Source organism: Andrographis paniculata, unplaced genomic scaffold (assembly GCF_009805555.1).
Source record: "Andrographis paniculata isolate CXL003 unplaced genomic scaffold, ASM980555v1 Contig30END, whole genome shotgun sequence".
Classification (NCBI taxonomy): Eukaryota; Viridiplantae; Streptophyta; class Magnoliopsida; order Lamiales; family Acanthaceae; genus Andrographis; species Andrographis paniculata.
Window position 1 is genome coordinate 266,065 of NW_026137563.1, and position 105,462 is coordinate 371,526.

General features: G+C 32.7%; 20 protein-coding genes and 1 long non-coding RNA gene across 41 annotated transcripts; 10 read left to right on the forward strand and 11 right to left on the reverse strand.

Annotated features, from left to right (window-relative positions):
- Positions 1–3,694: 3,694 nt before the first annotated feature.
- LOC127246947 (uncharacterized) lies at positions 3,695–5,613 on the forward strand. Its single transcript, XM_051268618.1, has 3 exons — positions 3,695–3,919; positions 4,028–4,528; positions 4,801–5,613. Exons 1-3 carry the CDS (start codon positions 3,835–3,837, stop codon positions 5,322–5,324), a joined length of 1,110 nt encoding a protein of 369 aa, XP_051124575.1. The 5' UTR covers positions 3,695–3,834; the 3' UTR covers positions 5,325–5,613.
- Positions 5,614–11,412: 5,799 nt separating this feature from the next.
- Positions 11,413–12,905, reverse strand: LOC127246223 (phenylacetaldehyde reductase-like). The gene is made up of 4 exons (XM_051267473.1): positions 12,372–12,905; positions 12,112–12,277; positions 11,829–12,021; positions 11,413–11,746 (listed from the first exon to the last, which is right to left on the reverse strand). The coding sequence occupies exons 1-4, from the start codon at positions 12,855–12,857 to the stop codon at positions 11,599–11,601; spliced, it is 993 nt and encodes a 330-aa protein (XP_051123430.1). The 5' UTR covers positions 12,858–12,905; the 3' UTR covers positions 11,413–11,598.
- Positions 12,906–15,375: 2,470 nt separating this feature from the next.
- LOC127246760 (phenylacetaldehyde reductase-like) lies at positions 15,376–16,983 on the reverse strand. 2 transcript variants are annotated; one of them, XM_051268301.1, is made up of 5 exons: positions 16,420–16,983; positions 16,166–16,331; positions 15,885–16,074; positions 15,662–15,811; positions 15,376–15,412 (listed from the first exon to the last, which is right to left on the reverse strand). In XM_051268301.1, the coding sequence occupies exons 1-4, from the start codon at positions 16,903–16,905 to the stop codon at positions 15,664–15,666; spliced, it is 990 nt and encodes a 329-aa protein (XP_051124258.1). In that variant the 5' UTR covers positions 16,906–16,983; the 3' UTR covers positions 15,376–15,412; positions 15,662–15,663. The 2 variants fall into 2 exon arrangements, with proteins under 2 accessions (XP_051124258.1, XP_051124257.1); XM_051268300.1 differs by having other exon boundaries at positions 15,376–15,811.
- Positions 16,984–18,636: 1,653 nt separating this feature from the next.
- LOC127246365 (phenylacetaldehyde reductase-like) lies at positions 18,637–20,839 on the reverse strand. Its single transcript, XM_051267682.1, has 4 exons — positions 20,070–20,839; positions 19,344–19,509; positions 19,040–19,229; positions 18,637–18,960 (listed from the first exon to the last, which is right to left on the reverse strand). Exons 1-4 carry the CDS (start codon positions 20,547–20,549, stop codon positions 18,813–18,815), a joined length of 984 nt encoding a protein of 327 aa, XP_051123639.1. The 5' UTR covers positions 20,550–20,839; the 3' UTR covers positions 18,637–18,812.
- A 637-nt stretch (positions 20,840–21,476) lies between these two features.
- Positions 21,477–25,135, forward strand: LOC127246526 (receptor-like protein EIX2). The gene is made up of 3 exons (XM_051267966.1): positions 21,477–23,351; positions 23,429–23,620; positions 23,673–25,135. The coding sequence occupies exons 1-3, from the start codon at positions 21,963–21,965 to the stop codon at positions 25,035–25,037; spliced, it is 2,946 nt and encodes a 981-aa protein (XP_051123923.1). The 5' UTR covers positions 21,477–21,962; the 3' UTR covers positions 25,038–25,135.
- Positions 25,136–25,291: 156 nt separating this feature from the next.
- Positions 25,292–29,552, reverse strand: LOC127246364 (U3 small nucleolar RNA-associated protein 21 homolog). 2 transcript variants are annotated; one of them, XM_051267679.1, is made up of 7 exons: positions 29,281–29,552; positions 29,127–29,154; positions 28,693–28,793; positions 28,188–28,391; positions 26,173–28,072; positions 25,847–26,061; positions 25,292–25,637 (listed from the first exon to the last, which is right to left on the reverse strand). In XM_051267679.1, exons 1-7 carry the CDS (start codon positions 29,404–29,406, stop codon positions 25,488–25,490), a joined length of 2,724 nt encoding a protein of 907 aa, XP_051123636.1. In that variant the 5' UTR covers positions 29,407–29,552; the 3' UTR covers positions 25,292–25,487. The 2 variants fall into 2 exon arrangements, with proteins under 2 accessions (XP_051123636.1, XP_051123637.1); XM_051267680.1 differs by lacking the exons at positions 29,127–29,154; positions 29,281–29,552 and having other exon boundaries at positions 28,188–28,282; positions 28,362–28,391; positions 28,693–28,775.
- Positions 29,553–29,635: 83 nt separating this feature from the next.
- LOC127246367 (uncharacterized) lies at positions 29,636–30,146 on the forward strand. Its single transcript, XM_051267684.1, has one exon. It carries the CDS (start codon positions 29,666–29,668, stop codon positions 29,969–29,971), a length of 306 nt encoding a protein of 101 aa, XP_051123641.1. The 5' UTR covers positions 29,636–29,665; the 3' UTR covers positions 29,972–30,146.
- Positions 30,147–31,230: 1,084 nt separating this feature from the next.
- LOC127246366 (uncharacterized) lies at positions 31,231–33,056 on the forward strand. The gene is made up of 5 exons (XM_051267683.1): positions 31,231–31,636; positions 31,711–31,788; positions 32,138–32,237; positions 32,386–32,528; positions 32,616–33,056. The coding sequence occupies exons 1-5, from the start codon at positions 31,313–31,315 to the stop codon at positions 32,841–32,843; spliced, it is 873 nt and encodes a 290-aa protein (XP_051123640.1). The 5' UTR covers positions 31,231–31,312; the 3' UTR covers positions 32,844–33,056.
- Positions 33,057–33,971: 915 nt separating this feature from the next.
- Positions 33,972–35,012, forward strand: LOC127247000 (uncharacterized). The gene is made up of 3 exons (XM_051268692.1): positions 33,972–34,154; positions 34,241–34,293; positions 34,685–35,012. The coding sequence occupies exons 1-3, from the start codon at positions 34,064–34,066 to the stop codon at positions 34,805–34,807; spliced, it is 267 nt and encodes an 88-aa protein (XP_051124649.1). The 5' UTR covers positions 33,972–34,063; the 3' UTR covers positions 34,808–35,012.
- Positions 35,013–35,660: 648 nt separating this feature from the next.
- LOC127246527 (serine carboxypeptidase-like 40) lies at positions 35,661–38,457 on the reverse strand. Its single transcript, XM_051267967.1, has 9 exons — positions 38,445–38,457; positions 37,893–38,216; positions 37,696–37,803; positions 37,208–37,482; positions 36,808–37,071; positions 36,602–36,720; positions 36,356–36,448; positions 36,070–36,175; positions 35,661–35,810 (listed from the first exon to the last, which is right to left on the reverse strand). The coding sequence occupies exons 1-9, from the start codon at positions 38,455–38,457 to the stop codon at positions 35,661–35,663; spliced, it is 1,452 nt and encodes a 483-aa protein (XP_051123924.1).
- A 1,049-nt stretch (positions 38,458–39,506) lies between these two features.
- Positions 39,507–44,265, reverse strand: LOC127246726 (serine carboxypeptidase-like 40). Its single transcript, XM_051268252.1, has 8 exons — positions 43,776–44,265; positions 41,817–41,924; positions 41,419–41,693; positions 40,510–40,770; positions 40,261–40,376; positions 40,091–40,183; positions 39,862–39,967; positions 39,507–39,757 (listed from the first exon to the last, which is right to left on the reverse strand). The coding sequence occupies exons 1-8, from the start codon at positions 44,188–44,190 to the stop codon at positions 39,596–39,598; spliced, it is 1,536 nt and encodes a 511-aa protein (XP_051124209.1). The 5' UTR covers positions 44,191–44,265; the 3' UTR covers positions 39,507–39,595.
- Positions 44,266–49,189: 4,924 nt separating this feature from the next.
- On the reverse strand, positions 49,190–51,603 carry LOC127246672 (agamous-like MADS-box protein AGL15). 5 transcript variants are annotated; one of them, XR_007837755.1, is made up of 8 exons: positions 51,333–51,603; positions 50,784–50,859; positions 50,452–50,519; positions 50,262–50,361; positions 50,138–50,179; positions 49,938–49,975; positions 49,625–49,721; positions 49,190–49,397 (listed from the first exon to the last, which is right to left on the reverse strand). XR_007837755.1 is itself a non-coding variant. In XM_051268177.1 (8 exons), exons 1-7 carry the CDS (start codon positions 51,509–51,511, stop codon positions 49,682–49,684), a joined length of 543 nt encoding a protein of 180 aa, XP_051124134.1. In that variant the 5' UTR covers positions 51,512–51,603; the 3' UTR covers positions 49,190–49,397; positions 49,646–49,681. The 5 variants fall into 5 exon arrangements, 2 of the variants coding, with proteins under 2 accessions (XP_051124134.1, XP_051124132.1); XM_051268177.1 differs by having other exon boundaries at positions 49,646–49,721; XR_007837756.1 differs by having other exon boundaries at positions 49,192–49,397; positions 49,646–49,815; positions 51,333–51,598.
- A 1,184-nt stretch (positions 51,604–52,787) lies between these two features.
- On the reverse strand, positions 52,788–55,778 carry LOC127246787 (uncharacterized). Of its 4 annotated transcripts, XM_051268349.1 has the most exons (10): positions 55,444–55,777; positions 54,726–54,839; positions 54,507–54,575; positions 54,353–54,372; positions 54,211–54,263; positions 54,082–54,112; positions 53,814–53,895; positions 53,259–53,353; positions 53,118–53,179; positions 52,788–53,045 (listed from the first exon to the last, which is right to left on the reverse strand). In XM_051268349.1, exons 1-9 carry the CDS (start codon positions 55,631–55,633, stop codon positions 53,129–53,131), a joined length of 705 nt encoding a protein of 234 aa, XP_051124306.1. In that variant the 5' UTR covers positions 55,634–55,777; the 3' UTR covers positions 52,788–53,045; positions 53,118–53,128. The 4 variants fall into 4 exon arrangements, with proteins under 4 accessions (XP_051124306.1, XP_051124305.1, XP_051124303.1 ...); XM_051268348.1 differs by having other exon boundaries at positions 52,788–53,179; positions 55,444–55,773; XM_051268346.1 differs by having other exon boundaries at positions 53,118–53,353; positions 55,444–55,767.
- Positions 55,779–58,774: 2,996 nt separating this feature from the next.
- LOC127246402 (glyoxylase I 4) lies at positions 58,775–60,057 on the forward strand. 2 transcript variants are annotated; one of them, XM_051267741.1, is made up of 3 exons: positions 58,775–59,538; positions 59,790–59,848; positions 59,919–60,057. In XM_051267741.1, exons 1-3 carry the CDS (start codon positions 58,952–58,954, stop codon positions 59,981–59,983), a joined length of 711 nt encoding a protein of 236 aa, XP_051123698.1. In that variant the 5' UTR covers positions 58,775–58,951; the 3' UTR covers positions 59,984–60,057. The 2 variants fall into 2 exon arrangements, with proteins under 2 accessions (XP_051123698.1, XP_051123699.1); XM_051267742.1 differs by lacking the exon at positions 59,790–59,848 and having other exon boundaries at positions 58,777–59,538; positions 59,919–60,042.
- Positions 60,058–60,509: 452 nt separating this feature from the next.
- Positions 60,510–67,984, forward strand: LOC127246401 (pheophytinase, chloroplastic-like). The gene is made up of 17 exons (XM_051267740.1): positions 60,510–61,205; positions 61,378–61,604; positions 61,699–61,890; positions 61,978–62,134; positions 62,277–62,456; positions 64,158–64,359; positions 65,267–65,451; positions 65,542–65,590; positions 65,674–65,702; positions 65,910–65,990; positions 66,075–66,185; positions 66,295–66,389; positions 66,655–66,774; positions 66,874–66,996; positions 67,383–67,449; positions 67,563–67,642; positions 67,782–67,984. The coding sequence occupies exons 1-17, from the start codon at positions 60,510–60,512 to the stop codon at positions 67,786–67,788; spliced, it is 2,601 nt and encodes an 866-aa protein (XP_051123697.1). The 3' UTR covers positions 67,789–67,984.
- A 1,300-nt stretch (positions 67,985–69,284) lies between these two features.
- Positions 69,285–71,796, forward strand: LOC127246998 (basic leucine zipper 19-like). Its single transcript, XM_051268691.1, has one exon. The coding sequence runs from the start codon at positions 69,911–69,913 to the stop codon at positions 70,625–70,627; it is 717 nt and encodes a 238-aa protein (XP_051124648.1). The 5' UTR covers positions 69,285–69,910; the 3' UTR covers positions 70,628–71,796.
- Positions 71,797–74,666: 2,870 nt separating this feature from the next.
- Positions 74,667–78,396, reverse strand: LOC127246777 (zinc finger CCCH domain-containing protein 53-like). 3 transcript variants are annotated; one of them, XM_051268323.1, is made up of 9 exons: positions 78,270–78,396; positions 76,773–77,714; positions 76,542–76,679; positions 76,249–76,434; positions 76,069–76,166; positions 75,704–75,952; positions 75,526–75,616; positions 75,254–75,463; positions 74,667–75,167 (listed from the first exon to the last, which is right to left on the reverse strand). In XM_051268323.1, the coding sequence occupies exons 2-9, from the start codon at positions 77,618–77,620 to the stop codon at positions 75,134–75,136; spliced, it is 1,854 nt and encodes a 617-aa protein (XP_051124280.1). In that variant the 5' UTR covers positions 77,621–77,714; positions 78,270–78,396; the 3' UTR covers positions 74,667–75,133. The 3 variants fall into 3 exon arrangements, with proteins under 3 accessions (XP_051124280.1, XP_051124281.1, XP_051124282.1); XM_051268324.1 differs by having other exon boundaries at positions 78,219–78,378; XM_051268325.1 differs by lacking the exon at positions 78,270–78,396 and adding an exon at positions 78,095–78,206.
- A 4,690-nt stretch (positions 78,397–83,086) lies between these two features.
- Positions 83,087–88,654, forward strand: LOC127246779 (uncharacterized). 3 transcript variants are annotated; one of them, XR_007837769.1, is made up of 7 exons: positions 83,087–83,173; positions 83,848–84,000; positions 86,664–86,895; positions 86,979–87,041; positions 87,172–87,761; positions 87,884–88,018; positions 88,315–88,650. It is a non-coding gene; the product is annotated as an uncharacterized LOC127246779 (long non-coding RNA). The 3 variants fall into 3 exon arrangements; XR_007837768.1 differs by having other exon boundaries at positions 83,729–84,000; positions 86,664–87,041; positions 88,315–88,654; XR_007837767.1 differs by having other exon boundaries at positions 86,664–87,041; positions 88,315–88,649.
- On the reverse strand, positions 85,678–87,761 carry LOC127246778 (cytokinin dehydrogenase 1-like). The gene is made up of 5 exons (XM_051268327.1): positions 87,193–87,761; positions 86,958–87,085; positions 86,613–86,873; positions 86,259–86,521; positions 85,678–86,178 (listed from the first exon to the last, which is right to left on the reverse strand). Exons 1-5 carry the CDS (start codon positions 87,737–87,739, stop codon positions 85,857–85,859), a joined length of 1,521 nt encoding a protein of 506 aa, XP_051124284.1. The 5' UTR covers positions 87,740–87,761; the 3' UTR covers positions 85,678–85,856.
- A 1,696-nt stretch (positions 88,655–90,350) lies between the features above and the next one.
- Positions 90,351–93,037, reverse strand: LOC127246781 (uncharacterized). 3 transcript variants are annotated; one of them, XM_051268333.1, is made up of 8 exons: positions 92,922–93,037; positions 92,170–92,307; positions 92,024–92,080; positions 91,789–91,881; positions 91,551–91,629; positions 91,327–91,451; positions 90,872–91,015; positions 90,351–90,787 (listed from the first exon to the last, which is right to left on the reverse strand). In XM_051268333.1, exons 2-8 carry the CDS (start codon positions 92,293–92,295, stop codon positions 90,527–90,529), a joined length of 885 nt encoding a protein of 294 aa, XP_051124290.1. In that variant the 5' UTR covers positions 92,296–92,307; positions 92,922–93,037; the 3' UTR covers positions 90,351–90,526. The 3 variants fall into 3 exon arrangements, with proteins under 3 accessions (XP_051124290.1, XP_051124291.1, XP_051124292.1); XM_051268334.1 differs by having other exon boundaries at positions 92,170–92,297; positions 92,922–93,027; XM_051268335.1 differs by lacking the exon at positions 92,922–93,037 and adding an exon at positions 92,664–92,880.
- Positions 93,038–93,129: 92 nt separating this feature from the next.
- On the forward strand, positions 93,130–96,698 carry LOC127246780 (pentatricopeptide repeat-containing protein At4g20740). 5 transcript variants are annotated; one of them, XM_051268330.1, is made up of 5 exons: positions 93,130–93,631; positions 93,927–95,718; positions 95,827–95,878; positions 95,989–96,070; positions 96,279–96,697. In XM_051268330.1, exons 1-2 carry the CDS (start codon positions 93,184–93,186, stop codon positions 95,663–95,665), a joined length of 2,187 nt encoding a protein of 728 aa, XP_051124287.1. In that variant the 5' UTR covers positions 93,130–93,183; the 3' UTR covers positions 95,666–95,718; positions 95,827–95,878; positions 95,989–96,070; positions 96,279–96,697. The 5 variants fall into 5 exon arrangements, with proteins under 5 accessions (XP_051124287.1, XP_051124289.1, XP_051124288.1 ...); XM_051268329.1 differs by having other exon boundaries at positions 93,131–93,631; positions 95,823–95,878; positions 96,295–96,697; XM_051268328.1 differs by having other exon boundaries at positions 93,131–93,631; positions 95,823–95,878; positions 96,279–96,696.
- Positions 96,699–105,462: the final 8,764 nt, after the last annotated feature.

Genomic DNA, 105,462 nt, shown 5'->3' on the forward strand with positions numbered 1-105,462 from the left:
CAATTTTTTTTCTCAAAAAACATCAAATCAAACACTTATTTTTTATTTTTTATATTATACTAAAAATCAATTTTACATTCAAAACATCACATCAATACTTGTTTATATCACATTATACAACTATTCAAATTCAAAATTTTTACTATTCAAATCCCAATTCAAAATTCAAATCCCAAACAAACACACCCTTTATCAATTTATATTTGACAATAATTTGAATTCCAACATCACACCACACATATATATATATATATAGTATTATTTTATTTTAAAATTTTGATTTTTTTATTGAAAATATAAATACACTTTTAAAGTATTTTATGGGGTTTTTTTTCATTTGAATAATTCTTAAGAAACTATAGTTTTATTATATGATATTTTTAATAAAATAATTTTAAATATATTATTTTATAAAGAAATGTTTTAGTATTATAGTATATTTATGGGATAAAACAGAATAAAACAAAACCCAAAAAAATAATTAATGCATTAACTTTTGAAAAGTTTTCTCTGCTTCCGTTCATTTTCTAATGTCTTATTTGATATTTATATGTATTTTTAGATAATTATGGTTTATGTTATAAAATGACAGATTTGCCTTTAATATTGTATATAGAAAATAAAAGAGTAAATAAAGTAAGGGTAAAAGAGTAAATTTTGTGTATAAAAATAGAAATAGGACAATAATTATTAGATATTTCAAATAAGACGTTAATTTATGGACGGAGTGAGTATTATTTTTTTCTGATGAAGTATTTATTACGAATTATAGCCGAAGTGGTTAGCTTTTTTGTCAACGTCAATTAATTTTATTTAATATATGTTTGGTTAAACTCTATGGAGATATTTAAATTATTTATTAGATTATAATTAATTTCTTAGATTCAATTACACATAACTTAAAACACTCAAATCATTACACAAAGCATAAAGCATACTGGGTAGGGGTTAGCAAAATATCCGAAATCCGAAAATTCGATCCAAATCAAATCGAAATTTAAAATTTGGTTCGAATTTTCGAATTGGTTTAGATTGAATTTTTGACAAATTTTGGATTCTCTGATCGGATCGAATAGGTATACTTAAAATCCAAACTAATTCGAAATATAACATTTTAATTTTTTTTATTATATATATTTAATATTTTATTAGAAAATATTATATTTTAATATTAAAAACTCAAAATTATTAATTATATTTTAATATATTTACTTTTATATTATATATATATTTAATATTATAAAATTATAATAAAATATAAAAGAAATTTACAAATTAAAAAATAATTAAAAATATTTAAAATTTCGGATTTTTCGGTTTGATTCGGATTTTTTAGTTCGAATTTTGGATTTTTGGATTTCGGTACAGTTCGGATTGATTTTTTCAAAAATTTCGGATTTTCGGATCAGTTCGGATATAGCAAAATTCAAACCGAAAATTCGAATACTTACCGCTAATACTGATATTTAATTGTAAACACAAATCTAATAATGGTAAATTTTATACAAATAAAAATGTAAAACATTTTAATACATCACCTCTAGAAACCATCTATGATTGATAAGAATTTTGATTTTTGTATTACGAATTTTTACTCGGCATAGAAAACAAATGTACTTCCTCCGTCCACAAACTAATGTCCTACTTTCTTATTTGGGACGTCCAACAACTATTATCCTTTTTTTTTTTTAAACACAAATTTTACATTTTTACCCTTCATTCATTTATTCTTTTAATCTCTATCATACACTTAAAAGACAAATTTGTCTATTCATAACAAAAAGACAATCACCTAAAAAACTGTGCAAATATACTTTAGAACAATAGAAATTGGATGAACGAAGTAACTCCTGAAAGACTTTGATCTTCTTCAATGCATTGAAAGGTATTATCCACTCAAATAAATTTTGACTCAAATAAATTTTGACCACATAATAGCAACACATTAGGGTGTGTTTGTTTGGGGTATGGATTTTGAGTTGGGATTTGAATAGTAAAAATTTTAAATTTGAATAGTTGTATGATGTGATATAAATAGTTGTTGATGTGATGTTTTGAATATAAAATTGTTTTTTAGTATAATATAAAAAATTGAAAAAGAAGTGTTTGATTTGATATTTTTGGAGAAAAAAAATTAGATGGACAGTGCAAATCCAATCCAATCCCCCAAACAAACACACCCTAAATTTTCTTGTAGATATTAACATATTTAATATTACTAGTAAAAAAATGAATCATGTAAAACTTGTCCCAAGACTGTCTGGACAAGAAAGAAGATTTCAGGTCGATTATGTTCATTTTTTTATTTTTTATTTCTTCTCATAACATGTACCTATAATTAATTTATATATATTTTTTATATTTCATGCAACAATATTAAAAAAAAAATAATCCAAACATTAAACACAAATTTTTATTATTAGCACTATTTTTTTTTTTTAAAAAAAAATTACATTTAATGGAGTACCTTTTTTGTTTAAAAAATTAATATTTATATATTAGGTTTTTTTAACAATTAGACACAGCTATGAAAAGAAAAGAAAAGGATTTTAGCCGCGTAACAGTAACACATCACCGTGAACGGACCCAACAAGATTGCATTAATCAAGGAATTAAATGTGGGACCCAACCCAATTACAAATCACCGACTTTTTAAATTTTATTTATTTATTTTTGATAAATATAAGATCCATTTATATAGATACTTAGGTGTATTTGCTGGGGATTCGATTGGATTTATATTATTCATTTCATTTTTTTTAAAAAATATCAAATCAAATATTTATTTTTTATTTTTTATATTATACTAACAATCACTTTTACATTCAAAATATCGCATCAACACCTATTTATATCACATAATACAACTATTCAAATTCAAAATTTTTACTATTTAAATTTCAACTCAAAATTCAAATCCCAAATAAACACACCCTTAATGTATATATATATATTTTTATGAATAATAAAAAATAAAATATTGTTCATCTCATCTATAATGTTCATCTTTACACTTATTATATTTATTTTTATTTCGTATGGTCATTTATTATATTATTTTTAATTTTATTATATAATAATTATTTTTATTAATAAATTATTAATTATATACTGAGTATTTGAGACTGAATGAGTAATATTTTATATAATATTTTTTTAACATTATTATTTTAAATAATGTAAAAATTATCTACGCACAGAGGGTCATATACATACAAGGTACGTTTCTTTTATGTTTTTTAAAAAATTTTGATTTAAATTTAATATTAAAATAATATGTAATAAAATAATTTTTTTTAAAAAATATAAAAAATTTAAATATAAAAATATATAGAATTTCAAGAGAAAAGAAACAAAAATTGTGTTTATCTGTGAGGTTTTAATTTTGAATTTTAATTTTAAATAATAAAATTTTGAATTGAAATAATTGTTTGATGTGATATAAATATGTGTTGATGTAATATTTTGAATATAAAATTAAATTTAATATAATAAAATAAATAAAAATGTAATATTTAATTTAATATTTTTTTAAAATAAAAAATAAAAAATAAAAATAGTAAAATAAATATAAAATCTGACAAGTAAAAAACTATAATTTTATTTAATTTATTAAAAAATTTAAAAACGACATTCAACTCCTGAAATTGTCCATACCCTTCCTCACACTCCACATGCTCTCTCTCTCTCCTCATACAGACACGCACGCACAATAATCAAGAATGCAGTTGCAGTGCAGGTAGCTAAACCCAATTCCCTTTCTCCATAAATTCCCCCTTTCCTAACCTATCCTCTTCATCTTTTCTTCTCTTTGCTCTGCTCATCTGTTCTCCAATGGCGCCACTGCTTTACCAGCTAGCTCTCTTCCTCTCCGCCGCCTCTGCCGCTCTATCTCTATCCCCACCTCCTCCATTAGAAGGTAACCTCCCCCATCCCTCTCTCTCTCTCTCACCAGATCTCTTCTCTCTCTCTGCAACAACTCACATTTTCGATTTTATTTTCAATTTTATTGGATTTTGATTTGCAGGGCTTTTGGCCAATGGCAACTTCGAGGAGCAGCCGAGCCCCAAGGACCTCCGCAAGACCGTCCTCCTCGGCCCCCACGCCCTCCCCAAATGGGAAATCTCCGGCCTCGTACAGTACATCTCCGGCGGCCCGCAGCCCGGCGGCATGTACTTCCCCGTCGCCCACGGCGTCCACGCCGTCCGCCTCGGCAATCTCGCCACCGTCTCCCAGACAGTCCCCCTCAAGAAGGGCGCCCTCTACGCCCTCACTTTCGGCGCGTCCAGGACCTGCGCGCAGGAGGAGGTGCTTAGGGTTTCTGTCTCGCCGGAGCAGACCGGAGACCTCCCCTTGCACACGCTCTACAGCAGCTACGGCGGCGACACCTACGGCTGGGGATTCCGCGCCACCGCTGATTCTATGAGAGTCGTTTTTCACAATCCTGGGAAGCAGGAAGACGCCTCTTGCGGCCCCTTGCTCGATGCTGTCGCCATTAAAGAATTGGCTCCTCCCACCATGGTTAGAGGTGAGAAAGATAGATTGAGGTCATGGGAGCGTAACGCCGGATAGATCTGGACCGTTCGATGCTTAGGGTTTCCTTTCATTTACGGTGTAGATCTATCTGGAGTTGGGATCCTAGGAGCTGCTAATACCTTAGCGTTCTTATATTGCTTGAGAGGTCCAGGGAGTCTAATGCCGGATGGGTCTCATCATCCACTACACGCGGATCTGGCGTAACGCTCCCGGATCTCTCAAAATTCCAGATCTGATGTAAAAAACTTTTCAATTTCTGCGCAGGCAATTTGGTGAAGAACAGCGGTTTCGAAGAGGGACCTCATCTCCTCCACAACTCCTCCCATGGCGTCCTCCTCCCGCCGAAGCCATTAGACCTGAATTCCCCCTTACCAGGGTGGATAATCGAGTCGCTAAAAGCCGTGAAGTTCATCGACTCGGCGCACTTCAACGTCCCCGCCGGGAAGGCGGCGGTGGAGCTGGTGGCGGGACGGGAGAGCGCCATAGCGCAGGTGGTCCGTACGGTCCCGAACAGAGCGTACAAACTGTCGTTCAGCGTTGGGGACGCAAGGAACGACTGCCATGGATCGATGATGGTGGAGGCGTTTGCGGCGAAGGCGGCGATGAAAGCGCCGTTCAAGTCGGAGGGGAAGGGGAAGTTTGAGACGTACGCGTTCGAGTTCACGGCGGTGTCGAATCGGACGAGGCTCACCTTCTTCAGCTCGTTCTACCACACCAGGGTCCATGATTATGGGACCCTCTGTGGGCCCGTGCTTGACGAGGTCCGGGTCTTCCCGAAACTCAAATGAAAATGAATTAATTTAATTAATGCGGGGGATGCTCTGTTTTTCTGGCCTTTTTATGTTTCTGCATCCTTTTTTTCTTCTTCATCTTCTTCTTCACTGGGTAGAGTCAGAGTTAGGGTTTATATATATGTTTGTGGTTGAGGTTGAGGTTGAGGTTTTGGTTGGCCAATGCGGAGGAAGACATTTTTGTCTCCTTTGTTGCAGAATGAATGCATGAGGCTGTCTGTTTATTTATACAAACTGCTGCCTCATAATCAATTTATCTTATGGTTATCAATTTTATTTCCCCGGAGTATTTCTCCATTATTTTTATTTCTTTTCATTTTACCTTATTTTTATTTATATTTTAAATTTTATAAATAATATTCCTTCAGTCCATTAAGGGTGTGTTTGCTTTGGGAGATTGGATTTTAAATTCATTATTTATCTTATTTTTTATCTTCTAAAATATTAAATTAAATATTTATTTTTTATATTTTATATTATACTAAAAAAATTAATTTTACATTCAAAATATCATATCAATACATGTTTATATTACTTTTTACAATGATTCAAATTTCAATTCATTTGGATCCGATACAAAATTTAAAAAAAAAATTATTAAAAAATAATAAATAGTTACGAATTTTCAGAAATTTAATTGAAATGAAAATAAATGACCAGAGAAAATATAATAAATATAGTTGTGTTTATTATAAATAAGTATTGAATGAAAATAATAATTAAATATTATTTATTGATTTGGTCAAAATTAATAATCTAATAAATTTATGGGACAAATTAAAAATAAAAATAAAATAAAATAAATTTGATGATTCTTCAAAATTAATAATCTAATAAATTTATGTGAATTTTAAAAAATAATAATATTTTAATTAAATTTATAATAAAAATAATATTAAAAACAAATTTATTTATTTATTTTTTTAAGTATAAAAACAATGATGTGGTACTGTGAAGTTAAAGTAAATATATATTTAAAAAAAAATAAAGTATGTAATGAAATAATTATTTTAAATAATTTAACATAAAAATATAGTTTGCAGATGAAGGAAAGAATGGTGCAAAGTTTTGTAAAAGAGTATAACAAGTTGTTTCACCAATTAATTGATTTGATTAACCGAGTGTTAGAATATTTAGTAAATTATTATTTATTATTATTATTTTTAAAACATTGGAAAATCAATTATTTGACAGTATTAACTGTATAAGATTAATGAATAATCTCTTTTTGCATTTTTTTTATCAAACACAAATCTTTTAAATACGATTATATTTTAATTTACATTTATATTCATTTATATTGCCCAATAAATATCATTTAAAATATCATGAAAAGAAATAAAATAGGTAAATAAATTAAAATGAAATTGCTATAAGTATAACGGTCCTGCCAGCCTTTGATTTACTGTCACGCGCCTAGAGCTGTATACCAAATAAATTGTTCGCTGAGTTCTGTTCGATTTGGCTCGTTTGAGCTCGTTAAAAGCTCGTTTGTTAAGCTAAACGAGCTGAACACAATTATAAATTTTGGCTCGTTATATTTACAAACGACCTCGAACTTGTTCGCGAACGTTCGATAATATTTATTAAAAAAATTAAATTAATAATTTTATATTTAATATATATCTTTATAAATAGTACTATATTTCATTCTATTTTTTATTTAAATTTATTAATAAAAATTATAATTATAATTAACTAAATTTATTTATTTTTAACAAATTAATTAAATAAATAATATTTTTTTTAACAAGTCGAGTCGAACAAGAACAAAAAAATTATTAAATGAGTCAAATTCAAATAAAAATTTTAACTCGTATCTCTTAACGAACGAACACGAAGTGAGCTCGAGTCATGACAAGTTCGGTTCGGTTGACTTGTTTACGGGTCTCCAGGCGCTTGACCTGACCGGCCATTAATGCAACGTTTTACTCAATTATGTTAACAAAATAATGGAGTAGTAGTTACTTTATTGAATTTGTTTTAATTTATAGGAGTATTGAAAATTATATGCCTTTCAATATAAAATAAGTGTCAATTATAATTTATTCTTAAAATGTGAAATTGTACAGAAAGAAAAGGATTATAAATTGTCTATACATAGAAAAAATTATTGAATTAATATTTTAAATAAAAAATTACATAGAAATAAGAAAAATAAGTATATATGTATTTTGCATGAACAAAAATATATATTCCATTTTTAAAATGGTCAAAATTTAAAATTATTTATTTCACGCGGCTTTAAAATTAATAATAATTTATCGTTAGAGGATTTTCAGCACAAATTTTTACTATTTATTAATTCATTCAAACATTAAATCAAAAATTTATTTTTATATTATTTTAAAAATTAATATTATATTTAAATATATCACAATCAGCTCCTATTTATATTGCATTAACATGTATTCTAATTTAAAGTTTTATTGTTTAAAACCCTAAAACTAATGTTTGATAAAATAATGTTTTATATACATTCAAAAAAAAAAAAAAAAAAAAAAAAAACATAACATACATTAAAAAAATTCCAGAGTGAACACATAAATAATTTTGAAAGTTATAGAATTATATATATACATATATATATTTTAATTTTGAGAATAGAAAAAAAAAACACAAGTATTTTATTTATTTATTTTTTAAAAAAATGTTATTAATAAATGTTATGAAAATATATATATAAACACAATCACGTTACGTTTGAATCATGATTTGTGTAATATAAATGATAAATCCAATCATTGCAATAAAAATTTCTCAACTCTCATACAACAGCATAAATGATAACATCTGCAGCCTCCGTCTTCAGCCGATCACGTTCCGCCTCCTCCGGGGCGGCGGCGGTGGCGGAAGTCCCTTCATCACGGCGGCGGGTGGCGGCTCCGGTGGGCGGCGGATGGTAATACATCTTGGCCGTCTGGGGACAGTGTGAATGGAATCTGCAAACGATTCTTACACCTGCATCTAAAAGCTCAGTATATTTCCCCATAAATGAAAATTATAACTTCCCTAATTTTTTTATTTTTTGTTTTTTTCAAGAAAAAAAAAATAAAAGAAAAGGAATTAGGGAAATAATGAAAGGGGGATTATAATGTGTCCCAAAAATTATTTTTTGCCATTAAATTGGTGGGTTTGAATGAAGGGTTTGGTGGTTTATATATAGAGTGAGATGAAATTTGAAATTGAGGCTTCAAATTTATTGAACAATTATTATTGCATTATTACAATAGTCAAAATATTATGGAGGAAATAATACGCGTGAGGGGTGGAGTCTGCGAAGCTCCTGGAACTCCAGATGAGATTAGATTTGTACCGTTGATTTTTGGGTTTTGGGTAGGAGGAAGGGTCCTGATTTATCTGGTGTTTGAGATCCAGGGGTTCGGAATAAATGATTCATTTTAGGAGCTTTTGGACTTATATGGACTATTCTACCCTTACTTGGCGTGAAATTTTTTGAACTGCCATTTCTCTTTCGCTTTGTATGCCTTGTTTGTTGATGTTGTGTTTACTCGTAATATTTTGGTTTTGAATTTTGATTTTAAATAATAAATTTTTTAATTAAAATAACTATTGATGTGTTATTAATATGTATTGATGTGATATTTTAAATATAAAAATAAATTTTTGTATAATATAATAAATAAAAAAGAGATATTTAATTTGATATTTTTTTTAAAAAAATTAAAAATAATAAAATCACCTTAAAAAACTTACAAGTAAATACACCTTTTTCGTATCTTTTTTTTTTAAAAAAATAATATATTTTATATATTCATTATTTTTATATTATACAAATTTCGATACTATTTGACAAAACAAACACAATCAGTTTTTCATTTAAATTTTAAATTTTTTTATTCAAAATATATTTTAATAAAAAATATATCTTTATTAAAACTTCATATAAATTTAAGAGTATGTATTTTTTATTTTTTTAAAATTAGAATCCAATGACAAAAACATCTAAATTTATTGGCATCAACATAATTAGTCTAGTAAAAATGCTCTGATGGTGCAGAGATTGAACGTGTACCTATGAGGTTATTTGTTTAAACCATGACACCTCCGCCTAGGTATTAGGTTCGGTTCTCACATTATAAAAAAAAAATATCATCATAATTAAAAAAAATATATTCCATCTATCCACTTGAAAAAGTAAATATTCATATTTTTTTTTTATGAAATGTAACGTGCAATCTGTAAAATTATAAAAGTATTGATATAAAAATGTATATTATGTCACTTATAAAGTAAATATTTATTAGTTCAGAGATTGTGTTAGCAATATAAAATAAATGATTGATAATTTATAAGTGGATAATATATATTATACTCCATCTGTTTCAGATATGCTATAATGAACGGATGTAATTAGTAAAAATAATTATTCTATAATATAAATAATTATAAATTAAGATTAAGATAATTAATTAATTTAATAAAAATAAAAAAATTAAAAATTTAAAATGAGATTAAAGTGTGTAATCATTTCGTATCTGGACAATGTGGACATGGTATCTGAACGGAGGCAGTATTAATGTTTGTGTATATTGATACTTTTTAAATAATATTTATAAAGAATTATGTCATTAAAAAATGCTCTGTGAATGCAATCTGTAAAATTTAGAAATATTGATACAAATAAATATAAATACGAAGTATTACTAATGTATTAAAAATTATAGATACTTAAAAAAAATAAAGAAAATTAATACTCCCTTCATCCCAAAAAGAAGAATCCATTTGCTTTTTGCACTTAGTTTTAGAAATATTAGTATTATATTGAGATATAATAGGAATAAAGTAGAAATGACTAAAATAACCTTGTTAGTATGTGTAATATAAAGGTAATGACATTTGTGTAATATATTGTAAGTTGTAAAAGTATTTATAATGTTAGGTAGATAATACAGTTACTAAAAAAAAAAAAAATGGATACTTTGTTATGGGACAGAATAAAATGGAAAAATATATACTTTGTTATGGGACGAACGAAGTATTTTATATTTTGTTAATAAAAAATAATAGTATATACTTAAAAAAAAAAAAAAAAACCATTATTTTTTTGCATAAATATAGCAATAGCTAAAAAAATTACATAAATAATTGGCAAATGTGAATTATTTATCATAAATAAACTATGCATAATAAATATAGCAATAGCAAGAAAAAGATAATTGGCATAGCTATTTGGATGGAGGGAAAATCTCTTAACATAACTTGTGTAATATAATTGAAACAAATGAAAAATGTGTGTATTATAATTCATCCCAAAATACTTTAAAATCTATATACAATCTTAAACTAATTGCATAACTTCTAAACCAAAAAAGATAAAAAAAAAATACATAAATTGAATTATAGGCTTTGTTCACCCAATCTAATTTGTAGATTGGGATTCCCCTCCGTCGTATAAATATCTAATAATTGTTACTTTTTTTTATAGTAAAAAAAATATAATAATTTTTTACTTAGAGACTGTTTTTTTATGACAATCCAAAGAAGGAAAATGAATATAGTCGGAGGGAGTATAAAAGTTAAAAAGTAAAAAAAATTCAAATACTCGTTAAAAAAAATTAAAAAATCAAATATTCAATTTTAAAAAAAAATTCGACGAACAAAGCCTATAATTATGCTTAATCAATGTTAATTAGTTTAAAAACTTGATTATGAAATGAAACTGAGGTTAAGAACAAAAGGAACATACATTTGGTTATTTAACTAAAATAATTTTTTTACTATTCAATCAATATAATTTATAATTAAAGTATATATATTTTTTAAAAATATTAAATTAAAACTAAAATAAAATACTCAAATTCTACCTCAAACATATAGAGCTTTGTTTAGACACGAAGTTTGGGTGTTTGGCACTATTTCATACTCATATTTTTTTTAAAATATTACATAAAATATAATTTATTTATTTTTTACATACAATATCATATTAAATACTAAATTTTTATTATTTTAAAAATTTTAAGATCCTCAAAGTTTCTAAAAAGTCTCATGTCTAAACAAAGCACATAGCCAGGTCCAAATCAAAATACAGTATAAAATAGGTATGATATGGATGACGCCATGTCTAAAATATATTTATTTTGATTTCTTAAAAATAGTATCAAAGTTTTTAAAAATATTGTATAAACAGATTTGATAAGGGAGAAGATGGCGATGGATCGATACAGAAGCAAATGATCAAACTACTTCAAGCTTAATGGATGATGCATAGATCAGATCTGTTTATATATATAGTTAGAACTTATCTTCATGGAACGGCTAGCATGTTCCTTTCCTTGAGAAATTCAATGGTCTCCTTAATACTCTGTTCGATGGGAACGAAATCAACGCCCAAGGATTTCACCTTCTCCTTCGATATCTGCAGTGCGCTTCGCTTTAGCCGATCGTTTTCATCACTGCAGTGCAGTATACATGACCTCAGAAAAGGTTAATAATGAGAATTCATGTTTCTGAATATCATCTTAGAAATTCACTTACCATGGAGGAAGGGTGAAGGTAGGGTACAAATGCCGAATAATCTTATAAACTTCGGATTTGTACAGCGATGCTGAAGCTAAGCAGTATCTTCCATTAGCCGAAGGATTCTCCAATGCTAGGATATGTGCTTGGACAACATCTTCTATATCCACTAGTATAACTGTTCCGTCGGCTGTAACGATCGAACTCGTCCCTGTAAACAATCAAAATATATGTAATATGTTTTCAGGAATCGACATTAACGAGGATGCCATTGCTTGTTTGCCTAGGAACTAAGTGAAACCTTTCGTAATGAACTGTAGAAATTCCTCAAATGTGACGTTGAGAATTGGCTGCAGGGCACGGCCTATAACCAGGCCAGGATTTATCACTACTAAGTCGATTCCATGGCTCTTCGCGAAGTTCCACGCTGCTTCTTCCGCCAGTGTCTTTGACAAACAATACCATGCCTGAATATAAATCTCTCCTTCATTTTCATCTCTCAATCTAGCAATACGATTAGATAGGAAATTAATTAAACTGCAGAAATGAAGTATACGTTACCTGAATTTCCTCGCAAAATCCTGGCTCAGATTGCCAAGTTTCATCAGCTATGGCGTTTCCTTCCAAAGCTTTCCTACTGATAACAACAGCAGCAAGTGAAGATGTTAAGACCACTCGTTTCACGGAGGGGGATCGGAGGCAGGATCTAAGGACATTAAGAGTTCCATTAACCGCAGGCTCTATGAGCTCCGTCTGCGGATCCTTTATATTGTCGAAGACGACGGGCGATGCGGTGTGGAAGACGCCATCGCAGCCGTCCACAGCAGCATCAAAGGAGGCTTTCACCGTCAAATCAGCGTGGAACAATCTCAACCGTTCCTTAGCCCCTTCCAGCGCCTTGAGATGGTCGACCTTGGTCGGATCGGCGACGTTCCTGACGGTAGCATTGACAGTGTAGCCTTTGCGAAGAAGAGTGCCGATGAGGCATGAGGCTACGAAGCCTGACGCACCTGTCACGCATACAACCTTCTCTTCACGTTTCTCCATTTGCAGTTAACTGTGCTATCACTACTGTGAATGTGGCTGTTAGGGGATAAGTTACGTACATCTCCGAAAGTTCTAGATGTGTGGATACAATTCACGTGGTGAAGTGACCTCTGTCACAACTACTGGAGGTTATGGAACTGACGTCCCTTCCTTGGTATGCGGTATTCCATCCGTCATAAGTAATTTGTCCTCTTTTCTATTTTTGAAATATGATTATGCACTCTAATCACATTTTAAATTTTAAATTTTATAATTTTTTTTAATTTTAATTAAACTATTTACTTATTTTAATCTTAATCTATAATTATTTTTACTAAATGATACTCCCTCCGTCCCAAATACCATGTTCACGTTGCCGTCCGTCTCAAATATCATGTCACTTTCATTTTTTTAAAAATAATTATACGCTTTAATCTCATTTTAAATTTTTTAATTTTTTTTTAATTTTAATTAAACCAATTATTTATCTTAATTTTAATTTATAATTATTTATATTATAGGATAATTATTTTCACCATTCTTAATTATCTACTCATTACACCCATCCTAAAATACTGTGTCTACAATGTAGCAGACACGGTATCTGGGGCGGAGGGAGTAATTATTTTTACTAATATACTTCTTAATCATTTAGTAATTATACTTTACCTAAATTCTCGTATGTACAGTAATAGTCCCATGTTTTTTGGGACAAAGGGAGTACTTATTTGTCGCTACAATCAGAGTCTTTTGAAATTTTATTTTTAAATTTATTTTTGAATTTAATTTTATGATATTCATTTATATTTTGTTATAAATGTATAAAATATATTTTCTTTGTTCAAAATAAACTACTCTCTTCGTCCCAACACAATAGTGTTGTTTACTATTTTTGTCCGTCTCAAAATAATCATATTACCATAAAATTATCTTTACTATTTCATTATTATTACACAATTGTCGCTACTTTTTACACTAATATACTCACAAGGGCAAAAAAATCATTTATATTTATTTTTTATTAACTACTAATATAATATCAATATCATTTAAATTTCGTGTCCAATCCAACAAGACTATACTTTTTGGTACGGAAGGAGTATTATTTTTATTCGTTTTTGTTTTTTGTTTTTTTTTTATTAAAAAATATATATATATATTATAATAAAAATAATAATGTATTAATATCAAAATATTTTGATTTTCATATAAATTAATAAATATATCATTATATTATAATTAATGCATACATAAAGCACCAAAAATAAAAATATCAAAAGTATCCTATATTAAAATGATAATTTTATTTATTACATAAGATTTCGATATCTTGGTATTCTATTAAAATACACAAAATATTCTACTCCTTGTTCAAAGTTAAGGACAAGTATTATATAAACTGAATGGGTAAAATATTTTAAATAGTTTTATTGGAATAAAATAAATAAATAAATAACTGAATAAATTCTTCATTTTTTAATTTATAAGAATTTAAATTATCTGTCGTTTAGATTTTACAAATGGTAGAATAAAAGATTATTTATTTTTGAAATTTGTAATCACAAGGTTTCATCTATTTACCATCGGTATTTCTTACACCTAATGCTAATGTGCAAAGTTAATTCGTTGCTTTGAATCATGATAAGATATTTCTCACGTTACGAACATGGATGGAACAGAGGGGTGGTTTGGTACATTATGCCAAACTATATGTCCCATTTTGTATTAAAATTTCTATTACTGATTATTTTCATTCAGTACATATAACAATAAAAATACATGAGACAACATACTACATACTCCCTCCGTCCCAAAAAGAAGTATCTATTTACTTTTTGCACGTAAGAAATATTAGTATTATATTGGGATATAGTAGGAATAAACTAGAAATAACTAAAATAACCTTGTTAGTATGTGTGATATAAAGGTAATGACATTTGTATAATATATTGTAAGTTGTAAGGGTATTTGTAACATTACGTAGATAGTAAAGTTACTTAAAAAAAAATGGATAAAACAGACTAAAATGAAAAAATGAATATTTTATTATGGAACAAAGGGAGTATATTGTATGAATTGACGGAGCTAATTGCCCATGCGGCATATACGATTTTATGCTGAAACAATAAAATAAAAAAATTAAATTAAATTTTAGAAAAAAATTATTAATATAGTGAAATATCGATATATATAAATTAATAAATACCAAAATATCAAATAATACATTTAATGCTTTGTTTAAAAATTAGTTTCAAGTGTTTGATACTATTCTATCTTTTTTTTTAAAAAAAAAAAAAATCGTATAAATATTAAAGTTTTGCTATTTTAAATTTTTCAAAATTTTAAAACTCTCAAAAACTCTAAAAATTTAGTATAATATGAACAGTAATTCTAGTTTAGGTCCCTTTCATGACAACATGATTCTCTTCCTATTTACATGATCTTCCACGTTATTCTCTTCCTATATAAATTACCAAAGGTCTTCCTCAAGTTTCTGCATAAATTTCGGCTTTCAGGAGCGCCAAAAAAAGAATTCGAATAGCAAATCGAAGCAGCAGAAGTGGTGAGAATCATCTCTGCGAACATCCAACTGACGACATCAATGGCAACAGTTGAATAATACGATCATGAAAATGATAACATCTGACAACAGGAGAAACTGGAGATGGATCGATACAGAAGCAAATTATCAAACTACTTCAATTTCGAGGTACGCCAACTACTCTCCATTCTCAATCGTTTATTTCTTCTTCTAGTTGAACTGCGCATCGATCTAAGAGCTTGCTTAATGGATGATGTGTAGATCTATAGTTATAATTACGTACCTTCATGGAATTACTAGCATGTTCCTTTCCTTGAGAAATTCGATAGTCTCCTTAATACTCTGTTCGATAGGAACGAAATCAACGCCCAAGGATTTCACCTTCTCTTTCGATATCTGCAGTGCGTTTCCATTTAGCCGATCGTTCTCAACGCTGCAGTATAACCTCAGAAAAGGTTAATAATCAGAATTCATGTTTCTGAATATCGTCTTAGAAATTCACTTACCATGGGGGAAGGGTGAAGGTAGGGTAGAGCTGCTGAATAATCTCACGAACTTCAGATATGTACAACGATGCTGAAGCTAAGCAGTATCTTCCATTAGCCGAAGGATTCTCGAATGCGAGGATATGTGCTTGGACAACATCTTTTACATCCACTAGTATAACTACTCCTATAGCTGCGATCGGGCTCGTCCCTGTAAAAACTCAAAAAATATATATAATGTTCACAGGAATCCACATTAAACTAGGATGCCTTTCTCTTTTTGCGTAGAAACTAAGTGAAACCTTGCGTGATAATATGTAGAAATTCCTCGAATGTGACGTTAAGAATTGGCTGCAGGCAACGACCGATAACCAGGCCAGGATTTATCACTACTAAGTCGATTCCATGGCTCTTTGCGAAGTTCCACGCGGCTTCTTCCGCCAGTGTCTTTGACAAACAATACCATGCCTGAAAATAATCTCTCCTTCATTTTCATCTCTCGATCTGGCAATAGGATTAGGAAGGGAAGTGCAGATATGAAGTTAGTATATGCTACCTGAGTTTCCTCGCAAAATCCTGGCTCAGATTGCCAAGTTTCATCAGCTATGGCGTTTCCGTCCAAACCTTTCCTATTGACAACAACAGCAGCGAGCGAAGATGTTAAGACCACTCGTTTCACCGAGGAGGATCGGAGGCAGGATCTAAGGACGTTAGGAGTTCCATTAACTGCAGGCTCTATGAGCTCCGTCTGCGGATCCTTTATATTGTCGAAAACGACGGGCGATGCGGTGTGGAAGACGCCATCGCAGCCGTCCACAGCAGCGTCAAAGGAGGCGTCCACCATCAAATCCGCCTGAAACAATCTCAACCGTTCCTTAGCCCCTTCCATCGCCTTGAGATGGTTCACCTTGTTTGGATCGGCGACGTTCCTGACGGTAGCCTTGACAGTGTAGCCTCTGCGAAGGAGAGTTTCGATGAGGCATGAGGCTATGAAGCCTGACGCACCAGTCACGCATACAACCTTGCCTTCTCCTCCCGCCATTGGCGATCGATCGCAACAGTGCTGTCACAGTTCGTCTTTTCCCTTTCTTTCTTTTGAATTTTCCTAACTGCTCGGCGACTGTTTTCTCAACTCATCTGTGCTAGTGTCTTTCTTTATTTATATCTCTGACTGAAGCGTCACCTCACCTATGACCTAACCCCTTTGTATTTGTTACTTTTGTCGTTTTCTTTTGCTGTGTGTGTTTCTACCCTTTTTGGGTTAGTCAAACTTACTATTTTCATCATTTTCATACTTCACTTTCAAATATATTTATGTTTATTATATAAATAAATAATTATATATTAATACTAATATATATAGTTTTATTAATTAATACAAAAATGAAAACCATAAACATAAAACGTGAGACAGGAGGAAATAAATATAAATATATATCCGCACTCTTTTGCTCTTTAATTTTATGATTTATTCAAAAAAATTCAACCGTTCAGAATATAAATTCATAATAATAATAATTATTATTATTACAAGGTGTTTTATTCAAACACGCTAAGATAAATTATTATTCAATACCTCCTTCAATTCCTCTCTAAAATTATTTTTAGGACAACGGAATGGAGGAAACTACTATTAAAAAAAAAAAAATTAAGTAAAAACAAACAATATATAGTTTGTAGAAACAAACGATCACACCTCTTTATAGCTCTATTTTTATTTTTATTTTTATTTTCACACCGTGGCTCAATTTGGATGACTAACTTCCCAAGGATGGCTTCATGATACGAGATGTACTTGTGATCTTAAAATTACAGATTTAAACGGCCTCTTACTCCTATTTGTCACTAAAATTGTTAACGAGTCGAACTAAACAAGATTTTTATGTTGATCGGCTCCTTAAAAACTTTTATTGTTTGGATTCATTTTTTACTTTGATTAAATTCGTCTGTCTCACTTTTTTTTTTATAATAAGAAGGAACATGAATCATAATTCATAAACAAAAATAAGATCAAATAGCTCCAACGAACATTTAATCCAACATAATTCAGTACAATTCAGCACAAATTTAATCTAAACACGTAATTTCAAAACTATAATTACAATGGTAAATAATATTAAACAAACAAATTAATTTATTTGTTTGCATTCAAATTTTATTAACATAGAATTTTTGATGAAAAAACCTACTAAAGCCTAAAACAGAGACTGAACGACCGTAATACCATATATTTGAACAAAATATAAAAATATTTGTCGGATGGATTAGTTCAACTCTTTGTGTTATAATTTATAGTGTAACGAAGAACAAATACAAACACATGAAATAATTATTGTCGAAAATGAACATATTATTAATAAAAATTAATTTTTATATGAAAAGAATCCTTCCCAAGACAAAAATTTATTGCAGTCGTGTCTTGATATATTATTTTAGTATTATGTTTAGGATTATTTTAGAGTTTAAATTTGAAATTAAAATTATTATGATTATTATTAGAGATTTTGTATTTCATATATAAATTAAAATAGAAATTTGGAATTATTTTATTTATTTATTTATAAATTATATATTTTTTTATATATAATATTTATAATAAATATATTATTTTAATAAACATTCGCAAACAAAAGTTGGGTTCGTTCATTTACGAATCTGTCTATATTGTTCGATTCGCTTCGTTAATATTTTCGAACGAGTTTTGATTAAGCTGAATTCACAAGCGACTCGATTTATTTAACATCTCTAACTGCTACTTATAGTTAGTCTAATATGATTTGCTTTATCCAGCGCTAATGTACAGATTCTTAACTTTCATAAGATATTTATCCAAAATAAATTCTAAAAAAAAAAAAAAAAAAAAAACCAGTTAGAGCTAAATGCAAATATAGCTACGCCTCTTATTATTATAACATATGTAAATGAGAATGAGGGGTAGATATGTTGGAGTTACAAAACAAGCAAGTTTTTTTCCTTAAGCATTTGAATGGTGTCTTGAAGAGTTTGATGAATAGGAATGTAAGAAATGATGCCCAAGGATTTTGCCTTCTCCTTCGACACTTTTATTACCTTTCCTCCCTTAATCTCTTCTTCATCACTACAATGCAATGTAATAATTCATCAAAGTCCAAGAAATAAACAAAGAAAGAAAGAAAGAAAGAAAAAGACATGCTTACGATTCCGGAAGGCAGAGGGTCGGGTAAAGCCCGCGCAAAATCTTTACAACTTCCCAATGGTACATTGTAGTTGCAGCCAAACAATATCGCCCTTTTGCCGAAGGATTCTCGAATGCTAGGACATGCGCACGCACCGCATCTTTAACATCGACCGGATTTATGAATCCAAAAGCCCCCGTCGTGGAATTTCCTTGTAATGAAGTTTGTACATCAAAAATTTTAATTATGAGGGCTAAAATTTTTCTTACATATATATATATATTATATAGCATGAAAAAAAAAAAAAAAAGATCGATTCGCATACCCTGCGTGATAAGCGAAATAAAATAATTGAAAGTGTAATTGAGAGTCGGCTGTAAACATCGACCGATGACCAGCCCGGGATTTATCACCACTAAGTCGATCCCGTTGCTCTTTGCAAAGTCCCATGCCGCTTTTTCGGCTAATGTCTTCGATACACAATACCATGCCTAACAATCCACATAATTTTCTAGGATATCATATTTCTTTTTCGCCAAATCGAATGCAAGTTAGGATCGATATCAAGTAGCGCCGAGCTTCAAAAGCATGAATAGTGTTTTTCCAAACTCGAACTCGAGTCATAAAATTTAATTAAAAGTTGCTTAAACTTGAGTTCAAACTTAATAATCTTTACTAATTTGAGTTCATATTATACTTAAGGTTCTTATTTTATTCGACGTTAATAATAAGATTGAAAAATAAATTATGGATTATGCCAAAATTTTCTCATATGCTGAGATGCAAATTAAAATCAGCACGTATGTACAGAATTAATCATAACTTTTAAATAATTAAAAGTAATTAAGTCAATAAAGATATTTCTTTTAAAATCAAGGTAGTGATAACTAGATTCAGCTTACAATCTATTCTGATCAATATATATATATAAAAGATTTAAGATCGACTTCTAGCTTAAGTTTTCGAGTGTTTCTTAACTTAAAACACTAAGTTGATGACTTCAAACCATATAAATCATTCGTCGTATTCTATTAACATATACAACGCGAACCTTAATTTTCTCACAAAAGGCGAGATCCGAATAGCAAGTTTCATCGACAACAACACCTTCGCTCCCAATAACCTCATCATTCACCAAAACAGCAGCCAATGAAGACGTCAAGATGACTCTTTTGATAGACGGGGATTTGAGGCACGAGCTAAGGACATTCAAGGTCCCATCGACTGCAGGCCGGATAAGCTCGGCCTGAGGATCCTTAATATCTCCGAATAGGACAGGGGATGCCGTGTGGAAGACACCGTGGCATCCTCGGACAGCCTCATCGAAGGAGCCTTGTTCGATGAGGTCGGCTTGGAATAGCGAGAGGCGTTGCTCGGCACCCGGGAATGCCTTGAGATAGTCGACCCGGGCCGGGTCCCGAACCGTGGCCCGGACAGTGTAGCCATTTTGAAGGAGAAGGTGAATGAGGGATGAAGCTATGAAGCCTGATGCACCTGTTACACATACTACTTTTCCTTCTCCTGAATTCATATCTTTACTATGTTTATGTATTTTGCTTCTGTGTATTGTATACTTACCAGTAAATCTAATTTAAATGCATTGGGACATCAGCATTAAAAATTAAAAATAAAAATATTCTTTTTTTCATTCAAATTTATTTATTTATTTATTTTTAATAAAAAAAATATCAATGAGAAGAGAATCGAAAGAACCCGTGAATAAGACCAGGCAACGTTGCTTTCAACCGCCTGCTTAGCATTAAACTATCACCAATTATTATTATTATTATTATTATTATTATTGAACTTACCTACTAAGTTTTCATTGGATTTCTTTATTTATATTAATTTTTTATGGTAATATTTTATTTATGCATTGAAAGCATCGTATTTTGGCATGGTTTGGGACTTAACAAATATTTTAATTAGTGGCACAACACGAAACTATCCTTAAATATTTTGTGTATCAACAAAGTGATTACAAATAAATTTGACCTAATCAATTTCCCTTCCTCAGTTGAACAAGACAAAACTATTTGTTACATATGTTTTGAAGGTATATTAAGTTTTGAGATTAGTAATAAGAAACTATTTAATTTAATATAACTAGTCTGAATACTAGATGGAATGTATTGTATTGTATATAAATATATTTATTTCAAATGAAACTATTAAACTAAAAGATAATTTAAAGAAAATATAACAGAGCCAAATTTTTAGTCACCTAGTACTATAATGCCAACAGAGTCCAGTTATGAAACTACTAACTAGTTATTATTGGCCCTCCAACAAGTGTCTGGGCCTAGGGTTTGTCTAGGCTTGTTTTGTTTTAGCCCCAAACATCATTCACGTTTTTTAATTTATATACTAATTATTAATAAAAATATTATTAAAAAAAACCTCAATCAAAAACAAAAATACCTCCAATTTTTCCGTTAACTATACATACGTAGCTCATTGTTATAGATACGATTATTAACTTGGTGAATCAATATTTTGTGGACTGATCACATTAAAAAAGATTTAAATAATATAAATATTTTAATTCAATTCATTGAAAAATAAATTAAATAATTCACTCATAATGAAAAGTTTTCAAAAAAACAAAAGGAAAAGAACACACTAAAACATGAAGTCAACGCAAAATAAAGTCAACACGTACAGCACGTAATTTTTGACAAGCATGTGATGCGATCATGCGATGATCATCTGATACGATGAAACGTGTCGCATCACTTGTATTAAACATTAATATCTCCAAACGCCATTTTTCAACCATTCCAAATATTAAATAACTTTATGTTTTATTATTCTTTTCTTTATTTTACATTATTTATTTATTGAGAAGGAATATTTAATTTATACCGTGTCCTCTCCCCCTTGCCCAAACATACCTAAGCTGTTAGTTAACCAAAGCCTAAAAACCTCTCTATTCCCACCTCAAATGGAGAGACATGTCGTCCATACTTACGTTGTTATTACCATTTTCACTTCACTTATTACCATACTAACATGCAAATGCAATGCAGCAACTGATAATAATAATAATGTAACGTGTCTTACCAGGGACAGGAGAGCCCTCCGGGACTTCAAGTCCGGCCTGATCGATCCCGACAACAGCCTCTCGTCGTGGCGAGGCGCAGCCTGCTGCCGATGGATGGGAGTCGTGTGCGATAACTTCACCGGTGCTGTTACAGGCATTCGCCTCCACGGCCTGAGAGGAGAAATCGGACCTTCTCTGGTTCAGCTTAGATCATTAAAGCACCTAGATTTGAGCTATAGCGAATTCGAAGGTGTCGAGATACCTGGATTTCTCGATTCGTTGGAGAATCTCGAGTATCTGAACTTATCGAATGCTGGATTTGGCGGGACAGTCCCGCCGGGGCTTGGAAACCTGTCCAGGTTGCAGTATCTCGACGTTTCGAATCAGGGCTTTCCGGGCGTGGCTGTCGACAACTTCCGGTGGGTAACGGGGCTGGTTTCTTTAAAATATCTTGGGATGGATGGTGTAGACTTGTCATCGTCGCTGAGCTCCGGGTTGTTTAGGATGCTGAATTTGTTGCCTGATTTAACCGACGTGCATCTCTTGGGGTGCGGCTTGACAGGCTCGATCTCGGTTTTGCCTGACGATCATATTAACTTCACTTCACTTGCTGTAATAGACCTGAGCTTCAATAGCTTCGATTCGATCTTCCCTGATTGGCTTGCCAACATCACTAGCCTCGTGGATATCGATCTCAGCAATTGTATGCTCCGAGGAAGGATCCCACTTGGATTGAGCAACATACAGGGGCTTCTATCCTTGAACCTTGCCTTGAACCGGAATTTATCTGCCAGTATTCACACTCTACTCGGCGGCGCCTGGCAAAGCATAGAAGTTCTTGATCTTGCCTCCAACAGAATACACGGGAGGCTTTCGAAAGGCATTGGGAACCTGACATCCCTGACTGACTTGAACCTGTTCGACAACAATATCACCGGTGGCATCCCAACCACGATTGGGATGCTCTGCAAGTTAGTGAATCTTGACATTTCTGGAAATCAGATGATTGAGGCATTACCCAAGGAACTTACGGAAGGTGAAGAGTGTGGAGGTGACGATACTTTGCCTGAATTAGAGACTGTAAGATTGAGCGCGAACATGATGACAGGCTCGCTGCCAGATTGGCTGGGGAAGCTCAGGAATCTGAAGGAGCTCTCTTTGGATTCCAACATGTTTGAAGGCCATTTGCCTGACTCTCTAGGTTCGCTTGGAAACCTAACTAATCTGAGCTTTGCAAATAACAGACTGAATGGCACATTGCCATCGGGTATCGGGCACCTATCAAAGCTGGTAAGTCTCGATGCTGCCTCAAACTTTTTAACAGGTGTATTATCCGAGTCTCATTTCTCCAAACTGTCAAATCTTAGGATCTTGAACTTAGCTTTCAATTCATTAACCCTGAATGTAAGCTCCCGGTGGAGTCCCACATTCAGAGCCCGGAACCTCAACATGGCGTCGTGTCAGTTAGGTCCTTCATTCCCAGGATGGCTTCAGTCTCAGACTGGGCTCGAATTCCTCGACATATCGAATGCAAGCATCTCAGGCTCAATACCAGGCTGGTTTTGGGACCTCACTTTCAACCTCTCTTTGCTAAACATCTCAAACAATCAGTTGCAAGGTCGGGTCTCGAGCTTCATTCGGGTTAAACCTCAGGCAGATGTAGATTTAAGTTCCAACTTGTTTGAGGGAACAATTCCCCTTCTCAATGTCCCCATTGAGCTGTTGGATCTCTCGAATAATAAATTCCATGGCCAGATTCCTCAGAACATCAGTACCATGATGCCAGACCTGATTTTCCTTTCTCTTGCTGGAAACCAACTGACTGGAGAAATTCCATCAGGGCTAGGGAACATGTCATACCTTTCTGTGATTGATCTTTCAGGAAATCACCTGACAGGAAGCATACCTGAGAGCCTAGGCAATTGTTTTTACTTGAAAGTGTTAGATTTAGGAAACAACAGACTGTCTGGTGAAGTCCTGAGCTCTATAGGTCAATTAAATCAGCTTCGATCCTTGCACTTGAATGGAAACTTGATATCGGGAAACCTGCCCGTTTCTTTGCAGAACCTGTCCAGGTTGGAGACTCTAGATCTTGAAAGAAATAAGTTGGGAGGAGCCTTGCCAGAATGGCTTGGTGAGGGCTTCACTGCTCTCAGAATTATGAACTTGAGGGCTAATGCATTCTCTGGGGAGATCTTGCTCAATTTTGCTACCTTGAGTGCACTCCAGGTGCTTGATCTTGCCGGAAACAACCTGACAGGGAGGATTCCAACAAGCATCGGAGACCTTAAAGCCATGGCAAAGGAGGAAAGGACAGTCGAGCATCTGTTATATGGGAAATACAGAGGTGTTTACTATGAGGAAAGCCTGGTTGTGAATTGGAAGAACCAATCCCAGAAGTTCACCAAGATGCTGTCGCTGGTGACTGCTGTAGACCTGTCCGGAAACAACCTGTCAGGGGAAATACCTGTCGATATAACAAGGTTGCATGGCCTGATGGTCTTGAACCTGTCAAGAAACCACATCAGTGGACAGATACCCGAAACCATATCAATGTTACGGCAACTGGCATCACTTGATTTATCGAATAATGACCTGTCCGGGCCTATTCCAGCAAGCATGGTTTCGCTGACATTTCTTGCGTATCTTAACCTGTCGAATAATAAGCTTTCTGGAAAGATCCCATATGTGGGGCAGATGTCAACTTTTGATGCTGAAGCATTTCAGGGGAATCCCGAGCTCTGTGGAACCCCCCTGGAAAGTTGCCCTAGTGAAGATACAGGCAAAGAGAATGATGTTAGCAGTGAGCACGACAATAGATTAGTTGATAACTGGTTTTACCTAAGTCTGGGATTGGGTTTCACAGCTGGGATTTTTGTTCCTTACCTCATACTGGCAATGAAGAAGCCATGGAGCGACAAGTACTCCGATTTTCTGGATAAGTGTGTAGCAAATTTGTTTGGCTCAAATAGATAAGAACTGCTCATATTCAAAAAAATTGAGGAAAAGAAACAAATCAAATAATGAAGAGCAGCAATTACTTACCATGACTGCAATGAAAGGCACCAAAGAATTCTACAAACCCCCAGAGGTACAAGAATTGACAATCAAAGTGATTTCAGATTCACTCTCATTTGTTGCATTGCCATATAGTATATACAGTAAACAGAAATATTCATGAAGAATGTAATAAACAACTTGATTCATTATATCCGGTTGCCAATCGCCAATGACAAAAATCAATACATTTTTAATATACTACCATGCAAGAGGACTAGTATCACTCACAAGAACAAAAAGATAGATGTGTTGCACATCCAGTCATCAACTGATTACATGGAATATAGCAAGGATATAAAATCCTCATTAACTAATCTGATTCAAAAGTAGTGTCGAATTACAACAAAATATATCATCCAATTATACTCAAAATTGTGAGTTGCTGAGAAATGTGACCATGCATCTTGTGCTCTGGAATAAATAATCTATACTTTGCCATACAGTGGACTGAATCTCGAGCAGTTTACATGCTTTTTGCTGTAAAACTGGCTGGCGGCGTACGCTTTCACCGTGAATCTGACCACAAAAGAAAGGTATTAAATTCAGATCAAGATTACACCAATCAAACAAGAAAAACATGCATAATTAATGAAATTTAGCTTTCATTCTTTTTATGGTGTTCATGAATTAATAAAGGAACTTTAATTTCACCTTAAGTTTGACCTGCTAAATACTACTCAGTAATCTGAGAGTAACAAAAATAACCCAAAAAACAAAGAAGATACCTTCAAGAATAATCTGATCATAGCCTGTAGGAACTCGAAGTTATTTTTAAATGAAATCTCTTGTATAAAATAATCCAGTAGAAGTTCAATAAACTGCAGTTCCGGCCTATTGCTTGGCTCTTGGCTGTCATCATCATCTACAATCTGAAGCATACGGAGTTCCATGTCCAAGCTTGAAGCCGATAAGCCTTTAACATAATCCGTAAATGCTGCAACTGTACAGATTGAAGCAAGCACGGATGAAAAAGGTTTGTTTCCACCTCAAAAGAAATTATCATTACTCAAAAATCAAATCTAACATGAGAAATGGTGAAATGGGAACTTACAATTCTTTTTCTCTGCTGAGGACAGAAGGTACTGCAGAAATTGAGATACTAATACATCAGATTTTTCCTGTGTCTTCTCAGTTTCAGCAATTTGTAAATCTTTCTTGTCGTCAGCAGATTCTCTAGGTTTAAACACAATCTCCCCAGAAAGAGTTGGAATTGAAGGTAAGAAGAAAGGGGCCTTTTCAGGTTTCTTTGGTGGCTCGATTGGTTTGTTCCTCTCCTTTATAAGATCCAAATTGATCAAGCTTTGCCACTGAGTCTTGGGCAACAGTGAAAGAGTCACAAGGTTGGGTATCTGTTGGTCTGGAATGGAGTGATAAGTATCATGTGTCTCTACAGAGTTTACTTTGGAGTTGTCAGAATCACCGTCTGTAGACATCTTCACTGATGAGATGGAAGGCAAGTTGACACTTACGACTTCATTGCCGCTGCCATAGGAACCGGCTTTTGCAGGAGCAGAAAACATTTCTTGATTAACCCATAGGTAAACCCCAACCTGATCCACATGTGTGGTTGCTAGTACATCCATATTTGGCGATAGAGACAGCGCTGTTATAGACACATCAACATGTATGGCATCTATTTGTTGAGCAAGGATTACATCCCATATTCTGAGAGTCCCATCCATGCTGGATGTCAAAAGCCACTTTCCGTCTTCACTGAAGCACATATCTGTTACACGGTCAGAGTGGCCTTCAAATTTCCTAACCATCTTCAATGAGACAACATCAAATACGCGGATAACAAAATCATCAGCTACAGTAGCTAAAAGACCATTGGAACGTTGATAAACAATCTTGACCAGCGAACAACCAATTTCCCATCTGGATTTTACTTCACGCCCTTTGAAATCCCAAACCTTCACATCTCCATAGAAACCTGCACTTATCATTACAGTGTTTGTTGAATCACATGCAACACCAACAACTTCTCCATTGTGAGCACATGGCTTTCTCTCTGAAACATCAATGTAGCTTCCTCGACTAATTCCTGACTGAAGGTTAAATCGCTCAATCCAACCACCTGCATTCCCTAAAACTGCAAAATTGCCACATGCACTGATGGCACAGGTTTTAACAGGGGTTGGATCTTGTGGACAGGGCGTTAGTACGTGCTCGCCAATCACAAAATTTTGCAGCCTCCAAACGTATGCCTGAGGTGTATCTACGTGGCATGTTACTACATTGCACCAGTCTCTCTCCCTAATCTCAGCAACATCAAACGCAATAACAGGTTTGAGTTTTATTTCGGCCTCCTTCATCTTGAGCTTTTTTGCCCTTTTGCACACATGGCGTTGAGAAAGTTCTCTACTTTGCTGGTCCTGGATGACAGAAAAGAGCCGAAAAGCACGATCCTGGCCTGCAGATAGAATGTGTCTTCCGTTTGCATAGAATTTGATACACAAGGGAGGAGCACTGTGTCCACTTCTAAATCGTAGAAGTCGAGGATCTCCATCAGTAGTATCGAAAATCCACATTTTTAAAGAGTTGTCTGCAGATGAGCTCATCAGTACAGGTTCATTTGCGAGGAAGTGTAGGGACACTATAGAACAGTCATGGGCCTCTCCAATGATTGACTGAAGTCTCCTCTTCTCAAGATTCCATATACTTATGACACCGGATGAACCACCAGAAGCTAAAAGGGGTTGTCCATCAGTGCTGAAAGCTAAGGCAGTCACTGAACCCCGAGTAGAGTGACTAAATGTAACAACTTCTTCATCATATCGAATGTTGTGAACATGAACCTTTCCATCAGAACAACCAACACCAACAACATCCAGTGCTGGTGATGAAACACAACAACATATGGCTGCATTCCACCCTTTGAACTCGTAAAGTTTTTTCTTAGTGCTAATGTTCCATAGCTGCAGGGAACCTTCTTGACTTCCCATAATTACCTGGTAACAAGGTTTTTATAAGAAATTGGTCCAGATATAATTTAAAAGTTGTAGGATAAGTATACAATCTAGCTATGACATTCCTACGATTATGTTAATCATGAAGAGAAGGTACCTTGTTCAGGTAAGTATCAGGATGCATTATGCAACTCGGCGTGAAGCTGCTTTCTAGTGAAATATGACCAACTGGAGAAAGGTTCTCAGTCACTCCTTTAAAGGCCCAGATGAAAACATTGCCTTTAACATCAGTGCTCAAGATATGTTCACCAAAGAGAAGTAAGTGATTTACCTTAGCCTTATGGCCAGCCCAAGTTGCCACCTGTGAAAGTTGATGTTCCATGCTTATTGATTATGTTAATCAATTAAGTAATCGCACACACACATATATAGAGAACAATTTCTGATTGGTAAAAGAATCCTATCATGCTTGTGAAAAAAAAAACGCTTAGGCAATTTTTTTACAGTTCTAGCCTTCAAGTAACTATCATAAATTTTACTATTCACAGAAATAGTATATCTCAAATAAGCATATACGAGGTGGGATGCATTTGAGAAATACAAATAAGGAAATTCAAAGAACAAATGAAATTTCATGTTATCTTTCCTAGAAATCAAAATACCTGATGGGCACGCTTAAAAACAGCTATATCCTGTCCGTATGCAGCAAACGTATAGTTGCGATAAGAGGCCAAAGCCCGAATCTTCTTTGGCAGCTGCGGACCTGCACTCCACATGCACTTACATAGTTACACACAATTCAACGTGACAGAAAACAGGATAATGTAATCATAGACTAATCAACAATACTGGAGTGTGAAAGAGATTGGAACCGTACGAAGAGACTTTCTATAATATACAAATCAGGAAGAAAAGCACAATGTTCGTATCTCAAAGAAAATATTCTAGCCGCTACTTAACGAAGAATACTTCCTCGCCAAACTAATATACACTAATAGAAAAACGAAAAGGCATAATAAGTATCTCAAGCTTCAGATAAGCAGGCAGTTCCATACTAACAAATAAGTCGAACATTCAGTAAAGGGCTGAAGTTTACCAACAATGACTAGATTGAGCTTCGCGCACTGCAAACAAACAAAAAAACAACTAAACAAAGTTAGATTCAAACCGAAGAACAAATAAAAATTCTTCCAAATTTTGAAACCATAAAAACATAACATATCCACATTATTGGAAGACCTAACACTTACGTTGTATATTTGGAAGGCTTTGCCAACGCTGACGGTGACAAACGTCTCGGTGCCCAACCGCTGAACCGAGAAGGGGACGTTGGTGCTTATGTATCCGATTGCTCGAAATGGCTCGAATATACCCATCCTGTCCACCTCTTCACAATCTTGCGGAAAATAAATGTACGGCGGCGACGGCAGCTGCGGCGGCGAAGAACTCCACCGTAGGTGTAGGGGCGGAGAGGTTCAGGGTTTTGGAAAAACGCAAATCGAGTGAAATCGGTTTGATGGCTTTTTATATATACTGCACATCGGAATTACTAAAATACCCTCCACAGTAAACTGCGATAAATTTACTGAAATATTTTGTATACAGAAACCCTAGTGGACTGGGTGATCGACAGCCATGGGAATTCTATCTTGGTTCGGCGGAGGCAGGCGCAACGGCAAGAAGGAAGAGGCTCCGGCGGCGAAGCCGGACCCGAAGCCACAGGCTGTGGAGGTGCCCGGCATGAATGGGGCGGTGGAGGTTCCAAGGCCCGCTACTTTTGCAGCGGATGTGTCGGTTTTCGAGTTTGGTTCGGTGGCCGCCTCGGTCGACAAGGTGACGCTGGCGGGGTACTGCCCCGTCTCCGACGAACTGGAGCCTTGCCGGTGGGAGCTCTTACCGGCGAGCGGCTCCGACGCGCCTCAATTTCGCGTTGTATTCTGAATTTTGAGAGCGGGTTGAGATAATGCGAGAGAGAAGCGAAGAGGGAGCTTGATTTAATGGTCTTTAGTGAACTTTGCGTCTTTGGTGGTTTGATCAAAGAGGATATTGTAGCTTGTACTTATGATGGAGGTTTTTCTCATGAATAATTTTTATTGATTAAGGTTATTGAGATCCAGCACAGTTGGTTACTAAATTCTGGATTCGCACCATTCTATTGCTTATTTTCGGGCATACATGGAAATGAATTAGTTTTCTTGTAGTATTGCATGTTATCGTTTTATTTTCTTGATTTGCTGTATATTATAATGCATATGTGTGTTATGTGCATAGAAATGGTGGTGTTGCTCGTCAATGGCCCGTTTCTTTGCGTCTGACGGTCTGAGTGATCTAAGTTTCAATCTTGCTTGAGGGCTGTGAATGATTCGCAATTTGCCGCCTTGAAATGTTACTTCTGAAATTTAAGCAGCCATATGGAATTGATCATTTTGTAGTGTTTTAATGGTTTGATGGGGCAGCTCTCTATGGAATTGATCATTGTGCAGTGTTTTAATGGTGTAATGGAGCAGCTCTATGGAATTGATCGTTGGGTAGTGTTTTAATGGTGTAATGGAGCAGCTCTCTATGGAATTGATCATTGGGTAGTGTTTTAATGGTGTAATGGAGCAGCTCTATGGAATTGATCACTGTGTAGTTGTTTAATGGTTTAATGGAGAGCTTTGTGGCTTTTCTAGTTTTGAGTTCTTGAATCCATAGAAAACAACTAAGAATTTGTAATGATATTTGATCTGCAGTGAGAGTAGATGATATATATATATATATATGTATGCCTATATTTCTTGCTATTGACCATCCAATGAATCCAATAATTGCTGGCACTTCATTTGCTTAATTTGGTTGTTATTTGTTCATATATCATCTGAAAATATGTGGTTTTGGAGACCCTTTTCTTGATACTTATGTCAGGTTTAGGAAGTCCTAATAGCCCTCATTTGATTGAGTGTTAATTTGTCTTCCAAGCCACTTTTCTTGCCATGATTTTTGTATGAAACTTGCCATTCTTTCTTGGGCTCGGATAATATCAAATAACCATCAGACACTGAACCATTAATTCAAATCAGTTACACTGAAAGTGGTTTACTTTTTGTTATGCACTCTGAATTTCAGGACAAAGGAGGAGAAAGGGAGAAGGATAGCCTTTGGTTTAAAGTCCCACAAACTGCCAAGAAGCTGATTTGACAAGGCAGTATAGGTACACAACTCTTCTTTCTCAGTTACTACTACCCACAAGTTTTTCTCCTCCATTCATCCCTTTTCTTACTTTACCCCTTCAACTGCTCATCAATGGCTGCCCTCTCAGCCAACCCTTTTTCCCTCTGCATATCTACGCCATACACTACCAAAAAACTTCGAAGAAAATTCTCACCTTTACTTGCTTCTTTAAGTCCTTCTGCAGCAGCTTCGAATGAATCATCGCCCTTATCGTCAGCCACAAAAACAGAGAATAAAGCAGAGAATTTCAGTGTGTCAGCAGAAGGGTCATCCTTTAAAGGGCCCTATGCTGAGGCCTCAAAGCCGCCGGAGCTGTCGTATAACCATAATTGGGGAAATCCGAAGGCTAGCCCAGTTGTGCAACTACTGCAGTCTACTGAGTCCACCATTGAGAAGGTATTGTAATTTCTTCAGAATTACTCCAGCTTTAATATCGATTTTTTGTATAACAAGGAGTTTAATCTTAGCAGGTTATATTCGACTTTAGGTTTTTGGCACTTCTGGCCATTGGGGGCACACTTGCTGGTTCTCTGCTTTGCTTTCTCAATGTAATTCTCGACTCCTTTACAGTTCTTGATTATGAAATTTCAGGCCATCGATGTTCCGAATTCTTGTCTGTGATTTTTGTGTTAAATCTATCCTTTCAAAAGACCTTTACTGCATCATGGTTGGCTGATTGTTCGTGATCAATGGAAACAAAAGATTTGGTTAATGATTGAGATGTTATTATCGTTAGATCAGAGGATGCAAAAGTAGTTTAGATTCGTGTTGGTCAAGTAAATAGGATCCGTCTTCATGCTATTCCCAAACCTTTTGAAAAAAAAAACTAACTGGATTCAAAATTGCACCTCACATAGACAAGTTCCTGTGCTTCACAAAAATCAGAACTTCTTGTAGGGATGTGTATATATATTCGACGCATACAAGCTATATTGGACCTCCTGCATCAAGGGGGTACACTCCGGCCAAATGGTCCTACGACTGGTTGAAGCCATAGGTGAGTTAGTTTCTCAGTTCTTACCGACATTTTTAACACGATCAATATAATGTTTGCGTACGTTGAATGTTCTTACATTGAGATGCTCATTTGACCTTATATTTCACGTTGATTCATCAATTTTCCTAATAACTTCCTCGTGTTCCAGATGTGTATCTAGCCGGGACAGTCATGCTAATATTCGGCATGGGCTTGTACGGATTATTCATCTCCAACGTGCCTCCCAATGTGGCTCCTATTACCGATCGTGCTCTTAAGGGATCTTCCTTGTTCGGGATGTTTGCTTTAAGGGTATTATATGTATACTTTTAATGGTCAGTATTTTTATTTTTTTTTCGATTGTGTCTATAGCCGAATACACTTGAAAACAATGTGTAGGAGAGGCCAAAGTGGATGAAGATCAGCTCGCTGGACGAGCTGAAGACGAAGGTGGGGCATGTGATAGTGATGATCCTTCTGGTGAAGATGTTCGAACGGAGCAAGATGGTGACGATCGCGACCGGGACAGACTTGCTGAGCTACTCAGTCTGTATATTTTTGTCGTCGGCTTCTCTGTACATTCTCCACAACTTGCACAGGCCGGAATCGGAATCGGAATCGCATTAAGGTTTGGGGAATTATCGCAAGTTGCAAGAGAAGTATATATGTAGATAAAGATATATAACGCCCTTTTCTCTTGTTATTCTTACCATAACTGATTTTAGCTGTAAATAGAATTTAAAGTACTCGATGCTATATTGTAATTAAAATATATCGATATTATGTATGGGTTGATTGGTTTTGATTCTAAATAATTTTACTGTTTAGTCGGTTCTTTAAGTGTAAATTTAGGGTGTGTTTGTTTGGGGGTTTGGATTTTGAGTTGGGATTGTTTTGAATGTAAAATTGATTTTTAATATAATATAAAAAATGAAAAATAAGTGTTTGATTTGATATTTTTGGAAAAAAAATTTTAGATGAATAGTAGAATTTTGTCTAAATTGGTAAGTAGTACTCCCTCCTAAATTAAAATTAAAATATCTTGAAAGAGTATAAATATTTGTTATAAAATAAGATTACGATTACAAAATAGGAAAAAATAAATGAACAAAACTTTACTGGAATGGAGGGAGTATTAAAAATAAATTCAATTAAAGTAGTAGAAAATGACTTATTTTCTTATTTTTTATTTTTGTCAAACATTCAATATATTTTTTAAAAATATTAATATATTAAATATAATCATTACTTTTATATTATTTAAACAATTTTTTTTTCACATAACATAATTTTTCTTTCAAACTAAAATACAAAACAAACAATCTCATAAAATTATTTTAGCTGGCTTGAAATTTACACAGGCCTAGTTAATTTTGAATTTTAATATTGAAATTACATAGCTAATTAGTTACACTTTCAAACAAAATTATACCTCAATAAAAAAAAAAATTAACTTTAAATTTGGGTCAAGCTCGTATCACATACACAATAACGACGCATTAATTAATATATTATACATATTTATTTTATAAAATTATTTAAAAAATTAAAATTAAATCAATTTTTTTTTATTTATTATTTTATATTAAAATTTAATTTAACCTTCAAAATATCACTTCATAAAAATTTTAAATCAAATCATGAAATTTTACAACTATACTGTTCAAATCTCAATATCCACGTAAAGACCCGCGACCAAACACGGCCCGATAGACCGCCGATTTTTAAACCTATTAATAATAGATTTAAAACTCGGCTCTCTCACATAGAAACCCTAGATTGAGGCGAATAGCTTATAAACCCTAAATCAAATTCTTCTCCCTCCGAGGAAAACCAAATTTGGGAAGATGACTCAGAAGGGGAGCCTGTTCAAGGGCCAGAAGAAAGCGAAATCGATTCCTCCCAATCGCCACGGCAAAGTCTCCCAGACTCGAAAAGGTAGTTTCGTGGCACGAAGCCCACAAGTTCATTGATTTTCCGTTTTATAGCGAATCTGATTGTTGATTTTCTTTTTGTTGGTTAAGGGAAGAGAGTGGTGAAGCCATCGAAGGTGACCAAGAATATGAGTTCTGATAAGGTAATAAACTTAATTGCTTCAAATCACAAGTTCCGTTTTGTATGTGTTTATTGTTTGAACTCTCCCAAGTAACATAAACAATGACAATTTGCTTAGAAAATTATTTTATCTTTCGGCTTGAATGTGTTCGACACATTATACTGAGTTAGATATATAACCTCTTCATGGGGCGCTCAATAGCCAAGGCCCTAGGGAGTATACGGAGTAGGAATTGGTGAACTTGGTCTAACCTTTAACTATTCGATAGATATTACATTAAAATTACTCCCATTGAGAGTATAGGATGATCATGAGGTTGGTGATATGTGGGGTTATCAGATCAGGCTCACCTATTTATGAGGAGTAACCAAGCAATCTTATGAAGATTGCAATTTGTTTTTGTTTTTGACAGGAAGTGACCAAGTTTATAAATTACTGCAATGAGGTAAAAGCTGCAACACTAGCTAACAAAGACGGTGGCCAATTGAGCATTATTAAACCCCAGTTAGATTCCTCGAGTGATGCCAAGAAGTAAATGCCCGTTATGAGAGGTTAAGGTGTATGATTTTGGTGCGTTCATGCTAATGTTGTCGTTTTGGTAAATTATGATCGGTTTTCATCGTGCATATTTCATTAATTATTAGCTAGGTGAATAGTATATATTGTTGCACTTTATGTTGAAACCTGATTTTCTTGCACACAGATATAAATGAAATGAGATTTTTAACTCTTTTGTGCCAGTCAATGCTTGTTTCCCATTCGTATCTTTCTGTGGGTAATTTGAATCCTGGATGTCAGTTAAGAAATGACCCCTTCCCCCCCCCCCCCTCCCCCTCCCCCTCCAAAAAAATAAAATAAATAAATAAATAAAAGAGAAGAAAGAAAGAAAACCATGCTGTCCATATGCCTGAACTCTTCGGGAGATGGCATGAGATTATTTCGGACACAATGTGATACCCAGTTCTGAATGATGATAAATTAGATCACCTATATCACTAGGGTGCATCTTCCTTTAGAAGTTCTCTAGTAAAAACTCCAAAGTTTTGCATGCTGGGTTTGGGAATTTCAAGATAGGTTACCTTTTAGGAAGTTTCTTAGAGTTCGTGTGTGTGTGAGGGCAAAGTGTGCTAAAATGGTATGTGTTGATTTTTCATTTATGGGCCAGTTTATTATTATATAGCACACCTGGTTTGCAACAGAGGTTGGAGAGGGGCCAGGATCTTACACTAGCACCTAGATAGAGAAATATTATTGGGCTTTATTCAGTCAAATAATAATCATAGAATACTTATCTGCAAAGTAATAGAATAGCTGAATTTAAACATCTCTATTGTTTTCTGGGTGGAAGATATGAAAAACAGTTAATGATGCTGTGTTGTGTGCATTATTCAATCTCTAGTAGGAAGATCTTTTCCAGCAAGAAAATGTCGAATGAGGGTGAGAGCTCTTTCAGGCTGGTAGGCTGGCACTTGATGCCCTGCCCCTCTTACCGTAGCAAATCTTAGGTTGCCTTCATATTCCTGGGTATACCCTCCAATCTGAAATAATAATAATAATAATGTTATGTGAATTTACTTGAACTACTACCTCAAGCATCTTATACAATCTCTGATTTTCTTAGAGAAAATAATAATAATAATATAAATAATAATCACTTGTGCCAGAGTGTGAAAATAGTGCTAGCTTCAACACTACTGTATTATGCTAAACTAGTGGCACTATGACTATGCCATAGTGTGCCGGTAGTTGTATTGATTGAGTGATATAAATTAGAAGCAAAGTTTGAATAAGTATTACCTGTCCTCCTGAGTACCAAGGAAGGTATGCGGATTTAGGGTGAAGCTTCATCTTTTCAAAGCAAAGATTTGTCGTAGTAAATGGTATTCTTGCGTCCACATCCCCACTGTAATTTTACACCAATAAAGATACACACTTTTGTGTCTGTCTGTATTATGTATATGCACAAGCAGTAATATATACGGGATTGTGAGGGAAAGTGGTTCACTAGATTCTAACCGTTAATATGATGAAATTGAGTTACTTAAGTGATAAGAAAGTTACCAGAATATGCAGTTAGAATTACCTATATATCCAAACTCGAAGATTGCTGCCAAGGAGGTCTTTGATGAGGGGCATGACTGTTGATGGGGAATCTGTCCATTCCTTGATGACGACACTGTAATTATTTTGTGTTTCTCGAAATGAGCTGCCTTTGTTAATTAGTTTGAAGACTTCTGATTAATTTTCAAATATTTAACCTTTATATGCTCGTAGATATGCTGTTATCAATGACTTAACTCTATCGATAACTGCCAGAATTTGTTCTTACCTGCATCCGCTCCATCCGTAGTGAAGTTTAGTAACATTAGCATGTAGTGCCTGTTGAACATCTGCTCTGTTTAGGTATGCATTCACATAACTGAGGATGCATGGATCGATATCCCTTCCCTGCACGTACATTCTCATATTATTGAAAATTTTAGTAAAACGAATTCAAGAAATAGAGAATGTAGTTGAAGTTGATTTAAAACTCACTGCAGTCTTCTTAGGCTTCTCAGTGAGGTTTGAATTCAAGCACAATGGTGCGTAGATGTTGTACGGATTAATACCAGCTATGTTAGTATTAAGTTCTTCCTGAGCCTCTAGGCATTTATATGATGATCCCTTATCGATGTTTATAGGGAAATCGCAGTGCTTGAGAATTTGTGCTGTAGTCTCCCCGGAAATTATGGCATGATTTCCAAGATACTCGATCATACCTCTGTCGTCAGCCTCATCCTCTAACGATGGGTTCCCGATCTGCATTGTGTCCACACCACTATTTAGATGTGGCGTAAATCTGACGGAACCCACTTTGGGTTGGTAAGTTTACTCGCAAAGCTACACGACTTGTTTCTCGAGATCAAGAGACAAGTTTTGGGTAAGTGAGACTTACAATGATTCCTTTGAGGTTAATCAAAGTAGTCTTGGCCTTTCTATTGTTGTGTAGAATTGTTTGTGCCAACATTGCCCCGTAGTGCCCGATATAGCTCTCTCCGGATATGTAAAATTCTCTACGTTTGTACTCGGGAAATCTTTCTAACCAATTGAGTAAGAATGCATAGTTATCAATCGTGGTTCGCCTGTCCCCTCCGGTAGTGAAGTCCGCCGTGGTGTTGGAGTAGGAGAAGCCGACACCCGCCGGCGACTCCAGGAACAGCACATTTGCAGCTGCAAAAGTTTGACATTCATATATACACATAATTAAGTTCGACACCGTAAAATCGCTGCCTTCAACTTTTTATCCAGCCGACATCAACGCCGGCCATATTATTTTAAAAATACATATAATATAGGGCATACAATTCGTTTTTGCTCAGGGCTCCAAAGAAGTCCGAAACGCGCCTATACACATAGATATAATGACCAGGGAGGGCAACATACCATTGTTCCAGGAAAATTTGTTCTTGTAGAGTGTTTTCCCGTCGCTGCAGACATGAAATGGCCCGAGTTCTTGCATTGCACCGTAGCCAAAAGAAGAACAACCCGGGCCTATTCAACATTGCCGATCACTTCTCTGTTAAATCGTCATGTGTGTGTGTGTATATATATGTATATATATATGCGTGTGTGAGGCTTACCTCCATTAAGCCAAAGAAGAAGGGGTAAGGAATGCTTCTGAGAGGTCTTCGTCTCGACAAAGTAGTAGTAAAGAGCCCGGCCTGCTACCTGGTCCACCGTGACATACCCGCCGTACTGCTCGAAGTCAGCCTCCGGCTGCCCGGGTAGTCTCTTGATCCGATCGTTCTCTCTTAGCTGGGAAGCTTGGTGTGGTTGGATCTCTAAATGGACGAAAGAATCAATGTCGTCAATGCAGAATTGTGCGGTGTCGAGACTGTTCTTCAGCAGCAGCTCACTCCTGTAGGGATATGAAAGGGTTCGATCAGTGTGCTTCTCTGCTGCTGCTGAATTGAAGAAGAAGAAGATGATGATGATGATGATAATGGTGAAGAGGATTAGGGGTTGTTTGTCTGTCATTGTTAATTTAGAAAAGGAATTTGGAGAGATTGAAGAGAAGGGATGAGTTACTAGTACAGTACACTAACTCTACTATACTACAACTGCTACTGCTACTACTCTCTTTAATGGCTTGGCCTGCCTATGTATTATTAGTACGGCGGCCATTAGATTACAACTAATCAACATGTAATAAAGAGTATAATGAGCATAAATATAATATAATAATATATATTATATTAGTTTTCACAATATATATTTCAATTGATGTGAACACAGCACATATATAGCATAAATTTGAAATACATGATATATATATATATATATATATTGATTTAATTAAGTCATGCATTGAAGAATAGATCATTGATTAGAACTCATTAATATAATGTTGATTAGCCCAACACCCCAACATTCTCCTATTATTATTATTGATATTGTTATGCTTTTACTATGGCTATATGCATATGTCTATAATGAAAAACTTTTTGAGAGGTAGCCAAGTCAAGTCACATGTAATTTGTCTCCCAAGGCTTGATTCATAATATTTGTAATAAATAAATAAAAATATATGAATAATAAAAAACAAACAATCATCCAAACGAAACACACATAACATTAAGTTTCTATTCAACATATGCCCATCCAACTATTATTTTATTTTTCAAATATAAAAATAAATAATTCAAAATACAAATTAATGTAGTACCTCATTTATTACTATACAACTTTTTATTTGCACAAATCAGTAGATGTTACGAATAGGATATGTTCATTGTGACACTCGGCCGCTAACTCCGAAAGCACATTTAATTTTTAAAAAAATTAATTGTTTTAAAATCTATATATATATATATATATATATATATGAACATTATAAAAATGAATCGGCTCTGTTCACTCAGGTATATTGTACGATAATTATGTTGGTAGTATAAAAATAATATTTTGTTTTGAATTATTAATTTTTTAATAAATAAAGTATATATATTGTATTAATATATGTATATTATATTCTTTTAATAATATTTTATTAATATTTAATGCTATGTGAACAAACCCGATGATGTATTTAAATGTGTTTAATGTATCAAAATATGTAATTTTTAATTTTGTATTATAAATTGAATGTTATTTAATTTATCGTGCTTGTCACCTATGTTGTCTTATTGGATTCATTCTATCTTGGACAACTTAATGATATCAAATAGTAACAAGATCTATATGTAAAGGTAATAATTAAATTCGCTTGGAGATTCCATATAACTAATTTATTTAAAAATGACTAAATAATAATAATAATAATAATAATAATAATAATAGTTATTTATTTATAATTAGAGTCAGAATTAGGGAGTTGAGTGCCATCAAGAAAATGCATAATTAGGGAAAGTGCTCTTTGAGGTTGGTAGCTTGGAACTTGATGACCTGCCCCTCTTACGGTTGCAAATGTCATATTCTTTTCGTATACTTGCGTATATCCACCAACCTGTATATATATATATATATATATATTCAAAATTAAATTAAATTATTTTATAATTAATAATATATAATTTAAATTTTTAAAAAAATAAATAACTAACTAATTACCTCTCCAGCAACAAACCAAGGGTGCCAAGAAACCTTGATGTCAAGATTCATTTTTTTAATGGACTTCTTCGTCGACGTCACCGGTATTCTTCCGTCTATGTCCCCACTGTATTATTTATTAAATCCAAATTTATTTTTTTAAAAAAAAAATTAAATATAAATTTGCGACATTAATTTTGAAATTAATTAAGAAGATTAGTTAATATATGATTAAATTAAATTAAAATACCTAAATATCCAAACCCTTAGTCCATCAGCCAGAAACTCCTTAAGCAAAGGGATGACTGTGGTTGGGCTGTCTCTCCAATTCTTGATAATATCACTGCAATAGTATAAATAAATAAATAAATAAAGCCCATTTCAACAATTATCATAAATAAATAAATAATTTTAAACAACCTGCATGGCTGCCAATAATAATCAAGTTTAGTAACATTTGCATGTAATGCCTTTTGAACATCAGCCCTATTGAGATATGCAAATATGTAATTGTCACTGCAAGGATCACTCACATCCTGTCACAAAATAATAATAATCAATCAATTAATTAAATATGTTGGATTAATATATATACACATCATTATTTAATAAAATCAACTTATTGATTTCAATTACTTGATCATTGATGCTAATAATTATATATCTTACCGAAATCCTTTTGGGTTTTTTGGTGACATTAGGGTTGGAGCATAGTGGAGCATAGATGTTGTAGATGTCGATGTCGTCGATGTTGCTGTTGATCTGTTCGTAAGCCGTGTTGCATCGAGTAGACTGGTCGATGGCTTTGGGCGAGAAGTTACAATATTTGAATATTTGCTCGGTAGTCTCCTCCGAAACTAGAGCATGGCTTTCGAAGAATTCGAACATTCCTTTTGTATCCATCTCGTCGTCGATCACTGCATTTCCAATCTATGGATAAAAAATAGAGAATTGTAAACAAAAAAAAAAAAAAAAAAAGAGCATGGGGCAAATTTTCAATCCAAAAACATAACATATGATTCTTTTGAGTAAATGTTCTTGAAATCTTGATCAATTATTTTTATTTGTTTTTTATTTTTAAAAAAAAAGATATATACAATCATAATTTTTTATTTTTGAAAAAGGTGTGATTATTATGAAGAAAACTAAACTAATGGTTACTTTACTTTACATTATAACAAAAATTTATAAAGCAAAATAATTATTAGGGCCCATAATTATGTAATCAAATAATTATGAATTGACCCAAAGGGTAGTGATAACACTCATTGAATTTATTTTTTTTTTTAAAAAAAAAAGAGCCCAACTTATAATTTCTCCAACCATTAATCATCAAAAGGATACAAATTAAATACCATATCAAGAAATTATACTCAAACTTAAATAAATCACTTGTATCTAAATTTATCATCATGCTACACTATAGATAGCTTCATTTTAGACATAAATAAATTGATAGTTTTCAAATTATTTTACCCTAAAATACACACACACACAAAATAATTAAACTTTCAATCTTAAGATATTAAAAATTAAATAAATTAAATTTTCAATTGAGAATTAGAAAAATTGACTTACAATTATGCCTTTGAGATTAATGATAGTCTTGTTAGCCCTCAAATTGTTTCGATGGACGACGTGCGCCAACTGAGGTACATAGTGTCCGGCATAGCTTTCCCCGGAAATGTAAAAGTCACGACCTTTATATTCGGGAAATCTCTCGAACCAATTCAACAAGAACGCGTAATTATCCTTGGCAGTGTTCCGATCTCCGGATTTCTCATAATCCTTTGTTGTGTTCGAGTATGAAAACCCTACTCCGGCCGGCGACTCCAAGAACAACACATTTGCAGCTGTATGTATGCAAGAAATTGTAGTAATTATACAATGCACACATTGTTATTACAAAATTAATTATTTTCATCAAATCATTCAATCATCATAAAATTTAAAAATAAATAAATAAATAAAATTACCATAATTCCAAGCAAAATTGTTTTTGTAAAGTGTTTTGCCATCACTATGGACTCTGAAAGGGCCAAGCTCATCCATGGCTCCATAGGCAAGTGATGAACAACCTGGCCCTGCAATTAACCATTATTTAAATAAATAAATATGATATCAGTAATTAAAGTAATTAATAAATTATTCTTGTCACACATAATTCCATGTGATTGATAATTAAAATTTTATATATATATATTACTTATAGGTGAAAAGTATTGGAGCAATAAAGACAACAAATATATATAGCATTAGAAAAATAATGCAAGTAGACAGCTTGGTAATTTGTAAACCAATTAAATAATTTATATGAGTAAAAAGATTTATTCCCACGATTATCCAATTGGGTGCTCATACTTTTAGATACACGTACGCGTGAATACTTTTTATTTATAGTAAAAAATATATATATAAAATAAATATAAATATTATTGATAATTAAAAAAAAAAGGAATAAAATTGAATAGGAGAGAGTAGAAATTATTGTTCTTTTCTAATAATTTTGTTATAATTAGACATTTGTTAAATTTAGAGGACTTTGAAAATTGGAATTTGGCTAATAAATTTCATGCATGAATAAAGCCAAGGGATAAGAGTCAACTAGTGAGGTTTCCAAGAAAATTCGTCCACATTATAATAAAATAATAGAGAATTAATTAATTAATTAATTAATTAATTATAATGTATATGCTATATCTATAGATTATTATATTATTAACACTAATCTATGTAACATTTAAATGCAATAGAAAAACTTTGAACAAGTAATGTAACTATATATGTGTGTATATATATATATATATAAACAGTCCTTATTAGGATTAATTAATATTTCAAAGTAAAATATGGCCTAAGCCTTTAAATAAATTGATAATTATATACCTACACGGATGATGACATTGGCTAAATAACAAAATAATTATAATTTTTTTTTCACTTTAAAATAAATTAAAAGGGAAGTAACTTTACAGACAGACACAACACCTAATTAAAAATGCCATGTTTATATCTTCAAATCATACCTTTTGGTTTGTTTATTTTGTCGTCAAACATCATGTTTCTATTATTTGGATTATACTTTCTTCGAAAAAATACATTATTTTTTCTCTCACAAAATATGTCATCATATATTATTTTAATACTAATTTTTTTCAAAAGAAACAAGGTTCTCTTTAACTTTATTATTTTTTATTTTATTTTTTTGAATTTTTATTAAATTATATCTTATAATTAAGATGAAATATATATATAAATTGTAAAATGAATCATAAAAATAAGTAAAATCTAGAACAGAGCCTCCTTCCAATAAAATTAAAATAAAAGTAATTACCATACAAAAAATGAAATCTTAAGCAAAGTCCACCTAATGATCACCTAACTTGAAACCCACATCATATTCATATGCACAATATATACTTCCAATAAAATAAATAAATAAACTATTTGTTTGACGTAATATAATAAACATTTGAAGTGGTGTTACTAATGTAAAATTATTCTCTATTATAATATATAAAAAAAATAAAAATTAAATCTATTTGCTACTATATTTTTAAGAAAAGAAATAAAAAAATAATAAAAATCTTGTGAATTTTTTTTTTTAAAAAAAATATATACCCTGATTATTATATTTCATAAATCACCCAAATTTATTATTTATTTTTATTTGTTTTAATCTATCCTCTAAATTTATCAATCGCTAAATAAATTAAAATTTAACTATTATTTTCCCTTTAATACTTATTTACAACAAATGTAACTATTTTTATTATATTATCTCTTCTTATTTTCTTTAAATTTTTTTTTTTAAAACTTTGAACTACTTTTTATTTTTATCATTTTTTAAATAAAATATTTTTTTTTTTTAAGCTCTGGTCTAATTTTACCTAACATAGAGAGTATATATAATATATATATATATGTATATGTACCTCCATTGAGCCAAAGAAGAAGAGGCAATTGTGAAGGGGACTTCTTGGGGTGCTGAGCCTCAACAAAGTAGTAGTAAAGGGCCCGGCCGCCGGCGGGATCGACGGCGACATACCCGCCGTACTGTTTAAACGGAACGCCGCCGGCAGGCTGGCCGGGCAATCTGGGGATGAAATCCTTCTCCTTCTGCCCTATATTTTTTTGTGGGTGGATTAATTTGTGTGCCTGGAACTGAGAATGGCTGCCATTGAAATGCCTCTGGTCGATCCCATTAGGTTTTTGGAACTTTTCTTGGTATATATGAGAAAGGGCTTTGATCTGATCATTGTGCTTCTTCGCATCGATTTCAAGCACCCATTTGAAATGGGATGCCATTAAAACAACTACAATTGCTGCAGATGCTGCTTTGAAATCCATTGAGGAAGAAGAAAGTGTGATTATGTGATCGATCCATCGATTTATATATATATGTGTGTGTGTGTGTATGTAGTGTGTGAATGTGATAGTCTTAACAAACCTTGAGAACTTTTGGCTGGACAAGAATGGCCTTGCTTATAGACTGTAAACGGCGCAATCTGAAGGGCATTATGGTCATTCCGTGTCCCTTGTGTTAATTTAAAATTATAGGCTGTGTGTATTGTTTTTATTTTTAATTTTTTTTGTTTTTATTTTTAATTTTTTTTTAATAATGGGTATATTGTGATATAGAAAATATATTTTTTTATTATGAAGTGTTCATTGGTGGCATAAGATTTATGACAGATAGTTTAGTCTGAATAAATTTTATGCATACAAGCACATGTCACAAATTATAGCCTAGCATGTTACTCGAGGAACCGTGGAAGCTCCATGGACCTGTACACCGGATAGATGACCGTCTAGATCCATCTGGGCAATGGAGCGGGGGTCCATGGGTCTCCCTTGTATCGAGAAGTCTGTTTATTTTAAACGCAATAATTAATCACGGATTCTAATTAAAATTATTAGTTAATTTATTTCCAAATACTCTTGGGTTTTTATTTCTAAGCTACAGGTTAGATATTTTAACCGATCAATCAGGAATTAAGGAAAAAAAATTTGGATGTCTTTTGGTATTTTTAGAATAATAAATTTTAATTGTAAAAATTATTTGATAAGATATTTTAAATGAGAACTTTTTTGTCTGTAATATATCAAATTAAAAAAAAAAGTAAATTAATATTGATAAACAGTAGAAATTAGTGAGTAAGGGAAGACAAAACCAAACAAACCTCTTGGCCTGTGTTCTTTCAACCAAAAATATATTGTCCCAAGTAGATTTTATAGTTGATATAAATAAAGACTATTATAGCCCTTAATATTTATGATATTAAGTGATGTTATTTGATGATATTTGTATAATATTATATAAAATGTGGAGTAATTTTATATTTTAGTAGATCATACATTTACTAATAAAAGGAAATGAATACATTTGCGATGGACAGATTAAAATGACAAAATGGATAGATTGACGGTGGACAGAGGGAGCATACGGTTCCGATAAAAAATATATATATATTAATATATTACACATATTTATTATTTTTATATATATTTTTATATAAGATATATAAAAAATATATAAAAAAAATAACAAATAAGAAATAAATTATTCAAATTATCTCACAAATCAAACACATTCATGATCTTTTACGGAAAGTTCAATTTCATTTTGTTCATATGACATTTTATAAAATTTAATGGAATTATATATTTATTACGAAATAATAATAATAATAATAATAATTATTATTATTATTATTATTATTATTATTATTACATGTAAATTAAAGTGCATGAACGAAACCACTATCCATATATATTTGCATTTATTTTTAATCTTTTTCAGACATTAACTTATTTGTATGGATTATTTTATACTTAATATATATGGAAAATACATTGATATATATATATATGTTATTAAAAATGATATCATATAAATTAAATACAAAATTTTCAAATTTAAATTAATTTTATAATTTTAACTTATTTTTATTATAACAACTTCACTATATAAATTGCGTTCATTAATATTTGATATAAATATTTATGCAATTATCTATTTATGTCCTCTCTAAAATTAAAGTACGCATTTAATTTCATAGTAGAGCAATAGAGTTTGTAGTATTTTTATATGTAAAAATTATTTTGTCCATAATGTATAAATTAATCTAATAATATTAAAGTAAATAAATATAGATAAAAAATTATTTATATAAATAATAGAATCTTCACTTATTAAAAAGAGAAATTAATATATATATATATATTTATATATATATCTCATTTAATTAAATTGATTATTACTGCCTCAGTCCGACTTTAAGGATCTCACTTACATTTTGCGTGTTAATATTTGAATATTAATTATTAATCAAAATATAATACAAATTAAGAAAAAAATGCAAAAATACTTCGATTAGTGTCTTACAGTACTAATAGAATGATATTTATATACATAAAAAAATATTATACAAATATAAAGATATTTTTATTATTAAATAGAATGACAAAAATATAAATGTAACTCTCATATGGGAATGAAGTATTATATATATATATATATATATCCACTAAAAATTATATTAACAACATATATAATATGATATCTATATATAAGTCAACTAGGGCATGTGCAAAGAAAGATAGCAAAAAAATTAAATAAATAAATTTGGAAGACACAATTAAATAAATTAATGATTAATTTAAAAATTGTATTGTACGAAGATGATACGGTGTATCGCTTCTCTCACTGCCAAACATTTACATCACTGTTTCTTGGAAATTTCCGGCTTCCATTTCGATTTGCACCTTCACAAATTAATTAAATCATCTTCATTTTGATTTTAACATAACTTTTAGGGTGTGTTTGTTTGGGGTTTAGATTTTGAGTTGAGATTTGAATAGTAAAAATTTTGAATTTGAATAGTTGTATGCTGTGATATAAATAGGTATTGATGTGATGTTTTAAATGTAAAATTAATATTTAGTATAATATAAAAAATAAAAAAAATAGGTGTTTGATTTGATGTTTTTTTAGGAATAATTTTGGATGAATAATAGGGTTTTATCAAAATCTGACAAACAAACACACCCTTAATAGATCAAATCAACACCATACTGATTTGATATGATTTTAAATTTGATCACTTGTTATAGTGTATACATTACCATTTTTGTTCATAACTCAACTGATTTTTTTCATTATTATTTTTTTTTTATAAAAATAAAAGTAAAAAATACCATATATATATATATATCGAATTTGGTGACGGTTACGGTATTGATATAGAAACATCAATATTGTGCTACATTTTTTTATATAGCATACATCAAATTTCCGGAATGTATTGTTCAATTGTTTATATAGCATCAATCAAGAATCCAGATAATATGTAGAATATTTAAAACACATGTTTTTTTGGATTAGATTTTTGATCGGTGGCTTCTAAATTATTTATTTGTGTTTTATGGATTCTTAATCTGTATTTTACACTTTTTAATTGATGTTATATGGGAATTAACAATACAGTATATAGCACGGGACATACTTCTATAGAACTTTAGATATATTTTTACATAGCACCAAATATATTCGTATAAAGTACAATATATATTCTATAAAGAACCAACATACTTATACAGAACACTACCACATATTTTTTTTATAGCACTAGTTGAAAAAATAAATAAGTAAATACAAATTTAGTTTTATTCTACAGAGTACTATTAGCACAGCATTGATGTCTAAAGCATTAATACTGTAATAGAAACGATCAAATCTAATTTTATGAAAGTAATGAAAAAAATTATGATTATTTTTTAAATGTAAAGAGTAATACAATGATATATCAATAGTTAAAAAGAATTACTCGAATTATAAATGAAAAATATTTCTTTTTTTTTTTTTTTTTCAAAAGAGATAAAGCTATAGCTTTAAATAAATATATAAAGTTATGTTTTATAAACAAAGTGAAAATGTTGTACAAAGGAAATTGTTTTGATTATTTAGTAAGTTGATAGAGTTATTGTACCCAAAATTTGTCATATTTCCCAACTAACTCGACATTTTCTACAATATGGATTATTAATTAATTAATTAATCATACTTTTGAGCTGGCTAATTGATATGACAATGACTTTGTATATAAGTTAAAAGACATTTTTTATCTGTCAAATTTTAAGGTGAAATGAATTTTAAATACACCATTGGGTAAAAGTATAAAAGTTTTTATTTTTTATTTTATTTTTATATTTATAAAATTAATAATAACATACAAATGATGAATTATAGTTAATAATCTCTTTCTTTCTTTCTTTCTTTATAATTTGCAATTTAATATATAAAATATTATATATAAAAGAAAAAATTTCATCCAAAAAAAAAAAAACCATAAATAATATTCCATGATTACAGCATGATGAGAAGTACTATCATTAACCACCTTAGTATAAACATAGCAAATAGATCTATATGTAGATAAAGTTTATCTGTAATATTAAAAAGGGTTGCTGCTCTATCATTTCTGTAAATGCATGCAATCAATCAACAATCTTTATTTACTGATTATATATATATATTATCAACGAATTATTTAATTTTTATGTATTAATCATTATTTATTTATTTTTTTTCAAATTTTGTCTGTCACACATGATCCTGCTAGTGTAGCAATTGTGAGATCTCATATTATCAAAAATAATAAATAAATATATTTTTTAAAATAACAAAATAAATTTGTTTAAACTGTTCAAACTGTCTGTATTATTGAAATGTTAAATTTGAATTAAATTTTTTAAATCACGATTCTAAATTGTAATTTTCTTTTATTTTTTGTTTTGGTTTTGATTCCGGTTATATTGTTTCAGTTGGAACTGTCAGTTTATATTTATTTATTTTTCTAATTTTCACTTTTTTTTCAATTTCAATTTTATTAAAAAACTTTTGATTTTAATTTCAATTTTATTTAGATATTCTTTCTTGATAATCAAGTTTTATAGATAATAATTCAACATAAAGTTAAGAGTCGTGTTGAATTGGAGTTAGATGTACTTGGATAAAAGTATATTTTTGTAATGATAATATAATAAAAGATTGTTTAGATTGCCAAAAAAATAAAAGAAAAATGATACTATAATAATGATGAATTATATTTTTTAAAACTAATATTTTTTTTTGGTATTTTTAAAAATATTTTGTATAATTACATTGATCCATATACATTTATAGTTCATATAAATTTGTATGTATTTCACAAATATAACATTCTATGTAAATCTAAAAAAAAATCAATTAAAATATATCCTTGATGATTTGGACGGAGGAGAAAATATATATTAATTTTACCATATTTATATATCAAATATAAATATTATTATCTTTTAATCAACATACAACCAATAAATGTACAAACTTCTATAAAAAAATTAAAAAAAAAATTCAAATATACTATCGTAAAAAATGAATCCAGCCCAGTTTTTCGTGGTTTATTTAAAGGGCATAGGGTTAATGTTACAAAAATTGAAATGTAAAATAAAAAAAAAAAAAAAAAATCCTGGTAGCACTTGTTCTTCATGCTTCTTCTCCTTTCTCTATAGACCTGAACACTCAACATCAAATTCGAAAATTGAAACAGGCTTACAATTGCCAATACACAACTAAACAAATGGAACCATAAATCTACATACGTCTCAAGATTTAGCAACTTCTAATAATTTTGTCTCTACTATAAAATTTAATGAGAGCAAAAATGTTTAAATTTGAAGGTAAATATAAATGTCACGATATTATGAAATCAAAACAGAAATATGCATCGAAACTAAGTACCACGAGTGTAAGGCTACATACGAGTGTAAGGCTACATCCGACTCATTGCCCACGACTCTAATATTGTGTACCATTTCGAGGCTTTGAGAGTCTTTCTCTGTAGGAATAGTGTGAGTCGACAATGGGAATCCAATACAATGTTTAGTTTCATGTTCACTCAATTTGATAAGGTTGGATTGATAATCGACAACCTACAAATAGATATATAAAAAAATTTATATCAAAAACCAAATGATTTGCCATCAAAAGTGGAAAAAGAAATCCAAGGAAACAAGTAAGCAAATAGATTATTCCAAAACTAAGTTGTTCTTGCCTGTCTCTGCAAATTTTTGTTGCAGCACCGTGTTGTCCCTGCGAATCAATAGCGCGTGTTGTAGTAATTGAATATAAACAATTATAATTCTTATCGACTTACAACTTTTAGGTAGAGGCAGAGTTATACAATCAGAGGTATAGTAGTTGTTGACAAAATCATGTTTGTTCTCTAAGAAAACAAAACGACATATTCTGTACCTGCATCATAGCTTCGTCGATTTGATGAAGCAGCAGTTGCTCCTGCAATTCAAGAATTTAAATTTACTTAATCGCGATATAGAGATCTCGAAAACTTTGCAATTTGTAGATTTAACTGATGAACCTTTCTCTGCTTCACCCAGATTATGCCTTCAGCTAGTTTCCCTTCAGCCGTGCACCGTTCTTGAAAGTCCATGTCCGCAATTTCTTTACCCAATAATCGCCTAATCATCGCAGAAAATTGAAAAATTTAACAACATATATTCCTTTTCATGTACTTCATATCACTAATTAAATGCCAGAGTAAATCATACACTTGGTTTGATTTGAGCTCTTTAACCTCCTCTTTGCGAACCTCCACCTCATCCACCCCAGGATCGATCTAGTAACATAATATGCAAGAGATAACACCAATCCCATTAACTAAACTATAAGAATAAATCATCCTAGGAATTAAAACTAATGAATCGACAAAACATTCAAGAAATTGCCACTCAAACCAATATCACAGTTAAGCATCTATACACTTTCCTATCGATTGAAACATTAAGGTAAAGTGTTTATTCAGTATGGCAACGAAGTTCATGACGAGTTTGACGACAATAGTAAGCATATAATGAGGTTGAAAAGCCGAAGAAGCATGTACCACAGGTTTAGGTGCTCCGGCAGGATTCTTTTGCCATTCCAAGCACTTCTTATACCTCAACAAAATCTTCTTTGCACTACAAATAACAGAGAAGTAATAACCACAACAACATTCATAACAAAGAACTATGGAAAATCGAAAGTTCTAAAAGGTCTAGCACAAGTTGCAATGTCACATAAACTAGCCGAAATCAATGGAGAGTGATATTAACAAACCACTACAAAATCAGGGCAATCTAATAGACTAACTCTGAAATATCATGAAAATAATTTAATTCACACAGAGTAAATGAAGGAAACGCGATTAATGCCCTAGGTTTAACAATATGAAGAAATCAAATAATGCAGAATTCTGAAATTCCCAAATCAACAGCAAAACCTAATGAATTAGCACGCATGAACTACCATAATCACTTAGTAGGAAACAAAATAAAATTGCATGAATTCGTCAGGCACCAAAAGCATGCAACCAAAATCCCTAAAGAGTCCCAAAAAAAACCCTAAATTTTGAAAAGAGGGAAGCAGAGGCGGGAAAGAGGTAAATTGAAACCTGGAACTAGCATAATCGAAGAGCTTCCCATTGCTGGAAACAACAACTGCAACGTCGGCCTCGCAGAGGATGGATAGTTCGTTGGCCTTCTTGAACAAACTCGCCCGCCTCTTGGAGAAGGTGAGTTCCCTTTGCTTGGAATTCTCGATCCTCTTCATCTCGATCTTCCTCCGACCCATCAGTCTGTAGGTCGGATTGTGATGGTGACTCGTTGTCGTCTTCTTCGATTTTTCAGGGATGATGGAAGGCGGGCCGTGCTATTATTGGCTGCGGTGTTTGGGCTTTTGTTAAATAAATATTACAAAAACAACTTTTTGAAAACTTAGGGACCTGTTTGTTTGGATTTTAATATTTTGGTGTTGGAATTGAGTTGACATGATATATATATATATATGTATGTATGCATATAAAGTAGAAATAAAAATAGCTGATGTTGAGCTTAGACATGTCCATTCGGTTTGGAACCGCCAATTCGAATCCGGCGGTTAAGATTTAAATCGGAATCGGACACAAATTAAATTGAAATTGTCATTTCGACGATTCGGTTGAAGAAGATAAAAAAGAAAAATAAATACGTATTTGATACACAGAGAAATATTATATAACTATTTATAACCGGTTTACTGATACATAAAATATAATGTTGAAAAAGTTCTTTCAAACATGCATGCAAAATATTCAAGATCAAATTTGGAGTTTTGAATGGCGAATGGTGTATTTGAAACACGAATCAATATTATTCTATTCATACAGTTTATAATAAAAATATTCTCTCCATTACCGTTTTTTATTTTCGTCCGTCCCAATTTAGTAATTGTACTACCTAATTAACATAATTAATATCTTTTCTAACATATGATATATTAAAAAATAATATACTCTTAAAATATAGTTTAAACTAAATGTGATACCCAAGATCGTAGATTGACGTGCATCCTCATAGATTTCCCAGATGGTCAGTACACTTCCGAAAGAAAATATATACATTGTTGACAAGAATAGACTAGCACCGGCTCATCCACAAGAATTAGCCTACCATCGGCCCAACCCTAGTATATTACACTATAATAGTATATTTTTATTAAAAATTGTGCATAAAATAATAAAAAATATATATATATACATTTTCTTTAAAAAAAAATATCAAATTAAATATTTATTATATATTGAATATTATGATATTTACAACTCAATACAATACTAGCAACACAATCGGAGGTGACAAATAAACGATAGACAACATAACATAATACAAATAGCACATACAATGATTGATCGGGTTATAAAACAGCTTTTTCTTTTACTATTTCAGATCCAAATCAATAGTATTTATTCTGTACGATTTTCAATAAAAATACATTATTTTCTCTGACTACATATTATATTAAAATCCTATTTAAATAAAAACTTAAATAACAGTGTATTTCAAATCAATTTCAAAACCAGACAAAGAAATAGTCATGAATTTTTTGGCATTATTTGGTAGCATCAATAATGATGATCAAGATTAGCACAGCAACAATTGTATGTATCCTAATATTTACCATCAGTTTGGTAACAAAAACACAACACCGCACACATACATATCCTCAAATTAAATCTGAGTTTGTATTTTCTAACCGGTAAACGATATCCTCGGGGCTTCGTCTCTTTCTGTTTATCTCTTCTAACCTCCAAGGACCCCAAGTGACGCCGATTATGATGATAAATGGCCTGCAAGATTCGAAATAATGGGTGTGCCCGAACAGCTCACAGAAAAGCAAAGAGATCTATCTATCAGCAAACCCTGATGGAATTTATTGTATTGCATTGTCATCTCTGTACTGCGTTGTCGTCTCCCAAAGGATCTGTAGATTTGCTTTCTATATCAGCCGGTACAAACTTTTTACACACGTAGATGAAATGAGAATCTGGATCTTCCATTACATAGTCTGCCGGAAGTAGGCCATTATCCCCGAGAGGAATGGGCTCTAAGTGGGATTTCTGAGTTGATCCAGCTGGCGCTTGAAATCCGGGTCTCGCTGCATATTGAAACAAAACCAGCTGAAAATATATAGATGTAGAAACAGCACATATGATGCTCAAACAGATTGCATCCAATTGGTATTTGAAATTGAAACAAGGTCACATTAGCCAGGAGACGTATTTTCTGCATACGGACTACAAAGAAAGTTTGTAGATACATTATAGTTGCAAAAAAGATCAAGAAAAAAGACAGCATGTACACTTATCAGTCTTTGTAAACATTGTTGAAGGGTATAATAAGTTGAAAATTATTGTGTACCATTTATGCACTTTATAGAAACGTCTAGGGGTAGCAATCAGAAATCGACCTGACACGACTGAAGGCAAAACAACCAGATGGCATAATAGCTATTGCATCGACCATGGAATACAGGATGCTTAAATAAACATAAATACATACAGAATATTCTTGAAATCTAAAGCAACAAAAGAAATTTGGAGTCACGGTTCACATACGTATGATGTACAGTTCGATATTCCAATTGTAAACTGGTCGATTGATGTGGGGCATCCGGACTGTAGGATCACCATACGTTATCTGCAAAATGATCAAAACAGGAAAGTTTATGTTTATTCACAACCTGAATTGATAAACATGAAAGTCATGGTTGCAAATGAATCGAGTCACTAGTAAAGCTTGTCGAGCTCAATTCTGGTAAAAGGTTCTTGATTTGACCCGTTTGCAGTCTTAGACAAGATAGAACATCTTCAAGCATAAATTTACCAGCATGTAAACTCCTCCAGGTTTAAGAAGCCTACATAATGTAAAATAATGGAACATATTTAAGCATAAAAGGTTTACTTGTTTAATTTAAATTTATGTGTGGCATTCTTCAATTCAGAATCCACGAACCTGCTCATTTCCCCCATCATTTGAGAAGCACTAATTGGCGCTTCGGTACCACACTTTAGATCAACGATTGTAGAGAAGAAAAGACATTAGAAAACAAAATCAAGAAGAGATAAGGAGAAGAATAAACATATATGTAACTCACCATCAACGAGTCAAGCGTCCCTGTTAATATAATCAGTGGTTCATGCCAAAGACATAGGGCCAATATGTGAGAATTAAATCATTACATACCAGTGAAGAAATTTTTTAATTTGAAATGCATAAAGAACGGAATAGGAAATTGAGCATCCAATTACCTTTATCGATGATGCTATCAAACGAATCATCAGGAAAAAAATTCATATCTCTAACATCCATTTGCATATCTAGGAAACTTTGTAAGGACATCCAGAATTAAAAATTTCTGATATATTTCAACCAGAGATGGCTGGATTTTTGGAGAGAAATGTACGAAAAAATTTCTGGAGAAATAAACGGACAAAAAAAAATCCCCCATAACACTCTTACAAGGATACACTTGAGTTGAGGAACGTTTTCATACTTCTTCTTCATCATCTCAATAGCCACTGACGATATGTCAATGTTTGTTATTTCTTCGAAACCATCCTTCACCATGTCCTCTGATATAACTAGAACATAATTTACCCATACAACTTTAGCACTCCAATACAGCTTATACTAGATTACATTTACACGTACTTGCACGAAACAAAGTTCATACGATATGATCATGAGAAAATTCCATATCCCACACACGCTTAAAGTAATCGAAATCGTCAATACTGTAGTGACTATTAACGAACTCTCCAAGAAGGTTTTGTGTAGAGGGGAACACAAATTTTCTCCAAGTCTCATAATATTGTCTATTACAACTTCGACTTGAAGTTGTTTCAATCAAATCACTATTTTGGTATCATCTTGTTCTAGAATTTTAAATTTTCTTATGGAGAATAAGATTTGAAAAATATGTGCTATTGGACCTATGTAACTGATTGCACAGAAATCACACAGAGAGAGCATAAAACAACAACAACAACAACAATAACAAGGATTCAACCTACGGCCGAGAGAATTAAAGCTGTTGATAGCCACAATTTCAAAAACTTCAATTTAAAACTACTGTCAGCAAACCAGAATACGAAATGCCTCTACAGTTTCAATTATATGTATATACTCGTATGTTATGCAAAATATATGAAGCAACTGAATTGAGAGCTGAACAGAGAATTTCACCAGCATTCCCGCAGCCAACCATGAGGACTCGCGAATTGGGGGAGACGTACTTGCGGATGAAAGGGCGAAGCGCGGAATAGCGCTGGTACCAATCGAAAGAGCCACAGTCGGCTTCCTGGACGTAACGGGCGTCCCAGTAGAGAGCGTCGCCATAGTTGTAGGTGTTGCAGGCCGACACGTCCCGGAACATGGCGGCGGTTGGCGGTGGTGGTTTGCGGATTTTCAGATGAGAGGGATTTGGTTTGGTGTGGAGGACACGAGTGAGTTCTACGCCTCTGCAGTGCGTGTGTGAGAGAGACGGAGGAATATGCAGCGGGGACCATAAGTACAAGTGTTGGAGCGCAAGGTACAAATGCAACGCCATACTACACAGGGGACCAAAAGTACAAGTGTTGAAGAGCGAGGTACAAATGCAACACCATACTGTACAGGGGACCATAAGTACAAGTGTTGGAGCGCGAGGTACTTACATACTTATGCGTGAGGAATATGGGGATTTGGCTTAAAGTCGTCATTCTGGTCCTTTCCTAAATAGCGTTTCTTTCAGAAATGACGACACGCGAATAACCACCACGTGTGTTTGTTTATTAATTCTGGGGTGTTTGTTATGCTTTTACTTTAATATTAAAAAAATTGTTATGTAAAATATATTTTGAATGAAAATAAACGTTAATTTTATTAGTATTATTTTTAAAAATATTATAATATGAAATTTGTTATTGGAAAAATAAATTTGAAAATAAATGCAATTCTGGAAAGAATCGAGGAATGGTATATGGGTAAAGACATAAAGTCAAGTTGGAGAACATTATCAGGACCATATTGGAATTTTTGTTCAAAATATTATTATTATTATTATTTGATATTTAAAAGTTTAACACTATTCAAATTTTAGAAAATATTAAATTAAATATATTTTTTTTATCATATGACATTCTTCGTAAATTTATGCTTGTTTGATCGGACATGAATTTTAAAAAATGAGTAAAAATAAAATTTCTTTTATGATAAAAAAGTGTAAAAAGATAATATTTTTACTAAATAGAAAAATAAAAATAAATTTGAATAGTAGTATTTTTTTACAAATTTTTTAAAATTTTAAGAATCCAAAAAAATAAATAAAAGATATCTAAAGAGCAATATATATTTGCAAGACGCATAGGGGTTGTTTACTTTCATTTTTTATATATATTTTTTTAAGAAAATTAATGCATTACACTTATTTATTATTTTTATATTAATTTAACTACATATTTTCTAAAATACTTTTTACGTTAGGTAAATCAATAAGTGACTATTTTATGTTTAAATTAATTGTATATATAATGATACATATATAATTTATATAAAAATTAATAAAAAAATTAATATTAATGTATAATTAGTTTTAGTATAATAAAAATTAATATTTTTTTAGAGATACAAAAAAATATATATATAAATAATTCTTTAAAAAAAATAAAATGGTATCAAATATTAATTTTTTATTATTTTTAAAATTTCTCAAACTAAAAAAATATTTTCTTAAACAAAATTTCGGCTCAAAAAATAACATTCTCTGAAATAGTTAAGGTTGGGGTTGTTTGTGTAGTTTTATTTTGAATAATAAAATTTTCTATCTATCTATTTTTTTTTTTTTACAATTTTAGAAATATTAATATTATATTAGAATATAATAGAAATATGATATAAATGTTATGATATTTGTAATATATTGTAAATTGGAAGGGTATTTGTAATATTAAGTTGGATAGTACATGTTAAGATAATCTCAAACCTAAACATCTATTTTTGGCATAGTGACAAAACCATTTTTTGCTTCTATGGTCGTTGGCTTTCAAAAACAACAATTGAACTTGCTGGTAAAGTCCAATCAAGCAGCCACTTTGTCCCTTCAAGTTTGGTGGCTGCTCAAAGACAAAATGGGCATCTCGAATTTGTCCTTTTGTGATCAGAATTGATTTGATACAACATCATTCATTGGTTGGATTAAAGGGAATTTATTGCATGTCATTTCATGGCTGTTGTGGTTGTGTTTTACTTAGCTTGAAGTTTTGTGGGGAGTAGTATGTGAGAGTGATTTTTGTGAGATTGAGTAGTAAGAGAATTATTGTTTTTATCCTCTCAACCACTTCCCTTCCACCTCCATGTATTAAGTGAGTGATTTACACTGTATTCCTGCCCGAGAAACTTGGAGATTGAAGGAAGATCGGAGTTCCAATCAGGGGAACATTCGAACTCTGTGCAGCCCAACTATATGACAGTTATTAGTACGCGTTTGTAACAACTGATGCCTGTTGAGGGAATTTCCTAGGTAATTAATTTGTAGTTTGGGTTGGTGGAGGTTTGAGTGCTTTGTTATTAATCAGCACTGATTAATGGATCTCTTGGATTGGTATCCCCGGAGGTATATCCGAACCGGGTAAACAACTAACTTGTCATTTATTGCTTTGAAATCCTTTCATTTATTTCATTGACAAATGAGTATTATAATTGTGATATAACTATGCTTCGGGAGTTGGCCCATTTAGATAAGTGTACGAGGATTTATTGGAGTAGCACTTATTTCCATTCCAACAGTACAATTACTAAAAATGAAATGAATACGCTGTGATGGGACGAATCAAAATGAGAAAATAGATATATTGTTAAAGTACAAAGGGAGTAATTATTAATATTATATAAATAGGAATTAATATAATTTTTTGAATATAATTTTTTTTTATCTAATACAAATAAATAAAAATAAAAATTTAATTCAATAATTTAAAATTTTTAAATAATAAATCTAACCCATAACCTTTGAAAACAATGTTTTGCTTTGTTTAAATAAAATTTTTTGAAAGTTTTCAGAAATTTTTAGAAGTTTGAAAAAATAAAAAAATTATTATTTGATTTAATATTTTACGAGAGAATAGTACAAAATAAGTGAAAGTTTATAATGTAAACAAAGGACCTCCAGGTCAACTCCTATCCACTTATCATACTTAATTTGTCCTATTTATTTTGTCGGACCTAATTTGAAACGTATTATATTAGATCGATGTTTACTGGTGGCACCTTCGGATAGCAGGTCTGGATTCCCACATTATAAAAAAATAAAATAAAGGAACACACTTAAAAATTTGTTTTTTCTACAATTCTTTTACATATTTTTTCAAAAATATTAATACACTATATATATTTAATATTTTTATATTTTCCACGCAATTCCTGCTCACATATAAAAAATAAAATAAAAAATAAATAAATTATTTCCAACAGTCTCACTAAAAAAAATCAGACCCTAGATGGTTTTTAATAATAAACAGCTCCAAAATGATCCAACTGGACTCGATCAGGTGACGAGGTGAGGCGAAGAGCACCGCCTTCCCAAATCACACGTGTCACGCGTGCCAACGCCACGCGTCGGCTTTCCAATCCATCCGCCGCCCACCGCCGCTGCTCATAAGTAGGCCGATGACCAGCGGCGGTGCGACAATACCACCGCATAAACGAATTCGAATAAATGCAGGTCGACAGAGGCGAAGGCGAGAGACACGACCGGCGAAACGCCGGAGGGGAGGACCCGGAGCGCACAGGACGTACGCCGATAATGGCGCTGAATCACGTTTCTCGAGTCTGCAGATCGGTGGCTGAGTCGGTAGACTTCTACAGTAAAATACTAGGCTTCGTGCTGATCGAGCGGCCGGAATCCTTCGACTTCGACGGCGCGTGGCTGTTCAACTACGGCGTGGGGATCCACCTGATGCAGTGCAAGGACGACGAGAAACTGCCTCGGGATCGAGACCACCTGGATCCGATGGATAACCACATCTCGTTCCAGTGCGAGGACATGGAGGAGATGGTGCGGAAATTGAAAAATCAAGGCGTGAATTACCTGAAGAGAACCGTGGGAGATGAGGAGGACGGAGTTCCAGTGATCGATCAGCTGTTCTTCAACGATCCGGACGGATTCATGATCGAAATCTGCAACTGCGAGAATATGAAGCTCCGGCCTCGATCTTCCATGGGGAAGATCAAGCTCCCATCCGATAAGCACAATCCTCCTGTTGAATTAGGAAATCAAAATGTTGGTGATTATAGTAGAACCCGGTGAGCATCTGAGATTGGAAACTGTAATTTGGGGATTAGGGTTTTTAACTGTAGCAGGAATTATAAACACATCATCAGAATGCTAATGGTGACTTTTAACTATCAAATTGAACCATTTAACCAAAAAAAATAAAAATCAAATCCAATGAAGGAATACAATTTAAAAAAATTGAAATTATATTAATCACATGATATATCATTGTGGTCCCTGGAAAAAATGTGTTCACAAAATATCTATATATATATGTCAGAGAGCAAAAAAGGCCAAAAACTGAGAACACACAGGACAGAAGAGAAAAACGCTATGGAGGTTGAAAACGTGAGATTGAAGTTGAATATTCTGTGAATATATTTAATTCAGATATTCTTGAATATTTCAGGTACCAAATTGCTAGACATCGCTTCCTCGAAATTAAGCCAATTCAAATTCCAGCACATTTTATAAAAACCAATTGAAGATACAGCAGCAATCAAATCCATTGTTCTGGTAGATTCTGGGCTGAAGAAATTACCGGACGCGTTGTCTTCGGATTTCTCGAGGTTGAAATTCTTAGGAGGAGGAATTCTACTGATTATATGTTTTTCATGCTTTCTGTTTTTTTATTTTATTTCTGCTGCTTTCTTAGCTCTCCATCAGCGATAGTGTGATTTGGTGGAGGAATTTCACTTTAATTTGTTTTTATCACGAGTATTGTGCGCGAAAACTGTGAGAAGCGAGAATTGCTGCTGTAATTTTGTTCATACTTTCTCGAAGATTGTGGATGTTTCGTCATCTTTTCTGCTTTTAGGAAGTTGATTATTGTTGTAGGAAAATTGCAGACTATGTGAGATTCAATTGGTTCATGTGGCTTGTGGTTTGTTTGTGCTTTCCATTGCATACCTTAGGAAAATTTCTGTTTGTTTCTGTAAACTCTTACTGCCTTAAGCTTTTATGAGAGAAGTTTTGCTTTTTCTGGACAGGCATATCTCCGATGGAGATCGTGTTTTGCCACGCTTCGTATCGCGGCTATGTCGTAAACGATAAAGGATTACAGGACTCGAGTTCACATCCATGGAAACTTCCCCTGTTAAGAGTAAGAGGTGAAGCATTGTGTCGCCTTGTGCTTGGTCGAGATAGCTTGAGGTTGAAGAAGCTCGAATGGCACCGATACCGTAGAAGAATTCAAAGTTCTAAGAATTCCAGCGCGGTTAGCCGCCGCTGTTACTCTTCTTACATACTCGATGGCGGAGAGGACCGGAGCAGTGTCTCCGGCAGCAGCCAGACAACGTCGAAGATCTCAATTCCTGGATTGCCTGATGAAGACAATGTAGCTTCAATCAGTAGCCGCTTCTGGGAATGGAAGCCGAAGCTGACTGTGCATTACGAAACGGCAGGTTCGGAAAATGTAGATTCACCGGCGGTTCTATTCCTTCCTGGCTTCGGCGTGGGATCATTTCATTATGAGAAGCAGCTGAAGGATCTTGGTCGGGAGTGTCGAGCTTGGGCCCTCGATTTTCTTGGCCAGGGCTTATCATTGCCATGTGAAGATCCAACCTCGAGCTCGTCCGGATTAGATGGAGAAGGCAACAATGCGTGGGGGTTCGGAGATGAAAGTGAGACTTGGGCCGAAGAACTAGTCTTCTCGATCGACCTATGGAGGGATCAAGTGCGCTATTTCATCGAAGAGGTACCCGGAAACTTTAGTTTTTTATTAATTTTTATATATAGAGAATTTCTTCAAATATGGAGTCGGTTGGAGTTGTCTTTAGTCGTCGAACTTTTAAGCTACATAGTCATAAACATGTGCTTCTGTATGGTACAAACATGCTTATCGTTCATTTGACATTTATATTGTTTAGGTGATTAAAGAACCTGTTTATTTAGTCGGAAATTCGCTAGGAGGGTTTGTCGCGCTCTATTTTGCCGCATGCAACCCTGAGCTTGTGAAAGGTGTGACATTGCTCAACGCCACACCTTTCTGGGGATTTCTCCCTAACCGCAACAGGTCTCCAAGATTATCGAGGGCATTCCCATGGGCGGGAACTTTCCCTTTCCCTCCTGGAATCCGAAGATTAACTGAAATTATGTGAGTCGTTAGACGTTATACCTTTGTATGTCAATAAGATCTTCGTTATTTTCATCTTTAGTTTTTTATTGTAGATTTTATTGTCTTCTTGTAGGTGGGCGAAAATAAGTGATCCGCAAAGCATTTCCGAAGTATTAAAGCAAGTTTACGCCGATCACTCCACAGAAATCGAACAAGTGTATGCTCGCATCCTGGAGACGACACAACATCCAGCTGCTGCGGCATCCTTTGGCTCGATTATCTTTGCCCCTCAAGGACAATTATCGTTTGACGAAGCTCTAATTCAGTGAGTTCAATAAAAAACTTGCAATGATCATATCCCATTGCATATTCAATCCGTTTTCCCTTAACACCGTCTTCATTAAAATAATAGGTGTCGAACAAACAAGACACCAATTTGTCTCATGTACGGTAGGGAAGATCCATGGGTGAGGCCCGTGTGGGGCTTGCAGGTGAAGCGACGGGTTCCTGATGCTCCATATTACGAGATAAGCCCCGCGGGACATTGCCCGCATGACGAAGCTCCTGAGGTAAGGAAGTGCGATACTACAAAGTGAACTAGACGTACACATTTAGCTATCTTATTGCCAAATATTGTGACATTATTCATGGGTATCCATGATGCACATCGAAGATACTTTTTGTTCCTGAATTTTTTAACAATGCCGGTAGGTTGTTAACTTTCTTCTTCGAGGCTGGATCAAGAATCTCGAGTCGAGGGGTTCTATCGCGCTGCCTTTAGCCGAGATCGCAGACTGTGAGGTAGCCGAGGACTTGGAATTCAGCAGAGAAGGGGAGAGGAAATCTATGAGGGTGAAGCTCCATGGCTCCAAATTCTCGATCTGGAATTGGGTATGGTCTCATTTCAATAAACGTTTGGATTGAACTCTATGATCAATTTGGACATCACAGCCTATGCTCACTTATATAGCTGGTAACAAATTATTGCCGTTTTGATTTCAGCCGGAAGCTGCAAATTCTTGCGTCATTAAAAATAATAAAAAAATATGTGTTGCGCAGATTGTTAATATTTTATATGTATATTAGTTAATATATTTACGGTCCATTTATATTTCGGATATTATGTATGGTGTTGATTACTTGCAATCGACGCCGTAATTGTTGTCTATGATAAAGAAACAATAATAGAGTTTTTAAACGATTTGTCAAAAAGGTCAAAATTGAATATGATTTTGAAAATAAAAATAAATATTTATTTATTTAAATAAAAAAATTTTGAATGAATTTTATATCAATATAATTAGAACATATAAAAATAGGAATAGTTTGAAAATTCGATATTAAAAAATTGTATTTTTAATAAAAAAATCATACTTGAACCTTTAAAGTAAATCATGCAAATTATATAGGCTGTGTTCGGGTCTATGAAAATCATGGGTTCGCTCTGATTTATTAAAATTAATATTTAAATTGTAATATCTTCATACATATAATAAATGAAAATTAATGACAAAAATTTTAACTCTTTCGTTAATATTATTGTATTATGATATTATTCTATTATTATTTTTATATAATTAATAATATCAATATTATTAAAGTAAAATTAATATATATAATTAAAAATATTATAATATATATTTAAATATCTTAAAATTTATATCGCAATAAAAATTATAAAGAATAAAATTTTTTTATAGTAAATAATTTTTTTTTTATAGTTATCATAAATTAATTTTATAAAAGATTTAAAATTTAAATGTAAATAAAAATATTTATTTTCGTGAGAGATAAAATAGAAACAAAGAGATTCTAAGTAAATTCAATGAGATTTATGATATTACTCTATGTTATGTTATGTAGTTACTTAATTAATTTATATTTGTTAGGTAATTTTAATTTATGCTCCCATCGTTCCAACTGAGTTGTGTTGTTTTTTCATTTTTGTCCGTTTTAAAACAATTGTCCTGTTTCCCCTGTTTAGTAAACCGTGGTTTTTATTTTATAATAAAATTATTCATATTTTTTCAAACTACCAGCTAGCCTATTTTTTAAAATCATAAAAAAAAATAAGAGTATCTTAGTCTTTTTATCTTCTATTTTATACCTACTTTCAATTAAATATTATTATTTATTATTTTTTAATTCCCTTGTTTACTCCCAACAAAATATTTTTTCTAGAACGAAGGGAATATTTGTTAAATATATTTTAATTTAAAAAAAATATCGAAATTATTATAAAAAATGGGAGACAAATAGTTTAGGAAAAAAAAAAATTGAAAAAATAATGTCAATTTGAGATCAAGGTAAACAAACAGACTTTACATGAGTGTATGTGTATGATTTTATTCAAGATCACTGAAGTTTAATTTTCCGTATTTTATATTTCAAAATAAAGAAATATATATATATAGATATATATATTGTTCATAAAAGTATTCTATCATATATTCATTACATCAAATACAAATCAAATCTATCCAAACTAAAATAAAAAAAGGGTGACCGGAGACACGCACGCATCCCTCACGTGCCTTTAAATTAGGGTTTTTTCGCTGTGAGTTGTCCTCTGATCCGCTGCACCTGTCCCAGCGGAAGCTATTGACGGACGTCCTGCAACCATCAATGGGGAAGAAAGCGAAGGGCTCGAGGAAGGGGAAGAAGGCCTGGAGGGCCAACATAAGCACCGAAGACATTGAGGACTACTTCGAGAAGTCTACCAAGGACGCTCTATCCGGCGGTTCTTTGGCTGATGTCCCCAGCGATTCCCTCTTTTTCGTGGATAAGTCCAGAGGTACCATAAAAGAATTTTCTTCGATTCAATTGCTTTGATTTTTATAGGTGAATCCAAAAAGCAAGCATGATGATGATCATATTCTTAGAGTCGTTTTTTTGCTAGTAATTCTATTATTGAGGTTTTCGGGGGAAGAATTTGGGATTTCTCTAACGTGTTTTGGCAATCTGCACCCTTTTTTTGTTAGTGAAACTGATCGGAAAGGGCAAGTAGCTAAAGGGTTAAAGGGTTTGGCTATGGAAGATTAATTTCAGTGAGGATTTGCCTAGGTTTAATTGTTCTATCACTAGGATTTTGATTGGCTTATTTGTTCTGGCCGTAACAGTGATAGGATGTTTGGAAATTGAATTTGATGAACAAGTTACATGCTTTGATACTCTTTAGCTGATATAAGAGTGATGGGAGGTTGTAGAACTTACCTTACGTTTACAGCCTCAATGGATGGGTTCTGTCCCAGCTCCCAATTGTTTAAATATAGGCGGGATAGTGTAGGGTTGCCACTTTACTTATAGAAGTTGTGGATTTTCTTATTACTCATGGACACTTCGGCCGAGTCAGAATATCAGCAAAGCTTAGTAGTTGTTCTTACTATTGAATGATCGGATATCTTTATCTATGTGATCATTCTTCCAATATGTATTTGTGTATTGTGTGTTGGGAAATGTGGTTTATCAAACAAAACACATTCGAACACTTTAAAGGGCCAACTCCCTAAGCGTGGACGGTTCACAGTTATTTTTAAAACGAAAAACAATGCAGAACATAAAACAACAATAAGACAAGGTGATTGCTGACCCGGTTCGATTATAAACAAATCTACATCCGGGGGATACCAATCTATGAGGAATTCCAGTAACCAGTGCTGAAGTAAATATAATGGAGTTATGTTTGTTTCCATGCACTGCAGATCTTTCTGTCAAGCGGAAGATTGAGAAAAGCAGAGAAAAAGTCCTGCGATGTGATAGTCTGTTGCAGAGAAATCCTTTTGTTAAACCAATTCCTTCCTCGATAACTAAGAAAAAGAAATCCAGTAAAAGATGTAATACTGCGCATATAAAGGAAGATACATATGTCACACAAGAGACCCCAAAGGTTAGAGCTGTTCTGAATATGTTTCAGAGTGAGTTAGCTGACAATTTAGTAGGCTTATGCCTTTTTTTTCATCTTTGCTAATCATTTCAGGATGAAAGTGGACCTGATTCTGAAATTGTTGATTTATGGGAGAAGAAAGGTAACTTCTTTGCAACAAAATTTCCTTAATGATTGTGTTGACTTGTTGAGAATTTTAATGGAGTTCACCATTTATCCTTGCAGGAGAAGACTCTTCTAAAAAGAATAAGAGGGTAAAACATTAATTTTCTTTTACTTGGGTACTGGTGAAGTTTTGTTTCATTATATTAGACGGCATATGATATTTGATGTTGAAAAGATGGTCAGGAGGGGACAGATACAAATGTAATGTAGATGTACATGCATAATAATTACTTCTGTAGTAAGTAGAAATGAGCGTTCGCAAGCTTTGTTGATTGACTTGGTGTTGCTAATGACAGAAAACCAGATCTTCCACCGTACCTGCTGTTGTGGTTGAACCTCCTGGTTGTTCTTTCAACCCTGATCCTGATAGTCACCAGGTTTTATGGTTTTCCACTCTTAAATTAATTTTCTTACCTTGCTCTTGTGTGGATTGGACCTTACACCTGTGATGGCATTTGCAGGATGCATTAGCTTGTGCGGTTGCTGTTGAAATGCAGAAAATTTATCAACATGAACTGGGACCTGAGCCCATTCCCTTAGTTGCTCCTGGAGAAGCAATTGATGAAGAAGAGGTAGTTGTCTTATCTTCAACTCACTGATCATTCAGAAGAAATGGAATCTCCCCTTTGTTGTTACTCTATTGTTATGTATTCGGTTTCTAACATGTTCTATCTCTACCAGAGGTATTTCCTTGAGGCAGATAATGAAGATGATGATGATGACGGCCAAGAAAATGAAGATTTGACTGATAACGGTGCTGAAGATACTGAGAAGAGGTGCATTCCGTTCACCTTTGAATGCTCAAATGTTCTTGTCATTTCTTATATACGTTTTCACTATAATAGTTAGGCATTACGAAGATTTTGATGAATTGATCGGTGTACTGTTTGCTAAGTACAACATATAATTATGTTGCGAGAAGGCACCAAAACAATATAGTTTCTGTTTGCTTGAACTTAGATTTGACATTTATCTGCCTGACCTAAAGCATGAGCTTATAAAGTGACATCTTATTGAAAGTTTCACTCTTGGTTTGATCAGGCCTCTTATAACCAAAAGGGTAACACGGGTTGAGTTGAATCGGAGAGCTCGGCGAAAGGAACAATTAAAAGCTGAAGCAGAGGCCAAAAAAGCAGAGGAACTCTCCAAGAACATTGACAGGTACCAAGTTGACAGTACTATGCAAATGTCCCTCGTATTTTAAATGAACATCTTTACTAAGTTAAATTGTACCAATATCTCTTGCTCCTGTCCAAATAGCATATCAGATATAATCCAAGAAATAGAAGAAGAGGATGAAGAGAAGCGGAAACGGCATCTCCGGCGCGTTGTTGCAAAACAGGAGAGGCTGAAAACTCATCCGCCCCGTTTGGGAAAATACAAGTATGTATACATACATTTGATGTCTACCCTTTTCAAGCTCCTCTTAGACTGAGAACACTTGTGTTTGTTTAGAGATTTGGATTTTGAATTGAGATTTTAATAGTAAAAATTTGAATTTGAATAGTTTGTATGATGTGATATAAATAGATAATAATGTGATGTTTTGAATGTAAAATTGATTTTTAGAATAATATAGAAATGAAAAATAGGTGTTTGATGTGATGTTTTTGGGGAAAAAAATTTGGATATATAGTGGATTTTTGGCAAAATTCCTCAAACAAACACCCATTCCTTATTCCATATCTATTATCTATGTGCATGCGCCGAAATAAATCTTCTTTACTGATACTATTATAGTAACCTTGACAACCATCTCATTGTTTCAGATTCGAGCCTGCTCCTCTCCAAGTCCTCTTATCGGAAGAGAAAACTGGTTCGCTTCGTCAGTTGAAGGTTTGTCGCTGACCGACTTACATTCTAACCAACCCGATAATTACACCTGCACTATCATGTTTGTTTTTATCTGCTATATACGAACAACGTTCCTAAACCATGTCGGATAGCAGGGCTGTTCCACCCTCGTGAGAGATCGGTATAAGAACCTGGAGAGAAGAGGATTAGTCGTCCCATCAAAGAAGGGCAGCAGGTCAGTCTCGCTCTTGCTCAAAGTGCCATTCTTATCTTTCACAGAATCGAACTGCAGATATGACATATCTTTTTGCAACTTGCTTCTTCTTCCTTTTACAAATTACAAATAACCCTAACTTTATTTCTACGTTATGCAGGACGTAGATTGGGGTGAGCCAGAAAATTGATCGGACTTGAAAGAAAGTATGTCTAATTTGGTTATGTATCTTTTCTTCATATTTTATTATGTTCCTTAACAGTTAGTCGATCAGGCAATAACACTCGACTCGTCTTTAATCTTTATATTATAGAGTATTTGGTTTGAATTTCAATTTTAAATTTCAATGTTTCGTTTGACAAATTTCTTAGAATTTTTACTGTTCATCGATTTTTTTTCCCTCCAAAATATCATGTCAACCCGAACAAACACACATCATTATGTGGTTTTCAATAAAATTATTCTTTCGCATCGACATTCAATTGCTATTTACTACTCTCTTTGTCTCAGTGATGTTTGAGTTACCGAAGAGACGAAAATTTAAATATAATTATCTTATAATAATTATACATAGATTAAGATAATAGTTAATTAAAATTTAAAAAAAAAAAATCAAATTAGAAAAATTAAAATGAAATTAAAAGTGTAATTATTTTTCAAAAAAACAAAATAACATGAGATAGGTGACGGAAAGGAGGGAGTAAAAAGCAAAACAAATGAAAACTAATTTATTGATGAATTTAAAAATGGGTAAATTACAATTTTTTGCTTCTATTGCACTTATTTTTGCGTATAGGTTTAAAAATAACAATATTTTTTTTGGTAAGTAAATGTAGTAGCAATTTTGATTAATTTGTATTTGGCGTTTTATGTATGAGCTCATGATTTTTTTTGTATATATATTTTTTTCACTTAAAAAACATATAATGTTATTTTGTAAGTTAAATATTATATTAAAAATTATAATTTCAATTTATACTATAATTAAATTAACAATTTTGATTCCCTTTTTTTTTTTTTTAATGTTTTCAACAATTTAAAATTTTTATGCATCTTAATTAGTGTATCTTTATATTATAAATTCTCAATAAAGTATCACTCATCTACTAATAAAAGTAAAGATGATCTATTCTTTAATTTGTGCTCAACTAATAATTATATTCGTATTTTAGAGAAATTACAAAAAAATAAAAAAAAAATAACTGGAATTAGATTAATAAACTAAGTAACATTGAATTAAGTTTTAAATTGAATAGTTGTCTGATAATATAAATATGTATAATGTTTTAAATATAAAAAATTTAATATTATATAATAAATAAAAAAATAAGGGTTTGATTTCATATTTTTGGAGAAAATTTTAAAATAGTAAAATCATAATTAAAATTGTACAAACAAACACATTATTTTTTATGTAAAATTTTACATTCAACCATTATCCCATCTAAAAATAATAAAATTACAATATTCGTAACCTATTACTATTACTAAGTATGAGTATATATATATATATATTCTAAATAATAATAATAATAATAATTTAAGACAGGTACATGAGGCCCACGGACAGGGTCGATTGTGTAGTCCATTTTTAAGGTGGGCCGGCCCATATCAAACATCACTGTGAAGTTGACATTTTTATGCTCCACAATAATAGTAATAATAATAATAATAAAACGCGGAATGGAAGAACCAGAAGCAGTTCTTCGTCTTCCTCCTTCGCACATCGTCACGAATCTTACAACAATTCTGCTCATAATCAGGTAATACAGCACGCTTATTTCAACAGGCATGCAGCTGTAGGCTGCCGCGGTAGATGGACTGTGTTTTCTGTGAGATGTTTGTCCATAGATGTCTGTTTTGGTGTTCCGACTCCATTTTGACACCGTTTACCAAATTGGAAAGTAGATGTGACCTTCGTTTTATATAAGGATTTTTGGAATTTCTGATTTTTCGATGCTTGTTGCTGCAGTAAACTGGATTTTTAATTTTGGCTTTTAATATATTGCCTGTCTGTGCGTAATTCAATTGATTCAATTGAAGGACCTATGGAGAATTTCGCGGCCGAATAAGATACTGTATATAATTTGACTATCATATAGTTCTCGATGAAAGGCTTCTGCAGAGTGACCGTGTTTTGATTGGAATCTCCTGTTGTTGGTGGAGTTTTTGGATAGAATTTTACTTTCAGATTGGCTAGGAATCATCAGTTCTTAAAGTATATTTGGGGGAAAAAAACTGTTGAACTATTGTAGGATCGAACCACTACAATTGCTTTCTTCAGAAACCATGGATGATGGGGAGCTTGAGCTCTCAGACCAACAGTTGATTCTGAATTCAGAATCTTCAAGTAGTATTCAACCAACACTCTCATCAGATTTATTTCTCGACGGATTGTTGAGAACTGCACAAACATGCACGCACACTCACACCTGCAATCCACCGGGACCAGACGCCACACACACCCACACATGTTACCATACCCACACTCATGTGATCCCTTCCAATGAAGATATTGCCGGGACACAGGATGGGAAAAAAACTCCGGTTTCGAAGCCTCAGAGGCCGGCCGGGAATAGGGAAGCCGTTAGGAAGTATCGGGAGAAGAAGAGGGCCCAAACAGCTTATTTAGAGGAGGAAGTAAAGAAACTGAGAATGGTGAACAGGGAGCTGATGAGAAAGTTACAGAAACAGACGGTTCTCGAAGAAGAAGCTTCGAGGCTCAGAGCTCTCCTCCTCCATCTTAAAGAAAAGATTGACGATGAACTGACTGATTTCCCCTTCCAAAAACAGTGTAGTATTAATACTGTAAATGCTTTCAGGGAGGACGAATGTAGGGTTCCTCCACAGGTGAATGGCGCAGATTGTAGCCTCCCCGGCGCACCAATTCTATCCAACAGTGTAGATGGATATGGAAACCTGTTTCCTGTTCGGGATCATCCTGGAAGTTTGAGCTATGTAGAAAATGCTGGGAAATGCTTGCAGGACTCGGCTCCCCCAGAGTGAAGGTATGCTTTATGCTTTCCTAATGGATGATGTTAGATAATAATGCCGTACATGAAATTATACGTGATATGTCTATATATTTACACACATATATAGGTACATACATGCATATATATATATATGTGATAGTGTATATAAAGGAAAGGGATTTAGCTATTTGAGGTATATACGATCTTTTGCTGTGATTAATTGCACCTAATTGCATGCCTTGTGTGTAGTTTACGTCTGTTGTTAGCTCAATCGTTTTGTGTTGAGATTATAATCTTGAATTTAAATAACTTCCTTTGGTGATGTGTCGAGCATTTAAACTTTAAGAATCATCATCGATCACAACTGTCAATTCCTTTCTTCTTTACCTTACTTTAATAAGAAATCGGTGTTAGATGTAATATTTAGAACGGAAAATAGATGTTGTAGATATTGTTTATAGGGAAGGTTTTTTAGAAAATGTTAATTGTATTGTACATGGATAAAATTACAAAAAACAGATTTGGCCGTGAATGGTTGGGTTCGTCTCGGTGAGTTTATTTACATTATCTATCTTTAAATTTTAGCATAGCATATTAGATAAACATAGCTTGTTAGTCATTTGGTAAAATAAATCAAATTTAGGGTCTAAGGTACACTTTTTGTTTCAATAATGTTGGAATCGACTGTAGTTATTCTTGGAGCTCTCTAAAGTAAATCCTATATGACAAACTCGACCAAGAATGGTTGGTAGGGTTTGAATCCTATAGAACCTTTTATGGTACATTTTTGAGTCAGGTTTGTTTTAGGGTGGATGTGCAACAAATAAGGTTGTGTTTTTTATTGAAAGTTTTATTTTTGGTAATATATATATATATATATATTAGGTACATAGTGTCTGCTTTAGCTGATTTGATTATAGCAAGACCAATTCATCAAATTCTGAAAGTGAATTGAATTGAATTCATGCAATGGTTTTTCTACTACTTATTTCTACAAATGACAAATAACTTTGTGGTTTGTGAGATAGTGAAAGAGTGCAGTCTATCTTTAAACAAATTATGGAAGGCATTTTTTAATTTTAGGGTCTCTATGATATGAAATACTGAAAGATATGTGAAATGATATCATTTCAGAATTAAGTATTAGTATATTTTTATTAATATGTTCCTAACTAGTTTTATACACAAATGTTGTTTAAGGTGTGGCTACTTTGACTTATTTTTAAAATTTTTCTATCTAATTAACAATAAAAAAAAATAGTATATTTGTAACGAAATTTCGTTCATAAAGTTCACGTAGCTAACGTAATTTCATCTCTAATTTCGTCTCTAATATCATTAGTAACAGAAAAAATAAATTTAAAAACCAAAAAATCTGGCTAGTACTTCTTCCATCCATCAAATATCATATACGTTTGGAAGTAAACATTAAAGAATAAAGTGAAATGAAAAATAACCAGCTTTAAATTAGGAAATTTGGAAACTTTTTGCGGTTTTGGAAAATTTTTAAAATAATAAAAAATTGAACATGTAATATTTTTTTTGAGAAAAAATATTTAATACTTATTTTGTTCGAGTTATATTTATCTCTTTTTTTTCACGTTGATTTTAGTATATTAATATGTTATAAATAATAGTATAATAAAATATATGTGTATATAGTTTGTTTTTAAACTCATTTATCTTTTTAATGATATTGTTTGTAATATACTAAGTGTATGAGTATTTTTTATTAAAATGAAATTTTTATCAAAAAACGGATGTACTTGAGTTGGAAAAACAAAATGTCAAAACAGTTACATATAACTCCATGAAATATATTATTCTTAAATAATATAAAAAAAAATTAAAATATTTGTGCAAATAGAGACTATTTTTATTATGTTGGCTTTGTATATTTGGGTGATACAATTTTTTATGAATATTATTAAAAAAAATACCAAATGTATACATATTAACATAATAAATGTAATATATATCTTATCTACTAAAAAGAGTTAACAATTTAATACTCCTTTGATTTCAGTTGAAAATGGTCAATGAAGAAATAATACTATTATATTGGTTAGTGGAAGTGAGTAAGAAATTTTTGATATTTTTTCAGTAATTGCATGTGTAATAATATATTTATAATTTAAATAAAAATTAAAGGTATTTTAATATTAGTGTATAAATAATTTTTTTAAAAAAAGATATTGTTGAATGAAAATGATAAAAAAATATTTTGAATTGAAACTAATGAAGTAATACTCCCTCCGTCCAACCAGAGATGACCCAATTTTTTTTTTTGGTATGTCCCACAAAAGATGACACATTTTTATTTTTAGTAAGTTTATCAATCTTAAACATATTTAACAAATATAAATCAATTTGATTAAATTTCTAACATCTTACGTGACCCACTCAAAATTCATTTATTTCTATCTTTCTCTTTAATTAATAAATATTTTTATCTACCTTTAAAATTCCTCATTTTTTTTATAAAACTAATTTATGGTAATGATAAATAAATAACTATATTTTTTATTCATTTGTATTTTATAAAATTTTATGGTCTACAAAATGATATTCATGCATATATTTTATTGAGATATAATTCTAAAGATATTTAAAATACCAACAATATTACATATATAAAAAATAATAAAATATTATCATAATTTATTATTAATAATTTAATAGCCTACATTATCTAAACAAAATGACTATCTTTTTCGGGAGACCGATGGAGTATTTTTTTGTACTAGTCAACAAAGTGAAGACACACATTTACATAGACACCTAGGGTGTGTTTGTTCGTGAGTTTGAATTTTGAGTTGGGATTTGAATAGTAAAAATTTTAAATTTGAATAGTTGTATGATATGATATAAATAGGTGTTGATGTGATATTTTGAATGTAAAATTGATTTTTAGTATAATATAAAAAATTTAAAATAAGTGTTTGATTTTACGTTTTTAGAGAGAAAAAAATGGGATGAATAGTAAAAATCTAATCCAAACCTCCAACCAAACACACCCCTAGTGTATAGTAATAGTAATATTTTAAGCTATAAATTACAATATATATATATATATACAAAGTTTGCCGCGAATAGCTTTATTCAATCATTCATACTCAAATAAAAACAGTTATATTCGTTATACTTGAAAGTATATCTGAAATATGATTTAAAAAAATAAAAAATAAAAACAAAAATTCTTTCATATGAGCACACCATAAGGCAAGTACATTTACTTTAACAATATTTATAATTATTTATAAAGAATTAGAACTATCATGAAATAATATGAACACTTATTTTAATAAATCATTATAAACAAACCATATTCCAATATTGATCCGTAAGTAGTAAACAAAGCTCTTAACGTGTAATAATGAGAATGGTCAAATCTCAATCACATGGCGTTGGCAATGGACCCACAAAACAACTGGGCCCTACTTGCCTTGTCACCCACCCCACCCCACCCCCATGTGATAGGTCTGTCCCTTCCTCAGTCATCACCTTACATTAAAAAATTAAATTAAAAGCCCAATCATTTCACAAATTTTGTAATAAATCTGGAAATTTAATACACTAAGTGTGTTTGTTTGAAGGATTTTGGTGGATTTCCACTATTCATCCAATTTTTTCCCCCCAAAAACATCAAATCAAACACCTATTTTTCATTTTTTATATTATACTAAAAATCAATTTTACATTCAAAACATCACATCAATCCTATTTATATCACATCATACAACTATTCAAATTCAAAATTTTTACAATTCAAATCCCAACTCAAAATCCAAACCTCCAAACAAACACACCCTTAAACTGTGATGAATAAAAGATTAATAAAACCCCATCATCGTGTCTGTCTGCCTGTCTCTTAAAAAAAATGATTTTTATAAAAAGGACAAGCCACCAATCATGTTTAAATAAATAACATTAGAAAATTATTGTCAGGTAGTATACTTTGCATTATTATAATTATTTAATTACTAGCACAGTAGAAGAAGAGACAATACACATGTGAAACCCTAATCACATAATACATCTAATCACAATAATAACAATAACAATAATAATAATAATCACAAATTTAAAATTCTTCATTTCGATCTTCATCTCCTATACAAATACAAATGACCCTCTCTCTCTCTCTCTCTCTCTCTATATATATATATATATATTTATATGTAAGCATGTGTATGTAAGACATTAGAATTATACACTGTGGGGAAGCAATCAACGGTGAGGATCAAAGGAGAGGGAAAACCACAGCCGTTGATTTGCATCCTTCTTTGATCTCTTATATTTTGTGTCATTGTGTGTGTCTATACATAATGACTATTTTGACGTTATCCCTTTTTTTTTCTTTCTTACTATAAAACAAAGAAACATAATAATAAGTAATAATAAACTTATACAACAAGAAGGATGCCTAACTTACCCTTCTTTTCTTGTACTCAACTGGTGGCGGAGGGGTGGTGAGCGCCGCCGTGACGGCGGCCGAGCCACCGGAAAGCCAACGAGACCGGCCTCGCACCGATCCCTACATTCCAACTGTCTCATGTCCCGACGCCAGCCTATACACATTGTGATCGACCAAGTAATCGAAAATTAGTTCGAGAATATATACGTAAAACATCGAATGTTTTCGGAAATTAACAACCTTGGCGCTTGGAAGAAACACGACGGAGTCATGGGAAATAAAGACGGCCCGAAGTTATTGTTAGTAGATGACGGCGTCGAGACTTCTTCTACATCGCCGCCACCTTCTGCCTCCGTGACATTGCCGGAGAAGAAGGCGGAGGCGGCCGCGTCGTAGCTCCCGAGTGCCTTTGGCGAGGCGAAGGGACTGTCCGGCAAGTTGTGCTCGAACCTGCATTCGAATCGTTTAAAAGAAATCATACGAAACAATCGCTTCGATAATCAGATCGATACCTTTCATGTGAATCGCTTCCTTTCGATTCATCCTTGCTGTAGTTTTCCTTCTCGATGGAGACATCGTCGTCTTTTGCGGCCAAGACGTTCTCTGCAATGGCATTTATCGCTTCCTGGATTACAACTCCGATCGTAATGTTTCCAATTTAACATTCCGTAAAGAGAAAAAAGATTGAACCTTTAACTTCGGAGCTGCCGTGGGCGGTGAAAGCAGCGACATTTCGATTGAGGGTCGGGGAAAACGACGTTGGAGATGAGATAACGGCACCGGTTGAAAGCGCACGTTGGTGGCTGTTTCGTTTGATGTTGATAAGGCGTAGATTCATAAGTCGTCGGTTTTGAAGCGCGATGGCTTGCTGCAAATCCACCTCGTCCTCTAACTTTCTCCGCCATAACATTTCCGACGTTTTGTACAACATTCCTGCACCTGTAAATCTCATAGGAATTCAAGCTCATTCATCACCCAACTCCAACAAAAACCAGTCCTCATATCTTAAGAATCGATTCGACTTTCAAGTTCGATGAATGTATAGTATAGCTTACCAACTGGAAGATCGTAGAGATCCCGAGTTTCGATTCCGGTGGGGCTACCACATCGGGAGAATTCGAATTCCCCCCTTTCCATCTGCTGCTGCTGTTTCCTGCAAGCGAAAATTCGATTAGAACAGTCAAAGAAGAACAGCTCTTCGATCTAAAATGGAAACTCGACTGAATTGCCGGAACCTAAGCTTGTCGGGGATTTTCCCTTTCTCTTTGTAAGGCTTGACGAGAACACGAGCTTCGCAAACAAAGTGAGGATTGCCCTTTGCAAGAATGAGCTTCACAGTCTCCGGATATTCAAATGTTACGAACCCGAACATCCTCTTCTGCTGATAAGGTATCCTTACATCTTGAACAGGACCGAAATTGCTGCAACAAGAAACCGCAAACAATCACTAGAAGAACAACCATGGCAATGAATCTATGGATTTTTGAATGAACAGGTAAGTTAATGTTAGTAGCAAAGAAATGCAGACCTGAAATAATGGGACACATCTTCTTCCTTGAAAGAACTGTCAGCAGGAAAGGTTAAGTATATCTGTCTAGAGCCTGGACTGTTCATACCATTCATCCCCAGTTCACTGAATTTATGGATTCCATCCATCATCAGAGATCTAAAGCATGTAATGTAAACAGGTAATTGATTATCATCGTTGATTTTTGAGAGATCGGAAAACTGGTAAGAGGAATGGATTTGATTTGGTTACCTAGGGCTTTCTGACGGAAGTTGCTGGAGAAGATTCACACATTTGGTTGCAGAGAAATTAGGGTTACAGACAGCACCGTCGCCGCCGAGGTCTCCGCCGCCGTGGAGGAAGCGGCAGGTGGTTCCGTTTTTGCAGTAGCCTCTAGCGTAGAACAAGCAAGGCTTCCATCCAAATCCTACGCTCAGATCATCCTCGTTCACCGAGCAGCTTCGGCGGTGGGAGGCGCCGGCGCCGGCGGCGGTGTAAGGAGGGAAGAACATAGCGTCGTTTCCGGTCGGACTGGCCGCTAAATCCTGGTGGCGGTGGTAGAGATTGAAATCGGAAGTTTTCCCTGCAACTTGAGAGTTTCCATCGTTGAGGAACGCCAGCTGATCTTGAAGCTGAAGCTCGTCAATCAAATCGATTTCGCCTTTCGCGTAGAACGGCGAGTGGCGCGACGCGCCGCTGTACGCGGCAGGGCTAATCAAATCCTCCGCCGTCTGGAAATCGGTTGAATCTCCGGCGGAATTCGTCCAGGAAGACGCCGGATTGGAGGATTGAGTGAGGATATTCAGCCTGGAGGGAGCAGAGGAAGACGAACTCCGGCGACGGTTAGGGTTTGCAAAAGGGGAAGAAATAGAAGAAGGGGGAGTGGGCGTTAAGGGCGTGTTTGGCGACGGCAAACCTAACTCCTTCTTGAGCCTCAAAATCACTGCCTGAAGTGCAGAGTCAGAGCCGAAAGCCAAACGGATCATCTCCTTCTCGCCATGGTCCTGGATGAGAAGAAACCCCATGATTTTGGAAGCATTGTTTGGATCCAAATTTTGGATTCTTTCAAAAACAATCTTGGTGGCTTCATACGCATCCATTCTCAAATTTGTTCCTCACTCCTCCAAAGCCCAAACAAACAGCACCTTATCGCCCTTCCACTCCTTCCTTCCTTCCTTCTTCAGTGTAGCAACACTGCAGGAGCAACCAATATTAGATTTCTGTAAATTTAGTTTTTGTCGAAGAAAGCAGAGATTTGCAGAAATCCAGAAAGGGTGAAGAAAGTTAAGGGGGAGGGGATAAAATAAAAAAACATTGCTGAAAAGTTGAGCCATGGCACGGTGGTTGAGTTGAATTTCTCCATTAAAATATTCAAAAAGACGACTGACAGAGAGACAGACAGGCAGACAGACAGAGAGACAAAGCAGCAGCAAGATGAAGAAAGAAAACAGTATGGGAAAAACAAAATATAAACACTCGCTATCTATTTCTATTTACAGATGAGTGAATGAATTCTCGAAAGTGACTATAAGATTATATGTCTATTAGCAGCAATTCATTGATTAAACCCTAGCTTGTTCATCATTCAGATTCATGCTGTAGGCAGGTTGAAGATCGATCATCCAATTGAAATTCAAATTGAAATTGAAATCGAAATTGAAATTGAAGAATGTGTGTGTTTAGAGTGCAGAACTCAGCTTCATTCATATTCATATTCAGATTGATTCGTTGATTGCATTTATTCTGCACCTGACACGACACTGACAGAGGTGCAAAACTCAGCCGCTGCTGCTGTCGTAGCCATCATCTCCATGTTTATGTTCTCCCTTCTACTTTGGTCTTCTTTTTTTTTTTTTTTTTTTGGGTTAAGTGAGGTTGATTGATGAACGCTGCATGATTATTTATTCTGTAAATGGAGTAGTATCTTACTCCATCCGTTCTCATTAAATATTCCACGTTAATAGAGATATTTAGATAAAATTAATTAAAAATAATATAAGTAAAAATAATTAACATATAGTAAAAATAATTATAAATTAAAATTAAAAATATAATTAAAATATAGTCTAATTTTATTTCATCATCCAAGCTAATTTGTATACATAAAAATAGTGGAATTTAGGTAAAATATAATTATTAAGTAATTAAAAATATATATTAGAAAAATAATTTATATTAAAATAATTAAATAATTTAATTAAAATTAAAAAAAATTATAAATTTTAACATATTATTAAAATATTAAAAAAAAGTATTTTATTATAAAAAAATATTATTATCATTTATTTTAAGTTTTTAGGAACTCCTAAAATATAGTTAAAAGAATTTTTTTTTCTAATAGCTGCGGATTTCTATGTTATTAAAAAAATAAATTATTATAAATAATAAAAATTACGAGCCTTATATTTTCAAAAAAACTCATAGAGTATAAATAGTCTAAAAAATATATAGGAACAATAATTAATGTTTAGCTTAATTTTGTTCGTATCTAACTCTTTTTTTTTTTTTTTTTGAAGGAAAGTTCTATTTTTATTAAAATTAGTGTTTTATATTTAAAAATTTTCAATGACAGAGTAAGTAATATTTGAAAAATTTTTACACTAACTTTTTAATCACATATTATATTTTTTTTCCATCTGATAATAAATATATATATATATAAATAAATAATAGTTTTGAAATATTACAAAAGATTTATCAATTAATGATGAAAAAAATAAAGACAAAATTTATTATTATTTATTAAAATAAAAATAATACGGTGGTGTTCTATAAAGTTATTTATTATAAGTGGAATGTGCATATATTTAAAGCAGAAGATAATATTGACATAATTTTGGCAAATATAATGATTATTTTTTTTTATTGTTTAATAAAAATAGTAAAACTTTAAAAATATTCTCTAAACAAATTTTGGTTTGAATTTAATATCAAATCACTGTTATTCATTTTATATCATTATTAAAAAAAAAGTATATTATTTCATATAATGTTTCGTCATTTTAAAAGTTCTTATAAAACATTTTTCTATAAATAAATAATTGACATATGATTTTACATCATATTAAATAAATGTTGGGAGTCTCGTTTCCGAATTTACAAATTAATGACTGTATTTTTTAAAAATTTGAATTTTTTAAATGTAAATTAATGATAAATGAGACAGATGAATTGAATATTAAATTTATAAAAAATTTACCAAATTAATAAAAGTTAAAAAAGTGAGAGTATATTTATTTTATGAAATAGGAATTTTTTATTAAAAATAATATAAAAATAATAAATATAAATAAAATTTTAACATATATATACACACGAGAGATTTTAAAAAAAAATGCAAAAAGTGAGTTACGTAATTTATGGTTATTTATATCTTTTCTATTTTATAGAATGACAGGCAGGCTTCCACTGTCCTCATCATCCTCCACCCACTTGATAAAATGAAAATGTATATCTTGTGGAAGGAATTACACTTTTGCCCCTATCATTTATTCCGCAGTGATTGGTTGAATTGGAATGATACTGGAATCCAATTGCTATTATAATTGGGTTAAGAAAATGGCAAATATAAATCCTGCTCCCTCCGTACAAATGTGTATTCATTTCATCGGATATAAAAATGAGTAATAATGATTATTTTTTTTTATAGTAAAAACATATATAAAAATATAATAGTTTTTTACTTAAAAATGTAAAGATAATATTTGTCAATGACAACCCAAAAAGGAAAGTGAACATAGATTTGAAAGACGAATGGAGTATTGTCCATTATTTTTATTTTTGTCCGTTCCACTTGTTCTTTTGTAATGACATTTGTGTAATATATTATAAATTGTAATAATATTTGTAATGTTAGGTAGATAGTACAGTTACTAAAAAAAATGAATATTTTGTTATAAGACAGACTAAAATAAAAAAATTGATACTTTATTAGAAGTAATAATAATAACAATCATAATAATAATAGATAAAATGGCATAGATTGAATTGCGAAAAAAAACAAAACCATAGAGTAGACTCTAGACCAAGGTTGATTCAGGTGTACTGTATACTCTATTATTACCACTAATTTTATCGTCACATGGAATGAGGATATTATTGTCTTTTTACTTGTTTACCCTTCCTTTTCTGAAGAAATGAAATATCTATATGTTGATATCGGTTTAACTTTTTAATAAGACAATTGATTAATAATTATCACGTTATTTATGCTGGACATGGAATCGAACCCAACTCTTGTTTAATCACGTGCTTATTTTGATATTGTTAATTTTCTAATTAAATTAAATTACTCTTTAATTTATATATATATTTTTAAAAAATATTAATATATTACATATATTCGTTATTATCATATTATTATATATTTTTTCATATTTCACATAAATAAATAAATAAATAATAATAATAATAATAATAATAATAATATTCATTCAAATTATTACACAAAACAAATAAATCCTAAATTAAATTATATACATAACATTTATCTGCAGGGCCGAACCATGTGAGGACTAGGGGTAGCCACCCAACCTCAAAAAATGTGCTTTTTTTTTATGTAAAAAATAATAAAATTATTTATTCAAGTAATTTCTATGGATGTATTCTCAACTCGTATAATATATACATATTAGGATACAATTATATAATATATATTCTACAGTCACAAAATAAAGTATTCGACATAAAATAATTATTTTTTTATATTAACATGTGTTTTCTATACTTAGCATAAAAATCTCAATAAAAATATAAAACACACAAATTTTATATACACTAAAAATGAAATTTTTTATTTACTCAATAATTTTTTTATTGACATAAATTTTAATATATATAATATATATTTTCTCCGTTCCATTGAAAAGTTATCATTTTTCATTATCGTCCGTCCAAAAATAAGATTACAATTTTCTAATTTAGTAATTGTACTACCTATTAACATAATAAATATTCTTTCAACTTATAATATATTACACAAATGTCATACTTTTATATTACACCATACTAATAATAGGGGTATTTTTGTCTTTTTTACTACAATTCAATATAATACTAATATTAAAAAATTTACGTGAAAAAAACAAACGTCATCCTTCTACCAGGACGGAGAGAGTATTATATTTCTTTATAATAATTTAATATTCAATAAAATAAGTATTATTATTTGTTTATTATCAATACAAATTTTATATAAAAATATATTTTAAATTAAAATACTAAACAAATACAGCTAAAGTGATATGCATCTTTGGTGCTTGTGTCTATTTTATACATATATTTGTTTTCATTCTAAAAATGTCATATTTTTATATATATTCTTTATTAAAGTAATATATTTAAATAATCATTTTTAATTAAAAAATATTAGATCCAAAATACAAATATTAAACAACATGTATGTACATAAAGAAGGAAAAATATATTAGTTCGGACTTGTAACTAAGAGATCATGAGTTCAAATTTTATATTTTATTTGGCTTTAAATTTGAATGTTACTTTTAATTTAAAGATTATTTTAATGTAATTTTTTTTTTATGTTTTTTTAAAAAAGTATATCATGTTGGTTAAACGATACAAATTTAAATATGAAATTTAAACCAAAAGCATTAATTATTTTTATGTAAAATAATAGTTAAATAATTTAGTTTTATAATAATAAAAGTATATTGAATTGAAAATAATAAAATACAGTGTAAAAGGAAGATACATAAATCATTGTATCCAGTGATTTTTTCGTCGGATTTGGTTTGGAGGATATTAAATTCGGACGGGGTTTATTCAGTGCGTATTTTTTGTAGCGAGTTCCCACGTCATTAAAAAAAAAAAAAAAAAAAAAAAAAGGAAGAAGAAGAAGAAGAAAGGGATAATTTAAATTTGTAAATTTATGGGCCCCTTGTAATATCTGCACAATTTAGAATTTGTGTAATAAACCAATAATTTACACGAAATTGGTCAAAATTAGAGTGCACAGTTTTTAAAAGTTTATCTTTTCTGCGTACACATACATGCAATGATTGGTTGATAAAATGCTACCAAGTAATCGTGAAAGTTCATATTTTCTGCGTAATTATTATTATTATTATTATTATTATTATTACATTTTTATGTACAAGGAATAGTTTTGTGTGTTTTTATTAATTTATTATGATATATATTATATATATTTTTTAATCTTATATAGTGAAAATATTAACTCTCTATTTGAATTAGTTTCAATTTATTTATTGTATAATTTTAATTTGATGATTCTACTGTTCATTAATAGAACATTACAGTTCAAACCACTGTTTGAACCAAATTTAAAACCAAATTCCAAAGTAAAAAATAAAAAAAAATAAATCAATTTCAGATATATATATATAAATATATATAATATTGAATTATATAAGATATTATTAGTGCAAATGTACAATGAAATTTTAAGCCAATTATATTAAACAAGGCGTTATAATATAGGAAAACGGGCCTATGTCAGCCCATCACATTTGGCCCATTACGGCCCATTATGTATTGGTCTATTTCTAATGAGAAGTAGTGCGAGTTTGAGCGGGTTCGATTTCGATAGATACATCAATGTTAAATCGGGATAAGATGTTTGGAGTCGGATTGCGTTTACGCGCGGGAGTGTGGTGATTTTTATTCGAATTGAGGTACTAAATAAGCTAATATTGTTCAGGGGATGTGCATCTCCATTCTTTTATTGCTGACTATCGGAGAAATTCGAGTTTGAACAAATGTTGCATTTCCACCTCATACATTGCGAAGATATTCGCGGACAATGGTGTTCTAGGAGCTCGTATTTCATCGAGTGTGTGTGCGGAATTGGGAATGTTGTGTGTAATCGGTGCTTCAATTTATTTATTTTTCTAACTGTTTTCGTAGTGCTGTAACTTTGTTGATGATGTTTCTGGTTTGCCTTAGGAGTCTTTGCCGAAAGGTCAAATTGTCGATATATTTATCGTTATGTATTAACTCTCTGGATGCTTCTTGGGACGAAAACCGTTGTGATTGAAACTGCCTTGAATGTTCCTGCTGACAAAAGCTCCGGAGTGAGATAAGGCATTTAGTGCTGAAGGAGAATTATTGTTGATAGAAAAGAATGATCATAGATAATGACTTTAGGATCTAGTCCAGAACTGATGAAAACTTTTTTGTTTCGTAAGCACTGAAAGAGCTGCTTTTGTTTTTTTCCTTTTGGTTTGCAGCATAAAAACATTTTGTTGTAATGTGGGCCGTGGAAATGGCTATTGAATGTAGTATTCTGATGTCTGAAGCCAACCATCCACTGAATGTTTTCGGTTGTCCATCATTGTCGCATGTGCAGTTTGGCCACTTTGAAAGACATTCCAATCCTGTGGTTTTGAGGGTTTTGGGGATATCTCATTGTTGTCTAAATCATTGTTGTTCTATTCCGTCACCATGAAAGCAACAAGTCATGGAGAGATACTTTACGAGAAGACAACAATCTTCTGCTGAGGTAACCAAACCATGATGTTGTACGTGTTCAATTTATGTCTGTGCATTCGTTATATGAGGCACTAGTGTAAATGCACAAAAGCTTTTGATGCGAACCTTTGTTTTATGTCTGTGCTTTTGTGTGAGTGCCTTATGACATAATGCAAGTGGGATGTGAATTTTGTTTCTCTATTCATCACTATAATTTCATGAGTGGTTTGAGTTACATTACTGATAAGCATCACTGTTTGGAATTACTTTTCACATGAACAAATTATGCCATATGAATGGCTGTTTGATAAGGATCTTGATCCGTAAGAATCTCCTGAAATATGCCAAACACCATTCCACAGAAATGTCTATTTTAGAGCACTGTATGTATCTGTTCAAGTGCCCATGATGCTGTCTATATCTTTTTAGTGGCCAAATTTATATGTTATTTTGTTTCACTGGTATATTCTGTATATGGATCCACTTCAATTATATTGCTGCCGACATAATATTCCATTACTTGATGAGTTGATATTGAAGAAGCACCACTGTGACAATTAATTCAGGCGTGATAAATGATTACCTACGTAAGCTACAACATCACAGAACTAAAGCTATTTTGCTGAGGTATGAAATATGAATACACCCCACACAGGAAAATCGAATTTAAATTGGAGGTTTTTAGTTGGTGACTAATGAACTCTATGGATTAAGTTTTTGTGGCGGACACATGATCTCAATAGTCAAGACTCAATCACTAAATTTATTTCACTTAAGCCTCCTATGGTGTGTGTTCCTGGATGGATGACCTAAGTTTTAGACTCATAAGTTACTGCCCCCTAGACATAATAAGGATGTCTAAGCTCATGGAAATTAACAAAATTTTCTTTTGCCCTTTCTAAACTTTCTGGAATGCATGGATATCATTGAATTTCACAAGAGCATATCAAGTAGTAACTTATTTTGTAATTTGTGTCACTGGGTATAAGCTTATAGTATATTTGTATCATTTATGGAGACACATCAACTGAATAAACTTGTCAAGTTGAGATCATTTAAAAAGGGTTTCTTCCTGTTTAACTCTAGCCTAAGAAAATGTTGAAATAATTTTATGCTTTTGGATATTGTAATATGTGAAATATTATATTTTCTCTCTCTCTAATTTTTTCTTTTTTTTTTTTGTTTTTCTTCTCCATCCCCTTATTTTCTCTACATTCCCCCTCCTTTTAGGTTTTCTATAAGTTCATGTAATATGTTGTTGTAAATATTCCATTCAAGATAATTTAGTTCATCTTCATCTTCACATTCACATAATCTATCTCACACAGTTCTTAGAGATCTTTCAGAAGTAGGTTTTTGAAGCACCACCAACTTTAATAATTGACTTTTTTGGCCTTGTTTTCATCCCCGTGGTCCTCTTGCTTATCAATTTTCTTAGGCAGACTAAGACCACTCACATCCAATTTGCTTCGTGCAAATATGTTCTTTTCTTGTTTGGAAAAGCTTTTGTATGTCTGCACACTTCAGATAACTAGTTTTGAATTACGCAGAGCAGAAAATTGTTTCCTTATTGATGAAACTACCAACTTTAATTACATCAGATAATTCAATCATTCAATGTGACATCCTTATACAAGAGTTCATAATTAACTCATTTATTGCTATATACAACAATTTACATGCATCAATTACAACAATATGCCTGGAGCCCCACCTTCATACTTACAGTTACTGACGAGTGACGATGAACAATAAAGATGGAAATACTTAGATCATTTTTTTTTTTTAATCAACAAACACTGCCAAGGTGGCTAGTAATCTAATCCTAGCTTTCAAACTTCCTGAGGATGTTATAGTTCGTTCTTTGTTTCTTAGTGAAGTTATCTATCATAAAATGGACACTCCCTTCTGGAAAATCCTCTGTCCTGAAGCAAGTATTGCAAGAGGATCATAAGCTGACTTCCTCCTTGCAAACACTTCCCATTTTGGACCAAAGTGAGCTCTCCACTCTTCTTGTGTTGTATAGTACGGCAAGTATTGCTTCACTCCCAAGTGCTCCCTCTCGCAGAAATCTAACACTTTGTTGTTTAGACTTAGCAAGTATTGCAATCCATCACTTCCTGTGGATGAGGGTACTGCATGGTGAAGAAATGCAATGAGGTAGAAAATGTCTTCCTCTGGTGTCACGAAAGAAGTTCTATTGTCCCACCTGAAACAGAAAATCTATATCAACATAGTTATAAGGAATTTGGACATTCTTATATTTGTTTTTTCAAGTGAAGCTGTTACTTTGATTGGTTCATAGGGTAGATGAGGACTGGGCCATTATTTGTGTCTCTTAAAATTCCGCCGAAAACGACTTCAGAAAATCTATGTATTTTGCTTTTTGGGACTAAAAGATTCAGCCATGGGTGTGGAATGTCCCACAATCCTTTCGAACGCAGTTTTAGTTCAGCTCCATGAACTCTGTCCAAGAATTCCACATATGGAACTTCTGTAACGAATAGTGTTGAGCGGATGTAGCTTAATTGAGACAACAAGGACCTGATTTCCTGCACACAAAACATAGAAAGAAGTAAAATTTTATCCAGTTATCGTGAAACTTATACAAAAATACTTGCCTGTCTCTTTCATTTGTTTTACCTTGTCAACTTTCATAATCTCATGTGGATTAAAACTTTTTGTCAATTCCAGGCAAAATAGTGTCCTTCCTTCTGAGATGAACTTGCTGGCTTGTACCGGATCTTCTGGATTAAAAGAAGACCTCCAGTTATTTACCAGACCGGTCTTGTTTATGATCACCAGACCTTCAATATAGTCAAAGGCATTCTCCATGGATATCAATTGTTCTTGATCTTCAGCAAATGTGCTGAAATCTGAATAAAGCACCCTGATCCACTTCACCTGTTGAAACTAGATCATCAAGGTGCTGGTGCACTGTATGAACTGGTCTTTATAGATGCACAGTTTAAGACATAGTTAACTTACCATCTTCGGTGCCCTCTCCAGTGATATTCTTGCACGAGTTATTACACCAAACTGGCCAAGTCCACCAAGGACCCCATGAAAGAGGTCAGCATTTTTCTCCTTCGAGCAAATTATTACTTCTCCTTTTCCTTCATAACATTTAGCTCATACATGTAAGGCGTACAGTAAAATATGTTTTGCATATCCTGAAAAATATTCATCATTTCATGATTAGGTATTGCTTTATTGCACGAACCTGTGACAACCTCGAGCTGTTGTACATTTTGGATTTGGGGGCCATGTTGAAAGGCCTGACCACTGATCCCAGCATTGGAGAGCGTGCCCCCAACTGTTAGATGCAGGTAGTCTGTCCAAGACTTGGGCGCCAACCCATATTTCAGACACTCATGCAAGACGTTGATCCAGAGCTCCCCAGCAGAGACATCAACATAAGGCAGTCGTCCCCTATAGACCTGCACTTCTTTCCCATTGAGACTCTCCATATTGATCACAATTCCATGCAATACCTGTGCTTGGCCTTGGAGTGAGTGCCCATGTCCTCGAGCTGCAACAGTCAGTTCTGAACCAGGCCCCATTTCCCAAACATGCCTTATTGTTGCTGCTATATCCAATGTGTTCTTTGGGTGAAGAACTGCGGAAGGTAGAAAATGAAACCGGTTGCCAAAATCCATTGCTGCGAACTCATTCCTATCAAAGGTAAAATGGCCTTCGACGCTAAGCGACTTCATTAAAGGTCCCTCTTGCACAAGAGACGAGCATGGTCTGATGTCCATACTGCGCATGAGCAATACAACAAAGATTCTGGTAAGAAGAATGTTTTTATTTTTTGCAGAACATGCAGACGTTTTTGTCATGTTATAGTGTGCTTTAATGTGCTTTTTTTCATATATGTTGAAGGAGGAGACTAAATGGTGAATTGTATGTAGGTAAGCAGGAAAGCTAAAAGAGCTGAGACTGAATTTAAAGAGGGGGCAGGAGAGTGACTGTTGGAGTCAAACCAAAATTGTTGGTTGTGTAGATTGTTCCAATAGGTTCATGATTTACGAGTTCTTTTTCATGGGGTAATTTGTTGACACATCTGCCATGTTTAAAAGAAGATAGATAGATGCATGATTTCATAGATCTTGCTTTTTATCCACAGGCTCCCACCACACACACTTGCACCTTTTTGTTACACATTTTTGGTCTAATCTTTCTTCATTTAAGACAAGTAATCATCAATCTTTTTATCCATGCAAAATCATCTTCATTTTTCTGTCAAGGAGCAAAAATGCCGAATCTGGATTAGATTAGATTAGCTTTTAGATTTCCAGAGGGAGTGACCGACTGATAGATCTTCCTTGTATGGTATTGGCAGGCAGAGCTGACTGCTGACATTTCGCACGAAAAACCTTCGAGGAATTTTGCTCTTTTTGGCCCCCATCTCCTCTTGTTGTTTCTGTTCTTTGGTTGTAAAATCACACAGGTAACATCTCTTTTCTTGCTCTCTTTTACCAATTTTTCTAATCCAATTCTCTTGTTATTGCATAGAATGGGCATGCTTGTTTGGTTGGTATTGAGTTTTTAGTTCTGTTTTAGATGTATTCTAATATTTTGAATTGCTTAGAAAATAGTGAAAGTTTATATGAAAAATAGGTGTTAGGATGTGATTTGATAAATTTTATTAAATAAAAATAGATTTACTATAGTTTGAAAATACAAGTGTTGCCTTGTGAGAGTTTATGGGTTCCATAGGCAGAAGTGTGATGTTTGTTGATGCCTGCTGTAGTTCTAGATTAATTTTTAAATAAGAAATATATATTTGATTATAATCTTTTTATTAAATTACTATTACTTTTACTTGTAATACTCTTAGATGAAGACATATTTCACTCTAGTCTTTCATTTTCATACCCTTAGTTGTGGCTGTTTTTGCTTTTTATTTTTGTAACTAACTGTCCATTTAGGACCACAGAAATTTTGTTTGTGCATTACAAGACAAGAAATAATGCATTTCAAAGGGATTTCCCAACAGTCTCAATCATAAGATTTAGACTATGACTAAATAAGAGTTTTTGGAAGTTTTAGAAAATTATTAGTAAAAGTAAAAAATTAGGTATTTAATGTGATTTAGAAAAAAACAACTATTTCATGTAATATTTTTTGAAAAAATTATTACTAATAAATTATGCTAAATGCCTAAATTGTGATGGTTTAACCGCCACATCAATAATCTTTTGTGTTTATATATTTTTAAGACGTCTCAAAATATTTATAAATAGAACCTTAAAAATTTTAAGAAATGTTTGGGGAATGAATTTTTATGGTGACATCACTCTTTCTTTCTCTAGGGATAAAAAAATAAAAATAAAAACCTAATCTTGATTATTTGCTTTCTAGAAAGTCACCGACCGTGATTATTACGTGTTGCACTTTAATTTGTGTCAAACCCTCGTTTATTTATTTATTTATCTATTTAAAAATATAAATTATTTTTAAATTTACCTTTTTTTTTTATGTATGTGTTTATAACAAGTACTGCTTTCATACTATAATAATAAAGAAAATATACTTGCCAACAGTAAAATTTATTATTAATATTTTATGAGATAAGAATTAATAATTATTCCATAAGCCGACCGTTATTGGTCGGGACGACACGTAGTAATAATTTTAAGTAATGGAGACATGAAAAAAGGCTATGAGCATTATTGACTTTAGGATAATGTCAATAGTCAAAACCTATGATTAATTAATTAATTAATCAGATTCTTTAATCAAACATCAATCATTATTTTCCATTCTATTTGGTATTTTTTAAAAAATAAATCTGTCCCCTGTAAGAATTTATTTTGAGTTTGATTATTTTTGTCTTCTTTAATTATTATTATTATTATTATTAATTTAAATATGACTTCATTCATGAGCATTTTACATTTCTTAACAACTCAACTGTTTAAGTCAAATTTAAATTATTTGATCAATAGAAATACATATACAACAATTATTGGGATTTGTTTATTTGTATTTAACAGGGATGGAAACGTGCAGTTTGTTCAATTAGTGTTTTTGATCGCATGATAATTTATCTACTCACAAGCAAATAATATAAAATATTTTTTTATATTATTAATATAATTTTTTAATATAATATAAAAAATACATCTATACAAATCCTTAATATTTTATTTCATAAAATATTTTTTAGTTTCAATTGGTATTAAAAAAAATTCAAAAATGTATATGAAACAAATATTTACAATATTATTATTATCATCATCATTTTCTAAGAATTATAATAACAAAATATCTATTTACCTTAAAACAATGAAATTACAGAAGATTTTATTTACTTGTTAGGTTTATTCATTTTTATTTGTGTTATTTATAGGTATGTTTAAATAAAATACTGTATTGAATATAAGATTCTAATAAAAATTAGGTTCTGTCTACATAACAAATTTAAAAACTTTAACACTATTCAATATTCTAAAAACATCACATCAGATAATTTTTTTCCTCGTTATATCTAAAATTTCAAAATCGCTGTATAAAGTTCAACATGTACGGACCAATTACCCGTAGCGGAGCTAAGAATCGATATCAAGATCATCATCTTCCTCATTGCAAGCCTCGGCTGCAGCTATTTCTGCATCTAATTTCTTGATCAACTCTTCACTTACATGTTTGGCCACGGATATCATGTCCAGTATGATGCTTGGGTCGAGTCCCACGCCTCCCCGTTTTGTTAGCCCGCATATCTGCCCCTGCCGGTTGACAGAGATGGTGACAGCCGAGCTCATTTGGGACTCCTCTTCCAAAGTGGCGTCCGCAATGTAATGCCTCCCGACCTGCCAATGTAGCCGTGGTATTTATTGGCGCAAAATATATGCAAGTGAAGTGGCGATATCTAGGGTAAAAAGGGAATCCCGTGCCTTGGTTAGAGTAATTATGACTGGGACTCCAGAGGTGTCGAACTGGAGAAATTCCTCGTCGCTCACATCAACCTCTGGCTGCTCGTCGGAGGCAGCGTTGGAAGCAACATTGACTTTTGGAATAGCTGTGTTGCTTAGAGCTGCCTGAAGAATGCAAAGATGGTTAGCAATTTTAGCAGAAAATACTGATGAAAATCTAAAAGATCCGACAGATTGCTTCTCCGGAATTTCATTTACTTGAGAATCCAGTAAGAGTATACAAATTTGCTGTTATACATAAAAGCCTAACTTGGTTTAAATTGTCAATCAGAATTCAATCGGTTATTGAGTGAAGTTTTTTGGATCAAGATCAAATTTGAAAAATAAAACAATTTCACAAGGCAGCTTCATTTTCAAATTACTGGTTTCCAATGGGTTTCGTGCTTGATGAAAGCTTGAGATGAAAAATAATGTACCTTGATGGCAGCTCCCAAGGCATCTAGGACATTGCCGTCAGAACTGACAACAAGACCATCTATGTAAAGATCCCAACATACTTTCCCTTCAACGATGGACAGAGATGAGAGATCGATACCAGCTCCTGCAGCAAAGTTCATACAAGCAGAAGTTAGCTGTAAGTAACAAGATTCTGATGGCACAAAATCATCTTGAAATCTGCCTAGCCCGTTCAGAAACGCACCTGCCCCACTCTTACCACCCAACAAACATCGTTGAAGTGCAGAAGAGAGCTCTGCAGATAATTCTTCACCCCCTCTTCCCTGTAGTTTAAGACAAACAGCATTAATGGCAGCCCAAGAGTAATTCATTGGAGGCCAAATATGATTATTGTATATAAAGGGATATAGAGAGTATGCATCGTGGATATACGCACAAAGTACACATACATATATATGCAACAAAAAATAAACTTCATATACCTCAAAAGCAGGTTCGGCTGTTGGGCTGCAATCAATATAGATAGAAACTTTTCCTTTGTCGGGATAAAATGGATTTGGCTTTCCAAGCTCAGCCTGAAAATTGAAACAGTTGGAGCACAATTCAATTTCTATCAGAACAATGATATTAAATTATGAGGAATAACTCCCAGTCACTTAAAAATGCACAGCAACACAAAAATTAAATATAAACTCGAAATGCCTGAAAATAAAATACCTTCACACTGGCAATAACTTCTGTTGCCCCCAATTTCACTCTCGCAGAGCCACTTGCCTTTTTATTTCCCCAAAGAGCAGATCAGTAAGCATAAAGTTGATTACACGCACAGAAGAAAGTTTGCCTTCCAATTCAGACTTCCATACCTGAGGAATGACACCAGTTTCAACAAAAATGGGCCGGTATGTTAGTCTCCTTCGACCATCAGTACGCAGATCCTGAGCAATTCCACCCTTTATGAAGTTTTGCTCTCCAATAGATAGCCCCACCATAACTAAAAGAAACTGAAACAAATGAATCAAAATCTGAATACAAACTAAAAGAAGTATCATAAATGTAAACTGAAAATTGTTATGGCCCAAAGATTAAATCTCTTTTCATGCTAACAGTCCCCCAAAATCCACATTACATAGCCTGACTAAAAATTTCACCCACGAATTAGAATCAAAATTTTATGCTCGAGACATGAGGAATCAGATTGGAGGTGGCTTCTGGCGTACAGATTAAGTCATGACGTTTATAAAAACGATTAAATGGCAGAAATCGAAGGGCACTCAAATAAGTGAGGACAAAAAAAGGAAAAACTTGAGGACAGTAAAAAACGAAAATGAATACTATAAGATCAATATCAACAGGATACCTGCGTCACAATTAACACATTCACCGTAGCGATTATCGTTCACAAAATGATGCACATGTGCGTAACTGCTTATGCATATTGAACTCTTTGAATAAGAAGCAGGTTACATTGTTATCAGTTGATCATATATCTCAAGCAGAGTGGGTACGAAGAAGCCACAAAAAATCTCGACCAGGAATTAGATTCTCAATTAGTGTCAAACAAAACAGGGATACATAAGAATCAATAACGCAATAGCTAAAAATGACCAGAAATTACCCGGTGAAGGATCGCCGGCGGCGACGGAGCGGCAGACGAGAGAAGGAATTTAAACACAGAAAAACCCTAACGGACAAATGCTCGCATAGTACTGATCTTAGAGAACCGGTTTACCCTCAGAGGTGTTTAAAAAAAACTCGGTCCGGTTCACTATTTCTAAATATTACACAATCGCCCCAAATCTATTTTTAGATTTTTAATTAGACCAACGTTATTTATTCAGCAAAATATGAGGCGGGATAGGTCAAGGTGAAGTCTGAGAATGCCGCCTCCGCCACCGCCGCCGCCGTCGCGGGGACCGGCGAAACCCTACTTCTTCTACGGCCACCGCAAACCAACTCAGAATCGTCCCGCGGTGCGTGGAGGACTTTTCTCGAACCGCCAAACTCTAAACCCTAGGAAGGCTGGTCGCCCGACGGCAACGTCCGGCGAGCCATTCGACCTACAAAGATGGGATCCCGACGAGAAAAGGATCCAAAATCCTCCGTTTGGAAGACTGGATCCATCGGAGAAGTTCTTCGCATTGGCTAAAAACCTCTCCCCTATTGCGAGATACATAGTGGACGCATTCAGGAAGCATAAGCAGTGGAGGCCAGAGCTCGTGGAGGAACTCAATCGGCTGCGCCGCGTGACACCGAAGCTGGTGGCGGAGGTTATGAAGTTTCCCGATATTGACCCTCGGATCTCCTCCAGATTCTTCCATTGGGCTGGTAAGCAAGCAGCAATTTGATATCCTTTCAATACACACCAATACAATCTACGAAAAAAGTTCTTATTTAAAACATCATATCTGTTTTCTGTTAAAAAAAGTTCAAATTCAAAACATCCCAAAGCACCAAAATGCATTTTTTATCCTTAGTATCTCATCCTGTGTTTATTTTTTGCACTTTTGATTTTTTTGGTTGCAATTCTTAAAGCCATTGTATCATTTCATATTTCAATTAGGGTTGCTAGCATTTCTTTTAGGGGTTTGTAAATGCATTTGCTTATTCTTCAATTGATCAGGGAAGCAGAAGGGTTATAGACATGATTTCGCCTGTTACAATGCATATGCATATTTTCTAAATCGAGCGAATCATTTTCGGGATGCTGATCAGGTGCCTGAGTTGATGCACATGCAAGGGAAGCCTCCTAGTGAGAAACAGTTTGAAATCCTGATTAGAATGCATGCCGATGCAAATAGGGGTCTGAGGATACACTACGTGTACGAAAAAATGAAGAAATTCGGGGTAAAGCCGAGTGTTTTTTTATTTAACAGAATAATGGATGCCTTAGTTAAGACTGATCATTTAGATTTGGCATTGATGGTTTATGATGATTTCAAGGAGGATGGTTTGGTTGAGGTGAATGTCACATACATGATTTTGATTAAGGGTTTATGTAAAGCGGGACGTTTGGATGAAGTATTTTTCCTTCTGGATCGGATGAGGAAGAACTTATGCAAGCCAGACGTGTTTGCATACACTGCGATGATAAAAGTGTTGGTCTCGAATGGAAATTTGGATGGTTGTTTAAAGGTGTGGGATGAAATGAAAAAGGATGGGGTTGAGCCAGATGTGATGGCCTATTCGACTTTGTTCATGGCCCTTTGTAAATGTGGCCGGGTCGAGAAGGCTTCTGAATTGTTGCACGAAATGAAAGAAGGAAAAATTTTGATAGACAGGGCTATATATGGATCTTTGATTGAAGCGTACGTAGAGGATGGGAAGGTGGGATCAGCTTGCGGTTTACTCAAAGAGTTGATGGATTCGGGATATAGAGCCGACTTGGCAATATATAACTCCCTTATCAAAGGATTGTGCGGCTCAAATTTGGTTGACAGGGCGTATAAACTTTTCCTAGCTACAATTCGGGAGGATCTCCAGCCGGATTTCCACACGGTTAATCCAATGTTACTCTCTTATGTGGAGTCAAAAAGGATGAAAGATTTTCATAAATTGCTCGAGCATATGCAAATGTTGGGATTTTCTGTTGCTGATGTTCTGCTGGAATTCCTTTCTTCCATGGTTGAAAAAAAAGATAGAGTCTCCATGGCGTTGGAAGCATTTGAGTACTTGAGAATGCATAAGCTTCTAACTATTTCACTTTACAATGTACTTATGGAGGCCCTTTTCAAGATTGGTAAGGAAAAGAAGGCATTAGAACTATTTGATGAACTCGGTGACTATAGCTTGGTGCCCGATACATCCTCTTACTGTAATGCTATTTTATGTTACGTTGGAGTTGGGAATCTTCCGGAGGCGTGCAAATGCTATAACAAGATTATAGAAATGTCCTCAGTTCCATCAATTGATGCCTATTATTCTCTTGTTAAGGGACTTTCATGTTTTGGAGAGGTCGATGCAGCAATGATGCTCATTCGCGACTGCTTGGCTAATGTGACGAATGGTCCAATGGAATTCAAGTATGCTCTCACAATAATCCATGTCTGTAAGTTGAATGACGCTAGAAAGGTCGTTGACGTTGCGAATGAAATGGCAGAACAAGATTGTCTGCCAAACAGCATTGTGTATGCTGCTGTTATATATGGTATGGGCAAGCACGGAACCATCGAAGAGGCGAGGAAGTTTTTCTCAGCCATGAGGGAGTCGCGGTTTATGACTGAAGCAGATGTAGTAGTCTTTGATGATATGCTTATAGACCACATGAAAAAGACTACTGCAGATTTGGTATTGTCTGGGATTAAATTCTTCGGCCTGGAGTCAAAACTAAAGGCGAAGGGCTCTATGCTCTTATCAGGGTGAACCATGCCTACACTCAAGAAATTTCTAATTTTATGTTCAGAAAAGTGCGAGAGGTGAGTTGTCGAGAATTTCCAATTTGTTGTTTCTCTAAATTTTCAGAATAAAGTAGTCGAGAACTGTTTTGAGTCACCAGGTTTTATTTTGCCTCGCTTCACAGATAGGCGGGTACTTGTACTCAACCTGGAATGCAACCTGAGCCAAAACTCTTTCTTCGTATGTTTTATTATGGAAAATCTACACTTTGGGCTCTATCAGAAGTGTTCCTTTATATTTTCCTTATTTGAGATTAAAATGTCATTGATTTTTTGTGGAATTATCAATAGGATGGACGAGCAGTTGCTGAATATCCATCTGTGATTGGTATGAACTAATGATCGAGGCCCTTGTGCAGTTTCTTTAAACCCGGTACGAAATCTTATCCCTGTTGCTATATCTTTGTGTAAGTCTGTAATTACGGTTATATCTAGCCTCGCCCTGTCACAAATCCCTGTTATATCTGGCAGTGTGAAATCCATTTAACACTTAATAGTAGAAATTTTCAATGGAGGGGCTTTGGGCTAGAATTAAATGTTTTCATGTTATAGCCGCAACCATATCTGATTCTTTGGTTCAGTTTACATTCTTAACAGGGCATCTTAAGGTCCCGCCTGTATGATTTCTCCCGCAGATATCCAGCCAAACTCAAATAACTAAGGACATCTTCCCGAGCAGTCGTATGTATACCAAATTAATATGTCAATGTGAGTAAATCTCCATGTGAGTAATCCAGTGCCCGAACGAACCATTCATCCTTTTTCGGCTGGTACAAGTGTATATAGTTTATCTCACGTTGTTCCCAGGAAAATAATTATTATACAATGTGCACAGAAATTTATCATTTTTTATAGGTACATTTTAGTAATATGTATTATTTTGATAACTGGGTGAGATCTGCCTGTGTTTGGCCATACATGTATGTAAAGGTTCTGATGTGTTATTTTTTGTGTACAATAATGTTATGTTGCTTTGATTAATTCATAGATGAATTTGGAATTAGATTCCAGTTATTTCAGATGTCTTTTGTGACAAATTATTAAGTATTTTCTATATATGATATAACTAGCATATTACATTCAATTTTCATGCCTAAATCAAAGAGCTAGTAGATGCTATTAAGATTCCAAAAAAGACAGTGACTGACTTATGATGCTATTAAGATTCTACTCTTGTTATATTAGTACACAAATTTCCTTTCACTCGACTAGAGTTATCGGCTATATGAATTACTCCCGGTCCAAATCACATGCGTCATTTGGAGTTTGTCTTTTTTCTTTTATGTATAAAATAATTGTATTGGTAATAGTATGTTTGAAGTTTAAGTAAAAATTAAGAATATTTCAGTATTAATATATAATTACTTTATCTAAAATATGAAAAAAATACTTTGAAAATAAAAATGATAATAAAAATACTTTAAATTGAGACGGAGAAAAGTGGAGGAAAGTATGATTTGTTGTGTACTAAATTTCCATAACAGTGCCCTTATGTACCAAGTAGATGGAACATTGAGGTATATCTGAATAATGTTAGTGATGAATCACTAACAAAGAATGACGATGTTCATATTTTGATTGGTGTATTAAATTCAAAACTTTACCTTGGCAACGATACAATACTTTTAGCAATTGACTTAAGTGTTCTATTTTTTTCATTGTTAGTGTTGTTGATACATGAATGTAACCAAGGCTAAAACGTTATATTATTATTGAGCTCAGCTAGTGTATTTTCTGATGCAAATCTATAAATCTTAAAAGATATGAAAATAATGGGAATTTACCTCCTCTTTTGTAGATCTATTGTACTTGATCAGTAAAATTAATTAAATAAATTTTATTTCTAAATAATCTATAAAATAGCTATTTAAACTACAAACGAAAAACACTTGAACATATTCATTTTATAAGCACAAATGAGGGCTAGGCATATTTGAATATGTTACCAATCTGTATGAATTCCTTACACATTTTTATTCAAATATTTTATTGGTGTGATAACATATGCCTTAAGATTAGTGACAGAAACAAAATAAATGAGATTTAGGCTATTATTACAATTCCATTTTCATAAAGATTAAAAATAAGGATACTTGGGGGCAGAAATCAATTTAGGGAATAAAACAAATTTAAAACATGAGTTACTTTGGAAGACCGTGTGTAAACCAAATTAAACACTTAAACATCCAAGTTTAATTAATAAAACTGTGCAAGATTTCAAACACAAACAAAAAAGGCCTGCAAGCTTCCATACAAGGAAGAACATAGGAAAAAAAAAAAAAAAAAAAAAAAAAAAACATAGAAAAACATAGTACAGAACATAGAAAAACACAGTACAATATAATACAAGCTAATTGAACACAGTTACTAACAACGAATAATAAGCACATAATTAATACAACTGTGCAAGATTTCAACTACATATTCGAGAAAAAATGCCTCTGCAAACTTCTACACAGAGAAAAACATTGTATAATACAAGCTAATTGAACACACTTGCTAACAACAAATAATAAGCATATAATTAATACAACTATGCAATATTTCAAGCGCAAGTTCCATTGATAGATATTAACCATATTAAAAGAAAAGCCTACAAAAAAAGAAAATAAGCACACAATGAATATACTAAATAGTGGCCGGCGCGACCAAACCCAACACAAAGAGCAAACATTGCAAACAAAATACAAACTTTGAGGCATATATGGCCCCAACAAAAATTAATCACAATCCAGGTTTTCACCATGCCAACCCTCAAACAATAATAAACACATAGTTAAAACAAATACACAGCGTTCTGGGACACTGCCCCTCATAATTAATACGCACACAATAAATACTAAAATATACAAGCTTTCAGAAAAGGTATGCAAGCTTTCCGACATGAATACACACAAAAACACATAGTACAATAACACTTGCTAACAACGAATAAATACAACTATGCATGATTTCAAGCACACATTCTATTGATAGATATTAACAACAATGAAACAAGTCTAACCTCCAAAGAAAATAAGTATACACTCAATATAAATATAGACTGGGCACAACCAAACCAAACACAATGAGAATACACATTCCAAACAAATACACAAGCTTTGAGGCATACATGGCCCCAACAAAAGTAAGCAAAACTCAAATCGATATGTAGGATTTCACCCCGCCAGCCATCAAACAATAATGACTACAAAGTTATAAAAAAATAACGCAAGCTTTTGGCACACCTGCCCTAATAATTAATAAGCACAAAACAAATTATAAAACATACAAGCTTTCAGAAAAGGTATGCAAGCTATCAGTCATGCACACACAACAAAACTTAGTATAATACAAGCTTCTTGAACACACTTGCTAACAACAAATAATAAGCACATAATTAACACAACTATGCAAGATTTCAAGCACACATTCCATTGATACATATTAAAAACATTAAAAAAAAAAAAAAAACACTACCTCCAAAGAAAATAAGCACACACTGAAAATAGATATATAGTGTGCACGACCAAACCCAACACAGAGAACACATATTCCAAACAAATATACAAGCTTTGAGGCATACATGACCCCGAAAAAAAGTAAGCACAATCCAAATATATATGTCTGTTTTCATCATGCCAACCCTCAAACAATTATAAGCACATAGTTATAACAAATACACAAGCTTTTGGCACACTTGTCCTAATAATTAATAAGCAGACAATAACTAATAAACATACAAGCTTTTAGACATGCATACACACAGCAAAACTTAGTATGATACAAGCTTCTTGAACACACTTGCTAACAATGAATAATAAGCACATAATTTAATACAACTGTGCAAGATTTCAAGCACAAATTCAGAGAAGGCTTGCAAGCTTTCAGACCGGAATACACACAACAAAACATAGTATAATACAAGCTTTTTGAACACACTTGCGAACAACAAGTAATAAGCACATAATTAATACAACTATGAAAGAGTTCAAGCACACGTTCCATTAAAAGATATTAACCACATAGACAAAAGTCTGCATCCAAAGAAAATCAGCACACACTCAAAATAGTATATAGTGGCCGGCACGACCAAACCCAACACAAAGAGCACACATTCTTTACATATATACAAGCGTTGAGGCATACATGGCCCCAACAAAAAGTAAGCATAATCCAAATAGATATAAGTTTTCACCACACTAGCCCTCAAACAGCAAAAAAACACATAGTTATAATAAATATACAAGATTCTGGCACACCTGCCTTTAATAAATAATAAGCACACAATAAATAAACCCAAATCCAGACCAGCTTAGACCCAGACCAAACCGAAACCCAAATCCAGAGAGACCCCGAAGCAGACCAGAACCAGCCCAAACCTAGCTCTGCCCTAGATCCTGACTAAGACCCGACCCAGCTCAGGCCCAACCTAGAACAAAACCCAGACCCAGCCCAAGCCCATGCCTAGGAAATTCCCAGACACAGACTCAGACAAGACCAAGACCAAGACCCAGCCCCAGACTCAACCCAAACTCGGACCCAGCCCAGACCCAAATCCAGAACCTGACCAAGGCCAGACCCAACCCCAGCCCACCCCAAAGCCAATCCAGACCCAAACCTAGGCCAAGTCCAAACCTAACTTAGATCCACCAGCTCAAGCCCAAAAGACCACATACCCAAGTGGAAAAAAACAAATTCATTACAATTCCACTTTTATAAAGGTAAAAAAATACTAATACTTAGGGGCGTAGACATCACTTATGGATAAAAAACAAACTTAAAACAAGAGCTACTTTGGAAAACCATATATATGTAAACTAAAACACAATACACAAATTAAACAGGTTAAACTCCAATATTTTTTAGGGTGTGTTTGTTTGTGGGTTTGGATTTTTGAATAGTAAAAAATTGAATTTGAATAGTTCTTTGATGTGATATTTTGAATGTAAAATAATTTTTTAGTATAATATAAAAAAAAAAAAATTAAAAAATAATTGTTTGATTTGATATTTTTTTTAAAAAAAATCTGAATAGTAAAAATTTGCTGTAAAACCCAAAAAAGAACACAACTCGGTTTTAGACTGGTTAAAACATAAGCTAAAAACATAAATTTAACAAGCATAGAGAAATACTCTAATACTACTAACATAGCAAATTCAAAACTTAGATAGAAAAATTAATCAAATTCCATTAAATTCATTAAATAAAAAATGAAAAATTGTTATGTAGTTACAAATGAAAATCAAATTAAAACATTCCTTTTCGAAAATTTGATTGTTGTGGTTTATTATGAATTCTTGAAAACAGTGATGAAAACAAATCTTGTTAGAATTACTCAATCATCTACCATGAAAACTAAGAACATGTTTTATACAAGTTGGAGATATAGAGCCTAAACTGAAATGGAAGAATTGTAAAAGCATACATAGTTAACATATGTAAAAGTGATATTCCACTAAAAAATATGAAATTACAATATATAAGTACCCTTTAGAAATTAGAACCACATAAACCCAGCATAAACTAGATCCATACCAAGTTCAAACCAAGATACAGACCCAAACCCAGACCAGCTTAGACCCAGACCAAACCCAAACCCAGAATAGACCCAAACCAGACCAGAACCAGACCCAAACCCAGCCATGCCCCAGATCCAGACCCACACAAGACCCGGGCCCAGGCCCAACCTAGAACCAAATCCAGACCCAGCCCAAGCCCATGCCTAGGAAATTCCCAGAACCAGACTCAGACCAGACCAAGACCCAGCCCCAGACTCAACCCATACTCAGACCCAGTCCAGACCCAAATCAGAACCTAACCAAGCCCAGACCTAAACCCAGCCTAGCCCAAACCCAGTCTAGACCCAGACCTAGGACCAGCCTAAACCTAAATTAGATCCAGCTCCAGACCTAGGACCAGCCTAAACCTAAATTAGATCCAGCTCCAGACCTAGATCCAAACCCAACCCAAACCAGCCATGAGCAGGCATAACCCAAACCCATACCAGCCACAAACTAAACCAAGATCCAGCTCAAGCCCAACCGATTACAGACCCAAGTTTTTTTTGAAAAAAAAAAAAAGAAAAAATCATTACAACTCCATTTTTATAGAGGCAAAAAAAAATACGAAAACTTGGGGCCAAAACCAATTTTGGATAGAAAGCAAACTTATAACAGAAGCTACTTTGGAAAACCATATGTGCGTAAACTAAAACAAAATACACAATTAAACACTTAAACATCAAATTTTAAACAACTTAAAACATAAACTAAATAACCTAAATTTAACAAGTATAAAGAAATGATCTAATGCTACTAAGTACTAACATAGCAAATTCAAACTTAAATAGATAACATAATCAGCTTCCATTAAATTCATAAAAAATGTTTTGTAATTACAAATTAAGACATATCTTTTGGGACATTTGGTGGTTGTGAATTATTATGAATCCTTGAAATCAATGAAGAAACCAAGCTTGTTGGAATTACTCAATCATCTACCATCAAAACTAAAAATATGTTTGATAAGAAGAATTGTAAAAGAACACATAGATAATAAATGCATTATTCCACTAAAAAATAAGATGAAATTATGTTATAAGTAGCCCTTAAAAAAACACACAAACCCAGCATAAACCAAGACTCAGACCCTAACCCAACTCCAGACCAGACCCAGCGCTGCCCAAGATCCAGACCCACGCAAGACCCGGGCCCAGGCCCAACCTAGAACCAAACCCAGACCCAGACCAAGCCCACGCCTAGGAAATTCTCAGACCCGGACTCAGACCAGACCAAGATCCAGCCCCAGACTCAACCCAAACCCAGAACCTGACCAAGCCCAGACCCAACTCCAGCCCACCCCCAACCCAGTCCAAACCTAGACCTAGGCCCAGCCCAATCCAACCCAAGTTGATCCAGCTCCAAACCTGGATCCAAACCCGACCCGACCCAGACCAGCCATGCGCAGGCATAACCCAAACCAGCCACAAACTAAAACCCAAGCCAGGCATAGAACCATCCCAAGAATTGGACATGGAGTAATAAGATTAATCATAATAATAACCAAAACCAGGGAACTAGACACATGCCCACCAAAGATTAAAAACAACTCACATACTTCAGTGCAATAAACTTATAGTATGAATAAATATGTAAATCTCCAGCACCAATAGCATAGCATAACATAGTAATTAATCCCTAAAGATTAAGAGAAAGTTGAATAGGAATTAATTGTAGGAGGAAAAAATGGTTTACAGGAGACAGTGAGAAAGGAGGTTTCCTCTGATGAAAAAACCATGGAAATTGCAGCGGAGAATAAATTAAAAACATTTACAGTTTAGAGAATATTCCGTACCAAAGAACCGCGTCTTGAGAGGCAAAGATGGTAGGTGCAGATGTTTACCTCACAGCATTTCCCCAACAAAATCCATAAATAGAAATCATCTAGGCGTTGTAATTCACCGACAAGAAAAAATCAATAAAGAAAATGAGTATGTCAAAACACGAATTATGAATTCCAGAAAATAATAAAACTATCCAGGCAATGAAATTAAAGAGAGACTTGAGAGAGAGAGAGAGAGAGAGAGAGAGAGCCCAACCACATAGATCGGGTTGATAATCGAATCTGATCTCTGAAGAACCAACATTCCTCACAGAGAAAAAAAAAAAAAAAAAGAGGGCTTTGCGTACAAAACAAAAGAAACAACAAAAAACGACTCTAAACTTACCGACACCATTTGGCTCAAGAAAATCGGTGAGATTAACTCCAGCACAGCAGAGGAGGAAGCAACGCGGAGGCTTCGCTCTCGATTCTCAAATCTCAAACGTCCAGAATCGTCACTGGACTTCTTCTGCCTGCCTGGTGTGAAGTGTAGAAGGGCAGATACCTACGCGCTGCCTACGTATATCGTCTTAATCCTACCGTTAGGAATTAATTAGTGCGCTGTAACCATATATACAATGCCAATTGCCAGCTGTAATACAAAATTAAATGGTAAATTATTTACTTACCATATAAAACATACTTTGTACTGCTTCATCCGAACCCTAATAAAGGGTTAATTAGTGGGCAATTAACTATAAAGACAATATAAATATAAATATAATAATATTACTCTTTAAATAAAATACTAATAAAGACGTCAATTTTTGTTAGAAACATAATACTAATAGCATACGATAATATGATCATATGCATTAATGTTATTATATAATAAAAATAATAATATAAAAATAAAATATATTAACGAATTATTATCAAATTTTTTAAAAATATATATATTTTTATATTACAAATATAATATTAAAAAAATATTATTATCATAATAAATATATATATTTTTGTTATCTTTTCTTTTCAATACCAAATACTACAATATATTAAGGGTGTGTTTGTTTGGGGGTTTGGATTTTGGATTGGGATTTGAATAGTAAAAATTTTGAATTTGAATAGTTGTATGATGTGATATAAATAGGGTTTGATGTGATGTTTTGAATGTAAAATTGATTTTTAGTATAATATAAAAAATGAAAAATAGATGTTTGATTTGATATTTTTGGGGGGAAAAAATTGGATGAATAGTGAAAATCCTCCAAAATCCTTCAAACAAACACACCCTAAGTGTCGTTCTCTTTTTTAATAATCGAATACAATATATCGTCATATTGGTGACAATGGAATAAATATTTATATGTAGTATATTTTTTTCGTTGAATCATTAATTTATATTTTATTTATTTTTTATTTTAATATTATTTTTAAAAATCGTAAATTATATTTTTTATTTTATTTATATACATATTTATTTTTTAATGTAAAAAATTATATATAAACAATAATAATAATTAATAAAAAATATAAAAATAATTTAATATATTGAATGATAATATTATAGTACTAAAAAAATTATAAAAATAAAAACATTAATATACAATATAGTGATATATATGTTATAATATTTTTAGATTATTAATAATTATATTATTTATTAATTAAATTAATTTTATAAAAATATAATACTCTATCCTTGTTTTTTTGTTGAAAAAATAATGATGTGATGTAAAGTCGGGTATTTGTGAAAAAAAAAAAGTAAGACATTTAATGAAATATTTATTTTGTAATTAGATGTCAAAAAATATAAATATGTATACTTTCTAACCATACATACGAAGTAATATATAATAACTTTTTAAATATAAATGTATTTTATTTATAAAACTTGTCTTTGATATAGATTTATACAATTATTTTTCAATTCTATGAAATATATATAAATCTACCAGGAATTCAATTAAATCTGTAAAAATCTATATCCACATCCATATAAATCCGCAAAAAATTCAATCTAATTTATAAAAATTCATCTAAATTAATTATTAAAATTCATCAAAGTAGATCGTATGGATTTTCTAAATCCATAAAATATTTAAAATCTAAAAAAATACATTAAAATCCAATTGAATACACCATTTGAATTTCAATATGAAAATTTAAGTTGGTAAATTAAGTGGAAATTATGTGATGTTACGAGAAAAAAAAAAATTGTATATATATATATATATTTTTAATAGTGTGATAAAATAAAGTATATTAATTATTTTTTTATTTTAGTATGACATACAGTAACAATTAGAGCAGACAAATTGTACTTGGATATAAAAAATTATATTTGAAAATTTTTGGACCAGTGCCGGATAAAAGTGGGGCGTGCCTGACTTAGTCTCGCCCAACCCAATTTTAGAATTAAATATAAATTTAGAAAATACTTTTATAAATATATTAATA

Bases quoted from the DNA above. Each gene is read 5' to 3' on its own strand.
- LOC127246998 (XM_051268691.1), top strand. From the start codon at position 69,911: ATGGATGATGGGGAGCTTGAGCTCTCAGACCAACAGTTGATTCTGAAT.
- LOC127246365 (XM_051267682.1), bottom strand. From the start codon at position 20,549: ATGAATTCAGGAGAAGGAAAAGTAGTATGTGTAACAGGTGCATCAGGC. The intron at 19,510-20,069 runs GTTCGCGTTGTA...GTGGATTGTTAG, and splicing joins CCTTTTGTGAGAAAATTAAG to GCATGGTATTGTGTATCGAA. The intron at 19,230-19,343 runs GTATGCGAATCG...CTTCATTACAAG, and splicing joins TATTTCGCTTATCACGCAGG to GAAATTCCACGACGGGGGCT.
- LOC127246672 (XM_051268177.1), bottom strand. From the start codon at position 51,511: ATGGGTCGGAGGAAGATCGAGATGAAGAGGATCGAGAATTCCAAGCAA. The intron at 50,860-51,332 runs GTTTCAATTTAC...TGTTATTTGTAG, and splicing joins TTCGATTATGCTAGTTCCAG to TGCAAAGAAGATTTTGTTGA. The intron at 50,520-50,783 runs GTACATGCTTCT...TTATGTTACTAG, and splicing joins CCGGAGCACCTAAACCTGTG to ATCGATCCTGGGGTGGATGA.
- LOC127246401 (XM_051267740.1), top strand. From the start codon at position 60,510: ATGGAGATCGTGTTTTGCCACGCTTCGTATCGCGGCTATGTCGTAAAC. The intron at 66,390-66,654 runs GTGCATTCCGTT...TGGTTTGATCAG, and splicing joins GCTGAAGATACTGAGAAGAG to GCCTCTTATAACCAAAAGGG. The intron at 66,775-66,873 runs GTACCAAGTTGA...CTGTCCAAATAG, and splicing joins CTCTCCAAGAACATTGACAG to CATATCAGATATAATCCAAG.
- LOC127246527 (XM_051267967.1), bottom strand. The intron at 37,072-37,207 runs GTAAGTCTCACT...GACACAATGCAG, and splicing joins TTAACCTCAAAGGAATCATT to ATCGGGAACCCATCGTTAGA. The intron at 35,811-36,069 runs GTAATACTTATT...TTATTATTTCAG, and splicing joins CTTGGTACTCAGGAGGACAG to ATTGGAGGGTATACCCAGGA.
- LOC127246726 (XM_051268252.1), bottom strand. From the start codon at position 44,190: ATGGATTTCAAAGCAGCATCTGCAGCAATTGTAGTTGTTTTAATGGCA. The intron at 40,184-40,260 runs GTTGTTTAAAAT...ATACTATTGCAG, and splicing joins TATTATTGGCAGCCATGCAG to TGATATTATCAAGAATTGGA. The intron at 39,758-39,861 runs GTAATTAGTTAG...ATATATATACAG, and splicing joins CTTGGTTTGTTGCTGGAGAG to GTTGGTGGATATACGCAAGT.
- LOC127246947 (XM_051268618.1), top strand. From the start codon at position 3,835: ATGGCGCCACTGCTTTACCAGCTAGCTCTCTTCCTCTCCGCCGCCTCT. The intron at 3,920-4,027 runs GTAACCTCCCCC...TTTGATTTGCAG, and splicing joins CCCACCTCCTCCATTAGAAG to GGCTTTTGGCCAATGGCAAC. The intron at 4,529-4,800 runs GTGAGAAAGATA...ATTTCTGCGCAG, and splicing joins TCCTCCCACCATGGTTAGAG to GCAATTTGGTGAAGAACAGC.
- LOC127246364 (XM_051267679.1), bottom strand. From the start codon at position 29,406: ATGGGTATATTCGAGCCATTTCGAGCAATCGGATACATAAGCACCAAC. The intron at 28,794-29,126 runs GTAAACTTCAGC...TGTGGAGTGCAG, and splicing joins GCTCAATCTAGTCATTGTTG to GTCCGCAGCTGCCAAAGAAG. The intron at 28,073-28,187 runs GTACCTTCTCTT...CCTTGTTACCAG, and splicing joins CTGATACTTACCTGAACAAG to GTAATTATGGGAAGTCAAGA.
- LOC127246366 (XM_051267683.1), top strand. From the start codon at position 31,313: ATGGCTGCCCTCTCAGCCAACCCTTTTTCCCTCTGCATATCTACGCCA. The intron at 31,637-31,710 runs GTATTGTAATTT...TAATCTTAGCAG, and splicing joins CTGAGTCCACCATTGAGAAG to GTTATATTCGACTTTAGGTT. The intron at 31,789-32,137 runs GTAATTCTCGAC...AACTTCTTGTAG, and splicing joins CTCTGCTTTGCTTTCTCAAT to GGATGTGTATATATATTCGA.
- LOC127246787 (XM_051268346.1), bottom strand. From the start codon at position 55,633: ATGTTCCGGGACGTGTCGGCCTGCAACACCTACAACTATGGCGACGCT. The intron at 54,576-54,725 runs GTATCCTTGTAA...AAAGTTTCCTAG, and splicing joins AAACGTTCCTCAACTCAAGT to ATATGCAAATGGATGTTAGA. The intron at 53,896-54,081 runs GTAAATTTATGC...ATCATTTTGCAG, and splicing joins CTGGAGGAGTTTACATGCTG to ATAACGTATGGTGATCCTAC.
- LOC127247000 (XM_051268692.1), top strand. From the start codon at position 34,064: ATGACTCAGAAGGGGAGCCTGTTCAAGGGCCAGAAGAAAGCGAAATCG. The intron at 34,155-34,240 runs GTAGTTTCGTGG...TTGTTGGTTAAG, and splicing joins AGTCTCCCAGACTCGAAAAG to GGAAGAGAGTGGTGAAGCCA. The intron at 34,294-34,684 runs GTAATAAACTTA...TGTTTTTGACAG, and splicing joins AGAATATGAGTTCTGATAAG to GAAGTGACCAAGTTTATAAA.
- LOC127246781 (XM_051268333.1), bottom strand. From the start codon at position 92,295: ATGGTGGGGCTATCTATTGGAGAGCAAAACTTCATAAAGGGTGGAATT. The intron at 91,882-92,023 runs GTATTTTATTTT...TTCAATTTTCAG, and splicing joins AAGTTATTGCCAGTGTGAAG to GCTGAGCTTGGAAAGCCAAA. The intron at 91,452-91,550 runs GTGCGTTTCTGA...ACTTTGCTGCAG, and splicing joins GGGTGGTAAGAGTGGGGCAG to GAGCTGGTATCGATCTCTCA.
- LOC127246402 (XM_051267741.1), top strand. From the start codon at position 58,952: ATGCAGGTCGACAGAGGCGAAGGCGAGAGACACGACCGGCGAAACGCC. The intron at 59,539-59,789 runs GTGAGCATCTGA...TATATATGTCAG, and splicing joins GGTGATTATAGTAGAACCCG to AGAGCAAAAAAGGCCAAAAA. The intron at 59,849-59,918 runs GTTGAAAACGTG...TGAATATTTCAG, and splicing joins AAGAGAAAAACGCTATGGAG to GTACCAAATTGCTAGACATC.
- LOC127246780 (XM_051268332.1), top strand. From the start codon at position 93,184: ATGCCGCCTCCGCCACCGCCGCCGCCGTCGCGGGGACCGGCGAAACCC. The intron at 93,632-93,926 runs GTAAGCAAGCAG...TCAATTGATCAG, and splicing joins CAGATTCTTCCATTGGGCTG to GGAAGCAGAAGGGTTATAGA.
- LOC127246760 (XM_051268301.1), bottom strand. From the start codon at position 16,905: ATGGCGGGAGGAGAAGGCAAGGTTGTATGCGTGACTGGTGCGTCAGGC. The intron at 16,332-16,419 runs GTAGCATATACT...GATTATTTTCAG, and splicing joins GATTTTGCGAGGAAACTCAG to GCATGGTATTGTTTGTCAAA. The intron at 16,075-16,165 runs GTTTCACTTAGT...GAGTTTTTACAG, and splicing joins TCTACATATTATCACGCAAG to GGACGAGCCCGATCGCAGCT.
- LOC127246223 (XM_051267473.1), bottom strand. From the start codon at position 12,857: ATGGAGAAACGTGAAGAGAAGGTTGTATGCGTGACAGGTGCGTCAGGC. The intron at 12,278-12,371 runs GTAACGTATACT...ATTTATATTCAG, and splicing joins GATTTTGCGAGGAAATTCAG to GCATGGTATTGTTTGTCAAA. The intron at 12,022-12,111 runs GTTTCACTTAGT...GATTGTTTACAG, and splicing joins TCTACAGTTCATTACGAAAG to GGACGAGTTCGATCGTTACA.
- LOC127246367 (XM_051267684.1), top strand. From the start codon at position 29,666: ATGGGAATTCTATCTTGGTTCGGCGGAGGCAGGCGCAACGGCAAGAAG.
- LOC127246777 (XM_051268323.1), bottom strand. From the start codon at position 77,620: ATGGATGCGTATGAAGCCACCAAGATTGTTTTTGAAAGAATCCAAAAT. The intron at 76,435-76,541 runs GTCTGCATTTCT...TTCTTGTTGCAG, and splicing joins GATGTGTCCCATTATTTCAG to CAATTTCGGTCCTGTTCAAG. The intron at 75,953-76,068 runs GTAAGCTATACT...TGAGATTTACAG, and splicing joins TCTCTACGATCTTCCAGTTG to GTGCAGGAATGTTGTACAAA.
- LOC127246526 (XM_051267966.1), top strand. From the start codon at position 21,963: ATGGAGAGACATGTCGTCCATACTTACGTTGTTATTACCATTTTCACT. The intron at 23,352-23,428 runs GTAAGTCTCGAT...GTCAAATCTTAG, and splicing joins TCGGGCACCTATCAAAGCTG to GATCTTGAACTTAGCTTTCA. The intron at 23,621-23,672 runs GTTTTGGGACCT...TCAAACAATCAG, and splicing joins TCAGGCTCAATACCAGGCTG to TTGCAAGGTCGGGTCTCGAG.
- LOC127246778 (XM_051268327.1), bottom strand. From the start codon at position 87,739: ATGCGCAGTATGGACATCAGACCATGCTCGTCTCTTGTGCAAGAGGGA. The intron at 87,086-87,192 runs GTTCGTGCAATA...AATGTTATGAAG, and splicing joins ACAGCTCGAGGTTGTCACAG to GAAAAGGAGAAGTAATAATT. The intron at 86,874-86,957 runs GTAAGTTAACTA...TAGTTTCAACAG, and splicing joins TGGAGAGGGCACCGAAGATG to GTGAAGTGGATCAGGGTGCT.